The sequence below is a fragment of the Oncorhynchus mykiss genome, chromosome 4 (assembly GCF_057628025.1).
Source record: "Oncorhynchus mykiss isolate SJ-2025 chromosome 4, ASM5762802v1, whole genome shotgun sequence".
NCBI lineage: Eukaryota > Metazoa > Chordata > Actinopteri > Salmoniformes > Salmonidae > Oncorhynchus > Oncorhynchus mykiss.
The window spans coordinates 15171944-15316122 of record NC_143025.1 but is presented as its reverse complement, the minus strand read 5'-3'; the positions used below and the strand labels follow the sequence as shown (position 1 = coordinate 15316122).

Sequence of the window (144179 nt, the reverse complement as noted above, 5' to 3'; positions counted from 1 at the left end):
AAGTCACTGAAACACTTAACAAAGAGTTGCAGTCTGTTTTGGAATGGGTGGCCAGCAATAAACTGGTCCTGACCATCTCTAAAACTAAGAGAATTGTATTTGCTACAAATAATTCCCTAAGTTCTAGACCTCAACTGAATCTGGTAATGAATGGTGTGGCTATTGAACAAGCCGAGGAGACTAAATTACTTGGCATTTCCTTAGATTGTAAACTGTTATGATCAAAACATATAGATTCAATGGTTGTAAATATGAGAAGAAGTCTATCCGTAATAAAGAGATTATCTGATTTTTGACACCACACTCCAAAAAGCTAGTTCTGCATGCTCTAGTTTTGTCTAATCTTGAATATTGTCCAGCTGTTCGGTCCAGTGCTGCTGTCACGCCCTGACCTTAGTTATCTCTGTTTTCTTTATTATTTTGGTTAGGGTGTGACGAGGGTGGGTATGTTTGTTTTTGTATTGTCTAAGGGTTTTGTATGTCTAGAGGTTTGATAGGTCTAGGTATGTGTATGTCTATGGTGGCCTGATTTGGTTCCCAATCAGAGGCAGCTGTTTATCGTTGTCTCTGATTGGGGATCATATTTAGATTGCCATTTTCCCTTTTGTGTTTGTGTCCTTATTTTATGTTTAGTTGCCTGTCTGCACTATACGTATTAGCTTCATGTTTTGTTCGTTTTGTTAGTTTGCTCAGTGTTCATTCTTAAATAAAAGAAGAATGTACGCATACCACGCTGCACCTTGGTCTTCTCCTTACAACGGACGTGACAGAAGAACACACCAGAAAAAGACCAAGCAGCGTGCTCAAGAGGAGTGGACATCCTGAGCCTGGGAGAAAGATGAGTGGAGGACATCTTGGACCTGGGAGGAGGTAATGGCAGGGGACAAGACCCTGCCATGGAAGCAGGTGGAGATAGCGCAGGAGGAACGGCGATGATCCGAGGGGACACGGCTAGCACGGAAGCCCGAGAGGCAGCCCCAAGTAATTTTTTTTTTTGGGGGGGGGCACACGAGGCGATTGGCTGAGTCAGGTTGGAGACCTGAGCCAACTCCTCTTGCTTACCGTGGGGAGTGTGTAACTGGTCAGGCACCATGTTATGCAGAGATGCACACGGTGTCTCCAGTTCGCATTCATAGCCCGGTGCTCTCTATTCCAGCTCCTCACATTTGCCGGGCTAGAATGGGCATCCAGCCAGGACGCATTGAGCCAGCTCTACGTTCCAGATCTCCAATGCGTCTCCACGGCCCAGTGTATCCTGTGCCTCCTCCCCGCACTCACCCTGAGGTGTGTGTCCCCAGCCCAGTACCACCAATGCCGGCATCACGCACCAGGTCTCCAGTGGGCTTGCAGAGTCCAGTAAGTCCTGTGCCTCCTCCCCGCACTCGCCCTGAGGTGCGTGTCTCCAGCCCGGTACCACCAGTACCGGCACCACACACCAGGCCTCCAGCGCGCCTCCAGAGTCCAGTACGTCCTGTGCCTGCTCCCCGCACTCGCCCTGAGGTGCGTGTCACCAGCCCGGTACCACCAGTGCCAGCACCACGCACCAGGCCTCCAGTGCGCCTCCAGAGTCCAGTACGTCCTGTGCCTGCTCCTCGCACTCACACTGAGTTGCGTGTCTCCATCCCGGTACCACCAGTACCAGCACTACGCACCAGGTATCCAGTGCGACTCGGCAGTCCAGAGCTTCCGGCGACAGTACCCAGGCCAGAGCTTCTGGCGACAATACCCAGTCCAGAGCTTCCGGCGACGTTTCACAGTACGGAACCTCCAATGACGGGCCACAGTCTGGAACCTCCAACGACGGGCCACAGTCCGGAACCTCCAACGACGGGCCACAGTCCGGGGACTCCAGCGACGGTCCCCAGTCCGGGGCCTCCAGCGATGGTCCCCAGTCCGGGGTCTCCAGCGACGGTCCCCAGTCCGGGGTCTCCAGCGAAGGTCACCGGTCCGGGGCCTCCGGCAATGATCCGCAGTCCAGAGCCTCTGGCGGTGATCCACAGTCCGGATCTACAAAGGTGGAGGGATCAGTGTAAAGAGGGGGGGCTGCGTCCAGAACCAGAGCCGCCACTGAGGGTAGATGCCCACCCGGACCCTCCCCTATAAGTTCAGGTTTGCAGTCGGGAGTCCGCACCTTTGGGGGGGGGGGGGGGGGGCTGACCTTAGTTATCTCTGTTTTCTTTATTATTTTGGTTAGGTCAGGGTGTGGCAAGGGTGGGTATGTTAGTTTTTGTATTGTTTAGGGGTTTTGTATGTCTAGGGGTTTGATATGTTTAGGTATGTGAATGTCTATGGTGGCCTGAATTGGTTCCCAATCAGAGGCAGCTGTTTATCGTTGTCTCTGATTGGGGATCATATTTAGGTTGCCATTTTCCCTTTTGTGTTTGTGGGTTCTTATTCTATGTTTAGTTGCCTGTCTGCACTATCCGTATTATCTTCACGTTTCGTTCGTTTTGTTGTTTTGTTAGTTTGCTCATTCTTAAATGAAAGAAGAATGTACACATACTACGCTGCACCTTGGTCTCTTCCTTACAACGGACGTTACAGCTACAAGGAAAGACATAGTTAAGCTGCAGCTGGCCCAGAATAGAACAGCACGTCTTGCTCTTCATTGTAATCAGAGAGCTGATATAAATACTATGCATGCCAGTCTCTCTTGGCTAAGAGTTGAGGAGAGACTGACTGCATCACTTCTATTTATAAGAAACATGAATGTGTTGAAAATCCCAAATTGTTTGCATAGTCAACTTACACACAGCTCTGACACACACACCCCACCAGACATGCCACCAGGGGTCTTTTTACAGTCCCCAAATACAGAACAAATTCAAGAAAGCGTACAGTATTATATAGACCCGTTATTGCATGGAACTCCGTTCCATCTCATATTGCTCAAATAAAGCAAACCTGGTTTTTAAAAAAACAGATAAAGCAACACCTCACGGCACAACGCCTCCCCTATTTGACCTAGATATTTTGTGTGTATGTATTGATATGTAGGCTACGTGTGACTTTTACATTTTTTTTATGTAGCTCGGTCCTGAGCTGTTCTTGTATATTAATATTCTATATTATGTCATGTTTCATGTTTTGTGTGGACCCCAGGAAGAGTAGCTTCTGCTTTTGCAACAGCTAATGGGGATTACTAATAAAATACAAAAATATCCTCTCCCCCATGCTGCAAAGGAATACCCTAACCCTAACAGTCTCCCCTCTACCCATCACAGGGAGACACTAACCCTATCAGTATCCCCTCCACCCCTCACAAAGAGCACCTAACAGTATCCCCTCCATCCCTCACCTGGAGACTCGAACCTGAACAGTATCCCCTCCACCCCTTACAGAGAGACTCTAACCCGAACAATATCACCTGCACCCCCGACAAACAGCCTCTAACCTGAACAATATCCCCTCCACCCCTTACAGGGAGACCCTAACAGTATCCCCTCCACCCCTTACAGGGAGACCCTAACAGTATCCCCTCTACCCCTTACAGGGAGACCCTAACAGTATCCCCTCTACCCCTTACAGGGAGACCCTAACAGCATCCCCTCCACCCCTGCCAGGGAGACCCTAACAGCATCCCCTCCACCCCTCACAGGGAGCCCCTAACAGTATCGCCTCCACCCCTCACAGGGAGCCCCTAACCCTAAGAGTATCCCCTCCACCCCTCACAGGGAGCCACTAACAGTATCGCCTCCACCCCTCACAGGGAGCCCCTAACCCTAAGAGTATCCCCTCCACCCCTTACAGGGAGACCCTAACCCTAACAGTATCCCCTCCACCCCTCAAAGGGAGCCCCTAACCCTAAGAGTATCCCCTCCACCCCTCACAGGGAGACCCTAACCCTAACAGTATCCCCTCTACCCCTTACAGGGAGACCCTAACAGCATTCCCTCCACCCCTTACAGGGAGACCCTAACAGTATCCCCTCCACCCCTTACAGGGAGACCCTAAGAGTATCCCCTCTACCCCTTACAGGGAGACCCTAACACTCCCTGCTCTCCACCACCCTTCCAATCAACCCCACACAGGGAGACACACCACTGACCCACACCTCCAACAATAAGCCCAATGTTTCTATAGTAGAGGGGACATTAATGTGGGGTAATGCAGCCATTCATACCGAATGATCACAATGGTGATTATAGTGATGACAGTGATGATGGAAATGGAGATGATGATGAGGAAGATAATGTTAAGGAAGATGATGAGGATGATGAGGAAGATGAGGATGGGAAAGATGTGTAGAATGGCGCCGAAGAGGACGGCTGACGTTTTACGTGCTCCTAACCAACTGTGTTATTTTTTTATTTTTTTGCCTTGTTTGTAACCTATTTTTTTTTTATTATTTTGTTTATAGTGATGCTGCTACCACCTCTTATGACCGAAAATAACTTCTGGACATCAGAACAGCGATTACTCACCACGAACTGGTAGAAGCTTTTTCCTTTAATGAGTCTGACAAGTCTGACGTGAAGGATATACTGCTTTCCCGGGAACAGGCCCAAATCCCCGTAATTTGAGTGAAGAGAAGATGGAGAAAAAGGGGGTGGAGGTCGGTCTGACTTCTGTTAATTTGTAGGCGAGCGAGTAAACCCCCACTGCCAACTGTTCTATTGGCCATTGTGAAATCATTGGAAAATGAAATAGATGACCTACAAGCAAGATTAAACTACCAACTGGACATTAAAAACTGTAATATGTTATGTTTCACCATGTCATGTCTGAACGACGCCATGAATAACATACAGCTGGTGGGTTTTACAATGTATCGGCAGGATAAAACAGCAGCCTCTGGTAAGACAAGGGGTGAGTGTCTATGTATATTTGTAAACAACAGCTGGTGCACGATATTTAAAATAATGTCTGTGAGTATAACATAACTGATATGGCAGGCGAAAACCTGAGAAAAATCCATCCAGGAAGTGGGATTATTTTATGTTTGTAGTTTTCCATTGACTGCCTATACAGTATCCAATGATTTAGGACTCAGATTACACTTCCTATGGCTTCCACTAGATGTCAGCAGTCTTTAGAAATTGTTATTATTGAAATTATTCTGAAAAATGAGGGAGTAAGACCACTCTGAGTGAGTGGATAGTGGAAAGTCCCCAGACCTGTTTGGTGCGCGCGACCTGGAGTGCGCCTTTCTTGTTTTTATTTTAAATTGACGAAGCTATTGTCCGGTTGAAATATTATTGATTATTATGACTGAAAACAACCTGAGGATTGATTATGAACATCGTTTGACATGTTTCTACAAACTTTATGGATACTTTTTGGATGTTTCGTCTGCTTGTTGTGACTGCCTTTGAGCCTGTGGATTACTGAATAAAACGCGGCAACAAAACGGAGGTTTTTGGATATAAAAAGGGACTTTATCGAACAAAACAAACATTTATTGTGTAGCTGGGAGTCTTGTGAGTGCAACCATATGAAGATCATCAAAGGTAAGTGATTAATTTTATCGCTATTTCTGACTTTTGTAACTCCTCTACTTGGCTGGTAACTGTTTGTAATGATTTGTGTGCTGGGCGCTGTCCTCACATATTCGCATGGTATGCTTTTGCCGTAAAGCCTTTTTGAAATCTGACACAGCGGTTGGATTAACAAGAAGTTAATCTTTAAGCCGATGTATAACACTTGTATGTTTTATGAATTTTTATTATGAGTATTTCTGTTTTTGAATTTGGCGCTCTGCAATTGTTGGCCAGGTGGAGTGTCGGCCAGGTGGAGTGTCCCACATACCCTAGAGAGGCTAAGGAAGTCTCAAAGTTTTGCTTGTCTGAGGTAGTGTATCTCATGATAAGCTGTAGACCACACTATCTACTTAGAGAGTTTTCATCTGTATTTTTCAGAACTGTCTACATACCACCACAGACCGATGCTGGCACTAAGACTGCACTCAATGAGCTGTATGCCGCCATAAGCAAACAGGCAAACGCTCATCCAGAGGCAACGCTCCTAGTGGCTGGGGAATTTAATGCAGGGAAACTTAAATCTGTTTTACCAAATTTCCACCAGCATGTTAAATATGCAATCAGAGGGAAAAAACTCTAGACAACCTTTACTCCACACACAGAGATGCGTACAAAGCTCTCCCTCGCCCTCCATTTGGCAAATATGACCATAATTCTATCCTCCTGTTTCCAGCTTACGAGCAAAAACTAAAGCAGGAAGCACCAGTGACTAGATCAATAAAAAAAGTGGTCAGATGAAGCTGATGCTAAGCTACAGCACTGTTTTGCTAGCACAGAGTGGAATATGTTCCGGGATTCTTCCAATGGCATTGAGGAGTACACCACATCAGTCATTGGCTTCATCAATGCATCAATGACATTGGCCCCACAGTGACCGTACGTACATACCCCAACCAGAAGCCATGGATTACAGACAACATTCGCTAGAGCTGCTGCTTTCAAGGAGCGGGACTCTAACCCGGAAGCTTATAAGAAATCCCGCTATGCCTTCGACGAACCATCAAACAGACGCTCGTCGGATATGGCAGGACTTGCAAACTATTACAGACTACAAAGGGAAGCACAGGCGAGAGCTGCCCAGTTACACAAGCCTACCAGATGAGCTAAACTAGTTCTATGTTCGCTTCGAGGCAAGTAACACTGAGACATGCACGAGAGCATCAGCTATTCCGGATGATGAGTGATCACGCTCTCTGCAGCCGATGTGAGTAAGACCTTTAACTTCTCTAGGGTAGGGGGCAGCATTCTGAATTTTGAATGAAAAGCATGCCCAAATTAAACCGCCTGCTACTCGGGCCCAGAATATATTATATGCATATAACTGGTAGATCTGGATAGAAAACACTCTAAAGTTTCCAAAACTGTTAAAATAGTGTTTGTGAGTATAACAGAACTGATTTGGCAGGCGAAATTCATTCAATATGTAGTTTTTTTTGGTTTTGTAGTTTTCTATTCAATGCCATTACAGTATCCATTGACTTAGTTCTCAAATTGCAGTTCCTATGCCTTCCACTAGATGTCAACAGTCTTTAGAGATTGTTTCAGGCTTGTATTCTGATAAATGAGGGAGTAAGACCAGTTTGTATGAGTGGACCCTACCGTGTCACAGAGCCTTTTCATGCGCAATCCCGAGAGTGCCTTTCTTGTTTACCTTTTATATTGACGACGTTATTGTCCAGTTGAAATATTATAAATCATTTAGGCTAAAAAAACAACCTGAGGATTAAATATAAATATCGTTTGACATGTTTCTATGAACTTTATGGATACAATTTGGATTTTTTTGTCTGCCTGTTTTGACTGCATTTGAGCCTGTGGATTACTGAAAAAAATGCGTGAACAAACTGAGGTTTTTGGATATAAAGAGACTTTATCGAACAAAAGGAAGAAAAAAGAAAAGAAAAGAAAGAAAATTAATGTCTTCTGAGTGCCACCATATGAAGATCATCAAAGGTGAGGGATTCATTTTATCTCTATTTCTGACTTGTGTAACTCTTCTACTTGGCTGGTTACTGTTTGTAATGATTTGTCTGCTGGGCTATGTTCTCAAATAATCGTAAGGTATGCTTTCGCTGTAAAGCATTTTAAATATCTGACACCGTGGTTGGATTCACAAGAAGTTCATCTTTAAGCCTATGTAAAATATGATTTGTTTTCAGAATTTTTATAATGAGTATTTCTGTATTTGAATTTGGTGCTCTGCAATCACACTGGATGTTGGCCAGGTGGGACACTTGCGTCCCACATACCCTAGAGAGGTTTTAAACAGGCCAACATTCACAAGGTCGCAGGGCCAGACAGATTACCAGGACGTGTACTCCGAGCATGCACTGACCAACTGGCAAGTGTCTTCACTGACATTTTCAACCTCTCCCTGTCTGATTCTGTAATACCAACATGTTTCAAGCAGATCACCATAGTCCCTGTGCCCAAGAACCCTAAGGTAACCCGCCTAAATGACTACCGACCTGTAGCACTCACGTCTGTAGCCATGAAGTGCTTTGAAAGGCTGATCATGGCTCACATCAACAGCATTATCCCAGAATCCCTAAACCTACTTCAATTTGCGTACCGCCCCAACAGATCCACAGATGATGCAATCTCTATTGTATTCCACACTGCCCTTTCCTACCTGGACAAAAGGAACACCTACTGTATGTGAGAATGCTTTTCATTGACTACAGCTCAGCGTTCAACATCATAGTGCCGCAAAGCTCATGACTAAGCTAAGGACCCTGGGACTAAACACCTCCATCTGCAACTGGATCCTGGACTTCCTTATGGCCTCCCCCAGGTGGTAAGGGTAGGCAACAACACATCCACCACGCTAATCTTCAACACGGGGGCCCCTCAGGGGTGCGTACTCAGTCCCCTACTGTACTCGCTGTTCATTCATGACTTCACAGCCAGGCAGGACTCCAACACCATCATTAAGTTTGCCAATGACACAACAGTGGTAGGCCTGATCACTGACAGCGATGAAACTGCCTATAGGGAGGAGGTCAGAGAACTGACAGTGTGGTGCCAGGACAACAACCTCTCCCTCAACATGATCAAGACAAACAAGATGATTGTGGACTACAGGAAAAGGAGGACTGAGCCCACACCAATTCTCATCGACGGGGCCATAGTGGAGCAGGCTGAGAGCTTCAAGTTCCTTGACATCCACATCACCAACAAACGAACATGGTCCAAGCACACCAAGACAGTCGTAAAGAGGTCACAACCAAACCTATTCCTTCTCAGGAGACTGAAAAGATTTGGCATGGGTCCTCAGATCCACAAAAGGTTCTACAGTTGCACCTTTCATAGACTGTTTTCTTTGCTACCGCATGGCAAGCGGTACCGGAGCTCCAAATCTAGGTCCAGTAGGCTTATAAACAGCTTAATCTAATCAAATGGCTGCCCCCCTCTTTTACGCTGCTACTCTCTATTATCTATACATAGTCACTAATAATTCTACCTACAGTTGATGACGGAAGTTTACATACACCTTAGCCAAATACATTTAAACTCAGTTTTTCACAATTCCTGACATTTAATCCTAGGAAATATTCCCTGTTTTAGGTCAGTTAGGATCACCACTTTATTTTAAGAATGTGAAATGTCAGAATAATAGTAGAGAGTATGATTTATTTCAGCTTTTATTTATTTCATCACATTCCCAGTGGGTCAGAAGTTTACATACACTCAAATAGTATTTGGTAGCATTGCCATGAAATTGGTTAACTTGGGTCAAACGTTTCAGGTAGCCCACAATAAGTTGGGTGAATTTTGGCCTAATCCTCCTGACAGAGCTGGTGTAACAGTCAGGTTTGTAGGCCTCCTTGCTCACATACACTTTTTCAGTTCTGCACACAAATTTTCTATAGGATTGGTGTCAGGGCTTTGTGATGGCCACTCCAATACCTTGACTTTGTTGTCCTTATGCCATTTTGCCACAACGTTGAAAGTATGCTTGGGGTCATTGTCCATTTGGAAGACCCATTTGTGACCAAGCTTTAGCTTCCTGACTGATGTCTTGAGATGTTGCTTCAATATATCCACATTGTTTTCCTTCCTCAATATGCCATCTATTTTGTGAAGTGCACCAGTCCCTCATGCAGCAAAGCACCCTCACAACATGATGCTGTCACCCTCGTGCTTCACGGTTGGGATGGTGTTTCAGGTTATGTCGACACAGTGAATTATAAGTGAAATAATCTGTCTGAAAAACAATTGTTGGAAAAATTACTTGTGTCATGCACAAAGTAGATATAGGACTCGTTTTACTGTGCATATAGACATCAAATGATGTCAATTAGCCTATCAGAAGCTTCGAAAGCAATGACATCATTTTCTGGAATTTTCCAAGCTGTTTAAAAGCACAGTCAACTTAGTGTATGTAAACTTCTGACCCACTGGAATTGTGATACAGTGAATTATAAGTGAAATAATCTGTCAGCAAAAAATTGTTGGAAAAATTACTTGTGTCATGCACAAACCGACTTGCCAAAACTATAGTTTGTTAACAAGAAATGTGTGGAGTGGTTGAAAAACGGTTTTATGTGTGTAAACCGACTGTATCTGTACATGTAAATATTACCTCAATTACCTCGACTAACTGGTGCCCCAGCACATTGACTCTGTACTGATACCCCCTGTACAGTGCCTTACGAAAGTATTCGGCCCTCTTGAACTTTGCGACCTTTTGTCACATTTCAGGCTTCAAAGATAAAGATATAAAACTGTATTTTTTTGTGAAGAATCAACAACAAGTGGGACACAATCATGAAGTGGAATGACATTTATTGGATATTTCAAACTTTTTTAACAAATCAAAAACTGAAAAATTGGGCGTGCAAAATTATTCAGCCCTCTTAAGTTAATACTTTGTAGCGCCACCTTTTGCTGCGATTACAGCTGTAAGTCGCTTGGGGTATGTCTCTATCAGTTTTGCACATCGAGAGACTGATATTTTTTCCCATTCCTCCTTGCAAAACAGCTCGAGCTCAGTGAGGTTGGCTGGAGAGAATTTGTGAACAGCAGTTTTCAGTTCTTTCCACAGATTCTCGATTGGATTCAGGTCTGGACTTTGACTTGGCCATTCTAACACCTGGATATGTTTATTTTTGAACCATTCCATTGTAGATTTTGCTTTATGTTTTGGATCATTGTCTTGTTGGAAGACAAATCTCCGTCCCAGTCTCAGGTCTTTTGCAGACTCCATCAGGTTTTCTTCCAGAATGGTCCTGTATTTGGCTCCATCCATCTTCCCATCAATTTTAATCATCTTCCCTGTCCCTGCTGAAGAAAAGCAGGCCCAAACCATGATGCTGCCACCACCATGTTTGACAGTGGGGATGGTGTGTTCACCTGTGTTGCTTTTACGCCAAACATAACGTTTTGCATTGTTGCCAAAAAGTTCAATTTTGGTTTCATCTGACCAGAGCACCTTCTTCCACATGTTTGGTGTGTCTCCCAGGTGGCTTGTGGCAAACTTTAAACAACACTTTTTAAAGATATCTTTAAGAAATGGCTTTCTTCTTGCCACTCTTCCATAAAGGCCAGATTTGTGCAATATACGACTGATTGTTGTCCTATGGACAGAGTCTCCCACCTCAGCTGTAGATCTCTGCAGTTCATCCAGAGTGATCATGGCCCTCTTGGCTGCATCTCTGATCAGTCTTCTCCTTGTATGAGCTGAAAGTTTAGAGGGACGGCCAGGTCTTGGTAGATTTGCAGTGGTCTGATACTCCTTCCATTTCAATATTATCGCTTGCACAGTGCTCCTTGGGATGTTTAAAGCTTGGGAAATCTTTTTTTATCCAAATCCGGCTTTAAACTTCTTCACAACAGTATCTCGGACCTGCCTGGTGTGTTCCTTGTTCTTCATGATGCTCTCTGCGCTTTTAACGGACCTCTGAGACTATCACAGTGCAGGTGCATTTATACGGAGACTTGATTACACACAGGTGGATTGTATTTATCATCATTAGTCATTTAGGTCAACATTGGATCATTCAGAGATCCTCACTGAACTTCTGGAGAGAGTTTGCTGCACTGAAAGTAAAGGGGCTGAATAATTTTGCACGCCCAATTTTTCAGTTTTTGATTTGTTAAAAAAGTTTGAAATATCCAATAAATGTCGTTCCACTTCATGATTGTGTCCCACTTGTTGTTGATTCTTCACAAAAAAATACAGTTTTATATCTTTATGTTTGAAGCCTGAAATGTGGCAAAAGGTCGCAAAGTTCAAGGAGGCCGAATACTTTCGCAAGGCACTGTATATAGCCTCGCTATTGTTATTTTACTACTGCTCTTTAATTATTTATTTATTTTATTTCTTAGTTATTATTTTTTTAATTAAGGGCTTGTGAATAAGCATTTCACTGTAAGGTGAACCTACACCTGTTGTATTCAGGGCATGTGACAAATAACATTTGATTTCATTTTGATTTTATTTGATGAGGAAGATGAAAATGATTATGAAGAAGATGATTATGTTGATGAGGAAGATGATGATGAGGTGGATGATGAGGAAGATAATGATGTTGATAAGGAAGCTGATGATATGAGAAAGATGATAATAATGAGGAAGATGATGATGCGGATGAGGAAGATGATGATGAGGAAGATAATGATGTTGATGAGGAAGAAGATGATGATGATGATGAGGAGGAGGAAGATGATAATGATGATGATGAAGTTGATGATGATGATGATGAGGAAGAAGAAGATGATGATGATGAAGATGATGACAATGGTGAGAAAGATTTTGATAATAATGAGGAAGATGATGACAATAATGAGGAAGATGTTGATGAGGAAGATTATGAAGATGATGATGTTGATGAGGAAAGTGATGATGACGAAGATGATGACGATGAGGGAGACGATGACAAGGGTAGATGATTACGTTAATGAGGAAGATGATGATGAGAAAGATGATGATACTAATGAGGAAGATGAGGATGAGGAAGATTATATTGATGAGGAAGATGATTATGTCGATGTCCCCCCTTGGGAGGGGAAGTTTAGGACAGTGGGGGGAGGTGGTTAGGAAGGTGGTTAGTGTTCCTACAGTCACAGCTCCTCTGTGTCTTTCATCATGAGGACCCCAGACTGATCCAGTCCGCCTCACTCTCTCTCTCTCTCTCTCTCTCTCTCTCTCTCTCTCTCTCTCTCTCTCTCTCTCTCTCTCTCTCTCTCTACGTGGGCAGGTTCCCTGTGTTCCAAGGTTGGTACCAACAGAGACCCCCCATACCCACCCACCTGGCTGCCCTGGCAGTGTGCCCATGCTAAGTGTGGAGTGGGGCAGGACGGCGCCTCCGGTACTTAGGGTCAACATTTTTATGTTTCACATCACTAAATCCGCCTGGAGAAGGAAAAAGCTCAGCCTGTGGGTTTTCTGAAGCGGCCCACTGGCATGGCCGATTACAGGGTGAAACACAAGAAAATATACATTAACCCTGACCTGCTGGCTCACTATACAACTCCACAGCCACACCTGACAAGCATCAAATGACCACTGCAAACCAGAGAAGGCTCATCATATATCATGGGGATATTTGATCCCTTTCAATTATGTGTGTGTGTGTGGGGGGGGGGGGGGGGGGGGGGGTAATGTAGGTTGAGGCTTTAGTGGAGGGATAGTAAAAGATGACACTGAGTCCAGTCTAGCTCTAGGTATTGGGAATCACTGGGGCTCTGGGAAGTCCCTGTGTGTGATAAAGTCTGTTGAGGCCTTTCGTGACACGGCCCAAATGGGGCTGTCATGGGGAGCCATGGGTCAGCCAAGGGCCCTCACTTCCTCCTCTACTACTTAGGACCAAACAGGGATGTGTTCTTACACACACACACACACACACACACACACACACACACACACACACACACACACACACACACACACACACACACCTCTTCCCCGTCTACTGTTGAATGTTCCCAGTCAGAGAACACTGGGGCCTAATCACATCATTTTTATTCTCTTTTTCTTACATAATTTTGTTTTGAAAAAACAATGGATCATATTTCCCCTATCCGAGTACCACCAGTGCTTTTAAAGTCCAGTGTCTACATGTATGTGTGTGGAGAGTTTCAGGCTACTGCTACTTAAAGACTGTTGTTTGACTGCTGCGGGCTGAGGGAGATTTGGCAGCTTTGGCAGGTGCTGATAGGGACATAGTCCATAATGTTGAGCATGCATGCCAAAGACTGCACTAATGGCAGCCTGAAAACACAGAGAGAGAGAGAGAGAGAGAGAGAGAGAGAGAGAGAGAGAGAGAGAGAGAGAGAGAGAGAGAGAGAGAGAGAGAGAGAGAGAGAGAGAGAGAGAGAGAGAGAGAGAGAGAGAGAGAGAGAGAGAGAGAGAGAGAGAGAGAGAGAGAGAGAGAGAGAGAGAGAGAGAGAGAGAGAGAGAGAGAGAGAGAGAGAGAGAGAGAGAGAGAGAGAGAGAGAGAGAGAGAGAGAGAGAGAGAGAGAGAGAGAGAGTTGATATCTCAAAGTGCTGTACAGAAACCCAGCCTAAAACCAGCCTAAAAACCAGCCTAAAAACTCCCTAGAAAGGCCAAAATCTAGGAAGAAACCTAGAGAGGAACCAGGCTATGTGGGGTGGCCAGTCCTCTTCTGGCTGTGCCGGGTGGAGATTATAACAAAACATGGTCAAGATGTTCAAATATTCATAAATGACCAGCATGGTCGAATAATAATAAGGCAGAATAGTTGAAACTGGAGCAGCAGCACAGTCAGGTGGACTGGGGACAGCAAGGAGTCATCATGTCAGGTATTCCTGGGGCATGGTCCTAGGGCTCAGGTCCTCCGAGAGAGAGAAAGAAAGAGAGAATTAGAGAGAGCATATGTGGTTCAGAGCTCGGGTATTTTCTGTGTACCAGGGAGCTAGTTTCTTATGAGAAATGTTTTTAGTTTTTAGGGGTGCAACTGCATCTAGGGTATTGCGCAAGGTTAAGTTGAGTTCCTCAGTTAGGTGGTTAACTGATTTTTGTCCTCTGGCGTCCTTGGGTAGACAGAGGGAATCTGGAAGGACATCAAGGAATCTTTGTGTTGTCTGTGAATTTATAGCACGACTTTTGATGATCCTTGGTTGGGGTCTGAGCAGATTATTTGTTGCAATTGCAAACGTAATAAAATGGTGGTGCGATAGTCCCGGATTATGAGGAAAAACATTAAGATCCACAACATTTATTCCATGGGACAAAACTAGGTCCAGCGTATGACTGTGACAGTGAGTGGGTCCAGAGACATGTTGGACAAAACCCACTGAGTCGATGATGGCTCCGAAAGCCTTTTGGAGTGGGTCTGTGGACTTTTCCATGTGAATATTAAAGTCACCAAAGATTAGAATATTATCCGCTATGACTGCAAGGTCCGATAGGAATTCAGGGAACTCAGTGAGGAACGCTGTATATGGCCCAGGAGGCCTGTAAACAGTAGCTATAAAAAGTGATTGAGTAGGCTGCATAGATTTCATGACTAGAAGCTCAAAAGACGAAAACGTCATTTTTTTTTTTGTAAATTGAAATTTGCTATCGTAAATGTTAGCAACACCTCCGCCTTTGCGGGATGCACGGGGGATATGGTCACTAGTGTAGCCAGGAGGTGAGGCCTCATTTAACACAGTAAATTCATCAGGCTTAAGCCATGTTTCAGTCAGGCCAATCACATCAAGATTATGATCAGTGATTAGTTAATTGACTATAATTGCCTTTGAAGTAAGGGATCTAACATTAAGTAGCCCTATTTTGAGATGTGAGGTATCATGATCTCTTTCAATAATGACAGGAATGGAGGTGGTCTTTATCCTAGTGAGATTGCTAAGGCGAACACCGCCATGTTTAGTTTTGCCCAACCCAGGTCGAGGCACAGACACGGTCTCAATGGTGATAGCTGAGCTGACTACACTGACTGTGCTAGTGGCAGACTCCACTATGCTGGCAGGCTGGCTAACAGCCTGCTGCCTGGCCTGCACCCTATTTCATTGTGGAGCTAGAGGAGTTAGAGCCCTGTCTATGTTGGTAGATAAAATGAGAGCACCCCTCCAGCTAGGATGGAGTCCGTCACTCCTCAGCAGGTCAGGCTTGGTCCTGTTTGTGGGTGAGTCCCAGAAAGAGGGCCAATTATCTACAAATTCTATCTTTTGGGAGGGGCAGAAAACAGTTTTCAACCAGCGATTGAGTTGTGAGACTCTGCTGTAGAGCTCATCACTCCCCCTAACTGGGAGGGGGCCAGAGACAATTACTCGATGCCGACACATCTTTCTAGCTGATTTACACGCAGAAGCTATGTTGCGCTTGGTGATCTCTGACTGTTTCATCCTAACATCGTTGGTGCCGACGTGGATAACAATATCTCTATACTCTCTACACTCGCCAGTTTTAGCTTTAGCCAGCACCATCTTCAGATTAGCCTTAACGTCGGTAGCCCTGCCCCCCGGTAAACAGTGTATGATCGCTGGATGATTCGTTTTAAGTCTAATACTGCGGGTAATGGAGTCGCCAATGACTAGAGTTTTCAATTTGTCAGAGCTAATGGTGGGAATCTTCGGCGTCTCAGACCCCGTAACGGGAGGAGTAGAGACCAGAGAAGACTCGGCCTCTGACTCCGACCCGCTGCTTAATGGGGAAAACCGGTTGAAAGTTTCTGTCGGCTGAATGAGCGACACCGGTTGAGCGTTCCTACAGCATTTCCTTCCAGAAACCGTGAGAAAGTTGTCCGGCTGCGGGGACTGTGCCAGGGGATTTATACTACTATCTGTACTTACTGGTGGCACAGACGCGGTTTCATCCTTTCCTACACTGAAATGACCCTTGCCTAGCGATTGCGTCTGAAGCTGGGCTTGTAGCACAGCTATCCTCGCCGTAAGGCGAGTACAGCGACTGCAATTAGAAGGCATCATGTTAATGTTACTACTTAGCTTCGGCTGTTGGAGGTCCTGACGAACCGTGTCCAGATAAAGCGTCCGGAGTGAAAAAGTTGAGGAAAAAACAAAAATATAAACGGTAATTAAAAAGTAAAAACCGTAAATTTGTCAGGTAGCAAAACAGGTTGGCAACAAAACGCACAGCAACTCAAAAACAAGTCTGCAAGTCGTGACCGGAAATGACGTCAACTCATGCGAGCGCCTACATAGAATACAAAGTGCATAACAAACTACAACATGTGAGTGCATAACAAACTACAACATGTGAGTGCATAACAAACTACAACATGTGAAGTGCATAACAAACTACAACATGTGACATGCATAATAAACTACAACATGTGACATGCATAACAAACTACAACATGTGATGTTCATAACCAACTACAACATGTGACATGCATAATAAACTACAACATGTGACATGCATAACAACTACAACATGTGACATGCATAATAAACTACAACATGTGACATGCATAACAAACTACAACATGTGACATGCATAACAAACTACAACATGTGAGTGCATAACAAACTACAACATGTGAAGTGCATAACAAACTACAACATGTGAAGTGCATAACAAACTACAACATGTGAAGTGCATAACAAACTACAACATGTGAAGTGCATAACAAACTACAACATGTGAAGTGCATAACAAACTACAACATGTGAAGTGCATAACAAACTACAATATGTGAAGTGCATAACAAACTACAACATGTGAAGTGCATAACAAACTACAACATGTGAGTGCATAACAAACTACAATATGTGAAGTGCATAACAAACTACAACATGTGAGTGCATAACAAACTACAACATGTGAAGTGCATAACAAACTACAACATGTGAAGTGCATAACAAACTACAACATGTGAGTGCATAACAAACTACAATATGTGAAGTGCATAACAAACTACAACATGTGAGTGCATAACAAACTACAATATGTGAAGTGCATAACAAACTACAACATGTGAGTGCATAACAAACTACAACATGTGAGTGCATAACAAACTACAACATGTGAGTGCATAACAAACTACAATATGTGAAGTGCATAACAAACTACAACATGTGAGTGCATAACAAACTACAATATGTGAAGTGCATAACAAACTACAACATGTGAGTGCATAACAAACTACAACATGTGAAGTGCATAACAAACTACAACATGTGAAGTGCATAACCAAATGATCATCTTAATGTGGAAGACACACACACCAACTGCTTGCTTTTTAAACCAGATCATTGAGGTTGTTGCCCTCAAAATCTTCACTGAACTACCAACACATACTGTATACAGCCCTGCTGTCTCCACACATACCTCTACATAGGCCAAGGGAGGAGGTGTTTTCTACCAACGCTAATTGCTACAATCGAGAATAATCAACACCACATACCTCCTTCACCAACTCTCCTTTCTTCATTACCAGCACATTAGCACACTGGCAGTGCTGTTAGGTTGTAGCCAAGTGATGTAACATGTTCACAATTCTGTGTCAATACAGTACCTACAGTGCCTTGCACCTACAGTGCCTTGCACGGCAGGTAGCCTAGTGGTTAGAGTGTTGGACTAGTAACCGAAAGGTTGCAAGATTGAATCCCTGAGCTGACAAGGTAAAAACCTTTCGTTCTGCCTCTGAACAAGGCAGCTAACCCACTGTTCCTAGGCCGTCATTGAAAATAAGAATTTGTTCTTAACTGACTTGCCTAGTTAAACAAAGGTAAAATTATATACTTTTTTTAATTAAAAAGTATTCACCCCCCTTGGCATTTTTTCTATTTTGTTGCTTTACAACCTGTAATTTAAATTGATTTTTGGGGGGATTTCATGTAATGGACATACACAAAATAGTCCAAATTGGTGAAGTGAAATGAACGGAAAAGTTGTGCGTGCATATGTATTCACCCCCTTTGCTTTGAAGCCCCTAAATAAGATCTGGTGCAACCAATTACCTTCAGAAGTCACATAATTAGGTAAATAAAGTCCATCTGTGTGCAATCGAAGTGTCACATGATCTGTCACATGATCTCAGTATATATACACCTGTCTGAAAGGCCCCCAGAGTCTGCAATATCACTAAGCAAGGGGCACCACCAAGCAAGCGGCATCACGAAGACCAAGGAGCTCTCCAAACAGGTCAAGGTCAAAGTTGTGGAGAAGTACAGATCAGGGTTGGGTTATGAAAAAATATTCTAAACTTTGAACATCCCACGGAGCGCCATTAAATCCATTATTAAAAAATTGTATGAATATGGCACCACAAAAAGCCTACCAAGAGAGGGCCGCCCACCAAAACTCACAGACCAGGCAAGGAGGGCATTAATCAGAGAGGCAACAAAGAGACCAAAGGTAACCTTGAAGGAGCTGCAAAGCTCCACAGCGGATATTGGAGTACCTGTGCATAGGACCACTTGAAGCCGTACACTCCACAGAGCTGGGCTTTACGGAAGACTGGCCAGATAAAAAGCCATTGCTTAAAGAAAACAATAAGAAAACATATTTGGTGTTCGCCAAAAGGCATGTGGGACACTCCCCTAACATATGGAAGAAGGTACTCTGGTTAGATGAGACTAAAATTGAGGTTTTTGGCCATCAAGGAAAACGCCATGTCTGGCGCAAACCCAACACCTCTCATCACCCAGAGAACAACATCCCCACAGTGAAGCATGGTGGTGGCAGCATCATGCTGTGGGTATGTTTTTCATCGGCAGGGACTGGGAAACTGGTCAGATTTGAAGGAATGATGGATGGCGCTAAATACAGGGACATTCTTGAGGGAAACCTGTTTCAGAGATTTGAGACTCACTTCCAGCAGGACCATCACCGTAAGCATACTGCTGAAGCAACACTCGAGTGGTTGAAGGGGAAACATTTAAATGTCTTGGAATGGCCTAGTCAAAGCCCAGACCTCAATCCAATTGAGAATTTGTAGTATAACTTAAAGATTGCTGTACACCTGTGGAACCCATCCAACTTGAAGGAGCTGCAGCAGTTTTGCCTTGAAGAATGGGCAAAAATCCCAGTGGCTAGATTTGCCAAGTTTATAGAGACATACCCCAAGAGACTTGCAGCTGTAATTGCTGCAAAAGGTGGCTCTACAAAGTATTGACTTTGGGGGGGTGAATAGTTACACACGGTCAAGTTTTCTGTTTTTTGTCTTATTTTTTGTTTATTTCAAAATAAAAAAGATTTTGCATCTTCAAAGTGATGGGCATGTTGTGTAAATCAAATGATACAACCCCCCCCAAAAAATCTATTTTAATTCCAGGTTGTAGGACAACAAAAGAGGAAAAATGCCAAGGGGGGGGGGGTAAATACTTTCGCAAGCCACAGTACACTACATGATTATCATAGATGTAGAATCTTACATTGATTACCCAGTTGCAATGCAGTAGTGAATTTGGAGGTTTAAAAAGGCTTGTAATTCTAATTTCCATTTCGAAATGTCAAACTTGATTTTACTTGATAATCCACATAATAATTCACATAACTTTATGCTGCAGGATTCATACCCTGCTGTAGCAAACTAGCTCAAATTAAGATCCAACATATGTAACTGACTCTGATGGGATACCGTGGACAGAATGAATGTCTTCAGGAAAAGTAAAGAGGTTATCCCATGAGCCTCTCTTTCACAATATTGACAAAGAACAATAACATTGTGTCAAATGGAACCCATTTACAGTATGTGTTGGTACAGAGAGGCGATTGTCTTGGCACCGAAAACCAACCTATTGGATGACTTCACTATTTTCAAAAATGTAGCAAAGTGGAGTGGACCACAAGGACAGAAAAATAAAGCAAGGAGAGAGACAAAAAGGGGACACCCACTACCACGCATATCGTTAGTAGCCGCCAGGCTTGCCCAAACCAAATATGTATGTCTCTTAGACTATATTTGGCTATAGGGGTTTGGGGTTATGGGTTTGTGTCCTTGTAGTGCTGTTCTCACCTGCCGGCCTCGTCGGCCAGACGAGGCACCAGGTGCCACTGGGCCGTTTTAAGTGTCCTCTTGTCTTGTCACTCCGGCTGGTGCGTCCCTCTGCTCTCTGTGTTTCCCCATCAGAGCCCTGACGAGGATGAGGAGTGACACAGGAGGATCAAACACCAGAGCGTCTTGGGTAAATATTCTTAGCTGAGGTCTGTCTGTCTGTCTGCCTGCCTGCCTGCCTGCCTGCCTGCCTGCCTGCCTGCCTGCCTGCCTGCCTGCCTGTCTGCCTGCCTGTCTGTCTGTCTGTAAGGTCTGTCTGTCTGTCTGTCTGTCTGTTTGTCTGTCTGCTCACCCAGGGCCTGATGAGAACAGGGCCACCACTGTTAGAGACTCTGCCTGACGAGGGCCACCACTGTTGGGGTTGGGAACTCTGCCGGCCAGGTGGGACTTCATTGGTGTAAAGTTGAAGCTGCAAATGAACAACATATTTGTATCATGAATGTGGTATAGAATAGGGTTGTATCACTAGATGGAAAATGGGTATTTGTGTCAATAATAGTATGTGACAATGGTTAGATGTTCCTGTTTTGATCATGGATTCACATTTCTGAAACATGGCCTGTTATCCAACTGACAGATAGATTATTGGGGTATTGTAATAAGCCATTTCATCTTCAAATCTTCATCTTCAAATAGACTTGATCAATAAAACCAAGTGGGAGATGAATAACAGGTAGAGTACATCTTCTGTTCTGTCCCATCAGAGCTGATTATCTGGCTAAAGGGGTTAGCAAGGTAGGACCAGACAGGGAGCTCATCATTATCATCACACACACACACACACACACACACACACACACACACACACACACACACACACACACACACACACACACACACACACACACACACAGTTACATGACCATGTCCCTGAGCTGTGGGGTAATATGACCCTCATTAGGACTGACGATGCAGTCAGTCACACAGAGAACTTTAGGGCTGGTAGGGAATGAGTTCTGAGTGTTTATGAGTTAATGTTCAGAATTTTGTCATATTACCATGTCATTAACTGCAAGCGCACACACACACACACACACACACACACACACACACACACACACACACACACACACACACACACACACACACACAGAGACAGTAGCAGCCTCTGAAGATCACGTCTGGGTGGGCTGCTGCTACAAAAGGTATGCTGTCATAACGCTCCTCTTCAAAGAAGGTGTTTACAGTGGGTGTGGCACATGACACCCCAGGGCCTAGAGAACACACACAGGCGCACACGTGCATTCACACACAAACACACACAGACATACACACACACACACGCACAGACAGACAGACACACACAGACACACACACACACACACACACACACAGTCAAGCTGGTGTTTCGGACGGTGCTCAGAGTCCAATGAGACAGCCGCCCACCACTGAGAGAGGAGGGTTTGGTTTCACCATGGTATCTCATAGAGTTACACTGTCCTTTAAATGGCTAAATGCCCACCCCCTGACTCCACTGACACCACTCCCACCGACACAAGCCAGGATACGGTACCCCAATATCACATTGTCACTGTGGTTCCCTTGTCTCACAGGACATATTCATATCCTTTTTGAGCTTTGGCAAGGTTTGAAAATACACAATTCCCCTCTAGGACAAATCAATGATGTGATCCTCACAAATTGTGTCTATGAGTTTCAAGCCACAGTAGAGACCTGGTGTGTATTCCCCAAAACATAAATATCATCGTCAGCACTAAGATCATTGATTTTGGGTTGAGTCTATTGGTAGGCTATGGACACACATTGATCTTAATGCTAAAGATGATCTTTGTATTTTTGGAAAAGTCCGCCCTGGTTGATATATGATCGAACCCCTCATCATTCGATGGCAGTTGTGAATCAAACAGTACTTTGATGTACCAGTGATGAAGGGTGTGGATGTAGAAGACCTAATAAATCACTGGTACACGCAGCGACACTGGTACATGCAGCGATACTCAATTAGTATTTGGTAGCATTGCCTTGAAATTGTTTAACTTGGGTCAAAGTTTCGGGTAGCCTTCCACAAGCTTCTGACAATAAGTTGGGTGAATTTTGGCCCATTCCTCCTGACAGAGCTGGTGTAAATGAGTCAGGTTTGTAGGACTCCTTGCTCACACACGATTTTTCAGTTCTGCCCACAAATATTCTATGGGATTGAGGTCAGGGCTTTGTGATGGCCATTCCGAAACTTGACTTTGTTATCCTTAAGCCATTTTGCCACAACTTTGCAAGTATGCTAGGGGTCATTGTCCATTTGGAAAACCCATTTTTACATTTTTTATTTTACCTTTATTTAACTAGGCAAGTCAGTTAAGAACTAATTCTAATTTTCAATGACGGCCTAGGAACAGTGGGTTAACTGCCTTGTTCAGGGGCAGAACGACAGAATTGTACCTTGTCAGCTCGGGGTTGACCAAGCTTTAACTTCCCGCGACCAAGCTTTAACTACCTGACTGATGTCTTGAGATGTTGTTTCAATATATCCACATAATTTTCCTTCCCATGATGCCATCTATTTTGTGAAGTATGATCTTTGTCCCCATGTGCTGTTTGTTGTAAACCGTAGTCTGGCTTTTTTATGGTGGTTTTGGAGCAGTGGCTTCTTCCTTGTTGAGTGGCCTTTCAGGTTATGTCGATATAGAACTCGTTTTACTGTGGATATAGATAATTTTGTTCCTGTTTTCTCCAGCATCAGTTGTTCTGGGATTGATATGCACTTTTCACACCAGTATGTACATTCATCTCTAGGAGACAGAATGCATCTCCTTCCTGAGCGATATGACTGCTGCGTGATCCCATGGTGTTTATATTTGCGTACTGTTGTTTGTACAGATGAAAGTGGTACCTTCAGGCGTTTGGAAATTGTTCATCCCAAGGATGAACCAGACTTGTGGAAGTCTACAATTTTTTTTCTGAGGTTTTGGCTGATTTCCTTTGATTTTCCCATGATGTCAAGCAAAGAGGCACTGAGTTTGAAGGTAGGCCTTGAAATACATCCATAGGTACACCGCCAATTGACTCAAATGATGTCAACTAGCCTATCAGAAGATTCTAAAGCCATGACACCCTTTTCTGGAATTTTCCAAGCTGTTTAAAGGCACAGTCAACTTAGTGTATGTAAACTTAGTGTATGTACCCACTGGAATTGTGATACAGTGAATTATAAGTGAAATAATCTGTCTGTAAACAATTGTTGGAAAAATGACTTGTGTCATGCACACAGTAGATGTCCTAACCGACTTGCCAAAACTATAGTTTGTTAACAAGAAATGTGTGGAGTGGTTGAAAACAATTTCCAATGACTCCAACCTAAGTGTATGTAAACATCCGACTTCAACTGTAATTAGACCCAACCAAATAATGAGAAAACAACAAAATAATTACTTCACACATTGGAAAGGATTTACCAAAAAGCAGAGCAAATTGGAATGCTATTTGGCGCCAAACAGAGAGCACACAGTGGCAGAATACCTGACCACTGTGACTGACCCCAAATTAAGGAAAGCTTTGACTATGTACAGTCTCAGAGAGCATAGCCTTGCTATTGAGAGAGGCCTATGTAGGCACACCTGGCTCTCCAGAGAAGACAGGATATGTGCTCACTGCCCACAAAATGAGGTGGAAAGTGAGCTGCACTTCCTAACCTACTGCCAAATGTATGACCATATTAGAGACACATATTTCCCTCAGATTACACAGATCCACAAAGAATTCCAAAACAAATCCAATTTTGATAAACTCCAATATCTACTGGGTGAAATGCCAGTGTGCATCACAGCAGCAAGATTTGTGGTCAATTGCCACAAGAAAAAGGCACCAGTGAAGAACAAACACCATTGTAAATACAACCCATATTTATGTTTATTTATTTGTCTTTTTGTACTTAAACTATTAGCACATTATTATAACACTGTACATAGCCATAATATGACATTGAAATGTGTCTATTCATATGAAGCTTGTGAGTATTATGTTTACTGTTCATTGTTGATTGTTTATTTCACTTTAGTTTATTATCTATTTAACTTGCTTAGGCAATGTGTTTACCATGCTAATAAAGCCCTTTGAATTGAATTGTTAGAGAGAGAGATGAAACCATGTACAGCAGTGGAGGCTGCTGAGGGGAGGATGGCTCATAATAATGTCTGGAACGGCGCGAATGGAATGACATGGAAACCATGTGTTTGATGTATTTGATACTATTACACTCATTCCGCTCCAGCCATTACCACGACCCCGTCCTCCCCGATTAAGGTGCCACCAGTCTCCTTTGATCTACAGATGGGGTCTGCCAAATAAAATACCATCACTCTAAAGCTTACTTCAGGCCTCATCAGGAGATGATCATGCAAATCGTTACAACAAATGGCTAAAGGAGGGTTCTTGATAGGCCTCCTTTGATCAAGTAGGCATCTCCTGATCATTTGGCCACTCATGACGACAGGGTTGGGTAGGTTACTTTCTGATTGTAATCTGTTACATTTTAAAAATTAAAATACATTTAAGAGGGTGGATCAGCTTAATATTGCAGAAAGAATGTTGCTTCCAATGTAATTGTCTGCATCATTTCCAATCCCCCATATTTTTGGGGTAAATATATATATCCATACACGCATACATACATATACACATATATATGTACATACACATACCTATATAGACATACATACTTTTTTAAAGAATATATCTTTATTATTATTCCCCCGCAAACCCTTCCGATCCCCCAATTGGAGTAAACTAATGAACACTTTTACCTTCAATTTATACATCTTATACACATTTTACAGACAGTCTACTTTACAATAGTTCTCTCTTGTTTGTTCTTAGTCCTTCCTCTATTTCTGATGTCCATCCAGTTTGATTTCTATTTGTAACTATGCTATTTCACAAAAGTTCTGAACCTATATCCATTTTACAGATCCCGTATGTTTTACATTGTTTATCTTGTTATTTGTTACAGTTTTTGTAACAGTAATTGGTTACAGTTACTAGTTATCTATCCAAAATTGTAATCAGTATGTCACTTTTGGATTACACCAATTCAATAATATAATCTTACTACTTTCAGTTACTTTTGGATTACTTTTCCCTTAAGAGGCGTAAGATGAAAATGTAATATAATGTCGTTTAGCTGGAGCTTTGATCCGAAGAGAATTGCAGTCATACGTTTTAAGAAGACTTAAAGGATCCATCAAACTCATTTGGTGTGTCATCATAGTGTTCTCTGACTTGTGGTCGGACTCAATCAGGTGGAACAAACTTAAACTTGTACCTTTTTTTGGTCGTTGTCTTTTTGTTCTAAATCTAAACCCCAGCCGTTCGTTATGAATGTTCCGTTGCCATGATGGTTGGCAACTTTCTTATCCCTTGCATGCTAGCTAGCCAACTTCAAATCAAATCCAATTTTATTTGTCAGATGCGCCGAATACAACACGATTCACCTTACAGTGAAATGCTTACTTACAAGACCTTAACCAACAACAACAAAAAAGTCAGAGATAAGAGTTACAAATAATTAAAGAGCAGCAGGTACAGGGTCAATGTCAATGTGCGAGGGCACCGGTGTCGAGGTAATTGAGGTAATATGTGCATGTAGGTAGAGTTATTAAAGTGACTATGCATAGATAATAACAGAGAGTAGCAGCAGCGTTCCAGAGGGTGGGGGGGGGGCAATGATTAGCTGTTCAGTCTTATGTCTTATGGCTTGGGGATAGAAGCTATATAGGAGCCTCTTGGACCTAGACTTGGCGCTCTGGCACTGTTTTCCGTGCGGTAGCAGAGAGAACAGTCCATTACTATGGTGGCTGAAGTCTTTGACCATTTTTAGGGCCTTCCTCTGACACCACCTGGTATCGAGGTCCTGGATGCCAGGAAGCTTGGCCCAAGTGATGTGCTGGGCCGTTCGCACTACCCTCTGTAGTGCCTTGCGGTCGGAGGCCGAGCAGTTGCCATACCAGACAGTGATGCAACCAGCTGTTAAACCTTTTGAGGATCTGAGAACCCATGCCAAATCTTTTCAGTCTCCTGAGGGGGAATAGGTTTTGTCGTGCCCTCTTCACGACTGTCTTGGTGTGCTTGGACCATGTTAGTTTGTTGGTGATGTGGACATCAAGGAACTTGAAGCTCTCAACCTGCTCCACTGCAGCCCCGTCGATGAGAATGGGCTAGTCTTCAGTCCTCCTTTCCCTGTAGTCCACAATCATCTCCTTTGTCTTGATTACGTTGAGGGAGAGGTTGTTGTCCTGGGAGACGTTTAGTCCCAGGGTCATTAGATTAGTGATGAGCTTTGAGGGTGTTCTCGATGCACTTATTGATGAAGCCAGTGACTGATGTGGTGTACTCCTCAATGCCATCGGAAGGATCCCGGAACATATTCCACTCTGTGCTAGCAAAGCAGTCCTGTAGTTTCAGAGTCACAGTTATTTTAAACAGTGCAGCCAGAATAACAGAAAAAAAGCTGCATTTTAGTTTGTTTAAGCTGTTTTCTAGTGATTTTTGGGGGGATAAATTCATAACAATGAGATAATGATGTGCGATTTCACCTGGCATAAAACATTTGCTCTCTTGCCAGGACACTGTTCAGAGAATCTTGCCAACTACACAGCTAACACAATCACTTCAAACTGAAGCTGGAATAACACGCTAGCTGCATTTTGTGTTTTTCTTTTGACAATTCTCTGTTTATATCCATAAAAATTATGCTGATTCATGATTTCGACTGTCTGAGAAAATGTTTTCAGCCTGTCTGTCTGGCCCCGACTCCCTACTATGGGACAGACTGGAGATTGAATTTCAATATGGAAACAATGTTGCAAATGTCGGAGAGACAGACAGCAAAGTTAATACCTGGACCATCTCTTCACATTTCAAGGCCGTATTAAGATATTAACTCAGAGAAAGACCAAGCCCCACTCAGGTGATACCTCCCATCCCAGCATCAATTCGCTCCTGAGTGGCGCAGCGGTCTAAGGCACCGCATCTCAGTGCTGGAGGCATGACTACAGACCCTGGTTTGATTCCAGGCTGTATAACAACCAGCCGTGATTGGGAGTCCCATAGGGCGACGCACAATTGGCCCAGCTTCATCCGGGTTAGGGTTTGGCCGAGGTAGGCCGTCATTGTAAATAAGAATTTGTTCTTAACTGACTTGCCTGGTTAAATGAAAATGATTGTTGTAATGTTCCCTATGTGGACAGGGGTGTTGTCAGTTATAATCTCCGTACCCATTAGTTTGTACTCCACTCTTAGATCTGCTATTGTTAGCTCAAAAGAGAATCCAACTGTGGTCTGCTCACCCAGTGCTTTTTAGTTTGAATTTCCTAAACTTGAACACCTCCTCGGTTTTCAAATCACGTAGAGGGTTTGGGCTGTTGCACAATAGCAACCAAAGCCCATGTAAGTCAATTTATAACAATCCATCATTGGTTACTCTGAGAGTTCCTCATATTGGCATTGGCTGCGGCCTCATGGCCTATGGTGCTAACCTTGGAAAGGTAATTCCAATCTCTACTCCTTCCTTTATTACTAATAGGGATAAACCAAATAGTGCAGTTCTGTGCAATCTCAAATCAAATCAAATGTCATGTCACATGCGCCGAATACAACATGCAACTTACTGTGAAATGCTTACTTACAAGTCCTTAACCAACAATAAAGTTCAAGAAATAGTGTTTCAAAAATATTTGCTAAATAAACATAAGTAAAAAATTAAACAAAAACACGATACACGATAAAATAACAATAGCAAGGCTATATACAGCTGGTCTGGTACCGAGTCAATGTGCAGGGGTACAGGTTAGTCGAGGTAATTTGCACATGTAGGTAGGGGTAAAGTGACTACACATAGATAATAAACAGCGAGTAGCAGCAATGTAAATAGACCAGGTGGCCATTTGATTACTTGTTCAGCAGTCTTATGGCTTGTGGGTAGAAGCTCTTAAGGAGCTGTGCAGTAGCAGAGAGAACAGTCTATGACAGGGCTGACTGGAGTCTTTGACCATTTTTGGGGCCTTCCCCTGACACCTTATAATATCAATATCAACCACCAGACAGGGCCTGCAACCAACTATTGAACGTAGCTTGTTTGAGTTGGATACTCCATGTGACTTTAAAAATCGTAAAGGAATTGGTTTGATGCATCTGAACATTAGGAGCCTACTTCCTAAACTGCATTACATGTAGATCTGGGCTGTGCAACAGAATCCAGACATTCTGGTATTGACTGAAACTTGGATCTCTGGGGACATTTTGGACTCTGATATTAATATTGAGGGTTATGGATTGGCCATTCTTATAAAAACAAAAATCTCTGTCTCTTTAATGAAATCCATTTCCCTTGCCAAAATGTTTTGGCTACTATCTTTAAGTCTTTGTCTGGGGAAAATGTTATCCATAATGTCACACCCTGATCTGTTTCACCTGTCTTTGTGCTTGTCTCCACCCCCCTCCAGGTGTCGCCTATCTTCCCCATTACCCCATGTGTATTTATACCTGTGTTCTCTGTTTGTCTGTTGCCAGTAAGTTTTGCTTGTCAAGCCTACCAGCATTTTTCCCCTTGTACGTGTCTGTTTCTAGTTCCTGTTTTCCCGGTTTTGACCATTCTGCCTGCTTGTCACACCACACTGGATTATTGACCTCTGCCTGCCCTGGCCCTGAGACTGCCTGCCATTCTGTACCTTTTGGACTGATCTGGATTACTGACCTCTGCTTGCCCTTGACCTGTCGGTCTGCCTGCCCCCTGTTCTAGTAATAAACTTTTGTGACTTCGACACTGTCTGCATCTGGGTCTTCCTTAAAACGTGATACATAACTGTTATAGGGGGGAGTTAACTAATTTGTTGTCGTCTTTTACTATATCAGTCTCCCTAATGAGGGGAAAGAATTCCAGAGGCTTTCTGGGTAATCATAGTGTCAGGCACAAAGGCATCCGTCCGGGTCTTACTAGGCTCTTTGCACACCTATCTCCTTTCGCCATGTTGGGGAACAACATTTTCAAAAGACTGAGCGAAAGCGCATCGGTCTGTTGAGCTGACAAGGTTAAACCTGCAAAAACGACAAAAGCCTCATGAAAGGTTGAAGAGTACCCTGAAAAAACAGTTCAAGTGCACATAACAGGAGCTTGTTTGAGGCAGACACTGGTATCAGGTACCGGCAATGAAATGGTGGTTCCAACTAAAGGCTCAGGTTTCCTGTGTTTCATGATCATTAATTCAATAAATTAATCAATCAACTGTTAATCAATCAACTTTATAAAGCCCTTTTTACATCAGCCGATGTCACAAAGTGCTGTACATTAATTGTATTTACATTGTATGTGTCTCCCCTCCGTCTATAGGCCTCAATTAGCAGAGTAGTGACCTGAGCTGAGGAGAGGGCTGTTGATGACGATGCCGATTATCATTATTAGACAGCTGCTGCCCCTGGTAAAAGACAAACCTCAGTGATCTGTTTCCCAGCTGTGTACTGCCCACCGAACGTAGCTAGAGAGACCCTCTCTCTTTCTGCCTTACCAATGAGCTGAGTAATTATCATACAGTAGGTGTTTGCAAGACAGCAAAAACAGATATGGGTCCAGGCTAGCCCAGCCATACTACCTCTCACAACACGGAGAGAGAAATACCAATGTATGACAAATAAGTTGGGCCTTGATTCAGTTAGATGATTCAGTTAGATGGACTTGCTATAGCAATGTTTGCTGTCTTATGACAACTGTGGAACTCTGGAAATACAGTTTCCCTCAGGCATTAGGAAAGTGCTTGGCCATCGTTATAGTTTGACTCTTGTGATGAGAGACAGGAATGCAAATAGAATGGCTACATTCCGACACTGGCCATTACCACATTGAGACTCACATCAACAAGGACAAAAATAGTCCATTGGCAGAAATTATTGACCAATAAAAGGACTAAAAAATACCAACACAATTTATGATCATAATAAGCTACTATTATAGGCATTTAGCAAAATAAATCAGGATTTGTTGCTGTTACCTTCACTATGAAGACAAAAACAGCATATTGTTGTATTTTTATTTAACCTTTATTTAACTAGGCAAGTCAGTTAAGAACATATTCTAATTTACAATGACCGCCAACATCGGCCAAACCCAGATGACGCTGGGTCAATTGTGTGTGTGCGTGTGTGTGTGGGGGGGGGGGGGTTGTCTTACCACACTGAGCCATCCCAGACAATCAATAAGTATTATGATCAATCCAACCGGGGGAAAGCCGGGGAACTACATCCTGTGTCAGACTACCAGACCATAGAGTAGAGGTTAGCTAAGACAAACAGAACGTAGAGCTGCTCCTGGATGGCACATCTATATATTTGGGGGCGGTTTCGCGGACACAGATTAAGCCTGATCCTAGACTAAATTGCACTTTTAAACTGGACTAAATTAAATGGTATTTCTCAGACATGGTTTAAAATAGTCTCAGACCTTCCCTGGTCTAGATTTTAAAAGTGATTTACAGAAAGACAATTAGATGTAGATCTAAGTGAAGGCTTCAATTAAACCTGTCCAGAGGCAGGTTTAACTTCAGATGAATGGATGTTGGCCCCCAGGTTGACCTCGGCATTGACTACCTGGACTACGGTATTTCACTGATGATCAAAAAGCACCACCAAGGCCAGACAGAAGAGCGGTTATAGACAGGAGCAACCCACTGAATGATTTTTATTTAAACAGTTTCCTTACGTACAAAAAAATGCAGCTGACATCATTGGTTTGCTTGAGCCAAGGCTTTCATCAGACTCTCTTAGGGGAAGGCTCATCCCTCCTTCCCTACAAGTACCTATCACCTTGAGACAAGGCTTTCATCTGACTCTCTTAGGGGAAGGCTCATCCCTCCTTCCCTACAAGTACCTATCACCTTGAGACAAGGCTTTCATCTGACTCTCTTAGAGGAAGGCTCATCCCTCCTTCCCTACAAGTACCTATCACCTTGAGACAAGGCTTTCATCTGACTCTCTTAGGGGAAGGCTCATCCCTCCTTCCCTACAAGTACCTATCACCTTGAGACAAGGCTTTCATCTGACTCTCTTAGGGGAAGGCTCATCCCTCCTTCCCTACAAGTACCTATCACCTTGAGACAAGGCTTTCATCTGACTCTCTTAGGGGAAGGCTCATCCCTCCTTCCCTACAAGTACCTATCACCTTGAGACAAGGCTTTCATCTGACTCTCTTAGGGGAAGGCTCATCCCTCCTTCCCTACAAGTACCTGTCACCTTGAGACAAGGCTTTCATCTGACTCTCTTAGGGGAAGGCTCATCCCTCCTTCCCCACAAGTACCTATCACCTTGAGACAAGGCTTTCATCTGACTCTCTTAGGGGAAGGCTCATCCCTCCTTCCCTACAAGTACCTATCACCTTGAGACAAGGCTTTCATCTAACTCTATTAGGGGAAGGATCATCCCTCCTTCCCTACAAGTACCTATCACCTTGAGACAAGGCTTTCATCTGACTCTCTTAGGGGAAGGCTCATCCCTCCTTCCCTACAAGTACCTGTCACCTTGAGCCAAGGCTTTCATCTGACTCTCTTAGGGGAAGGCTCATCCCTCCTTCCATCATGAAACAGGAGATTTGTGTGGTGTAAGTGAACCGACTATATGCAGAATAGTCCACAATGTCTGCAATGATGTACAGTATGTGAACTGAAAGACGCTGCCTAAGCCAACTACAAGGTAGAGATCCATGAATATGGGAACTTCCCTGGAGTCATTAGCTGTATAGATTGATGTCATATTCCTATCAAGTGTCCCTCTACAGTAGACGTTGAGGAGTACAGGAAACATAAAAACTGGTTCTCAACAAATGTACAACGTGTGTGCACTCCCAATTGCAGTTCTCCAACATTGTTGCATGTTGAAAAGGTGCAACTCATCTTTGGATGCTGAGCTTGAAGGAGGACAACATAGTGGAATCATACTTGGTGACAGTGGTTATGCACCGACCAACTTCTTGTTCACCCCCTATCTTCATGCAATAGCACCTGAGCAACAACGGTACAACCAAGCTCATATCCACACTAGAGGTGTAGTGGAGCTCATGTTTAGTGTTTGGAAGGGTTGTTTCCAGTGTCTCAGAAATCCATTGCGCTTTCAACCAAGAAGATGCTGCATTGTCATAATTTCAACCGCAGTGATTCACAATTACCTCAAGCAGCATGGCTGCCCAGATCCTGGCATTGAAGATGAGGATGACCCAGATGTTCCCATGGTTGAGGCAGACTATGACATAAATGGACTACCCTGAAGAGATGTTTTTTATATTCAGCACTTCTCACAACAAAGATAGTGATTGAGGCAAACAAGAGCCGCGGATTGGTAACAAAAAGGGTTTTAATCACAAATGGAAAGATCGGGACATCAATCTGGTGCTGGTTTGAGAAGAACATTGGTACTGCTGCTGCTTCCTGTTTCTCCTCCTCCTTCATAGACAACTCAACATGAAGAATTTCCGCTCCTGAAATTCCATGGCCAGTTTGTCATGCATGCTCAGCCTCTTTGTCTTTATCCTCTGGCTCGGGTCAGTGACACAATCTTCCCTCCTGTCTGCTGCAGATGTAGCGGGCTGACCTTCGTCCTGTCTTCTCCCCTCCAAGCTATGGTGATCATCTGCCTCTAGAAAATGATTACATTGCTGCATTAGAGAACTCTTTAGAGTTCAAGAGTTCATTACATAATTGTTATTAAGGGAGTGCAAGAGATAACTGACAACATTACTTATTCCCTGCAGTCCAGGGATGACACATGTTGAATGAATGTGTCCTACCAAATGAGGATTGGAACAGTCCCCCATCTGAACTGTCCAAATGGTCCTCATCTGGGATATCTTCCAGCGGTTGCTGGCTATCAATGATCCCGGCTAAAAGTCCCCCAGCTCATCTGTCTGTGGTCTTACTGGGGGTCCTCCACACATCTTGAAATGCTCCCTACCAGCAACAGCATTTGTCTTCTTTAAGTAGGTTTTTATGTTTTTCCACAGGACATTAGAAAGACAAGACAATATATAAATGATATTAATAATCATGTATGATATTGTTTGTGTTGCATTTATGTCACACAAATACATTTAGGCCCCACTGTGTTGTGTTACACAAGAAAACTAACATTTAAAAGTGACTCTGATTTGTAAAAGTGGGCCAACAATAAATACAGTATCTTACCTGAAGTTGTTGTATCGTCCTTTTGTTTACTTTTTCATTTGAGTTGAATTCATCAGAAATGGTATCCAGGCATTCTCTTTCTTGTTTCTGTTGAGGAATCATGCTGTTTGTTCTCAATAATTGGCTGGTTTGACACAATTTGCTTCAAGAGGGTTTTTTCAAAGTCACTGAAATTCTTTTAACATTTTCTTTTACCTCCGTCCATTGTTTGGTTTTGAGTGACTTGCTCCATACAATGCTTATGTATTAGTGTCCCATCCCTGGTCTTTGAAGCATCCTTCACAATGAATATCTGGTTTGTCCTTACTTACCTTAGTCTGGGACTCACTAGTCTAGAACTAATCAATCTGAAGTTAATCGTGTTAGAATTTTCATGCCCATAGGGGGCACAGGGGAGGGGGCACATCCCCCAATACATGTTTTGTTTGTTTGTTTCTCTGTACTTCTATTAGCCACCAAGGAATGTTATGGAATTGTCTTTAGCTAGAGCAGATAGGTTCCTAATCTCCCAACTAGCTACCAAGAAGCTATTTTCAGGGCAGTTAGAGTAGATTGTCTAACTATCTTAGCTGGCATGCCTTCTGGCAAGGTTGGCAGACTTTAGAAAAGAAAGCAAAAACTAAATGTACTGAATAAGAGAGAAGTCTATGTAAGAACGACCATGCAGCCATCCTCACATACAGTGGGGAGAACAATTATTTGATACACTGCCGAATTTTCAGGTTTTCCTACTTACAAAGCATGTAGAGGTCTGTAATTTTTATCATAGGTACAGTTCAACTGTGAGAGACTGAATTTAAAACAAAAATTCAGAAAATCACATTGTATGATTTTTAAGTAATGAATTTGCATTTTATTGCATGACATACGTATTTGATCACCTAGCAACCAGTAAGAATTTCGGCTCTCACAGACCTGTTAGTTTTTCTTTAAGAACCCCTCCTGTTCTCCACTCATTACCTGTATTAACTGCACCTGTTTGAACTCGTTACCTGTATAAAAGACACCTGTCCACACACTCAATCAAACAGACTCCAACCTCTCCACAATACAATTGAACAATTGAAATGGAAGGAGTATCAGACCACTGCAAATCTACCAAGACCTGGCCGTCCCGCTAAACTTTCAGCTCATACAAGGAGAAGACTGATCAGAGATGCAGCCAAGAGGCCCATGATCACTCTGGATGAACTGCAGAGATCTACAGCTGAGGTGGGAGACTCTGTCCATAGGACAACAATCAAGTCGTATATTGCACAAATCTGGCCTTTATGGAAGAGTGGCAAGAAGAAAGCCATTTCTTAAAGATATCCATAAAAAGTGTTGTTTAAAGTTTGCCACAAGCCACCTGGGGGAGACACCAAACGCGGAAGAAGGTGCTCTTGTCAGATGAAACCAAAATTGAACTTTTTGGCAACAATGCAAAATGTTATGTTTGGCGTAAAAGCAACACACCATCCCCACTGTCAAACATGGTGGTGGCAGCGTCATGGTTTGGGCCTGCTTTTCTTCAGCAGGGACAGGGAAGATGGTTAAAATTAATGGGAAGATGGATGGAGCCAAATACAGGACCATTCTGGAAGAAAACCTGATGGAGTCTGCAAAAGACCTGAGACTGGGACGGAGATTTGTCTTCCAACAAGACAATGATCCAAAACATAAAGCAAAATCTACAATGGAATGCTCTCCATCCAACCTCACTGAGCTCGAGCTGTTTTGCAAGGAGGAATGGGAAAAAATGTCAGTCTCTCGATGTGCAAAACTGATAGAGACATACCCCAAGCGACTTACAGCTGTAATCACAGCAAAAGGTGGCGCTACAAAGTATTAACTTAAAGGGGCTGAATAATTTTGCACGCCCAATTTTTCAGTTTTTGATTTGTTAAAAAAGTTTGAAATATCCAATAAATGTCGTTCCACTTCATGATTGTGTCCCACTTGTTGTTGATTCTTCACAAAAAAATACAGTTTTATATCTTTATGTTTGAAGCCTGAAATGTGGCAAAAGGTCGCAAAGTTCAAGGGGGCCGAATACTTTCGCAAGGCACTGTATGTCATGCAATAAAATGCAAATTCATTACTTAAAAATCATACAATGTGATTTTCTGGGTTTTAGATTCAGCCTCTCACAGTTGAAGTGTACCTATGATAAAAAATTACAGACCTCTACATGCTTTGTAAGTAGGAAAACCTGCAAAATCGGCAGTGTATCAAATACTTGTTTTCCCCACTGTACTGTGTGTGTGTGTGTGTGTGTGTGTGTGTGTGTGTGTGTGTACCCCCCACACCAGCATTGTCCAAGCTGAGGGGGGTCAGGTTGGGTGCCCTGCCTGTAACCTAATGGTAATCTGGGTGTAATGTAATCTGTGGCCAGGGCTGTCCAGGCACAATGCTGCTGTTGTAGTGGTGGCCAGACAGGGTAACCCCGCCCCTCCCCCAACAGTGTTTACAGCAGGCAGCAGGTGTGAGGACAGACACCTTGACTGTCAGTCTAGCCAAACACTACGTCAGCACTCCTGTCCTGACTGTTTATAGTGTGTGTGTGTGTGTGTGTGTGTGTGTGTGTGTGTGTGTGTGTGTGTGTGTGTGTGGCTACATAACTACAACAATGTGCACAAAAACAATGTACTGTATTACTCTTTATGTAACAGTACTTTGAGCTTAGAGTTTCTAACTTAAAACAATCAATAAGAAACATTTAAATTGTTACAAGCAGAGATGAATGACAGATTACAAATAGAATGATGAATCGGAATACCCAAACAGCTAATAGACAGATAACTACAAATAGTCAATCTGGTCAGGTATGAGATGTGTCACTATGTTTGAGTACCGCCTTGTGTTTGTACACAGAGTTCAGCTGGACAGGAACGATGACACGTGTCCACGTTGTGCCCTTGAGTGTCTGTCCACAGCTGTGTTCCAAGCCACTGTGTGTGAGCAGACCAAACTAAAAGTAACAAAGGGGTAGAGGGACCCGGCCTGGGTTGAGTTCCTAGGACAATCCCCAGGGGGGTCTGTAACAATAGTACATTGCCACAGGCATGATTAAGGCAGCAGTTAAAAAAGTATCTCGTTCTCGTTATAAGTCAGTATATCAGGGCATACTGTAGAGCATAATGTACCCTTTAATCCAAATCATGCCAATCAGATTGATATAATTTACACTGATTGAAAGTGTTTCCTGGAGGCCTTGGATATGTCCAAAATGTTTCCTCCACTGTCCCAGTGTCCCTGTATCCATATCGGGCTCCAACCTGTGATCCTCTGCTCGCTGACACGTGACCGCCCTCCTCGACAACCAACCAACTATTTGAGCAAACAAAAGAAGATCTAATTCCATAGTGCCATTTCTTTCTTCCCTACTGGCCGAGCAGGCCCCTGAGGAGCGGCCAGCCCCACGCGTCACTCATCTGCCCCCGAGAGGCAGCGGTGGCACGGGGCCCTGCTGAAACATGAGAGGGGGGAGAAGAAGAGGGGGAGGAGAAGAGGGGAAGGAGAAGAGGGGGAGGGGAGAGAAGGGGTAGTCAGAGAGGAGAAGAAAGAAAGGGTACATCCTCTGTGTACAACTTCTGTCTACATCCTCTGTGTACAACCTCCATGTACAACCTCTGTGTACATCCTCCTTGTACAACGTAAAACACCAAATAATGCATGCAGAACAGAATTACGCCGATACCCACTAATTATCAAAATCCAGAAAAGAGCAGTAAAATTCTTCTACTGCCTAAAAGGAAACGATTCCCAAATATTCCATAGCAAAGCCATCACCTTCAGAGAGATTAACCTATAGAAGAGTCCCCTATGCAAGCTGGTCCAGGACAGAAACACAATTAGACCCAACCAAATCATGAGAAAACAAAAAGATACACTTTAATTTAACTAGGCAAGTCAGTTAAGAACAAATTCTTATTTATCAATGACGGCCTACCCCGGTGACACTGGACCAATTGTGCGCCACCCTATTGGACTCCCAATCACAGCCAAATGTGATACAGCCTGGATTCAAAGCATGGACTGTAGTGATGCCTCTTGCACTGAGATGCAGTACCTTAGACCGCTGCGCCAATTATGAGCCCTAATTACTTGACACATTGAAAGAATTAACAAAAAAACAGCAAATTATAATGCTATTTGGCCCTAAACAAAGAGTACACAGTGGCAGAATACCGACCACTGTGACTGACATAAAATTAAGGAAAGCTTTGACTATATACAGTCTCAGTGAGAATAGCCTTGCTATTGAGAATGGCCGCAGTAGGTAGACCTGGCTCTCAAGAGAAGACAGGCTATGTGCACACTGACCACAAAATGAGGTGGAAACTGAGCTGCACTTCCTAACCTCCTGCCAAATATATGACCATATTAGAGACAAATATTTCCCTCAGATTACACAGACCCACAAATAATTAGAAAAGAAACCCAATTTTGATAAACTCCCATAACTATTGGGTGAAATACCACAGTGTGCTATCACAGCAGCAGGATTTGTGACCTATTGCCACAAGAAAAGGGCAACCAGTGAAGAACAAACACCATTGTAAATACAACCCATATTTATGTTTATTTATTTTCCCTTTTGTTCTTAAACTATTTGAACATAATATGACATTTGACATGACTTTATTATTTGGAACTTTTGTGGGTGTTATGTTTACTGTAAAAAAATATATTGTTTATTTCACTTTTGCTTATTATCTATTTCACTTGGTTTGGCAATGTAAACATATGTTTCCCATGCTAATAAAGACCCTTACATTGAAATTGAGAACGGGAGAGAAGAGGGAAGGAGAGGAGAGTGAGGGGTGTTAGAGAGGAGTGGCGCGGGGCAGGGGAGGTCCAAGATAGAAAATATGATATGAATGCAGTCACTGACACTACTTGTGGATCAACATAAACTCAGCAAAATAAGAAATGTCCTCTCACTGTCAACTGCGTTTATTTTCAGCAAGCTTAACATGTGTAAATATTTGTATGAACATAACAAGATTCAACAACTGAAAAAGTTCCACAGACATGTGACTAACAGAAATGGAATAATGTGTCTGAACAAAGGGAAGTCAAAATCAAAAGTAACAGTCAGTATCTGGTGTGGCCACCAGCTGCATAAAGTACTGCAGTGCATCTCCTCCTCATGGACTGCACCAGATTTGCCAGTTCTTGCTGTGAGAGGTTACCCCACTCTTCCACCAAGGCACCTGCAAGATCTAGGACATTTCTGAGGGGATTGGCCCTAGCCCTCATCTTCCGATCCAACAGGTCCCAGACGTGCTCAATGGGATTGAGATCCAGGCTCTTCGCTGGCCATGGCAGAACACTGACATTCCTGTCTTGCAGGAAATCACGCACAGAACGAGCAGTATGGCTGGTGGCATTGTCATCCTGGAGGGTCATGTCAAGATGAGCCTGCAGGAAGGGTACCACATGAGGGAGGAGGATGTCTTCCCTGTAATGCACAGCGTTGAGATTGCCTGCAATGACAACAAGCTCAGTCCGATGATGCTGTGACACACCACCCCAGACCATGACGTACCCTCCACACTCTTCAGTGAAGAGCACTTTTTTCCAGTCCTGTATGGTCCAGCAACAGTGGGTTTGTGCCCATAGGCGACATTGTTGCCAGTGATGGCTGGTGAGGACCTGCCTTTACAACAGGCCTACAAGCACTCAGTCCAGCCTCTCTCAGCCTATTGCAGACAGTCTGAGCACTGATGGAGGGATTGTGTTCCTGGTATAACTCGGGCAGTACCTGTCCCGCTGGTGTGATGTTCGGATGTACCGATCCTGTGCAGGTGTTGTTACATGTGGTCTGCCACTGCGAGGATGATCAGCTGTCCGTCCTGTCTCCCTTTAGCGCTGTCTTAGGCGTCTCACAGTACGGACATTGCAATTTATTGCCCTGGACACATTTGCCTTCCTCATAACTCCTTGCATCATGCCTAAGGCACGTTCACGCAGATGAACTGGGACCCTGGGCATCTTTCTTTTGGTGTTATTCAGAGTCAGTAGAAAGGCCTCTTTGGTGTCCTAAGTTTTCATAACTGTGACCTTAATTGCCTACTGTCTGTAAGCTGTTAGTGTCTTAACGATCATTCCACAGGTGTATGTTCATTAATTGTTTATGGTTCATTGAACAAGCATGGAAACAGTGCTTAAACCCTTTACGATGAAGATCTGTGAAGTTATTTGTATTTTTACTAATTATATTTGAAAGACAGGGTCCTGAAAAAGGGACATTTTTCCCCCCTGAGTATCCTGTTTAGTATGGTGATAAAATTACAATTTGGCCGGTGTCCAGGGGTTAGGGACCACTGGCCTATGGGGAAGTCCAATTCTGCACTGTTGGTCTAAAAGACATGTCTGGCTGATTATGGGATGCTTATGCCATTGTTCTAAAATCCAGGAACAATACAGTGTAATGAACACGATGGGAGACAGAGAGCTGGTTTCAAGCGCAGGGCGCAGCAGGTGTTTATTGTATCGGGCCACAGGAGGAGGCAGGTAGCTGGGTCCAGGGGCAAGCAGGTCATACACAGAGGGTCCAAAAAGCCAACAGTACAGGCAGGGAAAAGGCCAGTAATGTCATCCGAAATAGAAGGTAATAAATTGATAACAGGAAATCCGATTGGCTAAAGTACAGGCAGGGAACAGGCCTCGTTAGTGAGGCAGGCAAAAACATTGGGGGTGCAAATTAGGGGGAAACCCAGCGCTCCAGATAGCAGTGTCACAAAACAAACAATACATCACAATGATGGGGTGCAAAAACTGAACTAAATAGTGTGTGATAATGACATACAGGTGTGTGAACAGGTGATCAGAATTCAGGTGATTAGGATCTGGAGCGTGAGCTGCGTACAGGGGATCTATGTGTTTGAGAGTGGGAGTTGGAAGCAGACGTTACATTCAGCAGTTAAAATATACAAGAACTGTGCTTATTCAAGCAAATAGCCCACTTTCAAAAATAAAGTGATTCTATTTTATTTTGACTAAACCGAATTTATTTTCTGACGCACAACATGCTATCCCAGCATAATTCGCATGCATTAGCCACTGTTCATGCCTACTTTTTAATTACACAATTTTCACTAATCGTTGTTGAATTTTACTATTTGTAATTGACGTCGCGCTTCACTCTCATTTAGGACAGTGTCGATCACACGCACCGGATGAACTTGAGAATCTGAACTGGAAACGATTTCTCCATTTCTAAATTATCGTTCACTCTCGCAACCAAAGACTGCAAACAACACTTATAGTGTATGTAGTTGTTTATATTACGCTATTCATTTAGTGTTAAAGGATCAATATTATCACAAGTTTATGGGAAGGAGATAGTGTCGTTCAATCGAGATCAGTTGTGAGCTAGCCAACTTTCGACTTCATCAGTTGTGCAATAACGGTTGTTGTTACAATCTAATCTCCGTCGGGAATTTTTAAACATGGCTGAACTAAGTGTCAAGAGATTAAAGACCAGCCTGCCTATCTGTAAAATTCACAGACCATTTGTCGGGAGCAGGGTGAAACAGAACCTCCCTGCGGTCGTTGAGGAGAGTTTGTGCGGAGTATCTTCAATGCTTATGGAGGTTGCTTACAGACTTGATGCACTGGTAAGGGCGACCTAACCATCCAACAATAGGCTATAAGTGCAAGTTACTTGTTTACAAAATGTTCTATGGGAAAATTGGATGTTTTATAAATAAAAGCTATTTGAAATTGCATGGATTTAAAAAAAAAAAAAAATGTATGGCCTGAATCACTGAAAGGTTTTCAACCCTCTGTCATATATTTAAGCAATAAGGCACGAGGAGGTGTGGTCTACATTATGAACTATGTCAGGTGGTTCGAGCCCTGAATGCTGATTGTCTGACAGCATACCACGGGAATGACAAAACATGTATTTTTACTGCTCTAATTACGTTGGTAACCAGTTTATAATAGCAGTAAGGCACCTCGGGGGTTTGTGATATATGGCCAATATACCACTTCGTGTTGCGTCATGCCTAAAAACTACCACTTAGCGTTGCGTCGTGCGTGAGAACAGCCCTTAACCGTGGTATATTGGCCATATACCACATCTCTTCGGACCTTATTGCTTAATTATAAGCGAAGTGGTTCGAGCCCTGAATGCGTGCCTTTTTGCTTAATTTAGAGCTCATCGTGACTGTCATTCCACAACATTGCATAACTAATGTGTACAAGCAATGAATCTTGCAAGTCTTCATCTTATCGTTTATTTCCATTTCCATACTTAGTCATATTTGCACAGGTCTTTGATGAGTTGATGAAATGTACCAAGTTGCTTAAAGTTAGTCACAATATGAATTAAGCTGTATGCCATCCAATACAGCAATATATGTCAATAACCCACTTGTAAATGGCTCATTCTCACTGTAGTTACTCTATATGATTCACTCTTCCAGGCCAATATGTTTGAGCAGGATGATATTGCCTTGCCAAGGGTGGCAGCGTTCTTCCATGAGCACTCTGAGCAGGAACAGGCGCAGGCTGAGGCCATGCTGGACTACCTGTCAGACAGAGGGGGACAGTACTGTAATAAAGACATACAGGTACACTGTAAGACTTTAATGTAATTTCAACAGTAAAACACTGTAGAATGCACAGTAAAATACCTTAAATGTGTTTTACAGCATTAATGCTGTAGATTGTACTACATTATGGGTCAAATGCTGAAAAATACTGTTATTAACTGTAATTGTAAGCCTCCTGTAGAAATGACTCTAACTTACTGTATTTCTTTACAGTAGTCCCTGAACACTGCTGTAGTTGGCGGTGCCAAACTGTCTGTGGTGTGTGAAAGAGAGAAAGAGAGCTGTATCTCATATTTGAAATCAAGACTGTTCTCAGGGCAGGTCTGCCGGTTTTACTTTTCTTAGCAGTTACTTTTAGCAGTTACTTTTCTTAGCAGGTTACGTGAATTAACACAGCATGTTATGATATTTAGGTGAAGGTTAGGAAAGCTAAAATGCTAACAATGTCCCGACTCAAACCTATCTACAACCAGGCCTGCCCTGAGAACAGACTTGATTTCCACTAATGCGATGCTCTGCGCCAAAGGGTCTGTAAGGGAAGACTCATGAGAAAATTATCTTTCTGTTCTACTCAAGCTATTTTGTATTTTCGTGGAAAAGTCGCCTAAATATTTTTGAGCAGCTGCTAGGTATGTACTAATTCCATATACAGTTGTGGCCAAAAGTTTTGAGAATGACACAACTATTAATTTTCACAAAGTCTGCTGCCTCAGTTTGTCTGATGGCAATTTCCATATATGTTACGAAGAGTGATCAGATGAATTGCAATTGATTACAAAGTCCCCATTTGCCATGCAAATGACCTGAATCCCCCCAAAACATTTCCACTGCATTTCAGCCCTGCCACAAAAGGACCAGCTGACATCATGTCAGTGATTCTCTCGTTAACACAGGTGTGAGTGTTGACGAGGACATGGCTGGAGATCACTCTGTCATGCTGATTGAGTTCGAATAACAGACTGGAAGCTTCAAAAGGAGGGTGGTGCTTGGAATCATTGTTCGTCCTCTGTCAACCATTGTTAACTGCAAGGAAACACGTGCCGTCATCATTGCTTTGCACAAAAGGGCTTCACAGGCAATGATATTGCTGCCAGTAAGATTGCACCTAAATCAACCATTTATTGGATCATCAATAACTTCAAGGAGAGCGGTTCAATTGTTTTGAAGAAGGCTTCAGGGCGCCCAAGAAAGTCCAGCAAGCTCCAGAACTGTCTCCTAAAGTTGATTCAGCTGCGGGATCGGGACACCACCAGTACAGAGCTTGCTTAGGCAGGTGTGAGTGCATCTGCACGCACAGTGAGGCAAAGACTTTTGGAGGATGGCCTGGTGCCAAGATGGGCAGCAAAGAAGCCACTTCTCTCCAGGAAAAACATCAGGGACAGACTGATATTCTGCAAAGGTACAGGGATTGGACTGCTCAGGACTGGGGTAAAGTAATTTTCTCTGATGAATCCCCTTTCCGATTGTTTGGGGCATCCGGAAAAAATCTTGTCCGGAGAAGACAAGGTGAGCGCTACCATCAGTCCTGTGTCATGCCAACAGTAAAGCATCCTGAGACCATTCATGTGTGGGGTTGATTCTCAGCCAAGGGAGTGGGCTCACTCACAATTTTGCCTAAGACCACAGCCATGAATAAAGAATGGTACCAACACATCCTCCAAGAGCTACTGCTCCCAACCATCCAGGAACAGTTTGGTGAGGAACAATGCCTTTTCCAGCATGATGGAGCACCTTGCCATAAGGCAAAAGTGATAACTAAGTGGCTCGGGGAACAAAACATCAATATTTTGGGTCCATGGCCAGGAAACTCCCCAGACCTTAATCCCATTGAGAACTTGTGGTCAATCCTCAAGAGGCGGGTGGACAAACAAAAACCCACAAATTCTGACAAACTCCAAGCATTGATTATGCAAGAATGGGCTGCCATCAGTCAGGATGTGGCCCAGAAGTTAATTGATAGCAGGCCAGGGCGGATTGCAGAGGCCTTGAAAAAGAAGGGTCAACGCAGCAAATATTGACTCTTTGCATCAACTTCATATAATTGTCAATAAAAGCCTTTGACACTTATGAAATGCGTGTACTTATACTTCACTATTCCATAGTAACATCTGACAAAAATATCTAAAGACACTGAGGCAGCAAACTTTGTGGAAATTAATATTTGTGTCATTCTCTAAACTTTTGGCCAAGACTGTACTATATACTTCTATATACAGTGCCTTGCGAAAGTATTCGGCCCCCTTGAACTTTGCGACCTTTTGCCACATTTCAGGCTTGAAACATAAAGATATAAAACTGTATTTTTTTGTGAAGAATCAACAACAAGTGGGACACAATCATGAAGTGGAACAACATTTATTGGATATTTCAAACTTTTTTAACCAATCAAAAACTGAAAAATTGGGCGTGCAAAATTATTCAGCCCCCTTAAGTTATTACTTTGTAGCGCCACCTTTTGCTGCGATTACAGCTGTAAGTCGCTTGGGGTATGTCTCTATCAGTTTTGCACATTGAGAGACTGACATTTTTTCCCATTCCTCCTTGCAAAACAGCTTGAGCTCAGTGAAGTTGGATGGAGAGCATTTGTGAACAGCAGTTTTCAGTTCTTTCCACAGATTCTCGATTGGATTCAGGTCTGGACTTTGACTTGGCCATTCTAACTCCTGGATATGTTTATTTTTTAACCATTCCATTGTAGATGTTGCTTTATGTTTTGGATCATTGTCTTGTTGGAAGACAAATCTCCGTCCCAGTCTCAGGTCTTTTGCAGACTCCATCAGGTTTTCTTCCAGAATGGTCCATCCATCTTCCCATCAATTTTAACCATCTTCCCTGTCCCTGCTGAAGAAAAGCAGGCCCAAACCATGATGCTGCCACCACCATGTTTGACAGTGGGGATGGTGTGTTCAGGGTGATGAGCTGTGTTGCTTTTACGCCAAACATAACGTTTTGCATTGTTGCCAAAACGTTCAATTTTGGTTTCATCTGACCAGAGCACCTTCTTCCACATGTTTGGTGTGTCTCCCAGGTGGCTTGTGGCAAACTTTAAACAACACTTTTTATGATATCTTTAAGAAATGGCTTTCTTCTTGCCACTCTTCCATAAAGGCCAGATTTGTGCAATATACGACTGATTGTTGTCCTATGGACAGAGTCTCCCACCTCAGCTGTAGATCTCTGCAGTTCATCCAGAGTGATCATGGGCCTCTTGGCTGCATCTCTGATCAGTCTTCTCCTTGTATGAGCTGAAAGTTTAGAGGGACGGCCAGGTCTTGATAGATTTGCAGTGGTCTTATACTCCTTCCATTTCAATATTATCGCTTGCACAGTGCTCCTTGGGATGTTTAAAGCTTGGGAAATCTTTTTGTATCCAAATCCGGCTTTAAACTTCTTCACAACAGTATCTCGGACCTGCCTGGTGTGTTCCTTGTTCTTCATGATGCTCTCTGCGCTTTTAACGGACCTCAGAGACTATCACAGTGCAGGTGCATTTATACGGAGACTTGATTACACACAGGTGGATTGTATTTATCATCATTAGTCATTTAGGTCAACATTGGATCATTCAGAGATCCTCACTGAACTTCTGGAGAGAGTTTGCTGCACTGAAAGTAAACGGGCTGAAAAATTTTGCACGCCCAATTTTTCAGTTTTTGATTTGTTAAAAAAGTTTGAAATATCCAATAAATGTCGTTCCACTTCATGATTGTGTCCCACTTGTTGTTGATTCTTCACAAAAAAATACAGTTTTATATCTTTATGTTTGAAGCCTGAAATGTGGCAAAAGGTCGCAAAGTTCAAGGGGGCCGAATACTTTCGCAAGGCACTGTACCTGCAGGTTTTCTTAATTAACTACGCTACTATCTCGCTAAAGTTAGCTTGTTTGGATTGTGTTAGCTAACAGTATAGCCAAGTTGACATTTCGGTCTGTTGCGTTGATCTTTCTTGCTGGTAAAATCATTTGTGATCTTGTAGCTATAGAGCAAATCATTTTAGTATTAACAACGTGCAGAAATCCATATGTTTGTTTCTTTGGATAGGCTACTTAACCCGTGGGTGCATGACATGGTGCTAACGCTATGGTATTATTAGTGGCAAAATGGGCATAGGCTTCACCAGACAAAAATACAGTTCGTCTAGGGAGGGAGCGAGAGTTTAGCTATGTCGAATACACCTTTAGTTTGTCAACAGCCACGGACTGACATTTTACCTCTAGATGTATACTTTTTGGGTGATTCTGCAGTTGGAATGAGAAGAATGGAAGCTCTCAGATGAAAGGGGAATGGTGCTTGCTAACGTTAGCTATAGCTCAGAGATGGTGCACTCTATTGGACACCTTTCTCTAAATATCTCTGGTTAATGTTAGCTCTATTCAGTCTCATTTAGCAGAAGTGAGTGGAATATTCCCCCTATGCTTTTGTTATCCTTATTAGTCCATTTAAATTAATATATTCAGCAACAACAGGCACAGACTGATATTTTACCCTGCAGGATATTAAAGTTATTTTTCATTTTCGTTTTCTTCAGATTGTGTGGTTAGCTTGCTAACATTATTCAGGGCGATGGAAGTGGCATTTTCCGCTTGAGTTGAATTTTCCTTGTGCTTTTGCTAATCTTTCAGAAGTGATCCTATCCAACCATTAATTAAGCAACGGTAAATTAATTATATCTAAAACATCAGGCACAGACTGATATTTTATTTAGCCTTGTAGTGTATAATTATTTTGTTTAGATTGTGTGGTTGGCATGAGTTGCATAGTAACGTATAGCTTCATAGCTCTTGGTGTGTGAATGCCATTTGGTGGCTGGGGGTAGTGTAATTTTCATATTGCAGGATGGCTCGTAGCTGGAAGTAGCTTTATTGGGAATGTGCAGGTGTAAATCCTGCAATTTCTGTTTCCTAAATATTAAAGCATTCATTACTCATGCAAAAAAAACATAGAAATGTTGTGAACTACAGTTTTTGCTTGTGGGATAGAGTGCCCTTGCACTGAAGCATTTGCACTTGTTACACTACCCCGACCTCATCCTGCAATTTGGGCGACACAAACGAATAAGGACACTAAGGTTTGAGAGCAAGCACTCCTACTTCAAGGAGTGTGCCAGAAAACTTGTCTGAGAGCCACTCCAGGATTACTTATGCAGTGGCCAATTGTTTCCACATAGCATTGAAGATGTTGGTGTCATGAATTCATTTGAGGAGCAATTATATAACAACACCATTCAGGGAGCCGGACAGTCAAAAGGGTTCACAAAGCAAAGCACTGCAGAGGTGTTTAAAATTGTATACAAAGCAAAAACATACACTAAAGGCCTTGTTGTAATGGGAGAAAATGATGACGGATACACATTTGGAAAGATCTCACTGATTCTGGTCACAGAATCACAGGTGCATTTAATTGTTGGGGTGTATCAGTCTGTGTCACTGGTCGAGCTCAGGGTTAATTTTATACCAGATTCTCTGATTAATTACAGTCGAAGTCGGAAGTTTACATAAACTTAGGTTGGAGTCATTAAAACTGTTTTTTCAACCACTCCACAAATTTCTTGTTAACAAACTATAGTTTTGGCAAGTCGTTTAGGGCATTTACTTTGTTCATGACAGTAGTAGTGGTGATAGTAATAGTAGTAGTGGTGATAGTAGTTGTAATAGTAGTAGTAGTGATAGTAGTGATAGTATTAGTAGTAGTAGTGGTGATAGTAATGTAGTAGTAGTAGTGGGGATAGTAGCAGTCGTAGTTGTGGTGATAGTAGTAGTAGTAGTAGTAGTAGTAGTAGTTGTAATAGTAGCAGTAGTGATAGTAATAGTAGTAGTGGTGATAGTAGTAGTGGTGAATGTAGTAGTAGTAGTAGTAGTAGTAGTAGTAGTAGTAGTAGTAGTAGTAGTGGTGGTGGTGATAGTAATGTAGTAGTAGTAGTGGGGATAGTAGCAGTCGTAGTTGTGGTGATAGTAGTAGTGGTGATAGTAGTAGTAGTAGTTGTAATAGTAGCAGTAGTGATAGTAATAGTAGTAGTGGTGATAGTAGTAGTGGTGAATGTTATAGTAGTGATAGTAGTAGTAGTAGTAGTAGTGGTGATAGTAGTAGTAGTAGTAGTAGTGGTGATAGTTATAGTAGTATTAGTAGTAGTGGTTATAGTAGTAGTGATGGTGATAGTTATAGTAGTAGTAGTGATAGTAGTAGTAGTATTAGTAGTAGTGGTTATAGTAGTAGTGATGGTGATAGTTATAGTAGTAGTAGTGATAGTAGTAGTAGTGATAGTAGTAGTAGTAGTAGTGATTAGTAGTAGTGATAGTAATAGCAATCTCTCTCTTTCTATTCTTTCTATTTCCATGTTTGTCCTAGTTGACATATCTTAGCTAAGGAGGATCAGAGTTTCAAAGATTGGGGTGATAATCTGCATGCCACCGAGATTTATTTGAGACTTCTTTGCATCTCTCATTCTCTCAGAAATCCTGCCATGCGGGTTGGGTCAGTAAATGATCTGCTTGCTCCATCCCGGAGCCTGTGTTGGCTTGCGGTAGCTTGCTTCTCTGGCTCCAATCTAGCCCTGCTCACTCTTCTCTATCATCCTTCTCTCTCAGCCCCTTTCTCTCTCGATCTCTCTCTCTCTCTCTCATTTCTCTCTCAAAGACAGGCAGGCAAGCAGTTCTTGTTATAGTTTTTTGTAAAAATATCTCCCTGTTCAACTGTTCTCCTTTTTTCATTTTTTTTATTTAGAGTTAATTTTTTTCTTACATAATCCTGTATTTTCAAGAATGACCTATTCTAATATCTTGGTTTGTGTATGGTGAAGTAGTGTAATTCATGTGAAATTCATGTGACCTATTCTAATATCCTGGTTTGTGTATGGTGAAGAAGTGCAATTCATGTGAAATTCATGTTTTGAATTTGAATAAATATATATGTTTGTACACATTGTTTTTCTTACAATATTATGTTTCAGGGAGCTGTCTTCTATAGACAGCCTGCAATGCTGCTTAGTACTGTAAAATAATTGTATATTACTGTAGGTATTTCCCTGTAAATTTACAGCATTATACTGGCACCACAGTTTCCAGTTTAATACTGTAATTTTGCTAAACAGCAGTGATGCTGTAATATAGTTTACAGTATGAATTTCCTTACTGTAAAACATATTACAGCATCCTGCTGTAAATTCACTGCATGATTGCTGTAATATGTAACATACTGTATTACAGCATCCTTGCTGTAAATTTAAAGCAAGAATGCTGTAATAATTTTTACAGTAAGGAAAATGGTACTGTAAACGATATTACAGCATCACTGCTGTAAAGCAAAATTACAGTATTAAACTGGCAACTGTGGTGCTAGTATAATGCTGTCAATTTACAGGGAAAAGTTTTACAGTGTAGAGCTGCCCGCTTATAGAAATATAATGAACCACCACCCATTATGGCATAGTTGACCTGAATGGGGATGCCTGTTCTACTCATTCTAATTCTGTGTGCCCACTGCCGGGGGAGAGGGGATGGGTTCCTCCTAACTTTAGGCAGTGCAGTAGGGCATGGGTCATGTATGCATGCCTTTTTCCTTCTGGCTAAATAAATTGGCACACTAGCTTGGTTTCCATTCAATTGGCCACAGATTTTCATGCGGATATCCTAAAATCTGCATAAAAACAATAAGCGCATTTTCCCACCAGATGTGAGTTTCCATCAAACTGACTTGTGGCAGATAAAAGGCTGTGCGTGATGAAGTAGTGCACATAAATTACTTTTGCGGTTAAGTTCCCATGTACGGAATAAAAAACATAAGTTCGATGGTCATCTCAATTTCAACTTTACCGATGGTTTTCACAACAAACTGTTGTGATTAATAGCAAACTTGCACAATCTGGTTTTGACACATGCTCTCAAGACAGCCAAGCACCGGTCACCAGCATTCAAATAATAGCTTACCCTCAATATTTGGACTATTGGAAATGTGCATGATCACAGTGCATTTACCCACCATGTGAAGTTCATCATAATGTTTTTAATCTGCCTAGAAACATATCATGCTTTTCCACATCGTGGTGGTAGGCCCATATCGTGTGACACCAAGTTTACTTTATTATATCGATATTTGCGCATAAAGGCATTTCCAACGTCATTTCTCGCATAATTAATTTTACAGACACATGAAATTGTACCAACATTTTCTGTTTCCATAAGCCCTGTCGTGACTTTTTCTTATGCGTCAGGTAATTATTTTGCATTAAATGGTTGTGTGGAAATCTGGTTACTGTCTATGCTGGTGCTGGGGATAAGGGGTTGTGAGTGGACAGAATAGGAACGTCTGAGGCCAAGGGGGGTGGGGGGTTAAACCTTAACCCTGGAGCTTTTCCTGGGGCTCAGGCCTATTGCCTGTCAGGGTGTACATTTCCCCTGAGTTCCGGAAAATTGGGGAGATTAATGTGCAGGCGGAAGGACGAGGCATTAATTGTGTTTCCAGATGTACGGGGTGGCGTTGACACTTTAGTGCCGTGTCCTCTTTCTGCCTCCTCCAGTTTTACGAGTCATGTCAAATCGATCCCAAGTGGGACCGCTAAAGGGGTCCATCATCAGCAATTTGGGACACCTTGTTATCCATTGATCTGTGAGGGCAAATGATGTGTCCTGAATAAGTCTATTCATCAGTGTTGATATTATTACGATTTGTATTAAATTCTGCAACCAATTCTTCAACGTTGTTTGAAGTTTGGAAAGAAGTTGTCTGAAAGGCTTTTCGTTGTTTTGTTTATAAAACAGTTTGGATGGATTCATTTTCATAAAGATCATAGTTAAAGTAGGAGAGATATATTCAAGTGTTTTCAGATTTTAAGAAACTACAGTAGTATAATAATGAATTAAAGTAAAAAATATATAGTTATCCTTCAGTAAGGGGGACAATTAAGCGAGCTGTTCTGTTCTAACATCTACATTTTGATTATTAGCACAAGGTTTCCCATAGTTGGTCCTGGGGCCCCCCCTGGGTGCACGTTTTGGTTTTTGCCCTAGAACTACACAGCTGATTCAAATAACCAACTCATCATCAAGCTTTAATTATTTGAATCGGCTGTGTAATGCTTGGGCAAAAAACACAACGTGCACCCAGTGGGGCCCCAGGACCGACTATGGGAATCCCTGATTTAGCAGAGCACAGTCAGTGCATTCTAATGGCCGTCTCTGTGTGTGTGTGCTGTCATTCTCCCCCAGAGGCCAGGCTGTGAGGAGGTGTGTGCAGTGATCCCAGCCCTCTAGCTGATGCTGGGCCAGTGGAAGGAGGAGATGGCTGTGATGGTGGAGCTCAGCCAGCTGTCCAAGGAGCACAGCGACCCGCACTCCGCCAGCGTGGTCAAGAGCCGCTTCCTGGGGCCACTGGTGCCCCGCGTCAAACTGCTGGGAGACCTCCTGACCAACGCCCGTAGAGTGGGCTGCACCATTGACCGCTCGGGGGGCTTTGGGGAGTACCTAATCAACAAGCTGCAGGAGGAGTTGACCAACGTCACCAGTGGATGAATCACTCACTAGCGTGTGTTTCCATTAAAGAAGCCTACTTGGTGAGTTAGACTCACAAAACAAGCCTTTCCTGTCATGTCTGTGTTTTTTTTTGTCTGGGCACCTATATTGTGTTATTGCTAGTCAGTAAGACCAATGTATTGTAGAAGACACTCCAAAGTCCTCTATGGAAATTATTTCTGAACTGAACAAACAAGGGGGGATGGCTTATTTACAACTAGCTTCATTCTAGAATGTAAACTGAACCAAGCTATAGCACTTCTTCCAAATTCCTAAGCTTGAATATCTGCCCTATTTTGTAAATGTTTGGTTCAACATATTGATGGGGGTATTGGGTTATGTTAGAGAGGGTGGAAGGTCTTGAATCCAGTACTTTAAGTTCTAGAAACTACCAAAAATGAAGAATACATGTATTATGTACTTGATCTGGGCATTTAAAAGGGCACAACCTCAGTGTATCATGTATGTATTCCATAAGCAAATTTGAGGTTTGATGTCTTAAAGGATGCTGTTGGATGCATTGAGAGGTAACAATGCGACAATCAAAGTTGATACTGAAATATCTGGTATTTTTTCTGGATGACTCCTGCATTGACAATCTTCTCAGTATACTATGTTAAGTGGCTTATAATGTGAAGTATTTCTGTATTTACTATGTTACAAAGAGATCACTGATTCGTTAGAAATTATGGGTTGATGATTAAGAGATATTGTTTGGGAATTGTCTCATCCATACACTTTGTGTCCACAAAACAAATTGCCTTTAAATATACTGTTGAAATATGAATTATCCCTCTTCATCACATACAGTACAAAGTTAAAACAATGTCTTCCTTTTGAAATAAAGTTTTGAAAAAAACCCTCTAAGCTCTCTTTGTTCTATATGGCTCATATAGTGTTTAATGTAATATAAGTGTTCGTAGTGACTTCAATTTCCTGACTGTCAAAGGATTCTTGATTGTTGCAGGAGTGTTGCATGGGATGTCATCACTGGTTTAATCAACTCACTATCGCCATCTAGCGATCCTAACCCAGACCTAGATATTGTGTGTATGTACTGATATGTACTGTCGACTGTGACGTTTTAAATGTATGTATTTCACTCCTTGACTGATCATGTTATGTACTATGTATTATGTCATGTTTCATGTGGAACCCAGGAAGAGTAGATGAGGCTTTTGCAGATGCCAATGGGGATTCCAATAAATACCAATAACAAGACATGGAGGTTTTCAAGTAGCAGGCTTATCGTGGCCTATTTTTCTCCAGTAGGCCTGTCTATAAAAACATTTTAAAAATCCCTTCAAATCATAACAGCCTTGAGAGCATTTCGTATTTAGAAAATTATATTTATTTAAAACAAACAGGTCTGCCTGATTAATTATAAAGCAGCCTGCACATTGGATAATGAATATATTCGAGGGCTATAAATTATAATAATAGGTTGTGCAAGACGACAATTAGTGATATCATTAGGCCAACTTCCATCTTCGAAACAAATTGTATAGGGACACTAGATAAACGTGTGAATAACATAATTAAAGATTAAGACAGGTTATGGGCTATTTGAATTTAAAAGAGCGTTCGAGACGTATTATTCCTTTGAATACAGTCATACTGATATTTTAAGAAGCTCATATTAATGAACAATGAATTACAATCAAATCACTTTCATAAATGTAATATACAGATTCAATTGTAATATGTTGGTGCATAGCTGTATTATTATTATACTTCTATGTAGTCCTATTACTAGAATATTATGCTTTTACTAAAGTTCCTTCTGGAAAAATAAAGTAATCCTATTCCATGTTATTATAGAGACAGTTACGAGAAATTGTACACTAATTAGCATGAAGTTGTAAACCCCTCCCTGCGCACACATTCCGCGCGACCATTGGCCAATCCAGGGAGCTGTCAGAAATGCAGAGCACGCCCCTAACTCACCAGGGATAAAAGCTTGTTTGAGCCACAGCATCAGCAACAGGTACCCAAGGGGTGCACTAGGATACAGGTTGGGAAAGACAACCAAATTCCTACACTAAAAACGAATACTAATTGTACGTTTTTTGTTTGCTCTAAGGATACCTTTACAGTTCAACTTTTTGCCCAAAGTTTCCGGTAACCTCTAACGTTTGTGACAAATACAGAGCCAGGATTACAATCGTTACAAGGCTGGTCTTGGAATTTGACAGTGAGATGGAGTTGTCGGATATTTCGTTCCCTGTCACCTCTGCTGATGACTTTTATGACGACCCGTGCTTCAACACCAGCGACATGCATTTCTTCGAGGACCTGGACCCCCGGTTGGTCCACGTGGGACTCCTCAAGCCAGACGACCACCATTACAACGAAGACGAGCACATCAGGGCACCGAGCGGGCACCACCAAGCCGGGAGGTGCCTCCTCTGGGCATGTAAAGCTTGCAAGAGGAAAACCACAAACTCTGACCGGAGGAAGGCTGCTACTATGCGGGAGAGGAGGAGGCTGGGAAAGGTCAACGATGCCTTCGAGAACCTGAAGAGATGCACGTCGAACAACCCCAATCAGAGGCTTCCCAAGGTGGAGATCTTGAGAAATGCAATCAGCTACATCGAGTCTCTGCAATCTCTGCTCAGGGGCCAGGACGGCGAGAACTACTACCCGGTGTTGGAACACTATAGCGGGGACTCTGATGCATCCAGTCCACAGTCCAACTGCTCTGATGGAATGGTGAGTTGGTGCATCTTGACATCAGTGTATGTGCATGACCACACTGGAATTCGGTAGTTTTTATTCAATAAAACCTATTTGCAGGTCTATATAAATACATTTAGTAGGCCTATTCAATTTGATTTTCTTATATTATTTTGGAACTACCAATTGGATATCACGAAATTGTGGAGAAAAATGGGTAAATAGTACATCAACAACAAAAAATGTTACATGCTAAGCACAAAAAAAGGTGGGATATAGGTATATAGTTTGAGATATTCATGTCATTCAATATCACTCCAAAAGATGTCAGAACACACAGTGTTATTTTATTGATCGAATTCTTAGATTGCATTTATTAATGTTTTATCCAGATGGACTATAATGCCCCAACGTGCACGTCCGCAAGACGAAGCAACTATGACAGCTCTTATTTCGCCGAGACTCCAAATGGTAAGTTATTATTTTAAAGTGTTATATTATTGTGACTTGTTAGGCCTAGACCTTTATTATACGGTTTTTAAAATACGTTTTTTTCAGCAGCTCTCCTTCAGTAGCCTAATGCACAAGACCCTTGGCAGACATTTTTTGACACACATGTAGATAATGTTACTTGTCTCTGACTGATGTTTCCTTCACCTCTGTTACAGCTGATTCCAGAAGCAACAAGAACGCAGCAGTCTCCAGCCTGGATTGTCTTTCCAACATCGTGGAGAGAATCTCTACAGACACGTCAGCGTGCACTGTGTTATCAGGCCAGGAGGGTTCCGAAGGTAGCCCCTGTTCTCCACAAGAGGGATCTATCCTGAGCGAAACGGGGGCACCCGTGCCGTCACCGACCAACTGCCCACAGCCGTCCCATGACCCCATCTACCAAGTGCTATGAACACAGTGATAGTATGGCTACATTCATGAAAACGAATCGATTCCTGTAAATTGTAGAAAACAACAAACGGACAGAGTTGCAGAATGTTGCTGTGGTAGAAGAATAGGATGGCAAAGCTGTCATTCCTTCTAATAGAAAGGTTTCAATTCCTTGAAGATCAATCATTGGCTTCCCATTGGTCACGTTTTATGAGATATAATTTCCGACTTATTTATGTAGGCCTAAGTGTAATCGTAAATGAAATATTTGACCACTTTCTTAGACTTGTGTGTGTGTGTCATCGTCATCTTTTGTTCTTTCCTTGCCATTTTTATTGTTTATGACAATAGAGGACCATTTTTGTATATGTGTAAATAAGAGGTGATTTGTTTTTTAAAAAATAAACGAAAAAAAGTGTTTTATGTATTTAATGTAGCCTGAGGCGCTTGGTTTGTTTGTTGTGAGAAATGTTTAACTTTATATTTATACAGCTTAAAATGAGTGAAAGGCTTTCGATGTTATTATAAATAAATGACTATGACTATTTATACAAACCATGTTTCATCATTTATTCTATTTTGCCAAGATAACTGGGAATGTGTGTCGTTAATACCTGGCATGTTTAACCCGAGGAACATGGGAAGAAAATATTGAAATTCAAAATTCAAAAACACTGTAGCATCTTGTACTGTATTAATTAAGCATATTATATAATAATAATATGCCTAAAGTAAATAGGGTAATGTTTAGTTTTGATTTAAATGAATCAATGGACAAGAGTTGTTAGTTTAATGTTCACATACATTTAATAACAAAATTAAACGTAACACAGGACACAATAGCATATTATCTGATGTAAATTATTTAGATTATTACTCCATGTCATAGGCCTATCACATCTAACGTCTCAAAGCATGAACTATGATGGGAAGGTTATAGGCTATGGCCTATATTAAATACATCTTATTGTATTCCTAACTGATGGGTTTGATAAGTCCACAAATTACCCACAAACAAGACAGAAACTGTTGCCATAAAATAATATGTCTAACATATTATTTTCTAAGATAGGCCTAATATCCCTTAAAATAACCTATCAAAGCAGGCCCGGAATTCTTACTAGCGTGCGTGCAGCTCTAATTGTTGCATAAATCATGCATTGATGTCGAATGGAGATTTGCACAAAAATCCATGTCATGCTTTAATACAAAACAAATTTTGTTTAGCCGTAACACACCATTTTAAATGATTACGAAGGTTTCCTCTGTTTCAATTCACACAAATAAATTGACAGTATATGCCTAGTCTACAATGTTTTCTCTCCATTCTATGATGGCATTTCCATAAGTCTATCTGTATTCGTGAATTCATTTCCAAAAGAAAACGTTACTTATATTTATGTTAATATGCACGCAAGGAGTACAAGTTATGAAAATAGATTTTAGGCCTATAAACCTATAGCCTTTCTTCTTTTTGATGCTATCCCGAAAAAAACATTTTAACATATGCATGTTATTCCGTGTCTGACTGACATTTAGCAGGCTAGATGTACAAAGCATTGCTATTTATCATTTCAATCAGTTAAAATGTAGCCTATTCAATAAAACCGTTTGGCTATCTATGGTCAAATGCAAAAACAACATTAGGTCCGATTTGACCTATAGCAATGGTCTATATTTGAAACATTATAACCAATTAGAAACATTATAACCAATAACCAATACACTTTAATGGAAAAGTACTATGAGGTGTGTTAACATGATTGTTTTTGCCTTTATTTATTGTCCTGTTCAAAAGTGAATGACAGCAACAACGAAAACAGAAGCGAAAGGAAACATACATCTGTGTTTTTTGGCTGAGAAGTGAGCAAAGTGAGTCGCTGGCCCTTATGGGTCTAACATTTGAGCAGAGACAGCAGTAGCGTCATCTCGAGTTCATATTGTGTACTGCAATGCAAAAGCCCGGAGCAATAATTAAACTAGGCCAATAAGGCTACTGTAAAGATGAGGGCTGTTACAACATTTTCCATGTAAACAGTCTCTACTCGGCGGAAATATAGGCCTATAGTACGGTCGCTTATATGACAATGGATCTATAGGCAACTTACTATGGCGGGCTTGCTGCCAAAATCTCATGGTCTTGTGCTCTTTTGAGAGATTAACACCTAGCTGGCTGTTATCTCGTCACAAAAATAGTTGCGCATGGGCATAACTGTCTGGGCTGTATGTGTCCCGGGGCGCCGTCGACTTGCTGTAGTAGGCAGGGGAACCACTTTGGTTTTAGAAGTGGGGGGACATAACCTTGCGGGGGTCCCCCCATTTATTGGGCATCTAAAGCTAATTTTCTGCATTTTTACACAATCCAATATGCTGTCTTTATTTAGAACAAAAATTAAGCAAAAATGCCCACAGTCATCAAGCTAAGTATGAGATCCTTATTAAATATGTTCAACTGATTAACAAGACTGAGTTAGATCAAAGGTAATTAAAGTAAAAATATTGTGTTGCACCTTTAACCAATAGCCTAACAAATAAACAACTCTTGATAAAATACAAAGACTTCTGATTGTCTTTATTAAGACATCCTCTGTATCAAATGTCAGCCTGACTGACCAGCCAGGCCGAGCCCCCTGCACGTCCGACCCCCACCAGTCTAGTCAATATCTCAACTCTCTCCCAACACAATTTTAAAGGAAAGGTTTGGGAACAAAAAAAAAAAAAACACAAAACCCCCCACATACACCTTAAATATACATTAAAACAGCAAATCACAGCAAATCCTCCATATAATGAATTATAATTAATAGGCCTAATAGTACTGTAGAGCCCTTTTTACTTGCACACAATTTAGCTGGGTTGCCCCATGCTGTCCATAGGAGTCCACTACTCTGCAAAGCCCCAACCCAACACACCAGACTCAGCTTTAGGATCTTAGTGAAACATTCAGTATTGGTTTCGGGTGTGTTAAGCCAAGGCCAGAGTGACAACCCACAGGACGGCAGACCCCATAGGCCAGGACTTAGCAACCCAGCAGCTAGGGATTGCCTAAATAGGTACGGTGGCTTGCGAAAGTATTCACCCCCCTTGGCATTTTTCCTCTTTTGTTGCCTTACAACCTGGAATTAAAATATTATTTTTTTTTGTGGGGGGGGGGGGGGGGGGGGGGGGGGAGTACACAACATGCCTACCCCTTTGAAGATGCAAAACACTTTTATTGTGAAACAAACAAGAAATAAGACAAAAACATTGAAACCTTGAGCGTGCATAACTAGTCACCCCGCCCAAAGTCAATACTTTGTAGAGCCCCCTTTTGCAGCAATTACAGCTGCAAGTCTCTTGCGTACAGTGCCTTGCGAAAGTATTCGGCCCCCTTGAACTTTGCGACCTTTTGGCACATTTCAGGCTTCAAACATAAAGATATACAACTGTATTTTTTTGTGAAGAATCAACAACAAGTGGGACACCATCATGAAGTGGAACGACATTTATTGTATATTTCAAACTTTTTTAACAAATCAAAAACTGAAAAATTGGGCTTGCAAAATTATTCAGCCCCCTTAAGTTAATACTTTGTAGCGCCACCTTTTGCTGCGATTACAGCTGTAAGTCGCTTGGGGTATGTCTCTATCAGTTTTGCACATCGAGAGACTGAAATTTTTTCCCATTCCTCATTGCAAAACAGCTCGAACTAAGTGAGGTTGGATGGAGAGCATTTGTGAACAGCAGTTTTCAGTTCTTTCCACAGATTCTCGATTGGATTCAGGTCTGGACTTTGACTTGGCCATTCTAACACCTGGATATGTTTATTTTTGAACGATTCCATTGTAGATTTTGCTTTATGTTTTGGATCATTGTCTTGTTGGAAGACAAATCTCCGTCCCAGTCTCAGGTCTTTTGCAGACTCCATCAGGTTTTCTTCCAGAATGGTCCTGTATTTGGCTCCATCCATCTTCCCATCAATTTTAACCATCTTCCCTGTCCCTGCTGAAGAAAAGCAGGCCCAAACCATGATGCTGCCACCACCATGTTTGACAGTGGGGATGGTGTGTTCAGGGTGATGAATGATAAGTATTGAAGGTAGTGTGATGTTACAGCTATCTTTAGACATATAGCCGGTACCCACAACTGAGGTATATAATTGTAACACACCCAAACTAGGCCTAGCTGAAATATGTAAATGATCAATGAAAACACCAGGTAGCCTATTGTTGTGGGAAAGATGCGTCCGTAACAGATTGCCAAATGGTACGGATTTATAAGGATAATATTAACGTTGTTACTCTGTTTTTGCCAGACAAAACCATAGAAAATTAAACATGTTTACTGGTCACTAATCTGGATATGTGCTTCTTACTCTGCCAGTGCTGATGACTGGTCATTGGTCAACAGTCAAGACATGCAACTTTTTGGTTCTGAAGCACAGATGAAATCTTTTTGAAACAAGAATTTGGTGCAATGCCATGGGCCAATGTTAGTGACCAGATCAAATAAGGTATACAGTGCCTTGCGAAAGTATTCGGCCCCCTTGAACTTTGCGACCTTTTGCCACATTTCAGGCTTCGAACATAAAGATATAAAACTGTATTTTTTTGTGAAGAATCAACAACAAGTGGGACACAATCATGAAGTGGAACGACATTTATTGGATATTTCAAACTTTTTTAACAAATCAAAAACTGAAAAATTGGGCGTGCAAAATTATTCAGCCCCTTTACTTTCAGTGCAGCAAACTCTCTCCAGAAGTTCAGTGAGGATCTCTGAATGATCCAATGTTGACCTAAATGACTAATGATGATAAATACAATCCACCTGTGTGTAATCAAGTCTCTGTATAAATGCACCTGCACTGTGATAGTCTCAGAGGTCAGTTAAAAGCGCAGAGAGCATCATGAAGAACAAGGAACACACCAGGCAGGTCCGAGATACTGTTGTGAAGAAGTTTAAAGCCGGATTTGGATACAAAAAGATTTCCCAAGCTTTAAACATCCCAAGGAGCACTGTGCAAGCGATAATATTGAAATGGAAGGAGTATCAGACCACTGCAAATCTATCAAGACCTGGCCGTCCCTCTAAACTTTCAGCTCATACAAGGAGAAGACTGATCAGAGATGCAGCCAAGAGGCCCATGATCACTCTGGATGAACTGCAGAGATCTACAGCTGAGGTGGGAGACTCTGTCCATAGGACAACAATCAGTCGTATATTGCACAAATCTGGCCTTTATGGAAGAGTGGCAAGAAGAAAGCCATTTCTTAAAGATATCCATAAAAAAGTGTCGTTTAAAGTTTGCCACAAGCCACCTGGGAGACACACCAAACATGTGGAAGAAGGTGCTCTGGTCAGATGAAACCAAAATTGAACTTTTTGGCAACAATGCAAAACGTTATGTTTGGCGTAAAAGCAATACAGCTGAACACACCATCCCCACTGTCAAACATGGTGGTGGCAGCATCATGGTTTGGGCCTGCTTTTCTTCAGCAGGGACAGGGAAGATGGTTAAAATTGATGGGAAGATGGATGGAGCCAAATACAGGACCATTCTGGAAGAAAACCTGATGGAGTCTGCAAAAGACCTGAGACTGGGACGGAGATTTGTCTTCCAACAAGACAATGATCCAAAACATAAAGCAAAATCTACAATGGAATGGTTCAAAAATAAACATATCCAGGTGTTAGAATGGCCAAGTCTAAGAGGGTGTTGACACACTTAAAGGGTTTGAATGCAAATATTGCATTTCTACAAGAGACTCACTTGAGGACTGGTGAGCATTTTAGGATGTGTAAGGACTGGGTTGGTCAAGTGTTCCACTCAAACTTTCATAGTAAATCAAGAGGTGCTGCTATTCTGGTTGATAAGGCTACTCCCTTTGTAGCTTCTGAGGTTATTGCTGATCCTAAGGGACGATACGTCATGGTAACCGGTGAACTGTTTTCTACCCCTCTTGTTTTGGCTAGTGTTTATGCTCCCAATTGGGATGACACAAGTTTCATTTCTTCCTTTCTGTCTGCTATTCCCAATTTAGATTCTCATTTGTTGATTTTAGGGGGGGATTTCAACTGTAAAATGTCCCCAGTTCTTGACAAGTCCTCACAAACAAATACAGGCCCATCTAAATGTGCCCTACTTATTCAATCCTTTCTTCAGAAATATGCTATGTTTGAGGCCTGGCGTTTCCTACATCCTACAGATAGACAGTATTCCTTTTATTCTCATGTTCATCAAACATACTCCCGGATTGATTACTTCTTTTTGGACAAAAAACTTCTGCCTAACCTTCGGCAGTGTACTTACGAGAGTATTGTTATCTCTGACCATTCACCATTAGTGCTTGAACTAGAGTTTCCCCAGCGACCTCCTAGGTGTTATCAATGGCGTCTCAACCCCATTTTACTCTCAGATAAGGAGTTTGTCAATTTAATTTCTTCTGAAATTACCTTATTCCTAGAAACTAATTCAACACCAGGTATGTCCTGCTCTACCATATGGGAGTCTCTCAAAGCATACCTACGTGGCCAAATTATTTCTTATACAGCCAACCAAAACAGAGTTCGCTCCCAGCGACTTCGGGACCTGAGCGAGTCCATAGCCACATTGGATGAGAAGTATGCTACGGATCCTTCCTCTGATCTGCATAAAGAGCGCCAACTACTCCAATCTGAATTTGATGAGCTTTCTACCAGGCAAGCTGAACAGTTACTCTTGCGAGCTCGATACAAAGTCTATGAACAAGGCGACAAGGCCAGTAAACTCCTTGCACATCAGATCCGTAAATCTGAGGCCTCACGTTTAATCCCACAAATAAGGACCCCGTCTGGTGCCACCACAGTTATACATAAAGAGATCAATGATCAATTTAAACAATTTTACTCTGCGCTATACACCTCTGAATCCCCCCAAGACCCTTCGCTGATTGACTCCTTCTTTAGTGGCTTGAATATGCCTTCAATTGATACAGACTCCCATGACTCTCTAGAAGAAGAATTTACGCTTGAGGAGATTGACACAATGAAAAGTGGTAAATCACCGGGTCCGGACGGTTTTCCAACCGAATTTTACAGGACGTTTTCTGGTCTGCTTTGCCCATTCTTGTCCCGACTATTTGCAGAGTGCCTCAATACTTCAAAGCTGCCGCCTAGTCTTTATCAGGCTTCAATTTCATTACTACTAAAGAAAAACAAAGACCCCCTGGAATGTGGATCCTATCTCCCAATCTCGCTTTTAAACTGTGATTACAAAATCCTAGCTAAGCTTTTAGCCATCCGTATGGAAGGCTTGCTGCACCAAGTAATACACTCTGACCAGACTGGCTTTGTGAGAAATAGGCATTTATTTTTCAATATTAGGCGCCTTATGAATATACTGTACTCCCCAGCGTCGGAGGACCCGGAGGTGGTGGTCTCACTTGATGCCGAAAAAGCGTTTGACCGCGTTGAGTGGGATTACCTAACAGCTGCCCTTTATAGATTTGGCTTTGGCCCCAAATTCATTGCGTGGATAAAGATTCTTTATTTTTCCCCCATGGCTTCGGTACGGACCAATAACTTGTCCTCTGACTATTTTCCCTTGCACCGCTGATCCAGACAGGGTTGCCCACTCTCCCCCTTGTTGTTTGCTTTGGCAATCGAGCCTCTCGCCATTGCACTACGCTCTAATGATGCCATTCAAGGTATAATCAGGGCGGGCTGGGAGCAGAAAGTCTCGCCATATGCTGACGACCTCCTTTTGTTTATCTCCAACCCTGATACCTCATTGCCACGTGCCCTATCTGTTCTTAAGAAGTTTGGATCAATCTCAGGGTACAAGCTAAATCTAGGCAAGAGTGAGCTCTTTCCGGTAAACAAGGCTGCTTTAAAGTGCTCTTTCACAAGTTCTCAGTTTAGGATTGTCCGGGATCAATTCACTTACTTGGGAGTAAAAGTGACAAGGAAATATTCAAATTTGTTTCAGGAAAACTTTGTTGCTCTAGCAGACAGATTGAAACAATCTTTTACTTTTTGGAATTCGCTACCCCTTTCTCTTATCGGAAGGATTAATGTCATTAAAATGAATGTGTTGCCCAAATTTTTATATTTATTTCAATGTTTACCCATTTTTATTCCAAAATCTTTTTTTATTTCACTGGATCAAACATTCATGCATTTTATTTGGAATGGCAAGGTACCACGGATTGGTAGAAAACATTTACAGAAGCCTAGGTCATTGGGGGGTTTAGCTTTACCAAATTTTCAGACATACTACTGGGCTGCAAATTTCAGAGCCGTTCTGTACTGGCTGCAGACTGATCCTACTGGCCCTAGACCACTCTGGGCCCAGATGGAGTCTGATTCGTGTAAACCTGCAGCACTTTCTTCTGTGCTGTGCTCGTCTCTCCCAGTGTCCCTAGGCAAAAGGTGTGCCAACCCAATTGTAAAGCAGTCTCTTAAAATTTGGAATCAGTTCCGTTTAGCCTTTAGCCTCCGAGGCTTTTCTCTATCAGGCCCAATCAATCAGAACATTTTATTTCCTCCATCTTTGAATGATGGGGCTTTTGGCATTTGGCACTCACTAGGCCTTTCCTCGCTAGCCCAATTATTCTTTGATGATACATTTGCCTCTTTTTCTCAGCTGCAGGAAAAGTTCAATCTACCCCAATCCCACTTTTTCCGCTATCTCCAGACTAGAAACTTTGTCAGGGCTAACACACCTGGATTTCCCAATAGCCCTGTGAATACTGCTATAGAGAGCATCTTGGTGCTGAACAAGCTTCCTAGAGGCGCAATTTCAGATGTATATGCAATCATTCATGACCTACAGAACCCTTCTCTGGTGCCTTTAAAGACTCGATGGGAAAAGGATTTGGGGGAGGAACTTGGGGAAGACGCCTGGGAATCTGTGCTGCGCAGGGTACACTCGTCCTCTTTTAGCACTAGACACAGCCTCATTCAATTCAAGGTGGTCCACCGTATCCACTGGTCGGGGGCCAAACTTGGAAGAATATTCTCTGATTTTGATCCTACCTGTGTCAGATGTAAGGTGGAACCAGCCACACTGTTGCATATGTTTTGGGGCTGTCATAAACTGTCAGGTTTCTGGGAATTAATATTTAAATGTTTCTCTGAAATATATGACACTGTTATAGATCCGTCTCCCCTTACAGCCCTTTTTGGAGTACTGCCCATGGGTACCCCCCTATCAAGAATCCAGTCGGACACTGTTGCTTATACAACTCTTTTAGCTAGACGGCTAATACTACAGAACTGGAAGATGGCAGCTCCCCCATCTTATAAATATTGGGTGAGGGATGTGTTGTGCTCTCTGAAACTAGAAAAAATTCAATTAAATTCACGTGGGAACCCCAAACTGTTTGATGAGGCTTGGGCTCCATTCCGGTCTTACTTTAAACAGTCCATCCTCTGATGGCATTCCAATTAATACTAAAATAAGTCTGTGACTTAAGGGTTGGAGGAGCTTCTCTCTGTGTTTTTGCTGGGTGGGTATTAAGGTCCATGTGCTTATTGATTGTGGTCCGCAGATGCCTTGTTCATCTTGCCCAGGCAGAGACTGAAGTGTTAGCTTGTTTTTCCTAGTTATTTTTACATTTTGTTCACGCCTACATGAATAATCTTTTTTTTATTTTTTATTTTAAAGCATTGTAAACTTTTTTTTTGTCCAGTGGATGGTTGGTCTGTGGCCATGACTCTCTGTGAGTGGTTGCATTTCTCCACCCTTATCCCTTGACTGCTTACAGGTACAATGGTGAGGTGTTTGCTCTGTCCCTGTACTATAGATTGCCCTTTAACCTCTGTACCCTTCTGCCTGGTGTGTTTAACTTGTCTAAAGTATGGTATCTTTAAAGCTTTTTAAAAGCTTTTTTTTTATTTTCTTTTTTTATTTGTATTTTTATTTGTATTTTTTTTCTAGTCGAGTATATTATTTATATTGCTTTGTCTTGTCTGCGTGTGTGTATGTTCAAAACTTAATAAACAGAGTTAAAAAAATAAAAAAAAGAATGGCCAAGTCAAAGTCCAGACCTGAATCCAATCGAGAATCTGTGGAAAGAACTGAAAACTGCTGTTCACAAATGCTCTCCATCCAACCTCACTGAGCTCGAGCTGTTTTGCAAGGAGGAATGGAAAAAAAATTCAGTCTCTCGATGTGCAAAACTGATAGAGACATACCCCAAGCGACTTACAGCTGTAATCGCAGCAAAAGGTGGCGCTACAAAGTATTAACTTAAGGGTGCTGAATAATTTTGCACGCCCAATTCTTCAGTTTTTGATTGGTTAAAAAAGTTTTAAATATCCAATAAATGTCATTCCACTTCATGATTGTGTCCCACTTGTTGTTGATTCTTCACAAAAAAATACAGTTTTATATCTTTATGTTCGAAGCCTGAAATGTGGCAAAAGGTCGCAAAGTTCAAGGGGGCCGAATACTTTCGCAAGGCACTGTATGTCTCTATAAGCTTGGCACATCCAGCCACTGGTATTTTGCCCGTTCTTCAAGGTAAAACTGCTCCAGCTCCTTCTAGTTGGATGGGTTCTGCTGGTGTACAGCAACCTTTAAGTCATACCACAAATTCTCAATTGGATTGAGGTCTGGGCTTTGACTAGGCCATTCCAAGACATTTAAACGTTTCCTCTTAAACCACTCAAGTGTTGCTTTAGCAGTATGCTTAAGGTCATTGTCCTGCTGGAAGGTGAACCTCCGTCCCAGTCTCAAATCTCTTGAAGATTGAAACAGGTTTCCCTCAAGAATTTCCCTGTATTTAGCGCCATCCATCATGCCTTTAATTCTGACCGGTTTCTCAGTCCCTGCCGATGATAAAACTACTCACGGCATGATGCTGCCACCACCATGCTTCACTGTGAGGATGGTATTCTCGGGGTGATGAGAGGTGTTGGGTTTGCGCCAGACATAACGTTTTCCTTGATTTCAAAAAGCTCAATTTTAGTCTCATCTGACCAGATGTTATATGTTAGGGGAGTCTCCCACATGCCTTTTGGCAAACACCAAATGTATTTTCTTATTGTTTTCTTTAAACAATGTCTTTTTTTTCTTGCCATTCTTCCGTAAAGCCCAGCTCTGTGGAGTGTACGGCTTAAAGTGGTCCTATGGACAGATACTCCAATCTCCGCTGTGGAGCTTTGCAGCTTTTTCAGCGTTATCTTTGGTCTCTTTGTTGCCTCTCTGATTAATGCCCTCCTTGCCTGGTCTGTGAGTTTTGTGGGGGGCCCTCTCTTGGCAGGTTTGTTGTTGTGCCATATTCTTTCCATTTTTTAATAATGGATTTAATGGTGCTCCGTGGGATGTTCAAAGTTTCGAATACTTTTTCATAATCCAACCCTGATCTGTACTTCTCCACAACTTTGTCCCTGACCTGTTCGGAGAGCTCCTTGGTCTTCATGAAGCCGCTTGCTTGGTGGTGCCCCTTGCTTAGGGATGTTGCAGACTCTGGGGCCTTTCAGAACCGATGTATATATACACTGAGATCATGTGATAGATCATGTGACACTTAGATTGCACACAGGTGGACTTTATTTCCCAAATTATGTGACCTCTGAAGGTAATTGGTTCCACCAGATTTTATTTAGTGGCTTAATAGCCAAGGGGGTGAATACATATGCACACACCACTTTTCCATTTTATTTTTTATTTATTTTTTGAAACAAGTTATTTATTTCATTTCATTTCAACAATTTGGACTATTTTGTGTGTCCATTACTCGAAATCCGAATAAAAATCCATTTAAATTACAGGTTGTAAAGCAACAAAATAGGAAAAATGCTAATGGGGGTGAAAACTTTTGCAAGGCACTGTTTCTCCTCAGACATGGGCATGTTTTCAAAACAGACTCCTTTAGTGCATTGCATATAAGGCATCCAGATCTTATGAAAGTTGCCCAGTAAACCCTTAATCTGGTATTAAATCAAATCTAGTGATACATAACTTCACATTGTGGGAGGATAACCAACCTTCCAATTAATGCCAATGTATTTCTTAGCTACTATAAATGCTTGGTTACAGTTTCTTCAGATAACAGTCTCCAGTATCAACATTTCCAAGCAAACAAAAACAGGGAGAAGGGAGAACCTTTAGACATGCTGAGATAAAAGTACATGCTCTTTACTAGAATTCAACAAGCCTTCGCAAGACCATAACATATGCAAATATGTGCCCTTTTGTGTTTTACTACTCCAGCAGAGGAATGACATTTCTGACTGCATGTATTTCAGTGTCACTATGTTCTATGGATGGCCTTAAACTGCAGTAATTTATGTCTGAAAAGATATGAACATGACTGGGCATTCAAACATATTTTTATCCATTCATCATCATCAATAGCTTCTACCAGATCTTGCTCTCGTTTTTGTTTTACGTGTTTTGTGTCATTGGGAAAAGCCTCTATCATCCCTTGATTGTCACGTTCGTCATAATGAGGAGACCAAGGCGCAGCATGATAAGAATACATTATTTTATTACATGAAGAACACTAAACAAACTAACAAAACAAACGTGAAGCTATAAGACACAATTGCTGATATGCAACTACACATAGACAATAACGCACAAAACCAAAATGGAAAATGGTAACCTAAATAGGATCCCCAATCAGAGACAACTATAAACAGCTGTCTCTGATTGGGAACCAATTCATTCCACCATAGACCTACATTTACCTAGACAATACCAAAACCCCATAGAATTACAAAAAAAACCTAGACAAGACAAAAACACACATACCACCCTCGTCACACCCTGACCTAACCAAAATAATAAAGAAAACAAAGATAACTAAGGTCAGGGCGTGACATTGATACAGTTTTAAACTACAGCGTGCGACATGGTTCAACAAGCCAACAAATAATCAGATTATACTTTTTTGGTTTTTAAAATGGCCGTCATCATGGAGTTAGAACTGGGATCATCTATACTGTGCTTATGAAGACACAAAAAAGGAGAGCAACAGAGAATTTAGCAAACAAGGCATTTGTGGTAAGTGCATTGGCGCTGCCATATTTTTGCACCTCTGCTACTGAAGTGCGAATATTGAAAATGGTTAATTGAAATTGATGAAACGGTCATCAGAAATTTTAAATAAAATAGTAAATGGTCAGCAGTAAATTATTTACCTTTATTTAACTAGGCAAGTCAGTTAAGAACAAATTCTTATTTACAATGATAGCAGTTAACTGCCTGTTCAGGGGCAGAACGACAGATTTGTACCTTGTCAGCTCAGGGGTTTGAACTTGCAACCTTCCACTTACTAGTCCAATGCTCTAACCACTAGGCTACCCTACCACCCCAAAAATGAACACCAGCCAAAGTTACTCATGGGCAATTCCACAATAACAAAATTATGCTGACACTCAGATTTTTCATTTTAAGTTAAACTTACAAAAACATATTTACTTGAAGAACAGTACAAATACCAAGTTTGGAACCAGATGCCGGCACAAACACCACAAACCATCATTCTGTTACCAAACTACATCTACACTGTTCTTCAAGTAAATCTGTTTTACAATTTTCATTTCTTTATGGTTTATAAAAAATAAAAATAAATTATAATTCTGCTACCTTGGAATTGCCCTCATTACATGTGCATGGTCACAGAACCACTTCTTTCTGGTTAGTTGTTCGCATGATGAGTAACCTTGCCTGATACCTGAAAAGTTGCAATGGCTATAGGCTTTTAGCGGACTAATCTGCTCTTCTGATGTGCAGAACACCCTTATTCTAACCCTACCAGTCATATTTGAGCCATGGCTCAGATGGGTCTTTGTGAGGAGGAGATCAAAGGATGGTGAATTGTAACTGAGTTACCACACATGCATGATGAGTAGGCCTAACCTTGCCTGAGACCTGCAGAGTTGCATTGGCTCCTCGAGGATTCAGCTTAGCAGGTCTATGCTGCGTGTTGGTTACACTAGTCTAAAATCAATGAAAAGAGAGCCGACATGGCTAGGATGTACTACTACATGGGGGTGCAGAGTTGCGCTCCTGCTTCACACCTCCAAGAAGACATTTGAATACAATTCAAATGGAAATTGAAAAGCGAAAATGCTTAATTGGGTAGTTGGGAAATTAAAACAGACACTTGAAATTCCACTTTGCATTTGCGATTCTTTGTTTACCATTTGGCTTTTTCTGTTTACCATTTACCATTTTTATTTAGAATTAATTTTTTTACAATTTCCAACCATTTTCTATTTTCATTTAAACTTTTCAATGTAATTGTGGCCTATTTAATGCGCACTGATACGATAATAAAAATACATTTAACATTTTCACAGTCCTATTTAGAGTTTAAGCATTGCTTTTTCAAACTGGCACTCTCCACCCTCCATAGTTACATACCAGAACATTGTTTGCTCCTTTCAATCTAGGTTACAATATAATTCAATCTAATTGTGATGTCAATTCAAGTGTTTGCATTTTCCCTCAGAACGGTGGGGTGGGATGTTGAAGAAACCTTCATTATAATTATGTATTTCTTCTAACGTAGGGCTAACACGTTCCATAAATTAATCTAGGTCTACTCTTGCAAACACAACGATATTCTGCCTTTTATTAGAGTGGAATTTGTTTTTAATATGGACAAATTACTTTAAAGTTACATGGCAAGAAATATTGTTTTTTTATTGAGGGTTTGGTTAATAACACATCTACAGACAAAGTTGAAGAGTCACACTTTATTTACAAAAATACTGAGAACCAAACAGTCCAGGGCGAGAAAGCAAGAGGGATAATTCCTACAACTGCAGCTAATGGCTCCGTGCTGTAGACTGAGGCACGTCTTGGATGAATAAGCAAACAGTAAAACTTAGTGGTCTGAGCCATGACTTCAGCGTAAGTGTGTGTTGTTATTGCTGCATTAGGCCTGTGTCCGGTAGTACAGTGGCAGTCTGGGCTCCAAGCAGCAGAACGGGATCGTTTACTTTCTGCGGACGGTTTTACCCTTCTTAGAGCTGTAATACATCAGAAAGAGAGAGAAACAGAGTAAGACACCCAATGAAGAGACTATCGATGCCCATTTTTTATCTACAAATAAAGACTTATGTTGACTTTAGTTTACTAAATTCACTTGAATCTAAATGACTTTACATCAAAGTAAGTCATGCTGTTCCATTGTTAATATGACATTGGTCTAACTGACCATCATCAACCACATCACGTACAATTACATCAGACCACTCAAAACAAATCATGGAGTTTTCCTGTGTATCCATTATGACACACCATGCAGCTGCTGTGTGAGAACATTGATCTTTTGTGTAGGGTTTCTTATCTACTTGTTTTATTATTTTTCTAGTATCATTTTTTTTTTTTTACCAAAGAGGGGGGAAATATTTTGAATTAATAAAAGTAGACTATGAGAGATTGGGAATAGTTAGGTTAACTGTCTGTGAGCTGTGTATGTGTCAGTATTGACTCCTCAACTTCCAAGGATAGAGAGTTTAGGAGATGAGGACATGTTGGAGACAATTGGCTATAGTTAGCGCGTTTCTGTCTTCTTTCAGTGGGAATGAACTCTAGACAGAATAACTTACCTGTGGAAACACACCATTTCTAAAGACTTGATTAGTGAACTGGCTTTTAGGACATACGTTTTCTGTAACTCAATGATTGAGCATCAGTCGGATGTCCTATTCTATAGACAGCAACTTTATATCGCTCTGCAACTCTTTTAAAATGACATGGTGGGGTCAGTATACCAGGTGTATTATCCTGTCTATAGCAGAGAATGTTCTCTTCAACCTGAATGAGTGAGATATAATCAATACTCAATAATATTTCATTTTGTGTCTTCCATGGTGTCTTTTGTTGTGTCCTCGATTCATCATTGAACCTTTTGCTCTGTTTCCATCACCTCCTGTGTGAATGTGCAACTTTTCCACACAAGTTTCAGACCATGCACCACAGTGGGCCAGGAGAGCCCCCTGAGCTGTGACAACTGTCCAGCTCTACTTACAATTTACTCAGCTCCTCCACTCTCTTACGCAGGGTTGTGACCTGGAGGAGACATCAAAGCAGAGCTGTTTTCATATCTGAGAGGCCGTAACTAAGGCCACCAGGCGGATGGACAGACTCAGAGGCCCAATGTCATCCCTGATTTTACTTAGGTAAGACTTGGAATTTTCCAGTGTATCTTACAATTATAATATATAACAGGGTGTCTTACATTAGCAATGTCTGTAAAAACCTACACTCTTAGAAAAAAGGCTTGCAATGGAGCACATTAGCATATATAGATAGCATATTTGTTTCTAAGAGTGTCAGGAAAAACGGGTCATATTTTGACTGAGCTAGACCTTTTATGAGGTCATGGCTGATACCAGTACCACCCATTCTGCCACAGTGTAATATGTCATGTCCAGACATATCTGCTCTAAGAACAGAGCCCGTCATATTACCAACTCAGCTCTTTAGTAGACTTAACATAAACAGCCCATAATTCTTTCAGATGTGCATTGTCCTGTATGTGGTATCACTGGGATAATGTACAGTATATTTCTATTTTCTTTAACCAGGACATCGGATACATACCTCATACTTCTGCCTCTTCAGCCTCTCCATGTTATCAAACTTCTCAGACTCCAGCGTCTTCATCCATTCATGCAGCTCCTTTGCCTTCTCTCTAGAGCAGAGCATGCAGAATGACTTGATGAGTTAATGTACAAATTCTCTGAGGAGAGTCCATATTCATACCTGTGGTTGAATACTTCATTCTGATTGGCTGAAGGGTGCTCTTGGAGTGTGCATTCATTTCAGATAACGGGACAGTTGCAAAAATTTTGTACAGCTTGGTTATACCCGCTGTAGGCCCATTTAGCCTTGCAAAAACAACACACTACATGCAAAGTATTGTACATAAAGTAAAGCCCAAGTCTGTTTGTACTTGTACTGGGAATTTCCCAGTCTCTTACTTCAGTTTCTCTTCATTCAGATGGTCGATGTTCAGGACCTTGCGTCTGCCTGCCAGGATCTTCTTCTTCTTCTCTCTCTCAGTTTCCTTCTTCCCACCTCTCTTTGAGTCAGCCTGTTACAAATGAATGGCAGCGGTTACAAGATCGATCTGACTTGTACACAAAAAATGTTTTGTGAAATATATGTTATATACTAGTAAATTATCTTTTATAAATTCATCATGTATGGTCCTGTGAAGATCGGTTGGTCACTGGTCACCTTCTGCAGATGGCTGCTGTAGTTGGAGCCCATGCTGGACAGGGCAGACTTCTTCTTCGCATCCTCATCAGCCTTCTTCTTGGCATCTGCCTCCTCCCTCTTCAGCCTCTCCTCCTGTTTTAGAGATCACAGCACAACGTCAGTATATGTGTTGTAAGGACATGTCCTGTATTGACAGAACGCTGATAGTTGAGGACAACCCAGAGGGGTAAGTAGTGGTACTGGTGGAGGACACAAACCTCACGTCTGGCTGCACGCTCCTTCTCCTTCTCGCTACGGATCCTGTTCTGCTCGGCCCTCTCAGCCCTACGCTTCTCCTGCAGACACACACACACACACGGTTGGTTGTTATACCTTTGGCCACCAGTGGGCCCTGTCGTTTTGGCATGGTTTTATTGACTAGTAACTAAATATAAGCAAACAGGGATGGACTACCTGAACTTGTCCAAAAATAAAAACTTGTTTTAATTTACGACCTTATTTATATTTTCAAATACGACCTATGTGTATGCAGAGTCATGTAATTTACTAATTCTCACTCACAATTCTTTCTTTGAGGGCGATGAGCTCCTCCTCCTCCTTCTTTCTATGCTCAAAGTGCGCATCGATCAGGGCCTGCAGCTCAACAAGATCCTTGTTCTGACGTTTCTTCTGAATGTCCTGTAAGGTTGGAAAATAGATCCACTTGTTAAGCACATGAAGAGTTCAAATTTGCAATATGTAACTTTCTGGGGCGACATGACCAAATTCACATAGAAATATGTGTTGTAGTTCTGTCATTCTCATTGAAAGCAAGTCTAAGAAGCAATGGATCTGTTCTGTGTGTGCTATTTCTATGCTTCCTGTTCTTAAGTTTCGTTTTTTACTTTGGGTTTTGTACACCAACTTTAAACAGCTGAAAATACAGTATTTTTGGTATGGAAAATATATTTCACAGCAGTTTAGATGGTACAAGTACACTATACTTGGTTGTTTTTTCACATTAACTGAAATTAGGTGAACTATTAGAATTTTAGTAGTGGAGCGATTTCTGCATAGTGCATCTTTAATTCCAAAACGCTATATATCCATTTTCAGAAATGTTGATAAATCAGCTTTTATTGTTTAAAGACATTTTGAAAGAGATTGGTGTTTTTTCACTATCTAATCTTGGCATGGGGTTGTTCAATTACAGATATGTATTTGTTTAAAATCTATCACTTGATGAATTCATTTTTGTCAAATGCTATATATGCGCCTCACTGTCAGAGAAATTAGTACTACTGCTAGGTTTTACTCAATCAAATGTAACAAATAACTACATTTTGTATAAAATGTACAAATGATACTATTGCCACATCAATATATTTTTTGAAAGATAATAATTCAATACAGAACTGTACGTAAAACATTTACATTTTACATTTTAGTCATTTAGCAGATTCTCTTATCCAGAGTGACTAAAGATAGCTATGTGAGACAACCACATATCACAGTCAATCAAATATGTAGGATACCAACATTCCAATCCAGCTAAACAATGCATATAGCGATTTGCATAAAACCCCATTTTCATCCACATCTAAATCTGGGAACAGTAATATTTTGCATACACATGAAGGTATCCATAAACAAACATTTTTATGAGAAAAAAAATACAAATGTGAAAAATTGGTGGATATAGCGTTTTGGAAATAAAATGTCGTCATCTCTGACGTTGGCCCTGGTATTTATCCAGCCAGCTGTCTCCAGATAGTCATGATGTATGAAGGACTATAGTTACTTACATCAAAGTCAACTTTCTCGCCATCAGGAATCTTTGGTGCCCTGAGAAGTGTCAATATAAAATAACAGTGAATCTATGGAAAATTTAAAGCATAAAAATAAATAACGTTTATTTTTACGCATGTAATCAAAGTGTAATAATGTGATTTATTAAAAAGGTTATATAATGTAATAATGTTAGGGGTAATGCAACATTGTAAGAGAGCAGGGAACTGAAAGGGAATTTCAAACTATAAATATATTTTTATGTTTACTGCCGCTAGTTTGTTTTCTGTTGCTCATGTTGTGTTTTATGTTATGTTGTTTCTTGTTTGTATTCAAATGAATGCACATATTTATAATTTGATATGATGTTGACCTAAAACAAGGACAATGAAATAATAATAAGAATAATAATAAGATATATCTGAATAAATACATTTCTGGTGTGCTAGGCCTATGTAAAATAAGACAGCTGAACGTTTTGACTATCACAGTTAAGAATATAGTATTTTTTAAGGAGAGATTGAAATGGTATTGGGAATAGGAATGCAGTCTTTCTATGCAGTAATATGTTTCTGGATATAAATGTGTACAATGAAATGAGAGGTTACATGAAAATATAACTTACTTGAACTGTGGCCTGTGGGCTGTATATTAAGAAATGAAGAGGACAAGTACATGTTATTGGGTTAGAAATGCACACATCAGCAAATACAGCAGATGAGTAATTCTCAGGCAAAAAAAAAGATTCAGGCATTACTTGGATGTTTTTACATTAAATGGAAAATAATGGGTCTGCAGGTAGATATTCCTGATTGTAGCCTGGCTTTTCATTTGAGGTAGTCAATGTTCGTTAGTGATTTGAAAATCAAAAGAAAAATAACCACAAACTGACAGAAATCTAAATCTCACATATTTACTTAACATAAAAAACTTTGCACACACAGTTGGAGAACATAAACTTGTTTTATATGTGCAGGATTTAATTCTATAGTGTGGTCTTGTTTTAGAATAAGGAAAGTCAACTTGTATATTTAATGACAATAATAAACTGAAAATATAACTCCTTAAAGACAGGCAAAGTGTTTAACTTTAAAATAAAAATGGTTAAACAGTATAGTGTTGACGGCTTGTCCCCCACACAATTTCCACAAGCAAGACAACACATATGTCATTGTTAGAAGATGGACTTTGAAGTTATCGACTTGTTATTTCTCTTGTTATGTGTTTGGTACACACAATGCTAATATCGAGTGGTTATAGCAAGGAGGGTTGAACAGTGGGGTCACTGCAGGGTTAAGCAAATGTTAGCATTTCATATCCCCCCCCCCCCCCCCCCCAAAATATACCATTTATAATGGATTTTTTCCCCTATCAGTTCTTAATTTTAATTTTGTTTAGAGTCGGCTAATTTCGCAGTGCTCCTTGATCTGACAGACAGGCATGACAACAGACATTCCCCCAATATAGTGAGACCTCAAACCTGGGATATGGACAATATAAAGCCAGTCCTGTATACCGACCAGAGTGACACAGATAATTCATCTTTAATCAACGGACCTTCCTCTTCATTGACCTCTGCATGCAGAAAGCAATGAAAATAAAAGTTAAATAAACAGCAATAAGGGCTGACTAATCAGACTATAGGCTGCATACTGTAATATAGTCTACCTACGCTCAAGCATTTATGTCGTCTCTCTTTCATATTTGAAATATAAATTATACTTTGTCGGGCTAAGCACTGTGAATTACTTTAGCTTAACACTTCAACAGTGTGTGGAACAAGAGTTGTGGATTTGTAAATGTATCTCACACAATAGCACCTCAAAGTATCATTCAGTTAACAAGTAACTGTCACAACAAACACATGTGCATGTATAATAGAGATGATTCCTTTTCAGGGTCATAGTAGAAGCACAGGGGTAAGTTTTCTCCTCTTATAGAAATGGGCATAAACACTGATAATGACTTACATCAGGTATCAAAAGTTAGCCCAAGTGACATTTTGCACATCCAACCAATTGCCATATATTTAATTAATCAGCAATGGTGTGACTGCCTCTTTGAATGTATAACATGTATTATTACTTTAAAAAAATGTATGTTTGTAACATTAAGGATCATATTATAGGGTTAGAAGTTTGCACTAGAAACACAGCCCTAGCTGTCTGTCTGTCTGTCTGTCTGTCTGTCTGTCTGTCTGTCTGTCTGTAACAGGTGGAGCGCACTGCTGCATCTAAAAGGATGATAGAATACCACATGCCAACATACCTTCCTCTGCCTCTGGCTCTGGGGCCACTTCTACCTCTTCCTCTATCACTTCTTCTTCAACTACCTCTTCAACTACTTCTTCAACTACCCTTTCAACTACCTCTTCAACTACGTCCTCTGCTACGGCTACACAACATGCCTTGAGTAACCAGGGAGAGGAAGGGGGGTGGATAGGTTAATGAATGGAAGCATGAGAAAGAGGTTGTGTTCTTTAGAGAAAGAGGAAAGTAGTTAATGGTCGTGACCACCAGGTGGCGCTGCATGAGGCATAGACAAAAGCAAGCAGGAGAAAGCGTTAAGTTGTCAATGACTAGATCTGCAGAGGCAATACTAGACATATTATCTTATCCCTCTTCTTAGGGTGGCAGGTAAGCATAGCATTGGGCCAGTAACCAAAAGGTCGCTGGTTCGAATACCCGAGCCAACAAGGTGAAAAATCTCCCGATGTGCCCTTGAGCAAGGCACTTAACACTAATTTTCTCCAGTGGCGCCGTACTACTATGACTGACCCTGTAAAACAACACATTTCACTGCACCCATCCGGTGTATGTGACAATAAAAACACAATCTTATGAACATGGACCTGATGAAGTGAGGCTTTTGAATGAGGAGGTAGCATTAGTCTGATGAAGTGAGGTAGCATTAGTCTGATGAAGTGAGGTAGCATTAGTCTGATGAAGTGAGGTAGCATTAGTCTGATGAAGTGAGGTAGCATTAGTCTGATGAAGTGAGGTAGCATTAGTCTGATTAAGTGAGGTGTTTGAATGAGGAGGTAGCATTAGTCTGATGAAGTGAGGTAGCATTAGTCTGATGAAGTGAGGTAGCATTAGTCTGATGAAGTGAGGTAGCATTAGTCTGATGAAGTGAGGTAGCATTAGTCTGATGAAGTGAGGTAGCATTAGTCTGATGAAGTGAGGTAGCATTAGTCTGATGAAGTGAGGTAGCATTAGTCTGATGAAGTGAGGTAGCATTAGTCTGATGAAGTGAGGCGTTTGAATGAGGAGGTAGCATTAGTCTGATGAAGTGAGGTAGCATTAGTCTGATGAAGTGAGGTAGCATTAGTCTGATGAAGTGAGGTAGCATTAGTCTGATGAAGTGAGGTGTTTGAATGAGGAGGTAGCATTAGTCTGATGAAGTGAGACGTTTGAATGAGGAGGTAGCATTATTCTGACAAAGTGAGGTAGCATTAGTCTGATGAAGTGAGATTTGAATGAGGAGGTAGCATTATTCTGACGAAGTGAGGTAGCATTATTCTGACGAAGTGAGGTAGCATTAGCGTTATCCAACATGCTACGAGCTACATGAAGATCCAATGAGTTGAACGCACATTCTCAAACACACTGAAGATCAAGAGCGAAACAATGACAAATTAGTATAGATGACATGACCGTCTTCGTAGTCTGAGCGTCATTGTTTTTTTACCTTCTCCCTCGCCTCCATGGAGAGTTTTGTTTTTTTTCGGAGAAAGAAAGCAGTAAAACAATAGTGTTACCAAAAGAGCCCGGCTGTACCCAATATATCAGTTTATAATATTTAGTATATATAATATACTGTAAATATGGGTACAGTAGGGATCCGTTGTATGCGTACACAATACAGTCCTCCATAGCTAATCAAATGGTATCAAGTTCACAGACTTTTGAGCAGACAAAACATTTCATGGCCTGGTAGTATAATAGGCTTGATTCATCTACCTCCATAATGAGGAGACACATTATGTATTTGTATTCAGACAGAATATGGACAGACTAGGAGGACAGTATTACTGGGAAAGGTCTACAGAGCTGCAGGGACCTGTTGCTAACAGACTAATAATATATGTATGTGGTCTGACATTTAGAAAATAATTTAAAGGTATGCTTTAATTCAATCTAATTTTTGATGTATAGGATTAATTTACCGCACGGCCTGTTATCAACATTGGCTTCTGAAACCATCCTGAAACTGGAAGTTCAGCTTTACAGATTGAAAAGATCCCTAAGTCACGGCTTTCTCCACATTCACAGTATCATAAACAAAGTCAATATATGCTGTTGTGCTGTAGAGGGCAGTATTGAACACAACTTGAACTCCAAGGAGGGAAGCCAAGTTTGTCCATTGCATTGAACTATTCTGCATAGAGGACTGAAATCAGTTAGGCATTGTTTCAAAAACATACAGAACGATTCAGCATACGATTGAACAATTACTGATATAAAATGACTATGATAATGACAAGAGACAATAATGATATCTAGCAATAATAAAGTAATAATGTTACTTACCTTCGCTGTGAAAGGATAGAAAAAGATATTGCACGTTTATTCAGGCAGTCAAAACAACATGATGCATGGGAAATCTGGATGAGGTAATCGTGAGGATGAAAACTAATGTTACCAATACTTACACTTCCTCTGTGTCAGACATGTTGACAGTGGACTTTGCACCTGAGGTACAAGGGAAGAAAGAGAGACACTTTCACTAAGACGCCAAGGAGGCCACGCTCAAGTCACTAGCAGTATTTACAGCATGGGGTTATGGTCCCAGGCTCTAAAATGTATTATCCCCTTACCAGAACCCAACCCTAATATAATAACATTTCACCAACACTTTTTAAGAAATTGTGTTACAGGAAAAATGTGCAGGATTTATAAAGGCATGCTTTTGAATCACAACCTTTTGAGAAGTGTTTAACAATTAGTGTTAGGAAATGGGATAAGACTGAAATTCAACACACTCACAATTCTGCTTCTCAGACAATAAATGAGACCCCCATATAGATATTTATGCCTCCTTCCTCCCCTCCCTCTCCCCTGGCCCTCAAGTTAACTTAATCTCTTGGTCAAATTCCATGCCTCAACATAGGTGCTAGGAAACGCCTATCTTTAGAAACATGATGCCCTAGCTCTTTATCAACACTTTAAAGGCATTCTGTCACTTTCTAGGCCAATTTTAGTAGGCCATTGGCTACCTCCCACTGGGCACACCATTTCAATTCAATTACATTGAACCAACGTGGAATCGACGTTGAATTGACGTCTGTATACAGTGGGCTTTTGCTTCTGATTTAGTTTTTGTTTTGCAACTTATTGTTATCTTGTCAGACAATGTATCATAATCTGATGGAAAATCCCCAAAGTATGCATTTTGAATTGATCAGCATACATTACCAGGATGTTTACATTGCATTAGCCTTTGCATTTGTAAACCGTCCTCCTATAACTGTTAAGGCCGCCCTGGAGGCCTCCTCGCACATCATGACTATTCCCACAGACAGCTGCAAATGTCTCTGAGAAACATGTCCAGGATCCGATTCCCAAAGCACAGATCAGGTTCTTTGTCTAGGAATAGTATCAGTAATTCTAATTTAATTTCCTTATGCAGGCTACTCCCTCACATAGGCATTTCAGACACTTTTCTCTGATTCCATGGTGACATATTAACTTGTTATAGATGAAAAACAAAAAGCGGAATAATGAAAGTACATCAAACTGTTTGATAATGTAAAAGAAGGAAAGTCAAAGATTGTTTCTTGAAATCCCAATACTATTCTGATACCTAAACATTTCTGGCTTGATTTCACAAGTCAGGCTATAGTTCAACGGGCACTGTAACGGTAGTAGTGTCTATGTGTTCATCCTAAGTATGGAAGGCTTAATGTACCACACCATGTTATCCTAGTTCACGGGGATCCTGGATAACATAAACTATCAAATGTCACACCTTTCTCTCTATGAGATTATCTCCAACACTGCTGCGACATACACTCAAGCAAACATATCTATTCACCAGATCACAAAAGACCAGTATAGTGCTAGCAATACTGTTCCCATCCCTAACATTGAGGTAGCTTTGAGCATATCTTTAGATTCCCTCCTCTTAGCCTTACCTGTTACTTAAACGGTTGGATCAGCTCCACAACATAGCTACAAGTCTTAGAGGGCCATTTGTAAATCCCAGGTTTACGATAGCCAGTTGGAGCCAGGCCTCACCCCAAACCCTTTGTAGCACCCAAGACCCTTTCACCGCTTAAGTCACTTTTACCTCTTAATCCATCAACAGCTACCAGCACATAGCAGATACTACAACAAGAACAACAACAACAACATACCTTCACACCTATTCTAGCATTTCATGACACAAAACATTGACACTTGTCTCAAGTCATTCTACATGTCCAGTGGCTTTCAAGAATGCTGTTCTAAGAAAATCCCACCTATTCAATGTAGCCGACCGTAACTCCAAATGTCAAAGCAAAAAGAGACACCCACCCTCTACTGATCAAGTCAAGACAGAAGCTTTTATAGAAACCTGTATGTTCCCTTCACCTGTCCCTATCCCCCTGGGTGGGTCCTCCTCACCCTTGACCTCAACACGGAGGAGCTGACTGTTTTAAAGCCTGAGTGTTTTAACACAGTGGCAGTGGTTTTGCACGTGTCGATTTAGCTGTTCTTGAAAGGAGACAGCTAGGGGGGCCCTGAGATCTTAAAATTGCACTTGATCTTAATCTTTTTATCTCTCTCTCACTCTCTCCTTCTCTTGTTCTACTCACTCACTCACTCACTTACTCACTCACTCACTCACTCTCTCTCCTTTCCAACCCCTCTCTCTCTCTCTCTCTGTCTCTCTCTCTCTCTTACCTCAGAAAAGCGTACAGAAGAAATGAGCTCCCTGGTGGCCGAGACTGGCTGTAAGGTTCTGCAGAATTACCACCCTGATTATGTCCTTCTGTTATAGTGACACTTGATCCACGGGGGGTCCCTATTGGCCAAGGAGCCGCAAGAGGCGAGGCCGCGGGATGTCTCTGCGTCTTAGACCCGGCACTCAATAAGGAGATGGATGGATTGTGGGGTAGGGAGGGAGGCCTTAAGTTGGGAGAGGGACAGCTAAAATACCCCTGTTGCTATATTTGCTGTCATGTTAGGCAAGCAAAAATAACTTAAAAGTTAAACAAGACAGGAACGTCAGTGAGGCAATCAGATGGTGGACTTGTTCCTTTTCCACAGGACAGGGAGCTTAGATAGATACATAAACATAATGTATGTCAATGGCCCGATCAAAGGAGGACAGGATCTGTGGACAGTCTGTGTAACTGTTACTGTACTCAACTCTTGACATTATTTTCTGAATCAACTATCAATGTCTTCAGCAGTTTTAAAGTAGTCTTTTGACTGACCTGTCGGTCTAATTCCACTTCATAAACAGGCTATAATGGTAAGATATGTGTGGCGGTGTCCATTTCTTGTATTGGTGTGAATTAGATTCACACCAGTGCAAGAACTACCTGTCATGCTGAGAATGTGTCTAATTTGCTAGCTTCACCAGCACCTTATAGAATTGCAAAAATATGAATTTTCCTCATCTCCTGTGTCATGGGTGCTTGATTGGACTGGTTTAGTACTTGCCTCGTTAAATAAATAAATAAGTCAAATTAAAAAGTAGGTGGACCTTTTTCTACTCTACCCAGCAGCTTTAATTGGCAAACAATTTGATCAGAATTGGTAGAGCTAAACGTCCTGTGCTTGTTGAGAAGGCTCGGACTCTCCTGCTGGGGGCGCCACTCTGAAATAGTATTTTTCAGAGGAGCATCTGGTCGCGGTAGTGAGGGGTGGTGATATCTAAAGTGCTGTGGCCACCCCCTGCCTGGCTGACGGTCGCAGCTAGCGCACTGTCACGACGGAGCACATTCTGAGCAAAAGGCTCAGGTTATATTTTTGGACTGCCATGGAGACTGGCCCTTCCATATGTAGGAAGGGTGTATAGTTGTGCTCAACATGAGCCTCCCGCTCTGATAATCCGGGCCGGGACAAGCAGGCAGCAGCCGGCCGATCCCAAGCAGCAGACACACAGGTAAACACACTGCAATTACGATTTTATACTTTTCGAGACAGCTCGTAGTAACGTGTTTATCGTATTGACAAGGGGGGAGGGGGAGGGGGGGGGGGGGGGGGGGGGTTCTCTTGATACGGACGTTCGAGCTTTTACAGCCAGCCCCCAGAAGGTTGTACTCTATAATGTAGCCATTGTGGCTAAAGCTATCTGACCAAAGGGATTTTCAATGTAATGTCAAAGCGTCATCAAATTGGGAAGTGGGGCTTAGAGACGGGCATGCACAATGTTGCATGTGTTTTTAATATATTTAGGGTGTTGCGTTCCAGGTATCAAAACTGGATCGAGATATCATAATGCTTAAAACGATAATGGTTTAAGATCGAGATATCATAATGCTTAAAACGATAATGGTTTAAGTTCTGATACTCCTGCAAGTATATGTTAACCTGTGAACTTATGAAAACACAGGGTGTTAGCATGTTAACTGTTGAAATACAAGCTTGTACAAAGTGTTTTAAGTTGAATGTTTTTTTGTTTTTCTCATGGTAAGGGGACTCCCCTGTCGGGAGTGTGTTGGTCAACGGTAAGAAGAATAACCTGGTAAGCTCAATTATGTTATATTTTTAGATCTTTACTGATTATGTGATTAACTCATAAACTAACTGCATGTGCATGTTTTTTAGGGGTTGGGAGATGGTGGACACCAAAAAGCCATTGTGATGCATGGTTTTCTTGCTAGGCTATTATTACCCTTTCCTCTTTTGAACTTGCATCTTGGAGGTGCTCCAAATGCCTAACCTACAAGAGCCTTAAAAGGATGACCTCCTCTCATGTTGCAGGTCCAGTTTGTCTTGCTGTTGCAGAGTGGGCCCTTTAAAACATGATCAGTGGTGGACTGCATTTGAGTTTGACTAGTAGAGGCCAAAAACATACAAACCTACATGGAAAAACCATTTAAGTGAAATACAGAATGCTGTGAGAGAACTATAATATTCTGATTTGTAGGCCTATCACATTCCTTTAAAATCTAAATACAACTATCAAGGTTTACACTTCTAAAGGTTTACAGCCATCAAGGTTTAAATAGATATGAGTCAAAATCTTCCAATTATAGAATGTGTTTACTGTGCATAAAAAAAAAACTCACATCACAATGACCACTAGTGACATCACTGGGGTCAAATGCTCAATGTTCACTTTCACTCGTAGTTAATGCTTGAACCTGTAGGTTACAGGCCAAGTGTGTCTGCCAGTCAGACCTCACAGTGTCAAAGCAAAAGTATCTAACTGCACTGTAGTTTAAAAGTTTGAAAAGGTGGATTTGTATAGGTCACTTAATTACTGCTCATGTTCAGTATACCCACAGGCACAAGTGTCAGATTGTTATGTGCAGTACAGGGATTGGACCCATATATGCTCTCAGGTTCTAGATGATATGCATAAGCTGCACCTTAGGTACCTTCTCATCAGTGATTTACTGTCACCGTGATGCACCCTGCCTGTACAGGACAGAACCAAGCCTTATAGAAGGGAGCAGGTGATTGGCTGCCCTCCTCTCTGCTCTCAACCTAAAATTAGGCCAAGGAACCTTCCAGTATCAGCTGTGAGGCCTTAATTGCAGGGAGTGTTACATTTGACTGCCCTCCTTCGCTTTCCACTTCACTTCGTCTCCAAGTTTTCCCCTTTGTCCACTGCAGATAGCGTTTGTCCGGCTGTTTAAAATTGACAGATAAAATCGCTAATAAAAAACAAACGTCATTGTATACAATACTTTATTTCATGTAAGATAAAAAAAAATGAAGGTTTAATAACAAGAAAAGCAATGATTCGTCTTTTAAGATTAAAATGTTACATTGGTAACATAAATAGGGTGGTGGAAAACTCCAGTGTGCAGCACTGAAAACAGAATGATGGTTAAATAGCAGGATAAAATGTTACTGTGTGTGAGATAAAGGGTTATTAATACAACAGACACAATCAATGTTCTGTAACCAGGTGATTCAGTTACTGCAAAATCATTTGGCATTTCAATGCAGTATTTTATGAATGCACAAAAAAAGATCACTTAAAAGCTTAGAGAATATGCAGCACCCAGTGTAGCCTAGCGTTTAAAAGACATTTGACAATTTCCTGTGTTTTATACTGTATATATTTCCACACTATGAGGTTGGCGTAATACTGTGAAAATTATGATAATGCCCTTTTAGTGTAAGAGCGGTTTGAAAAGGCAGTCTGAAATTTCAGCCTGTTGGTGGTGGGATGGAGTTTTGGTCTGCCTAGGTGGTACATTAGTTAATAGACCAATCAGAAAGAGTTCCAAACCTGTCTGCCATTAAGAGCTCATTTTCAGTTTCCCCCTCCCACTCGGACCCCTCCCAGACAATCCTAGCTAAATTCTTGCTTGAGATATTGCTCTTTGCTAAGAAGCTATGTATTTATTTTTGACCATTTTAATTGACAACAATCACAGTAAGGTACTTAATTGTTACCCAGAAATTATTTGATATTGATATAAAAACAGCCGCATTGTGCCTTTAACACTATATTCAGAAGATGTTTGGATAATCTCAGGGCTCAGACAACAGCCACAAGAAAAATAAAATATAAACATGATATTACAATTAACGGGCTCAGTGATCAAACTTCCCAAACCAGAACATTTTACAAGCGTTACCATTTCAAATTCAAAGCTTAGGTTTTGGTTTCAGGTCACTTTCTGCATAATTTCCAACATACATGTGCGGTACATGTAAACGCATTCACCTAATGTTTGTCAATGGCATAAAATGAAGAGAAAAAAGATCAAGTAAAAGTAAGTAAAAAAAACATTCATATATACATAAACATATGTGAAAGATACTTTTGACAAGTAAGTCAATACAAGTCTGAAGATTAAATTGAACTGGGGAGTTCAAAGTGAGTACACAGAACAAAACAAAGCAACAACTAACCATTTAAGAAGTTCTCAAAAGTTACCTACTGAATGTGGTAGGAAAGGTATAAACTGTGAATTATATTGTTTTCATAACAAGTGCTACTGGAGGATATCCTCACAGAGTTTGCTGACAAGGTGGGCAAAGTTGTTGAAGTCCATACCATCTTGAGTAGAAAGTCTTTGCCACCAACATTTGTATTTCAATATTCACCATGGTATAGGTCTGAAAAAGAAAAAAAAAGTAGTCAGATGTGTTTGTTTACCAATTATGTGTTGATGATTTTCTTGATGGTCATTGTATAGTTCAGCCACTGATCTATACCATGGGCCGAGGTGGTGGCGGAGAGCAGCTGTAAGGAGAAGTTGAATTGATTGAACACTGCCCCTCTTCCTTTAAAACAATTGGCTACTGTATCATTGATAACCAAATAAATATGCCTCACACTGTCCTGTATTTTTTTCAGGGGTTTAAACTGCTCATGGCTGCCAGTTATAGCAATGTCAATGAACCAGGCCTGCTTTTCCAGCAGTACCCTCCAGCTCTACTGCCCAAGCCTGGCAAGGAAAATGCTAGACTCCAGAAACTACTCAAGAAAACGGAGAAAAAAATCAAGAAAAAAGCCGCTCCTGAGATCGCAAAGACACCTGTCCCTTTCCGCTCAAGCCTCTCTCCTGTGAATGAAGCAAGTCCTGACTTGGAGCACAGTGACCACTCAACCCCTCCCAAAACTCCAGAGGCATCCTTCTACACACAGCACCCCAGATTTTCTGTCAGGCCAGTCTATCGTCATGTGGCATCCCCTTATCCACAGCAACGAGGAGCCACTTTTGGTGGAACAGCAAGGTTCGCCCCACAGCTGTATGCTGCTCCAGCCCCCACCTTCCCCCAATATGTGGCCCCACTCTACACATTTACTCCAACACCCCCGTCAGCCGCTCCAGGGCCAGCCTTGCATGAATTGGCACCCAAAATGCCTGAGCAAACGTCCTCTGTGCTTGACGTGACAACGACAGCTGCTGCTCAAATTGCTCCTCCAGTCACTGCTTCAGTACCTCATCCACTCAGTGCTCCAGTTGCTCTTGTCACAGTCACTCCTGCTGCCACACAACCTACTCTGCGAATAGCCCCAGTAGTAATACACCGCAAAAGTCCAAGTCCACGTTTTAAAGCTACCGAAGCTGCACTAAAAGCACCCAAATCGATGTTTGATGTCCCTCAAATTAGGGTCTATACAGCATCTATGTCCCCCCTCCATGATTATACTGGATCAAAGACATCTACTGCAGACGCATTATCTCTGAGTATAACACCCACATCAGAAATCACAAGAGCTTTTACACCAACTGCTGAAATCAAAAGGAGTGCAACACCTACATCCGGGGTAAAAAGAGGTTTAACACCGACACCTGGACTCCAAAGGAGTGCAACGCCTACATCTGAAGTGAAAAGAGCTAAAACACCAACTCATGATTTTTTAACACCAAGAACTCCTTTAGGTCGCCCTAAGACACCCTCATTTCATGTGTCCCGTGCCAAAACACCTGTTTTTGAAATATCAAGAACCAACCCACTTTTATTCGCTGTATCACCCATTACTACAGAGGCACAGATATCTAACACACCAACACCTGGTACTAATGCTGCCTGTCAGTCTTTGTCTGACCCTTCAAAATCATCTTCAACTATTCTAGGTGCAAGAACTCTGAATGGGGAAGAGACGTCAAAAGAGACTCCCACAGCTAAATCACCTCCTCAGAACACTTCAAAACCAGAGGCTCCTCGACACGAAAATCCTGTAGTTGAGTCTGCCAGACCAAAGACCCCGACAGATCTATTAGGCTATCAAAGACCCAAGACTCCAACAGGTGTTGCACCCACATTTGGGTACCAAAGGCCCAAGACTCCAACAGATATCACACCGAAATCTGCTGCACCCTCCTATGGGTACCAAAGACCCAAGACTCCAACAATTGTCACACTAAAGCCTACAGCGCCCACAGATGGGTACCAAAGACCCAAGACACCAACAAAAGAAACATCAAAACCTACAGCACCCTCAGATGGGTATCCAAGGCCCAAGACTCCCACCAATGAAGGGCATAAACCTATGACTCCAACAATTGAGTATCAAAAACCACAACCACCAGCAGGGTATCAAAGACCAAAGACTCCCACAGCTGGGGTATCATCTATAGGATTTCAAAGGCCCAAGACACCAACATATGTGGATCCTAAACCAAGCCATACCTATTATGGGTTGACTCCTGCTGCATATGTTGCCCATGGTGGAATCCAAAGTTTTTCACCTTTATTTGGAATATCCAGGTCTAAGACGCCGACTCAAGAGGAATCTAAAACCCAAGAGCTAGAAGCATCTAAAACACCTACCCAAGAGTTACCTGTAAAATCATATCCTTTGCCCGAGGTGTCAAACCAGGAAGCACCCTTCAAAGAACTGGAAAAAACTATTCCAAGTGAGGCCATAGTATCCATGACAGTAGTTAAGCTTCCGCTTCCAACCATTGTTGTTACACAAGCTGAAGAGGTCTCAGAAACAAGAGTGTCCACAGCTGTGACCAGCAAAATATCAACTCCCATTGCTGAAATGCCAAAGGTTAAAACTGTGGCAAACACAAGACCATGGGCTAAATCTCCAACACCAGAGGTTAAAACCCCAGTGAAGACACCAACTTATGGAGTTTACCCAAAACCCAAGACACCCACCCCAGAAACCCAACGCAAGACAATACCTCCTTTCTCAAAAACAGAATCTCCTGTGGCTAAAGCCAGTGTGGTGCAACAGAAAGAGTTGAAGGAATCAACAGAGCCTAAAATGCCAACCAAAGCAACCTCTGAGGCTAAACCAGTAGGGACAAAGCCAACCAATTCTTCTCCACTTGCAAAGACTGCATCTCCTGAGAATCTTTTGTTGCCGGCTAAACCAAAGAATAACCAGGAAGCCAAACCTGAAAAGGTGGTATCAGCTCCAACCACACCATTGACAGAGAAGAAGGAAGAGAGGAAAGACTCTTTCCCAGCAGCTGAACCTCTTCTTAAAGTGATCCAAAAGCCAAAGGGCATGATGAAGTCTAAACTCAGTGGTTGGTCACGGCTCAAGAAGCACATGGTAGTGGAAGAAGAACCACCTATGTTCACAGAATCAGATCCTAAGAAAGAAACCGCCAAGGTGACTGAGCAGGAAGGAGGTGAAGTGAAAAAGGATGAAAAGGTGTTATTTAAAGACATGGTGGCAGCCGTAACAGCTGACGATCCTCCCAAGGCAGCGAAGAAGTGGGATTCTCTTCTCTTCGATATGTTCTCCACTAAAGAGAAGATTATGCAGGTGATTGAAGCCAGCAAAAGTGAGGAGGAGAGGAAAGAGCAGCCAAAGGATGCAGGGAAAGAAATCCCATCCTTCGCCCATCGTCTGCCTGTTCTCCTTTTCAGCCCAAAGTTTGATGCCAAAAGGCTAAGAGAGGCTGCGTCAAGGCCACTAACTAAAATTTCGACAGTGTTTGAGATGGGTCTCATAGGGCGTAAAAATAAAGATGAGGAACCAAAAGACTTTAACAGAACAGCTAGAGGGTTCACTTGTCCTTAAACCATGTATTTTTGGACTGGTAAAGATTAAACTGAGAAGAACATTTTGAAAAATTCTATTGTTAAATGTTTTATGTGCACTGGTGTAGAAATGGTAGTCATAATGTACAGTTCCCATCTCTCGGCTTGACACAGGATACAATATTTAAGACAGTCTCATAGAGAATGTGGTCTTAACTTTATACTTGATAAATGCACCATGTTGCATTTTGAGCACTGATTGTTTTGTCGTCTGACTATGTTACACATTTGTGTGAATGTCTCTTTCTCTGATAATATGAAAATATTACCTTGACAATCAGAGGATAAGGGAAAATGTATTGTTGTTTTAAAATAATTTAGACATCTCGTGAGATTAAAATGTACAAGGATTAAGTTAATCTCTGAGTTAATTTTTTTGTCCACTGTTGAACCCTGATAGGACAATGAGATTATTTTTCAGAAGGGGTCCTGAGACTGTAGTGTAATGTACTTAGGTACACCATTTACTAAAAACGATAACTCTCAGTTATAGTACGTGTCTTGAAATCGCAGATGAGTGTAGAGCCTATAGACTGTATTGATGCAGGTTTTGGGCATCTGAAGAAACTTGACTCCAGGGCATTTAGAGAAATGTTTCCAAAGATGGATGAAAAAAAGAGGAGAGGATGAAAGTAGTAGTGAAGTAGGACTGTATATTTCCCAAAATGGTGCTATTTAATGGTGCTTTCAAATAGACTAGATATTCAGGTGATACTTTTTTTTTTAGAATGTTTGAGTAGCCTGCAGATGCTTATACCAGCTTGGTATCCTTCCCTTTTTTGGACTACAGGTCAGTGAGAGTGTTATTTGAGAAATAGGGTTGCTAACTCCTGTGGGGGACAAGTCAGCTCTATGAAGGATGTGTTTGACTGTTGGTGTGGGTGGATAAGAGGTCAGGGAAAGGGGTTGTGGGATATGGAAGGCAGTGACGACAGACGCTAAGACAAATGTATACAGGAAGTCCCTAAGGCCAAATCCTAACTGGAGATCCACGAATCTCCCATTGACATCAATGCAGGATTAACGTGAAAGTAAAATAGACTGAAATATCATGTTTCACACACAGTTTTCAAATACACAGCTTTCAAACGAGGGCTCCGGAAGGGTCAAGAACTGAGAGTGACATTTGACCTTGAGTTTCTGTAGGTTCGTCAGCTTGTTGTAGGTGCTTTGCGTTTTTCTTTCATGCATGTCTATATTAAAAAGATTAAGAACATTGTCTGTTATTGACAGAGTGATGATCAACTGCTTTGGAATCTGAGATTTTGCTGCGTAAGTTTACAGTAAATGTTATTTTCTATATATTTTTGATAAAACAGAAAATAAAAAAGTTTGAATAGAACATTTTTTATGTTGGTTAATGTTTGACATAGAAAGTTCATCTTGAGCTATACAATTAAATAGAGAGAATTAATTCTGTAGTGAAGATAACGGGCAGATCAAGGGCTATTGCCCTTTGGTGTTTGATAGAAGTCATGCTATTTAATTGTAGCTGGTATTTTGTAGATTTAAATGTTTTATTTTTATCCGCAGGACCAGCAGAATAAAAAGGTGTTTTTTTGCCTCAGAAAAGACTAGTTATTATTGGACTATTATGGTATTTACACTAATGTTTTAAAATGTATAATTGTTTTCTAAACCCAGTCATCTCACCTGCTTTTCCATTCGTGTATTCATCCATATTTTCATCATCATCATCATCAACAGGAATCTTCTCATATTTGCCATGAGCAGTCATCACAAATTTGTACTTTTTACCAGATGCATTGCCCTGAAAAGCATAGACTGATTTAGAACAGTGAGAATTTGCTCACAGTATATATTATACACTAAGTTTGAAACAGAATATTCAAATACTGTACGTTTGTATTGATGTGTGTGTGTGTGTGAGCGTGTGTGTGTGTGAGCACGCTCACCTTTGCCACTGCTCCTGAAATCCCAGGGGATGTTTCTCCAATGATCTCCCACATGTTCTTTTTCTGCATCACGTCACCAGCTTTTACATCCTGGGGAATGAACAGCACCAAACAGCAACTCTTCAAATGCTTTCTGGAGTTTTATATAAAATGGTTTTTGGAGCCATGCAAGATAAGGAACCTTCGTGGCTTTGGTTCTGAACCACAGGAGGTTGGTGGTACCTTAATTGGGGAGAACGGGCTCATGGTAATGGCTGGAGTATACGTCAAACACATGGTTAATTGCCACTCCCTTCGCCCCCCCGTTCCAGCCATTGTTATGAGCCGTCAGCAGCCCCCACTGTTCTGAACCTCCACAATAGAACTCTACACCCCACTAGATGGCAGCCTTGGATAAGGCTGACTGCACGCACACGTCACTGATTCTCTGCATGCCTGGTGCACAGCTGTACTACAAACACTTGCATGTAGAACAGTTACTTTAAGGGAAGACGTGAAGACAGTTGAAATAACACGAATGAGGAATGAAAGTAAAGGAAGTAGATACACAGATGCTGTATTTTGATGAAGATGATTCAGTCTCTCTGAAGGGGATGAGACACCCCGTGTGACTTCTTACTACATTGTTGAACCAGAAGCCACTTCTGTGAAGGCGATGCCAGTGCTAGAGAGTAGTGACGGAGAAGAGGTTGGCGGTAATGTATGAAACTGGTGAAATGCAGAGCCACATACAGTAAATGTATACCCATATACACTATATACTGTACACAACTGTTCTGAGCGAGACTTACAGCTGGTCTTGAGGGGGAGCTCCTGCTGGTGCCATCTGGGTTCCCCTTCACCCACTGGGTGATCATGTCCGCCACGCCCACCTTCAGACTCTCAGCATCCTGCTGACACACACACACACACACATATTTCCACTCAGGCGCTCAACAAGACAGTTCCATTCCTTAGGCATTCCTTGTTACAGATAAATGTAGCTGTCCAGCACACACACAAGATTTGGGTACAGAGACTAGGCAGCTCTATTTTCATCCATAAGCGTGACTCCCAGGTTATACACCATTAGGCTACAGATGTAGGATCTTCATTTGATCATCCTGTTGCAGGGGAACTTTCCTGCAATGGAAATGTTTAACTTGCAGTGTATTTGGGGTTAAAAAAGGCTTTTGAAGTTTGTAATTTCGAAAAACGTATCAGCCCCTACAATAATGCCCATTAATTATAATCCACATAATAATTCACATTTCCTCTCGCTGTAGGATTATTTTCCTGCTGTAGCAAACTGGCTCAAATTAAGATCCTACATCTGTAGTGCAAGACTGCTACCCTGTGGCTGCATCCTCCAGACTGCCATGAAACTTCTCTTCTGTAATTTACTCTCCATTTTCCTCTCACTCAACTTCTTTCAAACTAGCCTGTCTGGTCCATCAGCCTTTAGGTTTGTTTTCTTTAGGGCTACTCCTGCGGTGAAAGCCGTTAGCATGGTGCTAGAAAGGGGAAGACATACTGTATCTCTGGGGGCAGGTTAGCAGCTACTGCTACAGATGTAGGATCTTAATTTGATCGCCCTGTTGCAGGATAACTTTCCAGCAATGCAGGAAATGTAAAACTTGTAGTATATTTGAGGTTTAAAAATGCTTCTGAAGTTTGTAATTTCTACTTTGAAATTTCAGACTTGATTTTCCCTTATGAAAAAATGTATCAGCCCCTACAATAATGTCCATTAATTTGAATCCACATAATAACTCACATTTCCTGTTGCTGCAAAAAAAAAACCTGCTGTAACAACCTGGCTCAAATTAGGATCCAACATCTGTACATGCTATGGAATACCCGGGATGGGGGGAAACCACACATTTGTGGTAGAGTTAAAATAAACAACAGCCATAAGGGCCTCAGATCTATACCGCCGTGGCTCACATGCTGTTTGTTATTCCTCTCGCCCCAGGGTCAAGCTGCCATGCCTTTCTGGTTATTTCAAAAAACCCTGGCCTGCACACGAGGAATGGGATAGAGTAATTAAAAACATCGGGGAGAGAGGGGGCTGTGACAAAGGTGTGAGATCACAACCATACAATAGCATGGAGAGGAGCATTGGGACAGATATAATTAGACATCTGCGCAATGTGTAAATGTCTTTTGAAAGAGAGCTAGGTAGATTTCTGTGTCTCCAGTCTACAGTATAACTCCAGGCAGCTACTGAATGTAAAGAGCATTCATGTTTTGTATCCATAAGGTTCTATTTATGTTGTTGGGTGATTAATGTCCAGTCGTTGGTGAGCGTGCAAATGACTTAGACTTCTTTGACTTTATTCATTAATGTGTATGTAACGTTATGGGGGTGTTTCCTTGCCTTGGGTGGTGTGCCTTTGGCCAGGCTCTGGTTCCAGGCCTCTCCAGCCTCAAACAAGTTCTTCTTGGAGGACACTGGCTCAGGTGACATGGGGATGTCCGTCAGGCCCTGTTTGGTTGCCTTGACCTCCTGGGAGTACTACACAACAGAACGATACAATATACTTTATTGACCATTTGCATGGAATTTGCATATAACAGAATTCCAGATCAAAAAGCATATTTATTAAGCTTGTTCACTTAAAAAGTCTAAAAGAAATGTGAGATAATGTCTAGATGCTTTTTATAGCGGAGATCAAGTTTATAAATTGCTTGACTGGGCTGATGAGACAGTGGACACAATGAGTAACAAAGTTTAGAAACAAAGTAAACATGGCATGCTAGTGATCTGATGATGCAATAGGGACTTCATGGGAGAGCAGTAGGAGGGCCTCACACACACACAACTACTCCCATGTACTTATAGTATGACTCAGGCACCACTCAGGAGATGAGAAAGCAAGCTCAGTCTAGCCTCAACTGCCCATCAATCCTCTCCCAAATTATAGAGTAGACAGGTGGTTTGACGGACTGGGCCTGACTAAGGCCACGTGACTGACTTTGATGTGTGAACACTGATACAGACAGGTTTCCATACAATTGTTGACCGATTTTCACGCAAATATTCTAAAATCCCACCAGAGGGGTGTATCTATCAAACTGACACTGCAGATGAAAGGCTGTGTGTGATGACATAGTGCACATACAAATATTGTTTTGCAGTTTAATTCCCCTGTACCGAATAAAACATACAAGGTAAATGGGTTTCCATCGCATTTAACTCTACTGATGGTTTTGTCGGTAGAAAATATTGAATTATGTAGCCCACTCTGGTCTACAGTGCAGGTATAGTCTACAGTCAATCATTGATCATCGTGTCCCCAGAATAAGACCCTCGATATTTATTGTAGAGGAGCATCAATCTCATCACTGTGCACTTTCATGACTGTGAAGCTCATCTGACTCTACAGTAGCCCCAAAAAACTGCATGCTTTCCCAAGGAGTCAGAGTGGGACGACCACAAAACACATCATCGCGTGACTCCAAGTTTACTTCGATATGATGGTTATTATATCAATATTTGCGCATAAAGGCGTTTCCACAGCCATTTCTCGCATAATTAATTTTACAGACACAAAAAGATCCCACCTTATCTAGCATATTTCGTTTTGTTGACATTTGGAAAGTTTGCAGACAAATTTGCTGTGTCCGTCAGGCCTGTCGTGATATGTTTTATCCGACGTACTTTACTCGCATAAAAAGGTTGGATGGAAACCTGGTTACTTTATTGATATGAGTCTTATAAGGTTGATATGAGTCTGAGGCTGAGGTATAATATAATTATGTATGTGTGAGACTGACACAGTGTGTCACCTATAGAGAGGCAGAGAAGGTGGCAGAGAAGTCTGGCTGAATAGTCACCAGATGAAAGCCTTCATCACAGCCCCCCCACCAATGGGGCCTCTGAATGTCGGGACAGAGGGAGGGGCAGAAACAAGGTGGGAGCTAACCTCAATGGCGGTGGTGTATTGCTCCAGCCTGTCATCGATCTTGGCGAGGAGAACAGGGGGCTGTGTCTTCTTGAAGCTGTTGCTGTATCCAAAATAGAGACGCTCAGTCAGAGGAGAGTGAAATACAACACAGGAGGACAAATGGTTGGGGGAAGAAAAACAATAACGTTTTACTATCTCATCTGACTGGCAACAGGCCTGCAAGTGAGCACGGATCATCCTTTCACTCCCCTATTAAAATATTCTACTGGGGACAGATGTCAGTTCAATGTCTAGTTTTAATTTACATCTGTTTAAGTTGTCAACTTCTATGAATTCAATGTGAAATCAACAAAAAAATGTCCACCATGTTTTTGAATTTAGGTTAAAAGTTGGGTGAAAAACAGACAAAATTTTCTCACGTCAATGACTTTTTCAAATTCAATCAGTTTTCCACGTTGATCACATATAATCTTTGGGCTGAAATGATGTGGAAACAAAGTTGATTCAATTCGTTTTTGCCCAGTGTGGAGATACACCCCCTTGGTAAAATGAGCCATTTGAATCTGCACTGCAATTAGATACAGAGCTAAAGTCAGACATATACGCTAATAACAAAAACAAATAGGTGGGTCCATCTGAAAATGATGAGCTTATTCCCTGCATTTCAAAATGGCCCCCAAATCTATTTATATTAGTAAGAGAACACCCGTGAAAGGCATGAGCCATTAGCCTGATAGGGCTGGCTAGTTTGAAAATTAAATAGCTTCTTTAGGCATGGCACGATTGCTTTAACATGATAAACGGCCCACAAATCTTTTGCTCTGCAAAGACGTTCAAATTGGCTTGGCTAAATGATGTCATGCTTTCTAACTGCATGAGAGAAGGCTGTTATAAGTAAAGGGGCGAAGGAAGCCGTCTGTCTGTCACCCATAACTTCTTCTCCAGAATGCTTTGATTTGGTCTAATAGTGTTTTTACACACATCAACACGGGTGTGTAACACCCACATCAAAGGACTGTCACTAGTGATGTCACTAAACTCTCCGTCCTAGACTAAAACATGATGTCACACTCAATTCTTCAGATCTCAAACCTGCACCTGGATGATAAAGTCGTTATTACGCCCTGTTTTCATTCACACTCTCCATATTCATTTAATCCGGACCTGGCCTCTACTACTTCAACTGCTCAGAGCTTTTTACCACTGATAACTGACTACTGTGGTCAGACTGCATGGAGCCACACAGCAGTCCCACAGTCCAGAGCTATAGCTCACCAGCCATCAGAGAGAACCCAGCCAGCCCAGGCTCCAGCCCCCACATCTGGTCAGAGTTAACCAAGCCATAAATCACCCAGGTTGACAAAGGTGATGCACTGAGAGAGGTTTAGAGGTCACCACTGGCCCTCTTTTTCTATGTTTACTTTTACACACCAGCCATTTAGACGGCATAACTGCTGTTCTGCCATAGATAGCACCTCTCCATCCAGGCTTCCTCAGGGGGGCCCAGTGCGACTTTGGTAAACTTCAAGTTGCAACCAAGATTTAGAAAGAAACTGTGAGAGTACAATTTAAACAACATAGGGTGTGGAATTTGTTTGTTTGCTTTGAGAGATTCATTGTGAAAATGTCTCACCTTTTCTTTAGGGATCGGTTCAAGGATTCCGTTCGCTCTGTGATCTGAAAAATATGAAGAGGATGTTGAAGGGGATTGTTTTGGAATTAGAATAGAACAGTGAAGTGTTCCATGACTTCTAGAATTGTCAGACTGGGGATTCTCATGATCAGTGTGATGTTAATCACAGCCCTGGATTTAGCCTGACACAGTAAAGATCTCTTCCAAGTCAAACAGAGCAATGTTCTACTGGTCTTTATCAACTGTCTCCATCTGCCTGTATCTGTCCATTTATATTACCAGACAGAGATTCAAGCTAACTCTGCCTTAATCCAAGGTTTACTGCAGGCATAGTTATAATGAAATCAGGGTGTGGGAAGGCTTCCAAAACCCATTCCTTACCTTGAATCTGTGTATTTACTGCATTACAGACTGAATCATAGTAAAGAAAATGTGTTTGGGATTGCAAGTCTTAGGTTAATAATTCATCAAAACACTAATATTTGTATGAGAGGGGTTCTAGTTTGAGGCAGGGTCATAATGTCCTGTCCTCTACCCTTGCTTGCCAAAGAGGTCATACTTCAAAGGATCCAGCACCAAGCTCTGGTTCCTCCCACACAGAAGGATCCCTTATGTTACTGTTCAGCCCCGAACCTGAATCAAATAGCACAACATGTCGACCCCAACTCACAGAGCATGCATTTTCTCCTGTCAAACTCTATTCATTCTCTCTCTAAAATTACACACACAATCAGAGGGAATCTCATGACAGCACTAAGGACCAAGGCCCAAGGACACCACCACAGCAACCCCGTCGGGTTAGAAAGTGAAAATAAGAGATAGTGGATGGAAACGTATTATAAAAGAGATAGTGGGTGGAAACGTAATATTAAAGAGATAGTGCATGGAAACGTAATATTAAAGAGATAGTGGATGGAAACGTAATATTAAAGAGATAGTGGATGGAAACATAATATTATCAGTAGCTTAACTTGTTGCCTGTCAAGGAGACAATAAGGAGACTGAATGCTACATGCAGCGAGTGCATTTACGACAGATGAGAGCTACATGATATATGCATCTGGTTGTAAAAATGTAATTAGCTATCTCAATGATCTGACTGATACATTAAAGTCAGAGTTGAGCCAGGCTCATAAAGCAAGCTCATAGGGTTGGGGTGTTAGAAATGACATCCAGCTCTAAAAGGTTATCTAGGGTCCTTACTGGAATCTCCTGGCAGAACACAAAGCCAGTAACTGTGATTAGGCTACATATCCTAATGGGATCGGAGTGGATTATAAATCCTGTGGAATGTATCTGACAGGCAACAAGTCTAATGAAATGATACAAGAAGCAGGAGTACAGTACTATACTCAATCCTTCACAACATGCCATGCAGTGTAAATGCTAAAATCCAAACAAATGAACCCATGGAAACACATTTTGAACTATTATTAGTTTTAAAATTAATTTAGCCTTTATTTAACTAGGCAAGTCAGTTAACGAACAAATTCTTATTTACAATGACAGCCTACCAGGGAACAGTGGGTTAACTGCCTTGCTCAGGGGCAGAAGGACAGATTTTTACCTTGTCAGCTCGGGGATTCAATCTAACCACTAGGCTCCCTGCCGCCAGTCTATCTGTATCTGTATTAGAGGATGACCGGTTATTGGAGAACCAAAAAAGCCGATACTGATTAATCGGCCAATTTAAAAAAAAAATATATATATTGTAATAATGACAATTACAACAATACTGAATGAACACTTATTTTAACTTAATATAATACATCAATAAAAATCTATTTAGCCTTAAATAATGAAACATGTTCAATTTGGTTTAAATAATGCAAAAACAAAGTGTTGGAGAAGTAAAAGTGCAATATGTGCCATGTAAAAAAGCTAACGTTTGAGTTCCTTGCTCAGAACATGAGAACATATGAAAGTTGGTGGTTCCTTTTAACATGAGACTTCAATATTCCAAGTTAATAGGTTTTAGGTTGTAGTTAATATAGTATTTATTGTACTATTTCTCTCTATACCATTTTAATTAACCTTTGACTATTGGATGTTCTTATAGGCACTTTAGTATTGCCAGTGTAACAGTATAGCTTCCGTCCCTCTCCTCGCTCCTCCCTGGGCTCGAACCAGGAACACATTGACAACAGCCATCCTCGAAGCATCGTTACCCATCGCTCCACAAAAGCTGCGGCCCTTGCAGAGCAAGGGGAATAACTACTCCAAGTCTCAGAGCGAATGATGTTTGAAACGCTATTAGTGCGTATCCCACTAACTAGCTAGCCATTTCACATCGGTTACACCAGCAATTAGGCTGATAGGCTTGAAGTCATAAACAACGCTGTGCTAGCGAAGAGCTGCTGGCAAAACGCACAAAAGTGCTGTTTGAATGAATACTTGCGAGCCTTCTGCTGCCTACCATCGCTCAGTCAAACTGCTCTATCAAATATCAAATCATAGACTTAATTACAAACATAATAATAATAATTAATGAGCCAAGCGGCCCAAACTGTTGAATATACCCTGACTCTGCATGCAATGAACGCAAGAGAAGTGACACAATTTAACCTGGTTAATATTGCCTGCTAACCTGGATTTATTTTAGCTAAATATGCAGGTTTAACAACATATACAATATATACAGTCGTGCAACGATTGTGCTTTTTTCGCAAATGCGCTTTTGTTAAATCATCCCCCAGCGTTGCATCGATTATATGCAACACCGGACACGCAAGATAAACTAGTAATATCAACCATGTGTAGTTATAACTAGTGATTATGATTGATTGATTGTTTTTTCTAAGATAAGTTTAATGCTAGCTAGCAACTTACCTTGGCTTACTGCATTCGCGTAACAGGCAGGCTCCTCGTGGAGTGCAATGAGAGACAGGTGGTTAGAGCATTGGACTAGTTAACCGTAAGGTTGCAAGATTGAATCCCAGAGTTGACAAGGTAAAAATCTGTTGTTTTACCCCTGAACAAGGCAGTTAACCCACCGTTCCTAGGCCGTCATTGAAAATAAGAATGTGTTCTTAAATAAAGGTGTAAAATATATATATATATATATACATTTTTTAATTCGGCAAAATCGGCATCCAAAAATACCGATTTCCGATTGTTATGAAAATTTGAAATCGGCCCTAATTAATCGGCCATTCTGATTAATCGGTCGACCTCTAATCTGTATACAGAATATCTGTATATTAACTAAGTGAATGACTTACTACCCTACTTTTTATAGAGCGAGATGGAAGGAGTTAAGGACATTAACACAGAACAGTGTAAACACAGGCTGTCACAGTGACCGTTTGGCCTTGGGCTGAAAAACTGTGACATAGTATGTATGTAGAGACATGCTGTCAGAGCAAATTAACATCACACAGACAGGGATCTGGTGGTATTGACACAAAACAGTGAATACTGATCGACTTCAAAGCTGCACATGTCTCACACACACACAAACACACACAGTGATCGCAAACCCATATGTAAATGTGTGTGACCTGATCACACTACAAGCATTGTGGTGGAGACTGTGGCAAATTCTGACATTTAAAACACACACATGCAACTTACAGGCTTAAACTGAACACAATGGCTGTAAAGATGGTATAAAGTCACATTTTAGTATTTTTGAGCAATTTATTTTTTGGGGAAAATGCTGAAAACAAAGGTATCATTATCATATCATAAGAACCGTACTTGTCATATATGACCATGGGCAATGACGACAAACCGTGGCTACATAGACAGAGGAGACAGACAAGTTAGCTACCTTGTAGATGGAGCCTTTGGGACTGAGCGAGCTAAACATCTCATCTCCGTCTACGCTGGAGGTACTGAGGCTCTTCATCCGCTCTGCTGCCTCCATCCTCCTCCTCTCTATGTCCTCCTTCATCCTCCTCTTCTCCCCCTGTACATGAAGACATAATGGTTCGGTATTGCCCAAGAAGAGAAGACAATTGTCTACACTTAGTTAAAAGGGTTCCAAAAGGGTTTCTTCGGCTGTCCACATAGGAGAAAATAGTTTGGTTCCAGGTAGAACCCTTTATCGTTTCAGGTACCCCTCTTGTGTTCAGTGTAGAACCTTCTGTGGAAAGGTTTCCCAATAGAACCTGAAAGGGTTTTACCTGGAACTAAAAAGGTTCTACAAGGAACAAATCAGGGTTATTCAAAAGGTTGTCCTACAGGGACAGCCTGAAAACCCTTTTAGGTTCTAGATAGCACCTTTTTTTCTAAGAGTGTACCACGTGTGAAAATAGCTACATTATAATGTATAATAGACTCCTGTTTGAGAGCTTATAAGGCAAAGGGGTGGCTCATTTAGTGAGTGCTACATTCAGCTGCTGTATATCTTATAGTAGGCTTTACAATTTATTTGTATTTTTAATCCCAGCCCCCATCCCCGCAGGAGGCCTTTTGCCTTTGGTAGGCCATTGCAAATAATAATTTGTTCTTAACCTACTTGCCTAGTTTAAATAAAGGTTCAATAAAAAATAACACATAAAATAATAATAGCTGCTTAGCTGATTTAAAGCTCCTTTTGCATGTGCGATGTATGTGTTTAACATAGTGATGGGTCATTTGTGAATGAACAACTCTTTTTAAACAGATCTTTTGGTGGACTTCAGAAATTAAATCGGTGAAAGAGCCAGACAACGATTAACTGTAGATAACTTGTAAAAAATATTCCCTGAAGGACATTTTCACTACAGGAACAATAGATAGTGGGAGAGCACCTCATTCAGGTCCATGCACATTTTTGCAGTGCTTTAAAAAATGATTGTTGTTTTATTGGCAGGCGATCTAATAATTTGGTCAGGTAAAAATGAATTTGAACTCACATTTCACGATCGGACATAATGGTAGACAGATTTTACGGTTTACATTCACAATTTCCTACTTTTTCATGCTTCTAAGTACATTTTTAAGCACTACTGAACAAAGAGCCATTTGGGAGCTACTGTAAATGAAGGGCTCTTTTAGGTGAACTGAGCCAAATGATCCGGCTCAATGAAAAGACTCGGAATGCCCATCACAATTTAATCTATTTCTGTGTGTGTGTATCTTAAGGCCGTGGGCATCATAATATGTCTACAAAGTATTTGACCATCACCTCCTCCTTGGCTAGACGCTGTTGCTCCTCCTCTCTGCTCCTGCGCTCCTCCTCCTTCCTGACCTGGCGTCTCTCCTCCCTCCTCCTCTTCAGCTCCTCTAGCTCCTGCTCGGCCTCAGCCTGCTTGTGTTTGAGCTGCTCAAGCTCCTGGTTTTCCTTCTCCGCATGGCTCCGTCGGATCTTCTCCAGCTTGGCCTCTGTCTCCAAGATGGCCTCCTCCTCAGCCTCTGCAGCTGCCATTTGTACCACAGCCCTGGGAGAGATGGAGGGAGATGGAGGATAACTGCATGGAGGAACAAAGGTGGATATACAGTGGGGCAAAAAGTATTGTCAGCCACCAATTGTGCAAGTTCTCCCACTTAAAAAGATGAGAGAGGCCTATAATTTTCATCATAGGTACACTTCAACAATTTATTTGCAAATTATGGTGGAAAATAAGTATTTGGTCACCTACAAACAAGCAAGATTTCTGGCTCTCACAGACATGTAACTTCTTCTTTTTAAGAGGCTCCTCTGTCCTCCACTCGTTACCTGTATTAATGGCACCTGTTTGAACTTGTTATCAGTATAAAAGACAGCTGTCCACAACCTGAAACAGTCACACTCCAAACTCCACTATGGCCAAGACCAAAGAGCTGTCAAAAGACACCAGAAACAAAATTGTAGACCTGCACCAGGCTGGGAAGACTGAATCTGCAATAGGTAAGCAGCTTGGTTTGAAGAAATCAACTGTGGGAGCAATTATTAGGAAATGGAAGACATACAAGACCACTGATAATCTCCCTCAATTGTATTTTTTTTACCTTTATTTAACTAGGCAAGTCAGTTAAGAACAAATTCTTATTTTCAATGACGGCCTGTTCAGGGGCAGAACGACAGATTTGTAACTTGTCAGCTCAGGAGTTTGAACTTGCAACCTTCCGGTTACTAGTCCAACACTCTAACCACTAGGCTACCCTGCCGCCCCTCGATCTGGGGCTCCACGCAAGATCTCACACCGTGGGGTCAAAATTATCACAAGAACGGTGAGCAAAAATCCCAGAACCACACGAGGGGACCTAGTGAATGACCTGCAGAGAGCTGGGACAAAAGTAACAAAGCCTACCATCAGCAAGGGCATTGAAGATGAAATGTGGCTGGGTCTTTCAGCATGACAATGATCCCAAACACACCGCCCGGGCAACGAAGGAGTGGCTTCGTAAGAAGCATTTCAAGGTCCTGGAGTGGCCTAGCCAGTCTCCAGATCTCAACCCCATAGAAAATCTTTGGAGGGAGTTGAAAGTCCGTGTTGCCCAGAAACAGCCCCAAAACATCACTGCTCTAGAGGAGATCAGCATGGAGGAATGGGCCAAAATACCAGCAACAGTGAGTTAAAACCTTGTGAACACTTACAGAAAACGTTTGACCTCTGTCATTGCCAACAAAGGGTATATAACAAAGTATTGAGATAAACTTTTGTTATTGACCAAATACTTATTTTCCACCATAATTTGCAAATAAATTCATTAAAAATCCTACAATGTGATTTTCTGTATTTTTTCCCCTCATTTTGTCTGTCATAGTTGAAGTGTACCTATGATGAAAATTACAGGCCTCTCATCTTTTTAAGTGGGAGAACTTGCACAATTGGTGGCTGACTAAATACTTTTTTGCCCCACTGTATAGAAGAGGAGTATTTGAAGAGATGTCTCCGTCTCCTAATAGTTTTCACCATCCTGATGGTTTAGAATGTGAAACATCTAGGAGTTACAATGTGAATTGCGATGTGATTTGCTTGCCATGTAACTGAATTTGGAAGCAAGTCTGGTGAGACATATCCATATACCACAATACTCCATTATTTACCTGGGAGCCCTTAATTTGGTTTTGACCATGTATGATGTCACTTTCTCCCCAGCTGTGTCTCCGTTGACGTTGCCATGCTTTGCCTCTGTATGGAGGACGACTTTGGATGTGTACGAGACCTTCACCTCTTTGCGCTTCTCTTTCACCTGGAGTTGCAAAGAACATTTAACATCTCCAAAGTTGACTACTTCAACAAAATACATTTTTGAATAATCATATTCATAATTGAAATTTTTATTTCAATACATATATATTTTTTAAATCAGTAAAGCTAAAGAGTACCTTCTCCCCAGCATCAGATCTTTGGTCCTCCTCTCTCTTCTTCAGCACTCTCATCTGCTCCTGCCTCTGTTTCTCTGCCTCCTCTTCTCTTTCCCTCTCTTCTCTAACCACCTCCTCCTCTCGCTCCCTCCCTTTCCTCTCACTTTCCCTTCTTCCCCATTTCTTCTCCTCTTCATCCTCCACTTCTGCCTTGTGTCTCTGCTGGAGAGAGGTGGATGTGGTGGGGGTGGCTGAGCCAGAGAGGGTATGTGGTGTGGGGGGCTTTGCGGCACCATTCAGGGGCCTCTGGTCCTGCTCCTCTGTGGCCTGACTGAGCTCCTCCATGCGCTGGGCCTGCTGCCTGCGTCTCTCCAGCCGCTGGGTCCAGTCACTGAAGCCCTCGTCCTCCTCCATAGAGGGAGAGCTGCTGCTGGGCTTCAGATCCCTCTCATACCTGGGACACAAAGAGGAGCATGGAGAGATAGAACATGTTAGGTCACCATTCAGATGAGCATCATGAGCTAATCTTGGTTGAGTTTCCAAAACCTTTGTAGCACTAAGTTTGTCTTAAGTCCTTTGTTAGGCAATGGACGAAATGGGATCTTAGTACTACCAATGTTTTGGAAACTCACTGCTAGTCTGAGAGGGAAGTAGACTTTGCTAGCTTCAGTTAATAACATGAAAGAACTATAGGGGTATGTGAATGCGAGGATTGCTTAACCAAGGAGTTCCCAAACTTTTTCACTCGGGGACCCCCTTCCAGCATTGGGAAACATCCCGCGCCACCCCTCTGCGCATGCGCACACACCACGTCTATGTCTATGGGCACAGGCACTGTTCATGACAAAAACTGTTCAAACCCCTCTTGTTGGTGGAGATAATATGTTGCAGGTTTAAAGTTTATTTTCTGCAATTCTACACATTCTGTCATGGGGTGCAAAGAACATTTTGCAATTTTAAGCAAATTTTCTTGCAATTCTATATATTTTTATATATTTCTATATGTGTATTCATGTGATATTTGAGTGAGAAAAAAATTACAACAATATGGGCTATAAACTTTAATTAAAAAAACGTTAGCTGACATAGGCTAGTAGATCTGGACATTTCTGACAAGTTATAAATAGCTCTCTACGGTACTGTTAAAGTCAAACGTTTAAACTCAGTTTTTCACAATTCCTGACATTTAATCCTTGTAAAAATGCCCTGTCTTAGCTCAGTTAGGATCACCACTTGCTTTTAAGAATGTGAAATATCAGAATAATAGTAGAGAGAATGATTTATTTCAGCTTTTATTTCTTTCATCACATTCCCAGTGGGTCAGAAGTTTACATACACTCAATTAGTATTTGGTAGCATTGCCTTGAAATTGAAAGCTTCCTTGAAATTGAAAGCTTCCCACAATAAGTTGGGTGAATTTTGGCCCATTCCTCCTGACAGAGCTGGTGTTACTGAGTCAGGTTTGTAGCCCTCCTTGCTCGCACGTGCTTTTTCAGTTCTGCCCACAAATGTTCTATGGGATTGAGGTCAGGGCTTTGTGATGGCCTCTCCAATACTTTGACTGTTCCCTCCTCATGATGCCATCTATTTTGTGAAGTGCACCAGTCCCTCCTGCAGCAAAGCACCCCCACAACATGATGCTGCCACCCCCGTGCTTCACGGTTGGGATGGTGTTCTTCAGCTTGCAAGCCTCCCCATTTTTCCTCAAAACATAACGATGGTCATTATGGCCAAACAGTTCTATTTTTGTTTCATCAGACTAGAGGACATTTCTCCAAAAAGTACCATCTTTGTCCCCATGTGTAGTTGCAAACAGTAGTCTGGCGTTTTTGGAGCAGTGGCTTCTTCCTTGCCGAGCGGCCTTTCAGGTTATGTCAATATAGGACTTGTTTAACTGTGGATATAGATACTTTTCTACCTGTTTCCTCCAGCATCTTCACAAGGTCCTTTGCTGTTGTTCTGGGATTGATTTGCACTTTTCGCACCAAAGTACGTTCATCTCTAGGAGACAGAACGCGTCTCCTTCCGTAGCGGTATGACGGCTGCCTGGTCCCATGGTGTTTATACTCGCGTACTATTGTTTGTACAGATGAACGTGGTACCTTCAGGCATTTGGAAATTGCTCCCCAGGATGAACCAGAATTGTGGAGGTCTACAATCTTTTAAAGCTGTCAGATGGTAGAGAGTAGAGGTCGACCGATTATGATTTTTCAACACCGATACCGATTATTGGAGGACCATAAAAGCGGATACCGATTAATCGGCCAATTTTTTTATTTGTAATAATGACAATTACAACAATACTGAATGAACACTTACTTTAACTTAATATAATACATCAATAAAATCAATTTAGCCTCAAGTAAATAATGAAACATGTTCAATTTGATTTAAATAATGCAAAAACAAAGTGTTGGAGAAGAAAGTAACAGTGCAATATGTCCATGTAAAATATGTGCCATGTAAGAAAGCTAACGTTTCAGTTCCTTGCTCAGAACATGAGAACATATGAAAGCTGGTGGTTCCTTTTAACATGAGTCTTCAATATTCCCAGGTAAGAAGATTTAGGTTGTAGTTATTATAGGAATTATAGGACTATTTCCCTCTATACCATTTGTATTTCATTAACCTTTAACTATTGAATGTTCTTATAGGCACTTTAGTATTGCCAGTGTAACAGTAGCTTCCATCCCTCTCCTCGCTCCTCCCTGGGCTCGAACCAGCAACACAACGACAATTAGCGCACGCTAACTAGCTAGCCATTTCACTTCGGTTACACGAGCCTCATCTCGGGAGTTGATAGGCTTGAAGTCATAAACAGCGCAATGCTTGACACACAACGAAGAGCTGCTGGCAAAATGCACGAATGTGCTGTTTGAATGAATGTTTACGCGCCTGCTTCTGCCTACCACCGCTCAGTCAGATACTTGTATGCTCAGTCAGATTATATGCAACGCAGGACACGCTAGATAATATCTAGTAATATCATCAACCATGTGTAGTTAATTAGTGATTATGATAGTTTTTTATAAGATATGTTTAATGCTAGCTAGCAACTTACCTTGGCTTACTGCATTCGCATAACAGGCAGCCTCCTTGTGGAGTGCAACGAGAAAGAGGCAGGTCATTACTGCGTTGGACTAGTTAAGGTTGCAAGATTGGATCCCCCGAGCTGACAAAGTGAAAATCTGTCGTTCTGCCCCTGAACAAGGCAGTTAACCCACTGTTCCTAGGTTCTATAGTATGGGCCAATGTTGTTTCTATAGTATGGTTCAACATAGGTTCTATAATATGGGTCAACATGGGTTCTATAGTACAGGTCAACATGGGTTCTATAGTATGGGTCAATGTTGGTTCTGGGTTCTATGGTATGGGTCAATGTTGGTTCTATAGTATGGGTCAACATGGGTTCTATAGTATGGGTCAATATGGGTTTTATAGCTTCGGTCAATGTTTGTTCTATAGTATGTGTCAAACATTAGTTTTATTAGTTGTATTATTATGTACATGGTATACACTGTCCAACTAAATGCTAACATGGGTTTTATTACATGTGTAAAACATGGGTTCTATAGTAAAGTCTACAGTATTTATCAACTACAGTGTCGGTGAGAGCGGACGTGGCCCACACACAGCTAACAAAGCCATCTCCCAGCAGCCCAGCGAGTGGAGCTGCTGCTGAGCCTGTCTATGAACATCATCAGGCACAGATCGAAACACACACAACACAGGGAAACAGCTGGAACAGCTTGTAGACTGGCTCTGGTGTTGTTGTTTCTCCTCTACAGCCACTGTTGCAAGCTAACGTGTGTATGTGTGTGTGCGCGTGTGTGTGGTGAGATGGTAGGCGGTTGACACCTGATTTCACCAAATAAACACTTGGGTTGGGAGAGGAGTGGTGAGGAACTGTGGGCTGAAGTAAGAACAACATTAACTGAGATTAGAGCTGGCAGGAACACTGAATCAGCCCTGGGTTCTTTTAGCATTAAAGATACACAGTGATACCAGGGAAGAGAGAGACAGACAGACAAGGGGCTTACGAGGACAACAGGTCCTATAGAGACCCAGATAACCAGAGACAACACAGCTGGACAAATTAACTGGCACCTGGGAGTCGAGAGCAGCTAGCTTCCGTCAACCGACATTAAGTGATTTCTGTAACGAGTGCTTAAGAGCCGGTGACTAACTGCAGGGAATGAGGTGGAGCCTAATGTGGGGACCATGGTAGACAGTATTGTGAGGAACATGGTAGACAGTAATGTGGGGACCATGGTAGACAGTAATGTGGGGACCATGGTAAACAGTAATGTGGGGACCATTGTAGACAGTATTGTGAGGACCATGGTAGACAGTATTCTGGGGACCATGGTAGACAGTAATCTGGGGACCATGCTAGGCAGTCATGTGGGGACCATGATAGACAGTAATCTGGGGACCATGGTAGATAGTATTGTGAGGAATATGGTAGACAGTCATCTGGGGACCATGGTAGACAGTCTTGAGGAACATGGTAGACAGTAATCTGGGGACCATGGTAGATAGTATTGTGAGGAATATGGTAGACAGTCATCTGGGGACCATGGTAGACAGTCTTGAGGAACATGGTAGACAGTAATCTGGGGACCATGGTAGGAATCCTATTTGGTAAAATAGGTGGATAACTGTGAGTTTTACAGTCATCTCCTCTCTCCTATTCTATAACTCAACATCTGAGGCATGTTGAGAAATGCTGTGAGACCAAGTATGATATTGAACCTTTTCCCTACAATGTGCACTCATAGCACTGTGGTCAAAGTAGTGCACTTTATAGGGGATAGGGTGCCATTTTCGGACAGAGCACCAAACTCAACTCAAATGTTATTGTGAAGGTGAAGACCTTAATGTGAAAGGTTTACTGACAAGCCCTTAACCAACAATGCAGGTTTTTTTTGTAAGTAAGATAATGAATACAAAACCAATTTAAATGAAACAAAATACACTATAATATATCAAATACAAAGTAACTTACGTAATTTACGTAGAGTATCTCAACAACACGGGATGTTAGGTGAGAAGGACATCTCTAATAAGAATCCTATTGTAAACTATCTAAGGTGATGACAAATAGGGTGTTAACTTCGGATGTAATGATTATAGATTTTTGTTATTGTATAAGAATATGCTTTCCCATGCATTAAATTAAATTGAAACAGTAAATGACTCCACCAAGGCAAAATACACAAGGTTCAAGATGTGTATTATTACATTTTCAAAGCACCACATCAAAAGAAATACAAAATATTAAACCCCAAGAGTCGTGCACAACCCATGTCCAAATTATTTGAAGCGTGCTTAACACATTGGCGCGCGTTGGAGCTCAAAAAAATGAAGACACACATAAAGTCCAGAAGCTCCCCACCGTTGTGGTTAATCACTACTCGTGGATATTCCCTCAGTGAAGTATGGCAGTTCCCTGCAGGTTTCCTCACAAGATCCACAGCAAGCACAGCTATCAATGCAGACAGTCCTCCTTAGCGGTAACCGATATCCCATGGGAACATGAACTGGTTAATCTTTCCCAAGCAATTCTCATTCACATTCATTTCACACGATGCTAGGCTACCCTCAAGGCTGTCCAATACCTCCACGATGAGACGGTAGCTTCTGTCTTTACTAAGTCTTTCTTAATAAAATTATAGCAACTCTCTTATAAAATCCCTTCAAAACTCAGTATGTATGGGTTTGGTTCTATTTTTATCATCTTCTTGTATAATTCTTCTTCACCAACGGTCATAATGTAACGTTCATCCTTTTCTCAACGTCTCTCTCCCTCTCTTTTTCCCCAGGCCTCTCGTTAACCAGGTCAACTCCCCCATTGGCCACACCTTAACAAGCGACTTTATTAGTCAAAACGTAAAGTTAAAAGTAAACCAACCTATTCACTTATACATTAAATAAATATGTATTCAGAAGAAATGTATTAACAACATTATAGTATGGGAGCAATTCAATCACCTTTTAAATCTAATACCAATTAATTAGAACAAATAAACTCAATACTTGTTTCTAACAAGGGTAATACATGTACATGTAGGTAAGGGTAAGGTGACTATGCATAGATAATAAACAGCGAGTAGCAGCAGCGTAAAAAGGAGATCAATGCAAATAGTAGCCATTTGATAAACTGTTCAGCAGTCTTATGGCTTGGAGGTAAAACCTGTTAAGGAGCCTTTTGGACTCAGATTTGGTACTCCAGTACCGCTTGCCGTGCAGTAACAAAGGGAACAGTCTATGACTTGGATGGAGTCTTTTTAGGGCCTACCTCTGACACCGCCTGCTATAGAGGTCCTGGATGGCAGGAGGCTTGGCGCCAGTGATGTACTGGGCCGTACGCACTACCCTCTGTAGCACCTTGTGGTCGGATGCCGAGCAGTTGCCATACCAAGCAGTGATGCAACAGGTTAGGATGCTCTTGATGGTGCAGCTGTTGAACATTTGGAGGATTTGAGGACCCAGATGTTTTCAGTCTCCTGAGGGGGAATAGGCGTTGTCATGCCCTTTTCACAACTTTTTGGGGGTGTTTGGACCATCACAGTTTGTTGACGATGTGGACACAAAGGAACTTGAAGCTCTCGACCCGCTCCACTACAGCCCCGTCGATGTGAATGGGGGTGTGCTCAGCTCTCCTTTTCCTGTTGTCCACGATCAGCTCCTTTGTCTTGCTCACATTGAGGTAGAGGTTGTTGTCCTGGCACCACACTGCCAGGTCTCTGACCTCCTCCCTGTAGGCTGACTCATCATTGTCGGTGATCAGGCCTACCACCGTTGTGTCGTCAGGAAACTTAACGATGGTGTTGGAGTCATGTGTAGCCACACAGTCATGGGTGAACAGGGAGTACAGGAGGGGATTAAGCAGGCACCCCTGAGGGGCCCTTGTGTTGAGGATCAGCATGGCAGATGTGGTGTTGCCAACCCGTCAGGAAGTCCAGGATCCATTTGCAGAGGGAGGTGTATAGTCCTTCGCTTAGTGATGGATTTTGAGGGCACGATGGTGTTGAATGCTGAGCTGTAGTCAACTAACAGCATTGTCATGTAGGTGTTCCTTTTGTCCAGGTGGGAAATCTGTTGATCCTGCAAAGTCTAGTGGGTCTAGGGTTTCTGGGATGATGGTGTTGATGTGAGCCATGACCAGCCTTTCAAAGCATTTCATGTCTACAGACATGAGTGCTACGGGGTGGTAGTCATTTAGACAGGTTACTTTGGCGTTCTTGGGCACAGGGACTATGGCAGTCTGCTTGAAACATGTAGGTACTGTATTACAGACTCAGTCACATTACTGAGTGGTAAAGCCCTATGCTGAGTAAACACAGGCCACTAACAGCTCTCCTCTCCTGTGTTGATAGTTTCTAACTGGAATGTTAGTAGCGGACAAGTTGACAAAAGGGTGACATATATGTAAGTATACAGTATGTATGTGACAAGTAACAATGCAAACACTCCCTCCAAATCGATGTCTACTCCACTGGGAAAACAAGCCATTTCAAACAACCTAATTCTGGGATTGTGTTCAGTATTTTACAAAGAACTTGGAGATTTTTGGGGCATTTCAAACCAGTCTAGTTTATGTGTGCAGTGATTAACACACATTTTATCACCTGGCATCAAGTCAACATTCACAGAAATAATTTTCTTACCCTACCATAGGACACTTTGGTTTTCTACCCTTACAAGGCAAGGATTACTATGCCATTACCACATTTTGAAGTAATTTGCTGGTGGAAAAAGCTGAAAAATCCTCTTGTCCTACCCACATTTTTTAATGACCACATTATTGAAAGTGCAGCAGTGACCACTGTCCTCCCGTTCCCAGAAGTTGGTCAATATTGACATGGCTGTGGTCCATACAGAACAGAAGACATGTCGAGTGCCCATTCATCACCACACATCCTTTCTGTCCTCACCACAACACCTGCCTCTAGACTAACACAGTGTCGTGCTTTCATACAACATGCTTTCATACAACACGATCACAGGACATTTACTTGTTTACCACAGACCATTTCATTGTTTATGGCTGCATCCCTTGTTCTCAATTTCCACCTGAAGACATACCCTAATCTAACTGCCTGTAGCTCAGCCCCAGAGGCAAGGATATGCATATTCTTGGTATAATTTGAATGGAAACATTCTGAAGTTTGTGGAAATGTTAATTGAATGTAGGAGAATATAACACAGTAGATCTGATGGAAGAAAAGAGAAAGAAAGAGCATACGTTTTCTGTTTTTTATTGTTGTAGCATCATCTTTCACATGTACTAGAATAGCCACACAGTCAGATAGGATGCTGGAGATCATTTTGATGGATAACACAAGAGGGCAATTGTAGGTGTGCAAAGTTTCAGACTGATAACTTCAGGAATGGGTGTGCTACATGACATTTAGCATGAAGTCGCTGATCCTCAACACTGGGGCCCCACAAGGGTGCGTTCTGAGCCCTCTCCTGTACTCCCTGTTCACCCACGACTGCGTGGCCACGCACGCCTCCAACTCAATCATCAAGTTTGCGGACGACACAACAGTGGTAGGCTTGATTACCAACAACGATGAGACGGCCTACAGGGAGGAGGTGAGGGCCCTCGGAGTGTGGTGTCAGGAAAATAACCTCACACTCAACGTCAACAAAACTAAGGAGATGATTGTGGACTTCAGGAAACAGCAGAGGGAACACCCCCCTATCCACATCGATGGAACAGTAGTGGAGAGGGTAGCAAGTTTTAAGTTCCTCGGCATACACATCACAGACAAACTGAATTGGTCCACTCACACAGACAGCATCGTGAAGAAGGCGCAGCAGCGCCTCTTCAACCTCAGGAGGCTGAAGAAATTTGGCTTGTCACCAAAAGCACTCACAAACTTCTACAGATGCACAATCGAGAGCATCCTGGCGGGCTGTATCACCGCCTGGTATGGCAACTGCACCGCCCTCAACCGTAAGGCTCTCCAGAGGGTAGTGAGGTCTGCACAACGCATCACCGGGGGCAAACTACCTGCCCTCCAGGACACCTACACCACCCGATGTCACAGGAAGGCCATAAAGATCATCAAGGACATCAACCACCCGAGCCACTGCCTGTTCACCCCGCTATCATCCAGAAGGCGAGGTCAGTACAGGTGCATCAAAGCTGGGACCGAGAGACTGAAAAACAGCTTCTATCTCAAGGCCATCAGACTGTTAAACAGCCACCACTAACACTGAGTGGCTGCTGCCAACACACTGACACTGACTCAACTCCAGCCACTTTAATAATGGGAATTGATGGGAAATTATGTAAATATATCACTAGCCACTTTAAACAATGCTACCTTATATAAATGTTACTTACCCTACATTATTCATCTCATATGCATACGTATATACTGTACTCTATATCATCGACGGTATCCTTATGTAATACATGTATCACTAGCCACTTTATACTATACTATGCCACTTTGTTTACATACTCATCTCATTTGTACATACTGTACCCGATACCATCTACTGTATCTTGCCTATGCTGCTCTGTACCATCACTCATTCATATATCCTTATGTACATATTCTTTATCCCCTTACACTGTGTACAAGACAGTAGTTTTGGAATTGTTAGTTAGATTACTTGTTATTACTGCATTGTCGGAACTAGAAGCACAAGCATTTCGCTACACTCGCATTAACATCTGCTAACCATGTGTATGTGACAAATAAAATTTGATTTGATTGATTTGAAGTCACCCTGGTGTCCCACACAAGTTGCCCAAATGTACCGAAGTGGCCGAATTGGTGAAATGACCTATAACTATAAACAACAGTGCAAATAACTATATACAACATATCAAAAAGCAATTCTAACACATAAAAAAATATATAAACATTAAAAAAATATATATATTTAAAAAATATATATACATTTTTTTGGGGTAGACCGTTTGGAAATCCTCTACACAATATTTTGCTGCCTGTGCCATGTCCCATAGCAGTCTCTTTCTGATGTAAAGCAGAGGCAAACTGAACAAGTGGTGCAGGTGATGGGGGACTTCATGCGACACAGACCACAACGATGCCTCCATGCTGTGCCCTTTTGGCCCTGAGGCACAGTCATGCCTTCAGTAATGAACTGTGGCATATGAACACCACTGGAGGCAGGAGTAGAGGGGGCATTGCAAACTGCAAAAAAAAAATACATTTTTTTTTTGAAAAAAAAAACCCACAAAAAAACGGCATTAGCACTTACCCGTCCAGAAGTACGTCCTGTCCTTGCAGAAACAGCTCCTCAATGTTTCAATCATAACACTCAAAGATTTCTCAAACAAAAAATTTGTCTCACTTTCACGATCAATCTCTTCGATAATCTGGTGCAAATCTGTATACTTAGACTTGGACTTCGCTTTTCCTGATTTATTCGCCATGATGTCTTCAATGAAATCGTTGAAAAAACACTTTCCAAAATACTACTTTCCAAAACGCTGCTGTGTGTAATAAGCGTGACCTGTGGTCAATGGCGAGAATTAAGTTTGTTACGCGTGCGTTTCAAACAAGGGATGGTGGTCCAACCCATAACCATCACATACTGCCGTTTACCTCAGCTCATTTTTATTTACCTTTATTTATTTATTCATTGGCTATCTACCCAGCTAGATTTCAAGAAGATCAGTGGTCATTGGGCAGAAATACAGTCAATCAACGAAGCTTCGCTGATATTATTGGTGCGCAATGAAGTCATTGCTCGTTGGCTTCAAATCAGTTCACTTCGGTCAATACTCCCCGCAAAAAAAACAATCAAGTTTGGCTGTGTTGCAAACATCCAGATGATTGCACTGAAACCAACTATGACTAGATAAACGATTGTTTAGTGTGTGTAATTACATCGAATGCTCCGTAAAAAGTTGATAGAGATGGAATTCACGTCACAAACGGTTTACAAAATGTTTTGTTTTAGGCTAGAAAAATGGATCTTATCAAAGAAAACTGCACTTCATTTGATCACTGGGACCCTCAGGAAGAGAAATGAGAGCAAGATATCAGAATGTAAGTCATAATTTTACCTTCACCTGGTTGATCGCTCTTCTCAAACAAAAACATGGTATTTGTTCTCTGTAATAGCTATTTTAAATTGGAAAACGTAGTTTGATTACCAAGATTCTAATATTTTGAAGAATGTAAGACACTTGCATTTTCAAGAATGTTTAATGTTACGATGTTGTATTTTTAGTTGTCACTCTGAAACTTCTCCTGATGTTGATCCCTGTACGGGGATCGCAGCCATAAGAGGTTTTTAAACTTCACAGGTTAGTCCGAACATCTGCACCTGGCTGAACAAAACCATGAACCGTCTATCAATTACCAGGTAGAGTAAAGAATTATATCTTTAACGAAGAACAGATTAGCAGGGCACCTCTCTCTCTCTCTCTCTCTTTGTCTCTCTTTGTCTCTCTCTCTCTCTCTCTCTCTCTCTTTCTCTCTCTTTGTCTCTCTCTCCCTTTGTCTCTTTCTCTCTTTCTCTATCTCTCTCTCTCTTTCTCTCTCTCTCTTTCTCTCTCTCTCTCTCTCTCTCTCTCTCTCTCTCTCTCTATTTTCTTAACCCTCCGTTCATTAAAACAGTCCTGAAATGAAAGTCTGTTTCATCTTTGCAGGAGCTGGCTGAACGTAATGCTCCCTCCAGGCATTCCAATTATAATTAAGTAGGTTAGCTACTAAAGTAAATTGATGTTTCCAGATGGTAGTTTATATATATATTAACATATATTTAATGGACAATTAGGAATAATGAGCAGTAATTGTGGTGGTTGGATTCTTCAGGTGTTTAGTCATGCAGATGTTGTTATGAAGTGGTTAGTTCTGACACCAAAAGCTCTCTGGTAACAAACCACAGGCACCTGTTGGAAAGGAATATTTGTGTAATGGCTCTGAAATGTCATGTTACTGTAATGACTTTGAAAACAAAGAGGAAGGAACCTGGTCTGAATCTCGGCTGGCAATTACATTGTTGAGAGAGCAGTACACAGTCAACGACACAGAGATCAAATAACAGCAAACCCCAAACCAGTGTTCACAGTTGTTTTGACGTTTGGTCTTCTGAACTATTATTCAACTGTATCATTTATAATTTATCCCCCTTAGGGATAAAGAGGAAACAGGGAGTCCTTGAAACAGTTTGGAAATGTTACTATGCCTGTTTTATGATCAATCCAAAATTACAGACTACACTGAGTGTAGTGACTTTACCTCATGTCAAGTCACTCATTACAGTTTAAAAACGTGGAGGCATTGTCATGATCTAGGGCTGTTTTTGTTCTTTCTTCTCCCCTTTGGAGAAAGTGTGGCAGTTAAAGGCCATGATAGTAGTAGTTTCCCAAGACGCTCTGTCGTAAACATTCTTCCGAGCTGCTGTAATGAGAAATGCAGCTGTGTGTTCTTTGCATGGAGAGAGTGAATCAACCAGTAAGGTAGAGAGAGAGAGAATAGAGTGAGAGAATGAGCGTGTGAGGGAGAGAAAGAGAGAGGGAGAGAGCGAGAGAGATGACCAAATGAGAGAGCAGGAGAGAGAGAGAGAGAGAGAGAGAGAGAGAGCTAGAGAAAAGGAGGCATGTGGAGATTAGTGGAAATATTAGTTTTTTTGTAACCACATCCTCAGGATAGTGGAGCAAACCCATAAACACCTGAATGTATAGCAAACAAGGGGAAGTAACTAACCCAGTAGAACTCCCATGGTATTATTGCATTTTAGTAATTTAGCAGATACTCTTATCCAGAGCAACTTACATAAGCATTTAGGGTTAAGAGCCTTGCTCAAGGGGTACATTGACAGATTCTTCACCTAGTCAGCTCAGGAATTGAACCACTGACCATTCAATTACTGGCCCAACACTCTTAACCACTACACTACCTGGCTCCACAGCCAGGAAATCTGACAAACAGCCCTTCATATAAATCATTATATCAGCTGCTTCAGCACAAGACAAAACATAATAGAGAAACTGTAGTTTGGATGTGGGAGATGTGACATGAATGAGTGGGTCACAAGGTTGGGCTCCGTTCAAATTGAAGGCCGACAATTTATTAAGAAGTGATTTGAATTTAACATTCAGAAATGTAAATCATTTTGAAATAAATAGTTTCTACTTTTCAGTTTATTGAGAAGACATTGAATATAAATGCAATTTTTTTGATAATTGAATTGCAATTTTAGTTTGTTTCCTGAATTGACTGTCTTCACTTCGAATTCAGCCCAACCCTGGTGGGTCAGTGAGTAATGTTTGGTTGTGGGACAGGGATGATAGGAGATGAGTCATGCCTGATCTACAAGGTTCAATAACACCATTATCATGCTTGATGAGTCATAGTAGAGTACTTGGGTACTTACAGGCCATCCTCCGCTAAGGCCCCATTGTCCAGTGAGGGGCCTCCAGGGCCCAAGGTACTGCTGCTGCCCATACTGCGGAAGGACTCCCGGGCCCTCCGCCGACGCTCTCGCTCCACCTCCTCTGCATCCTCCACGCTCCTCTGGGTGGTTATTCTGTGGGGCGAGAGACAGGGTGAAGATATTTGTTTAAAGCTACAGTCTGTGATTTGTAAAATAACAAAATGGGTCACCTCCACTTGAGAGATGAGGCTAAGGAAGAAATATAGTAAGAATTGTAATGACCATTGAACAGCTTTCAAAATCCCAGACTATAGCTTTAGAACCTTACTGAGAAATGCTTTTCACCACCATGTGTCTTTGAGTTTTTTGTGCCCGACATGGTTGGATCTCATGAGTCATCGTCCTGGGCTCTCCCAAGAAGATGTTTCTAAACAATGGCCTGTTAATTCCTGGAGAAGGGAGAATGAGAACATCTGCCTCAGACCTCCTAGCATTCAGCTCGTCACGGATGAGCGATGACATCCCAACAGAACATCGGAAATTCTACTGCATCCCCCTGTGTTTATCTCACTAGTAAACATACACACACATGTGGGTCTACTCATGTTTGCATTTTACTGCAACAACACATTTATCACAACAGTGTAAACCACTTTCTCCACGTCAGACCAAACCAAACTCCCCTTGGGATTCAAAAAGGGTTCAAAGTGCATCCTCACTAATGTAGACATTTAAATGTTTCTTGGAAGTGCATGACATCTAGTTTTCTGTATTTATGAAGAGCAGATTCCACAGCACTTATGGACTTGTCGGCTGTACTGTTTCTCTGTTTTGTAACGAAGGGGTCATGGTACTAGCCTCGGAGTAAATGTAGGAAGTTCAAGACATCTATTTTTCAATGTAATGAGCAGATGGTTTACAGCACTTACAGACTTGTCTGCTGTACGTCTCTGCTGTGTAGCTAGCGAGGGCCATGGTATGAGCCTATAAGGGTGAATGCAGGAGAACTGCCTGGTCAATAGGTTCCATCTGTGTGTCAGGGTGTCAAATGACTACACTCACATCAATTCGGCTTCTGGGTCAATTAAGGCAGTCTCAGGTCACTAATAGGGCCCTAATGTGTCACAGGCCCCGGTGCGTTTGTGTTACCACCACCTGAGGCCATCTGCTTCAGTGACTCTCCCTTTCACAACACCCTATATAAAGGTCCATGTAGGTGGGATGTTCCGTAAAATCACACCCCACACCCCCACCGCTAATCACAGGGTGTTTTGTGAAAGGGAAAGGGGGGAGGGGGGGGGGAAAGGGTCAGAGCACAGCTGGATCTAGGTTGCCCAGATACGTTCCACTATTTTCAATGTTGGTTTCCTTCACAATCAGAACTGGTGGCCAGGGGAAAATGAGCTGATAACCAAGTGCCCAACACCACTGAGTGATGGATGAACCAGGAAGTATTGTCATGGTTTCACAAAGGCGACTTCACGGACGGGTTGAAAAACTAATGTATAACTCATTTGATATGTCGATTGAGACACAAAGGATCATTTTTGACTTTTTCTCCTCAAAAATGTTGACACAACACAACCATTGTGGAGACAAGAACGCAGGCACACCATCACATTTGGTATGGTATTAGAGGATGTGGCAGTCGGACTTAACTTCCTACCCTATCATTCTTTTTCCTTTCATTTGCATTATGGGATTATCTCATTCTTGGCACCAGTCAAACGTCTGACTCAGATGATGATGTCATTAATCTGTTGGTGACTGGATCGATGGCCTTTCTTTCTTTGTCATCCTCTTTCACTCACTGTCTAAATCTGTTCTTGTTTAAACCTAATCTAAGAGACCCATTTTCTCACCCCGTTTGTCTTCTGGATCTGCAACCGTGGGAGGTGGGGGGGAATAGCAGTGAGGAAAGACACGCCAAAGAATCTGGTTTACATTGGGGCTTATGTTGCCTTTCCTGACAATTGTAACGACATCTAATCTCGACTTCCTCTAAATAATGTTCAAAAGCCGCAGGGCCAAAGAGACAGATCCCGACAGTTAGACTGTTAAGTGGATTTATTTGGGGCTGTTTTTCCCCTTTGTAAATTCACACTAGAGCAAGCCTGAGCATGCCACTGTTGTCTCCACACAAAACTGAAAACAAACAGACAACTGCCTCTCCAGACCAGATGGGTCGGTGTTGTGTGTCACAGGGGAGTGTGATTAGCAGAGTTCTTGGAGTGGGAACTGCCAGATGCTTCACCTTTCTGAAAGACTTATTTACTTATCAAATCACATTTTATTTGTCACATGCACCGAATACTGTGAAATGCTTACTTACAAGCTCTTTCCCAACAATGCAGAGTTAAATAAGAAAGTGAAAAACACATGAGGAAATATACCACACAAGAATTAAGCTATATACAAGGAGTACCAATACCCTATCAATGTTCAGGGGTACGAGGTATTTGAGGTAGAGTGCCTTCAAGAAGTATTCATACCCCCCCCCCCCCCCCCCCCCCCCCCCCCCAACGATCTACACAAAATACTATGTAATGTCAAAGTGGAAGAAAAATTCTAACATTTGTATAAAATTAATGGAAAATAAACATTCATATATATTCATTAGATAAGTAAGCAATAGATTACAGTCACATTTGGCAGTGTTTACTTGCTGTGAGTTTTTCTGGGAAAGTTTCTGAGAGCTTTGCACACCTGAATTGTACAATATTTGCAAAAATTCTTCAAGCTCTGTCAAATTGGTTGTTGATCATTGCTAGACAGCCATTTTCAAGTCTTGCCATATATTTTCAAGCTGATTTAAGTCAAAACTGTAACTAGGTCAGCCAGGAACATTCAATGTCATCTTGGTAAGCAACTCCACTCCAGTGTATATTTGGCCTTGTGTTTTAGGTTATTGTCCTGCTGAAAGATTCATTTGTCTCCCGGTGTCTGGTGGAAAGCAGACTGAACCAGGTTTTCCTCTAGGATTTTACCTGTGCTTTATTTTTATCCGCCCAAATAAACTTATGACAAGCATAACCATAGCATGATGCAGCCACCCCCATGTTTGAAAATATGAAGAGGGGTACTAAGTTGTGTGTTGTTTTGGATTTGCCACAAACAATGCTTTGTATCAGGACATAAAGTTAATTTCTTTGCCACATTTTTTTCAGGTTTACTTTAGGGCTTTACAGTTTTGGAATATATATCCTGTACAAGCTTCCTTCTTTTCAATTAGGTTAGTATTGTGGAGTAACTACAATATTGTTGATCCATCCTCAGTTTTCTCCTATCACAGCCATTAAACTCTGCAACTGTTTTAAAGTCCCCATGATGAAATCCCTGAGTACCTTCGTCTCCGGCAACTGAGTTAGGAAGGGCGCCTGTATCTTTGTAGTTACTTGGTGTATTGATACACCATCCAAAGTGTAATTAATCACTTTGCCATGCTCAAAGGGATATTCAATATCTTTTTTTTTTATTTTTTTACCCATCTTCCAATAGGTGCCCTTCTTTGCGAAGCATTGGAAAACCTCCCTGGTCTTTGTGATTGAATCTGAGTTTGAAATGCACTGCTCGACTGAGGGACCTTACAGATAATTGTATTCATTTATTTAGGCTTGCCATTACAAAAGGGTTGTATACTTATTGACTCAAGACATTTCAGCTTTCATTTTTAATTCATTTGTAAATATTTCTAAAAACATAATTCCACTTTGACATTACGGAGGTATTGTGTGTAGGCCAGTGACACAAAGTCTCAATTGAATCCATTTGAAATTCAGGCTGTAACACAACAAAATGTGGACAAAGTCAAAGGGTGTGAATACTTTCTGAAGGCTCTGTACTGGGCCATCCCCACCACCCTCTGTAGTCAAGGGCGGTGCAGTTGCCATACCAGGCGGTGATGCAGCCAGTCAAGATGCTCTCTATGGTGCAGCTGTAGAACTTCTTGAGGATCTGAGGGACCATACCAAATCTTACTTACTGAGGGATTTTATTCCTCCTAGAGCATAGGCCACCAACAAACTTAACAGAAAAAGGCCACTCCTGGGTTTCAGACTGGAGGTTCAGATATTGGGAGAAGTTTGACGGTCCATGTTGACCATGTTTCATGATGTTTCATGATAATGTACTGTATTTGGTTAGCAAAGTGCGGGTTGCAGGCAGCCTGAGTGAATTTTGCTCTGGAAGTTAATGACATGATCTACCCCAGCAATATCAAATGCACTGAGGGTTGGAATGATTATGGAACAAAATGTGAACCCCTCTGGTAGTTCATTCCCCATCTCTGACTCCCTTGTTAGGTTTGACACCTGGCTGTTAAAGATGATTGACTGGCCACCCGGAGATCACAAAGATCAATGGAGTACAGGAAGAGAGGTGACCCCTAACATCTCACTGTGACACACCGGGTTTCCTGCCACACTGTGAAAATTTGAGCCAAAATTATGACCGAGCCATATATTCCTTCTGTTGTGTAGCATTTACATGTACACACACACACACACACACACACACACACACACACACACCCTTTGCTTGACCGTTGTACGTAATACTTGACTAGAGATGCATTAGTTAAGAAAGTAAGTATTTCACAGGAAACCACAGTCATTATTATCTTAAAGTTAGAAAGGTTCAGAACACTTGTTTAGCTCTTCGCTACTCGCTGAACGATTATATAATAACATGGTTTCCTTCCTCTATTAAAAGCCAAACAGACAGACACTGAAGAGAGGGTGCTGTGAAAAATGTCCAGGATGATGTCATGGTTGTCATGAAACAAGTTAGAACAGTTGCTATGTGGACGCCATTACATCAGCCAGCCACAATACTATGTTGTTGACGATACTGAGGAGATTACTTTTCCAAGAATCGGGTGAACAAGTCACTAACTGAGAGGAGCTTTTGCCAATTCACACTGCCATGACCTAACTTGAACTACAGATTAAAACCAAGTCAGCTGTAGCCTTATGTGTCTCTACTCAAACGAATGAAAGTCTACTATGAATGCCACATCATCATGACACTTTCCAGTCATTCCAAAATGGCTGGTCATTTTCAGTGAAATGCAACATGTTTATGGCAGACGTTTACACACGGTCACCTGGGGAGGATGAACTATGACCATGGAGGTGACTGCCAGGCAATCTGACTGCATTGCCATCAGAGGGGGCTGGTGAGAGGAGATATAGGAGGACGGGCTCATTGTATTGGCTGGAATTGAATAAATGGAACGGTATCAAACACATAAAACAGGGAAACCAAGTTTGACTGTTCCATTTATTCCATTCCAGCCATTACAATGAGCCTGTCCTCCTATAGCTCATCCCACTAGCCTCCTCTGGCTGCCATGGACCCAGGCCTGCCTGGGCTCCCCCTGTAAGCCAGTAGAGGAGACAGTAATCACTAATCGCCATGTTATGGCTCTCGACTGGTCCCCCGTGCAGAGCCCAAATGGAGCACAGCTCATTTACTACAGTCTGGGAACACCAGGGTCCTTTTGGTTTGTTTACCTGCAAGCTTTAGTCAAAGCTCATTACACACAGGTAACTGACAAAATAAAGCAAAACACCAACATAAAGCGTCTTAATGCGTTGGTCTCAACTGCATGGAATACCCTGATACAGCTGTTCAATGAGCAGGTCTGGTGAATACATTTGCACTTCATCTTATCTCACTGTGTGGGATTTGATGGTTTTAAGTCCATGGTGAGACCGATAGAGATAAAATCCATCCACCATTGAGTCTATCTTATCCTATAGGATCTTAACTGACCAAGGCAGGAGAGATAACCGTCAGAAAGCCAGTCTGTCTATCACCTCTTTCCCTTCCTGCTCTAAAGAGAGTGATCTCTGGAGAGGGAAACACCTGGGTGTTTGCTTTCTCCTGTTGCCCTCCAAAACCCGACAACCTTTGGTAAGGCACACCATGGCAAGGGCAACGGAGAACCTTGGTCAAACATAGTTTACTATATAGGGAACAGGGTGCCATTTGGGACATAGTCAGAGTTCATTGCCTTTTCACTCAACTGGCAAAGCCCACCACATTCCTCTGTCTCTTATCTCTCCCCCCTATCGTAAAACAGAGAGAACACCTAGTCCACCGAGGTCACAGGCTGAGGTGGGTGGATCTGTAGTATTAATGTGCCTGTATTGATCAGAATCAGAATTGCCTTTATTCGTCAAGGACATTTTAATATACCCAGAATTTATCTTTGCGAAATGGTGCTGCCTGCAATAGACAAAATATACATTTACACATAGTCTACATATAGACAATATAGACGCAGGCTAGCATAGGGGTGAACAGGCCAAGGTGGGGTGGGTCTGTAGTATGAGTGTGTGTGCATTAATGCAGGCTAGCAGAAGGGTGCACAAAACAGACAGGCTTGCTCTGCTTGACGCTTCCCTGGATGCCTTGTGAATGATCTCATCACAAACCTCTGAGTGATGGAGGATCAGAGACGAGGAAGACGGAAAAGAGAAAAGCTCTGTCTCTTTCTCTCTCTCTTTCTCGCTCTCACTCTCTCACCCTCTCTTTCTCTTACTCTCTTTCTCTCTCCATGTTTCTCTCTGTCTCTCTCTGTCTCTATGTATGTCTCTCTCTGACTTCATTCAAAACAGATCCACCTCACATTCTTTCCTTGACCCATTCTGATGAATGGCACAACATCAGATAAAATGTGTTTAGTGGCCACTGCTTTTTCTGAGATTGTTTCCATTTGTGTTCTGTTTGCTTTTATTGGTATCGACACAGCGCTCTTGGAGGTTTTAATGTGGTTTTACTGTGAATACCTCCTCTTTGGGACAGTTTCACTACTTAGTGTAAGGGTGCTTTTCACAAACAATAAGACTCAAATTTGAGTCTGTTTGGCTTCTAACATCAGTATTTCTGACTCACTTAATAGTAAATCTGAGGCAACATAACATTTAATCAAGAGGATGAAGGATCATGAACAAACTGTAAACCATATTTTTGTTTCAGTAAACAAATAATAAACACTTCCAAGGGTTTGGCATTGTCATATACTTTCTAATGATGGGATGGGACTCACTTGATAAAAAAATATTGGGCAACAGAACATGTAGACAAGCGTGTGAGAGGTTTGGCATTATCTGACACTAAGGTTGGGATGGAGAAGTGTCTGTCTGAAGCTGATGTCATCCATCTCTCTCCACTTTCCCAGTGGGAACATCTGCACTGAGGATTAGCCCAAGTGTCTCGTGGGAACACAGTGTTGATGCACCCCCCCAGGCCTGGCTGTATAGAATTTATGTTCCCTAAAGACATTGGATAAAGTGCCTTCTACCCACCTCCTAACTTTCCACACCCTCTGAGCAGCCTAAGTGCCTAAGCCTCAACTCTCAGCTGTTTCATAAACCACACCTGCTCTGCTCCACCGGAAATCCTCAAGCCTGTCTTTCTTCTCCCATTGACAAAACTGGAACACTCTGAATAGACAATCAAAACAAAAGTTTGAATTCTCAGTGAAGACTGAATGCTGCATTCATTTACTCTCTTTCACTTATTATTTTGTTAATCATGACAGTTGAAGTGTCTTCCTTTTCCCAAACAGTGTTCTGTGTTTGATCAATCAGGGAAGGCTCTGGATCGACTGATCCGCTGTTTGGAAATTAGACTGAATTGGGTCTCGATAGATGGAGTCTATGTTATTTCATGTCTCTCGTATTTTAATTGTGTAATTGCCCCCCCTTCATGTTATAGTGATATTTCTATTTCTATTGTTTATTACCGTTTTCATTATTTTATTTCACTAGTCCTGCGAGTTGAAGCTGGAAGCATAAGATTTTCACTGTGCCTTGCAATCACACCTCCAACCCTGACCATGAGACTATTAAACACTCTGAATCTGAATGTTGAGTGATTTCTGGACCTGCACTAAATGGAGGCTATCGGTTTACAGACCACCTACACTTTACTTTCACTACTGGCTCTCTCCCTCAGAGTAACACTGGGGGAAAGGAAATGTAAAATAAAGAGAAATACCTAACATGCCGCCACCCGTAAGCGGCCCCTTTTCACAAGGGAGTGGCCCATGTCACCCCTGTCACCTTTGACACAGTTCACAGCCCCAATTTGCCTCAGTTTCAGTCAGAAGCGAAAGCCTGGGGCACCAATCTCATAATCTCTCTTTCTTTCTTTCTTCCTTTCTCTCTTTCTCTCTCTCTCTCTTATTCCCTATCTCTGTCCCCCCCCCTCTCTCTCTCTCTCTCTCTCTCTCTCTCTCTCTCTCTCTCTCTCTCTCTCTCTCTCTCTCTCTCTCTCTTTCTTATTCCCTATCTCTGTCCCTCTCTCTCTCTCTCTCTTTCTCTCTCCATGTCCCCCAGAGTCTTCGAGAGGAAAAACAAACAACCAAGGAGATCTGATGTAAAGGTCTGTTTGTGGTGTCAGAGGCACTGCTTCAGTCCTAGCAGACAAAACTCCACTCCGTGGTGAAGGAAGTTTCTGATGAACTTCACCAACTTCACTGGAGACGAGACTCGTTTTTGTGAAATCTAGCTCTGACTACATCGATTCGCCCAAGGTCAATACTTCACAAATGTTTTCATTAGGAAAAGCCCACCTTGTACCTATGTTTGTCCTCTGAAGTTGCTTGCCTTTCTTTGTTTGCTGAAATCCATATTTTTTCTATAAACGTTAATCAAATACAACCACAGACTGCCCATGTGGCCATTGAATCTCAACAAGGAAACAGTCAGTAGTGGTATTTGATTAACTTAAGTCCCTGTCCAGGTTGTGTTGTCAACAGTGATAAGACCCAGGGCAGTGGACATTGAATTACCCCTACTGTAATCATAGCAACAGGAGAAAGCCCAGGGTCTGTATACATGAAGCGACTCAGAGTAGGAGTGCAGATTTAGGATCAGGTCCCCCCTCTTAGTCATTATGATATAGAAGGCAAAAGTGTGCTGATCCTAGATCAGCACTCCTACTCCGAGAACATTTGTGGAAGCTGCTGTGGGATCTACCTCTGACCAACATCTACAGTACACTGATCCATCTCTCTGGTGCTCGATCTGACAAACATGTTCACTAAAATGAGGCTGGCTAGCCAGAACTGGGGATATATGGCTACATGGTTTAGCATGGTTTAACATACAGTGGTTCCTCAATTAAAAGTTGCGTCATACCACGGTATAGTGTACGATATGCCGTGCTATGGTACGCAATGGACTCTAGCAGGCTACAAACATAGTGCTGTGACTCAATTTACTAGAGTTGAGCACCTTTTTTCTCGAGCATACCTGAAAAACAGCATACTTAACTATCTTTCTCTATTCAAACTATCTCTACTCCAAAAATGGGTTTCATGTTTTTACTCACTTCAAGAGGTTCTGCAAACCTTGCTTGCTGGAGTTTCTTCTCAGGATAGCATGTGACATGTCTCCTTTCTCCTCTTCTGACCCTCTTATTCGGAATCAAAATATCACAAGTGTAGCTCCTCTTCCTCCGATAGAATGACAGAACCTCTCTGTCTTTTCCAGTCCTGAGCCCAACGGCCAGTGATGAGGTTTCTATAGGACAGATCTCTGTACTCCTCTTTTGTCCCTCAGACGAGAAGGCACATACACTTTCTGACCTAGCCACACAGACACACACCCCCAGGGCTCCCTCGTCTCTTAGATGCTGGCCCCCACGTAGCCTGTTGAAAATGTGAGGAAAGCTCAGAGCAGCACTCTCTTTCCTCTCACAGAGACAGACTTTAGTTACTGCCCCCTTCACCCTCCTCCTCTTTCCCTCTCTCCTCCTCCTCTTCCTCTCTGCTACATGTGGTTCTTATTGAGTGCTGAGACCGTAGCCCAATATCTTTTTTCCTCCCTTACCCGTTCTGCAGGGTCATGTGGCTTTCCCTGGGGGAGATGTAAGATGATACCCCCACCCAACGTCCTCCAATCCAGACCCCTAATACCCCCCTGTCCCTCTGTCTGTCCCCCGGGCCCATCCACTCCCTACATCTCAATCTTCACTCAGATTGGAAAAGATGAAGAAAACAATTGAGATATTTGTGTTTGGGAACAAACAACACTTAATGGTCCTACACATATATTGAATGCTTGTCCTGTTCATACTACCTCAAATTACTAATAATCAGTAAAAAAAAAATATTGAGTAGGTTCAGTTTTATTTACCAATCATAAAGTAGTAAAAACATTTTGAATGAACACATTTCGTTTATCAAATATGATTTATTTAGAGGCATGTGGCATTTGGAGAAGTGTTGTGTGTCACTTTGGTGGTCCTACTGTTTATGTTCCTTTCCAGGCTGTCTGGAAACTGACACTCTCAGTGGGACTTGGTGTCAGTAAGGCCAGGTAGAAGATACATGACAAAGTTCAGTTTTCTTGGAAAACTATCAGGGAATATTCTGAACATGCAACAACAGGTCATTGGGGAGTCTCCTGTGTATTCAGTGTGTGTGACAAATGACAAGCATAGCGTCAGCAGACAAGTGGTAGCATAGCGTCAGCAGACAAGTGGTAGCATAGCGTCAGTCTTACACTATTCAAACTTTATAACATGATTTATAGTTCCTATATGGACTTTCCGTTTTATGAGAACGTGCACTTTTTTCAGGCCCCAACGGAAGAACAATCACAACCCACTCAACACACACAGACAAACACACTTTCCTTTTCTGTTCAGCCTCTCATGTATCCCCCCCCCCCCCCTGCCAAAGTACACTGTCACCAGGGCGACGGCATAGTCACTGCCGTTACCATGGCGAAGCTGCCCACCACTCACGCCTCCTGTGCTGCTGAGACTCTTTCTGTGACACGTCGGACAAAGGGAGTACTCAGCCTGTCAGAGCCCGACGTAGATTGGCCCTCCCACCGTCCCACCCCCCTCATCAGGAGAAGCTGCTCACAGCAGCAGGGGAACAGCGGTGGACATGTAGAACAACCCAAACCAAATAAAATACTTTATGGCACCCTCACTGACCTGAACACTGGTTGTATCTAAACCTGGGTTTAAATACTATTTGAAATAATATCTCTGCTTGATTAAGTTTCCCTGACTTAATCAACCAAAAAAATAGTCCCAAAATGTGAAACACAGCCCATCTGACATTGTGGGCACGCTATAGCAAATGTTCAAACTATTTGAAAGATTTCTGATAATGTTTGAACACAACTCTGGGCGTATCCCACTGGTCTTATCCCGCTGGTCGTATCCCTCTGGTCGTATCCCGCTGGTCGCATCCCGCTGGTCGTATCCCACTGGTCGTATCCCGCTGGTCACATTCCGCTGGTCGTATCCCACTGGTTTTATCCCGCTGGTAGTATCCCGCTGGTCGTATCCCTCTGGTCGTATCCCGCTGGTCGCATCCCGCTGGTCGTATCCCACTGGTCGTATCCCGCTGGTCACATTCCGCTGGTCGCATCCCGCTGGTCGTATCCCACTGGTCGTATCCCGCTGGTCACATTCCGCTGGTCGTATCCCACTGGTCTTATCCCGCTGGTAGTATCCCACTGGTCGGATCCCACTGGTCTTATCCCACTGGTCTTAATCCCACTGGTCTTTTTCCACTGGCTGCATCCCACTGGTCTTATCCCACTGGCCGTATCCCACTGGTCGTATCCCACTGGTCTTATCCCATTGGTCGTATCTCACTGGTCTTATCCCACTGGTCGTATCCCGCTGGTCGCATTCCGCTGGTCGTCCGAAGTGAGTAATGACTGAGAAAAGATGACATTACATTCTACTGTAGTGTTCCTTTATAATGGAATAATATTATCCATTGTTCTTTTCAAAAGGTTATATTTAACACATTCTCAAGTCTCAGCAAGTTGTGTACCGTATTTGACCCACCGTACAGTGGATCACTTATCAGAGAGAAGGCCAAATGCCAGCCAACTCCACAGTATGATACCACCGGTGTGGTTGATCTACAGCTGCAGGGCCAGGGATTGACACAGACACAGACACACACACACACATACACACACACACACACGCAGGATCTGATCCACACACAGAACAGAACCCTGTCATTGTGCATTCCTCCCTTGACATTTAATCCAGGCCATGGCAGCCATCCCATCTGAGGCCATTACGAAGACACGAAGGAGGAGGTGGATCATCATCAGACACTGCTTTGTGACTGTGTGTCTGTGTCTGCATGTCTACGTGTTTACGTGTCTTTGTGTCTTAGTGTCTACGTGTCTTTGTGTCTACGTGTCTACGTGTCTACGTGTCTACGTGTCTTTGTGTCTACGTGTCTTCGTGTCTACGTGTCTACGTGTCTTTGTGTCTACGTGTCTTTGTGTCTTTGTGTCTACGTGTCTTTGTGTCTACGTGTCTTTGTGTCTACGTGTCTTTGTGTCTACGTGTCTTTGTGTCTACGTGTCTACGTGTCTTTGTGTCTACGTGTCTACGTGTCTTTGTGTCTACGTGTCTACGTGTCTTTGTGTCTACGTGTCTACGTGTCTTTGTGTTTACGTGTCTACGTGTCTACGTGTCTTTGTGTCTACGTGTCTTTGTGTCTACGTGTCTTTGTGTCTACGTGTCTACGTGTCTTTGTGTCTACGTGTCTACGTGTCTTTGTGTCTACGTGTCTTTGTGTCTACGTGTCTTTGTGTCTACGTGTCTTTGTGTCTACGTGTCTTTGTGTCTTTGTGTCTACGTGTCTTTGTGTCTACGTGTCTTTGTGTCTACGTGTCTTTGTGTCTATGTGTCTTTGTGTCTACGTGTCTACGTGTTTACGTGTCTTTATGTCTACGTGTCTTTGTGTTTACGTGTCTTTGTGTCTACGTGTCTTTGTTTCTACGTGTCGACGTGTCTTTGTGTCTACGTGTCTTTGTGTCTACGTGTCTTTGTGTCTACGTGTCTTTGTGTCTACGTGTCATTGTGTCTACGTGTCTACGTGTCTTTGTGTCTACGTGTCTTTGTGTCTTTGTGTCTACGTGTCTTTGTGTCTACGTGTCTTTGTGTCTTTGTGTCTACGTGTCTTTGTGTCTACGTGTCTTTGTGTCTACGTGTCTACGTGTCTTTGTGTCTACGTGTCTACGTGTCTTTGTGTCTACGTGTCTTTGTGTCTACGTGTCTTTGTGTCTACGTGTCTTTGTGTCTACGTGTCTTTGTGTCTTTGTGTCTACGTGTCTTTGTGTCTACGTGTCTTTGTGTCTACGTGTCTTTGTGTCTACGTGTCTTTGTGTCTACGTGTCTACGTGTTTACGTGTCTTTATGTCTACGTGTCTTTGTGTTTACGTGTCTTTGTGTCTACGTGTCTTTGTTTCTACGTGTCGACGTGTCTTTGTGTCTACGTGTCTTTGTGTCTACGTGTCTTTGTGTCTAAGTGTCTTTGTGTCTACGTGTCATTGTGTCTACGTGTCTACGTGTCTTTGTGTCTACGTGTCTTTGTGTCTTTGTGTCTACGTGTCTTTGTGTCTACGTGTCTTTGTGTCTTTGTGTCCATGTGTCTTTGTGTCTACGTGTCTTTGTGTCTACGTGTCTTTGTGTCTTTGTGTCTACGTGTCTTTGTGTCTACGTGTCTTTGTGTCTACGTGTCTTTGTGTCTACGTGTCTACGTGTCTTTGTGTCTTTGTGTCTACGTGTCTTTGTGTCTTTGTCTACTTGTCTTTGTGTCTACGTGTTTACGTGTCTTTGTGTCTACGTGTCTTTGTGTCTTTGTGTCTACGTGTTTACGTGTCCTTGTGTCTTTGTGTCTACGTGTCTTTGTGTCTACGTGTCTACGTGTTTACGTGTCTTTGTGTCTACGTGTCTTTGTGTCTACGTGTCTTTGTGTCTACGTGTCTTTGTGTCTACGTGTCTACGTGTCTTTGTGTCTACGTGTCTTTGTGTCTACGTGTCTTTGTGTCTACGTGTCTACGTGTTTACGTGTCTTTATGTCTACGTGTCTTTGTGTCTTTGTGTCTACGTGTCTTTGTGTCTAAGTGTTTACGTGTCTTTGTGTCTACGTGTCTACGTGTCTTTGTGTCTACGTGTCTTTGTGTCTACCTGTCATTGTGTCTATGTGTATTTGTGTCTACGTGTCTACGTGTCTTTGTGTCTACGTGTTTACGTGTCTTTGTGTCTACGTGTCTACGTGTCTTTGTGTCTACGTGTCATTGTGTCTACGTGTCTACGTGTCTTTGTGTCTACGTGTCTTTGTGTCTTTGTGTCTACGTGTCTTTGTGTCTACGTGTCTTTGTGTCTTTGTGTCTACGTGTCTTTGTGTCTACGTGTCTTTGTGTCTACGTGTCTTTGTGTCTTTGTGTCTTTGTGTCTACGTGTCTTTGTGTCTACGTGTCTTTGTGTCTACGTGTCTACGTGTCTTTGTGTCTTTGTGTCTACGTGTCTTTGTGTCTTTGTGTCTACTTGTCTTTGTGTCTACGTGCTTACGTGTCTTTGTGTCTACGTGTCTTTGTGTCTTTGTGTCTACGTGTTTACGTGTCCTTGTGTCTTTGTGTCTACGTGTCTTTGTGTCTACGTGTCTACGTGTTTACGTGTCTTTGTGTCTACGTGTCTTTGTGTCTACGTGTCTTTGTGTCTACGTGTCTCCGTGTCTTTGTGTCTACGTGTCTTTGTGTCTAAGTGTTTACGTGTCTTTGTGTCTACGTGTCTACGTGTCTTTGTGTCTACGTGTCTTTGTGTCTACCTGTCATTGTGTCTATGTGTATTTGTGTCTACGTGTCTACGTGTCTTTGTGTCTACGTGTTTACGTGTCTTTGTGTCTACGTGTCTTTGTGTCTACGTGTCTTTGTGTCGACGTGTCTTTGTGTCTACGTGTTTATGTGTCTTTGTGTCTACGTGTCTTTGTGTCTACGTGTCTTTGTGTCTTTTTGTCCACGTGTCTACGTGTCTACGTGTCTTTGTGTCTACCTGTCTTTGTGTCTACTTGTCTTTGTGTCTACGTGTCTACGTGTCTTTGTGTCTACGTGTCTACGTGTCTTTGTGTCTACGTGTCTTTGTGTCTACGTGTCTTTGTGTCTACGTGTCTACGTGTCTACGTGTGTATGGTCAATCAGTGTATGAACTGATTGACCCTACTGTGCAGAGGGAAACAAACAGATCTATAATATGGAGAACATTTTATTGCTAATGACAGATAACAAATATAATTCCTGGACAGCATGATATGTTGCTCACCTGCATACACTAAACAGGACATTTACGATAACTTCTATTCAATCCTGAGACATACAGTACAAACTTAGCTGAAATCTCTATTTACTGTGCAATAGGAGGGGGAGACAAAATAGTTGGCCAGAGCCAAAACACATCAATGGACAATGATCCATGTCTTACTGCAGTCTGAGGTTGTCTGCAGCTGCTGTGTGCCACAGTGACCTGCCAGCAGTGGTGTAAAGTACTTTAGTAAAAATACTTTAAAGTACTACTTAAGTTGTTTTTATTGGTATCTGTACTTTACTATTATATTTCTGACTACTTTTACTTTATTACATTCCTAAAGAAAATATTATACTTTTTACTCCATACATTTTCCCTGACAACCAAAAGTACTCATTACATTTTGAATGCTTAACAGGACAGGAAAATGGTCAAATTCACAAACTTATCAAGAGAACATGTGGTCATCCCTACTGCCTCTGGCCTGGTGGACTCACTAAACACAAACACATATATTGTATATAATGTCTTTATTTAGTGTTGAAATGTGCCCCTGTCTATCCATACATCTTAAAACCAAGAAAATGGTACCATCTGCTTTGCTTAATATGAGGAATTTTTTATTATTTATACTTTTGACACTTAAATATATTTTAGCAATTACATTTACTTTTGATAAATAATTATATTTAAAACCAAATACTGTTATACTTTTACTCAAGTAGTATTTTACTGGCTGACTTCCAATTTTACTTGAGTAACTTTCTATTAAGGTATGTATACTTTTAATCAAGTATGACAATTGGGAACTTTTTCCACCACTGCCTGCCAGCAGCCTCAGACACACTAGAAGAGGTCTGTAATTATGCTGTGGCATAAACTGTGCTGTAACTGGGGCTGAAGGTATACAGAGGAATTTATCAGACTTTACATTACAGTATTGTTATAACTGGGTAATTACTCTGAGGGGTGTGGAAGCTAGGGTTGGTGTTAGGGTTAGGATTATGGCTAGGATTAGCGTTGAGCCGGGGTGTGGACATGAAGCTAGAGTTGGTGTTAGGGCTAGCTTTGAGCCGGGGTGGGATGTGAAGTTAGAGCTAGGGACGAATATCTGTCTACATATCATTGTCACAATAGCAATGTATTACAGGTACAGTACAGTACTGTATATACTGTACAGGTGTGCTGTCTTAATTTGATCACTCTGATGTTGCAGATCCTTTTCCTGCACATCAGGAAATGCAAATTGTAGTATATTCTAGATTTAAAAAGGCTTATCAAGTATCTAATTTCCACTTTGAAATGTCAAACTGGATTTATCCGAACGAAAAATTTATCAACCTCTACAAAAATGTCCATTAATTATAATCCACATAATATTTCACATTTCCTGTTGCTGCAGGATTATTTTCCTGCTGTGAGAAACTGGACAAATTATGATAGCACATCTGTATGTTGAGGAGTGTTTAAACTGGGGTAAAGCTTATGATTCAACCCTCTCCCCTTGTAATACCAAGGAGTGGTTGTGCTGATAAGTGACCAGGAGAACTAAATCCTCTCATCTCCAGGAGCTGAGTGCTGACCTGTGACCTGGAATGTGTGTCCTCTCCTCCTTCTGATACCCAGGCTCTCCTCCCTCCAGCTATGAGCTGTTTTGATGCAGTTTTGATACAAAACTATAAAAGTTATAGTATTCCAGATTCAGATGTGTTTCCTCGCTTGAAGTTGCAGACGTTTTACCTGAGGTAGATGGTGAACACTTCAGGACAGGTTTAGAGAGATAAATGCATGGTTTGTCATTTCTTGTTCAAATAATCAAAAGAAGATGAATACGGTCAGATGAGGTTAAAAAAGAGGTAAGATGAAACTTGAAGATTACAAAAAGAATGAACATGTGCTTGTTGGTTTGGCTCGGAGCACCTCTGTGTATATTCTAAACACCCCGTGTGAAGTTACTGGACTGCATAGATTTGGTTACAATGGATTTTCCTGTATTCTTGATTCCATCCCTGGGGGCAATTATGTGTGATACCTGCCTCAATTGTTCTGGTGAACAATGACACACTGCCATGGCAGCTAGGATCAAATATGTGACAAACTTAACTATCACAGCAAATGTATTCACACAAAGATACATGTATCCTAGGTAACGGGGGCATTTATGCCGGGATTTAATATTATGCCGTCCTCGCCTGTCTACAATGCAACATTTAAAGGTAATTTCCTATTGAACCGACATCTGCAGCTGTTTACCTTGAATGCAATCTCTTTAAAATCCCTTTAAAAGCCACATTGTCATCAACCCAGGATCAGATTGAAGCCCGGTCTAAATCACTCTCTCTACTCTGGTAGGGCTCAGACCGTAATTTATCACAGGTCTGTCATACTGAAAACAGTGCCTTCAGAAAATAGTTACAGCCATGAACTTTTTCCATATTTTGTTGTGTTGCAGCCTGAATTTCAAATGGATAATTATTTTTTTAATTGTCACTGACCCACACACAGTACCCCATAATGTCAACGTGGAATATTGTTTTTAGACATTTTTACAATTTAATTCAAAGGAAAAGCTGAAATGTCTTGAGTCAGTAAGTATTCAACCCCTTTTTTATGGCAAGCCTACATAAATTCAGAAGCAAAAATTAAAGTAAAATAATAAGTTGCCTGAACTCACTCTGTGTGCAATAATGGCGTTTAAAATGATTTTTGAATGACTACCTAATCTCTCTACCCCACACATACAATTATCTGCAAGGTCCCCGAGTCGAGCAGGGAATTTCAAACACAGATTCAACCACAAAGACCAGGGAGGTTTTCCAATGCCTCGCAAAGAGCCCTTACCATAACCCTTTCAAATATCAACTTCAATGGGGTTACGTCAGAGTCAGTCCCAAGGATGCTGGATTCCAAGGACCTAATAGAAACTAAGGCTGTGCACATGTCATGAAGGAGTTTAACTTTTCTATATCAATCATTAAATATTTTTCTGTAGTGAAAGATCCATGGAAGAAAAGTATAACCCTGTGTGTGTGACGGGATAAGGCCTACACACACGCACACGCACACGCACGCACACACACACACACACACACACAAACACACACACACACACACACACACACACACACACACACACACACACACACACACACACACACACACACACACACACACACACACACACACACACACACACACAGCCCTTGGTAACAACCCTTCTGAAGACCTGGATTCTCCCCAGACACTCACAAAACTAAGTGAGGAATACTTTTCATAGAAATGGGGAAATGCCATAAGCCTTTGAGTTTCTTTCCATTAAAATCTGCACACATCCATCTTACATTTGGACACAGTGTAGATTTGGATGCAAATATCCATGTGACATGTTTCGAGAATAATACAAAAATATATCTTTCTTTGAGGAAACTGTATATTAACGGAAAGAATGGAATGAAGCCCAGATCTGTTCAAACCGCAGATGCACTTATCTAATAAGCTTGTGAATGAAGTGCTTGTTTGCCTGTAGAGATGTATTCGCTTTATCACAGCAGCCATGCGGGCAGCCCAGACCTCACACAGTGGAGATTACTACGTGACACGGTAGAGTGCTGTCCTGGCAGGTAAAACCTCCCATCTGACGGGTTTAATGCAACTTCCATTCATAAGGGTTAAACCCCAGTCATGTATCTCAGTGGGGGATGAGGTGTAGCTGGTGAGTGAATTCTACCATCACTGGGTGGTGTCTGGTGTTCACCCACTGCCCGCAATTAGGTGTAAGAAAGTATTAGTGTTAATGAAGCCTTTCACATCATGGTCATCCTCCACGTATGAAACACGTGATTGAAAGTGTATTTTTGTGCTTATTTGCCGACGTCAGTCAAAGGGCCTCCCTCCAAGTCCATTGAGCATGTGAATATTATGACTAAAGATTGTCTGTTCCCTCATGGATCAGCGTACCATGACGACACCAATAATGCTCATAAATGTTCACAGGACCAAACAACCATTTCTGCATTGACAAAGTCTTTAGTCTCATCAAGTACATCAGTGCAATCTCACGGTGGTTATGTGTGGAATAAAAAAATGTATTACTTGAAAATGAAGTAAAATCAATCAGTTCATCAATTGCATTGTTTTATAGAGTACATTTCTTTACACATTTGACAGATTTTGCTGATTTTATTTTTATTTTATTTGGTACTAATATAAATAATAACAAATAACAGAACATCATACAATGTTGACAAATGTAATATATAGGAAGATAAAAACAGCATTAGCAAAAACTATTTTACGAACAATTAAATTACATTTCATGCAGACATGAATGTATTCATGTTGAATGGACTCAAAGGAGGCAAGTTTGGTCAAAACAACAAGCATTTGACATATTTTGCCTTGAATAATGTGAATAAAGTGGCTAAACAGTAACACCAAAACAAGATAACATACGACTCCAGGATGTATTCATGCAAGTTCCCTGACATTTCTGGGGGGAATGGCCCTAGCACTCACCCTCCGATCCAACAGGTCCCAGATGTGCTCAATGGGATTGAGATGCGGGCTCTTGGCTGGCCATGGCCACTGATATTCCTGTCTTGCAGGAAATCATGCACAGAACGACCAGTATGGCTGGTGGCATTGTCATGCTGAAGAATCATGTCAGGATGAGCCTGCAGGAAGGGATGAGAGAGCAGGATGTATGACAACAAGCTCAGTCCGGTGATGCTGTGACACACCTCCCCAGACCATGACAGAACCGCCACCTCCAAATCGATCCCGCTCCAGAGTACAGGCCTCGGTGTAACGCTCATTCCTTTGTTGATAAACGCAAATCCGACCATCACCCCTGGTGAGACAAAACCGCGACTCGTCAGTGAAAAGCACTTTTTGCCAGTCCTGTCTGGTCCAGCGACGGTGGGTTTGTGCCCATAGGCAACGTTGTTGCCTGTGATGTCTGGTGAGGACCTGCCTTACAACAGGCCTACAAGCCCTCAGTCCATCCTCTCTCGGCCTATTGCGGACAGTCTGAGCACTGATGGAGGGATTGTGCGTTCCTGGTGTAACTCGGGCAGTTGGTGTTGTCATCCTGTACCTGTCCTGCAGGTGTGATGTTCGGATGTTCTGATCCTGTGCAGGTGTTGTTACACGTGTTGTGCCACTGCGAGGACGATCAGCTGCCCATCATGTCTCTCTGTAGCGCTGTCTTAGGCGTCTAACAGTACGGACATTGCAATTTATTGCCCTGGCCACATCTGCAGTCCTCATGCCTTCTTGCAGCATGCCTAAGGCACGTTCACGCAGATGAGCAGGGACCCTGGGCATCTTTCTTTTGGTGTTTTTCAGAGTCAGTAGAAATGCCTCTTTAGTGTCCTGCTCATAACTGTGACCTTATTGCCTACCGTCTGTAAACTGTTAGTGTCTTAACGACCATTCCACAGGTGCATGTTCATTATTTGTTTATGGTTCATTGAACAAGCATGGGAAACAGTGTTTAAACCCTTTACAATGAAGATCTGTGAAGTTAATTTGATTTTGATGAATTATCTTTGAAAGACAGGGTCCTGAAAAAGGGACGTTCATTTTTTTGCTGAGTTTATCAGTACTGTCTACCGCCACATAAAGCTAAATAACAATATCGAATGTAAAATGACCAACGTATGCCCCCCTTGGCATATGTATGATGAATTGCATTACCTGTGTTTTGAATATTCTCTTCATCAGCATATTGGAGTACAAAACAACATACTAACATCACATTCTTTATTGAGCTGTTCTGCACTTTGCAGACTTTCTAAGAGGGATTACTGTTCTTGTTTGAAACTTTGAAGGGCTTCCTGATGTTGCCCTGTCAATGGAAATAAATAAACATGCTGCTTTCGTGAATCATGTTATTATACAGGAATAAAGCAGTTAGGATGCAGCTACCATGCTTAAAGTTCACTAAGGCCTATCCGGACGGGATTTACCGGGGTGTGTGAATCTGCCATGGCAGTAATTTTCACATGGCAGGAGAGTAACAATTGCAGCCAGAATAACCTACTGTTTTTGTCCTTTTATAATACTAATCCTGTGCGTTTTGACATCCCTGTGTTTTCCCTGACATTACAGAGTTTGACAGTATTGCTCACAGTTTAAATAAGAAAACATAGAACTGGTTTGATCAATTGATGCTTAAAACAAAGTGCTACCCACACAGTATATGTCAAGGGGTGCGTAACTGGTGGCATGGAAGTCAAACGCAGTAGAGCAGAACTTGCATTTTAATGCACATAACTCACAGCTTACAAAAAATAACAAAAAAAACACATGGCTTACAAAAAATAACAAAAAACCACATGGCTTACAAAAAATAACAAAAAAACACACGGCTTACAAAAAATAACAAAAAAACACACGGGCACAAAACCTGTCTCGCACCAGTCACAAAAGGCACACGTACTTACAATGAACAATTCCCAACAAGGACATGGGGGAAACAGAGGGAACATATACAACATGTAATTAGGGAATTGAAACCAGGTGAGTGTGACAATCAGACAAAACAAATGGAACATGAAAAATGGATTGGCGATGGCTAGAAGACCGGTGATCGCTGAACACCACCCGAACAAGGAGAGGAATCGACTTCGCCAGAAGTCATGACAGTATATTTCACATGAAAGACCCTCATACATTTTTACAGATGTACCATTGAGAGCATCCTGTCAGGCTGTATCACAACCTGGTATGGCAACAGCACCATTTGCAACCACAGAGCTCTCCAGAGAGTGCTCGCATCAACGCATCACCGGGGGCAAACTGCCTGCCGTCCAGGACATCTACAGAACCCGGTGTTACAGGAAGGCCAAAAAAAAAGATAATTAAGGACCTCAACCGTCCGAGCCACTGCCTGTTCACCCCGGTACCATCCAGAAGGTGAGGTCAGTACAGATGCATCAAAGCTGGGACCGAGAGACTGAAAAACAGCTTCTATCTCAAGGCCATCAGACTGTTAAAAACCACTAGCTGACCTCCGCCCAGTACCCTGCCCTGAACTTTGGTCACTGTCACCAGCCGGCTACCAACCGTTAGACATGGAACACTGATCACTTAAATAATGTAACACTGGTCACTTTAATAATGTTTACATACTGTTCTACCCATTTCAGATGCATATACTGTATTCTAGTCAAGGCTCTTCGGGATCAGTGTCCCTTCCACAGGACGATTGAGCTAACATAGGCTAATGCGATTAGCATTAGGTTGTAAGTAACAATAACATTTCTCAGGACATAGACATATCTGATATAGGCAGAAAGCTTAAATTATTGTTAATATAACTACATTGTCCAATTTACAGTAGCTATTACAGTGAAATAATACCATGCTATTGTTTGAGGAGAGTGCACAATTTTGTCCAGAAATACAGTGGTTCATTGGACCAGTCTAAAACTTTGCACATACATTGCTGCCATCTAGTGGCCAAGATCTAAATTGCACCTGGGCTGGAATAATACATTATGGCCTTTCTCTTGCATTTAAAAAATGATGGTACAAAAAAATACAAAAGAACGGTTGTTTTTTTCTTTGTATTATCTTTTACCAGATCTATTATGTTATATTCTCCTACATTCCTGTCTTATTTCCAAACGTCAAAGTGTTTCCTTTCAAATGGTACCAAGAATATGCATATCCTTGCTTCAGGGCTTGAGCTACAGGCAGTTAGATTTGGGTATGTCATTTTAGGCGAAAATTGGAAAACAAGGGAAGATCCTTAAACTATTGCTGTATATATACTGTACTATTCTTTCCAATGTATTCTTCAGATATACTACATATTATATCCATATACTGTCCACAATTTTTGGGCTACAATACCTCTTTTGCCAATTGGCCTGGACCCTTTACTGCCGACACGGAGCCCCGCCGATCCATCACTACTGGTCTGCCGACGTAACCGTCCGAGGTGGCCTCAACAGGCTCTTCCGTTGCAACGTCCCCGGATGCCCATCTGCTAGCCCCGGCCCGCTAGCTGTCTGAATCGTCATGTGTCCAGCTCGCCAGGCATAGCAGCGACTACGGAATTGGCTCCCTGACTCATCTAGTGCTACTCATTGGACTCTATGATCACTCGGCTACACATGCCTCTCCCTAATGTCAATATGTCTATTGCTGTTTTGGTTAATGATTATTGTCTTATTTCCCTGTAGAGCCCCTAGCCCTGCCCAATATGCCTTAGATAGCCCTTTTGTTACACTCCCCACACATGCAGTGACCTCACCTGGCTTTACTGGTGCCTCTAGAGACAAAACCTCTCTCATCATCACTCAATGCCTAGGTTTACCTTCACTGTACTCACATCCTACCATACCCTTGTCTGTACATTATGCCTTGAATCTATTCTTCCACGCCCAGAAATCTGCACCTTTTACACTCTGTTCTGAAATACACTAGACAACCTGTTCTTATAGCCTTTAGCCGTACCCTTATCCTACTCCTCCTCTTTTCCTCTGGTGATGTAGAGGTTAACCCAGGCCCTTTTTTTACTTCTGTAACCGTAAAAGCCTTGGTTTCATGCATGTTAACATTAGAAGCCTCTTCCCTACGCCTGATGTCCTAGCCATGTCTGAATCATTGCTTAGGAAGGCCACCAAAAATCCTGAAATTTCCATTCCTAACTATAACACTTTCCGCCAAGATAGAACTGCCAAAGGGGGCGGAGATGCAATCTACTGCAGAGATAGCCTGCAGAGTTCTGTATTACTATCAAAGTCTGTACCCAAACAATTAGAGCTCCTACTTCTAAAAATTCACCTTTCCAGAAACAAGTTGTTGCTTGCTCACTGTTGCCGCTTGCTACAGACCTCCCTCTGCCCCCAGCCGTGCCCTCGATACCATACGTGAATTGATTTACCCCCATCTATCTTCAGAGTTCGTACTGTTAGGTGACCTAAACTGGGATATCAAGCCTTTGCTAGGTCACTGGTCACCAGCTCACTGGTCACCATAGCAGCACCCACCAGTAGCACGCTATCCAGCAGGTACATGTACATATATATACACAGTTGAATTCGGAAGTTTACATACACCTTAGCCAAATACATTTAAACTCAGTTTTTCACAATTCCTGACCTTTAATCCTAGTAAAATATATATACACAGTTGAATTCGGAAGTTTACATACACCTTAGCCAAATACATTTAAACTCAGTTTTTCACAATTCCTGACCTTTAATCCTAGTAAAATATCCCTGTTTTAGGTCAGTGAAGATCACCACTTGATTTTAAGAATGTGAAATGTCAGGATAATAGTAGAGATAATGATTTATTTCAGCTTTAATTTCTTTCATCACATTCCCAGTAGGTCAAAAGTTTAGATACACTCAATTAGTATTTGGTAGCATTGCCTTGAAATTGTTTAACTTGGGTCACATGTTTCAGGTAGCCTTCCACAAGCTTCCCACAATAAGTTGGGTGAAATTTGTCCCATTCCTCCTGACAGAGCTGGTGTAACTGAGTCAAGTTTGTAGGCCTTCTTGCTCGCACATGCTTTTTCAGTTCTGCCCACAAATTTTCTGTAGGATTGAGGTAAGGGCTTTGTGATGGCCACTCCAATACTTTGATTTTGTTGTCTTTGAGCCATTTTGCCACAACTTTGAAAGTATGCTTGGGGGTCATTGTCCATTTGGAAGAGATGTTGCTTCAGTATATCCACATAATTGTCCTACCTCATGATGCCATCTATTTTGTGAAGTTCACCAGTCCCTCCTGCAGCAAAACACCCCCACAATATGATGCTGCCACACCTGTGCTTCACGGTTGGGATGGTGTTCTTCAGCTTGCAAGCATCCCCCTTTTTCCTCCAAACATAACGATGGTCATTATGGCCAAAAAGTTATATTTTTGTTTCATCAGACCAGAGGACATTTCTCCAAAAAGTACAATCTTTGTCCCCATGTGTAGTTGTGAACAGTAGTCTGGCTTTTTTATGTTGGTTTTGGAGAAGTGTCTTCTTCCTTGCCGAGCGGCCTTTCAGGTTAGGACTCGTTTTACTGTGGATATAGATACGTATCTAACTGTTTCCTCCAGCATTTTCACAAGGTCCTTTGCTGTTGTTCTGGGATTGATTTGCGCTTTTCACACCAAAGTATGTTCATCTCTAGGAGACAGAACGTGTCTCCTTCCTGAGCGGTATGACGGCTGCCCGGTCCCACGGTGTTTATACTTGCATACTGCCATGACGCTGGCCTGGGGGTAGGTTTATGACAGTCATAAATACCTTGCCCCCCTTTTTTCCTCTCTCTACCCTACTGATGTGACTATTGAAAATCACTTGGTTAACATAGAGATTCTGGGAACATCAGAAGGTGGGGGGAAATTAACCATATTTTGATAATCCAACCAGTTGAACATATGTGTTGGTACTTAATGAATATGATGTCAGTTCGGTTGTCATCTGAGACATTCTCATCAATGATAGGATGACATAAACTGTACAGTGGAAAGTCTACACATTTAAATGTTTGAATATGAAATTATTTGTGAGGGGATGAAATGTGATTTTAGCTTCTAAAATGTGAGAATTGGGTTTTCATGAGTGAATTTGGCCCGACTCAGTGGCCCGCCCTGAGTCGGGCCAAATGAGTGAAGAGACATTGGTTATAAACTATGAAACACGCCCTCCTCTCCCTTCCTATGTAATGCCTTGACGACAATATAACTTCCTGTTCCGGGGACATTAAGGCGACGGCCTTGACGTTAGAAGGGCAGGTGACACCTACAGAGCAAAGCCAATCTCAGCTACCTAACAAAATTAGCATTGAATTCCCACGTGAAGAGGACGATCGACACGTTGAATCCAGAATATAGCATGAGCATATAAGCATGACAACGGGGTATGAACTTTGAACACTGATTTACTCCAGCCGCCAAGCTTGGACTGGGAAAAGAAAGACAACGTATACCGTCTACCACACAACGACGTTACTAAAACGGGTACAGTTTACCACCAGAGACGCTCTTCAAAGGATGGAAGAACTCTTGGGCAACTCGGCCTTCCATCTACCACCAACCTATTGAAGTGCAGCTCAGAGTAAATATTCATTGCATTTTCCTTTTCCAAATGGGCTGTAATTTAGAATGCACAAGATCCTGTATTTACGATAGAGACATCGCTTCTTCCTTTGTCCATCAGTCTTCCCGCTCTTTCACTCAAACCCAACCCCCTTTTCTATGACCATATCATATCATATCTGTTCCGTTTTCCTTTATGACATAATTTGTAATCAATGTATATGGTTCATTCTGTGTGTATGTAATTCTGTGTGATTAGTTAGGTATTTAGTAAATAAATAATTAAACCCAATTTTGTATTGCTGATTCAACTTGTTAGCCAGGGTTCGTGAAGATAACTTGTTATGGCTGCGATCCCCGTACAGGGACCAACATCAGGGGAAATTTCAGAGTGACAACTAAAAATACAACTTCGTAACGTTAACCAAGAATTTACGGCTTTCAGATGAGACTGAATTAAGGTGACAATTAATATTGACTGCTATTGATGTAAAATATTACTAGGTCTTTAAGAGTTTATTCGGAAGTTAACTGCTCTATAAATAGTATTTCGTGGTGCCCTGACTTTCTAGTTAATTACATTTACATGATTAGCTCAATCAGGTAATATTGATTACAGAGAAAGGATTTTATAGAATATCATGTCATATCACTTAATCTGGCATAGCCAAAGACACAACAGTACTATTGTTTGTACAAATGAATGTGGTAACTTCAGGCATTTGGAAATTGCTCCCAAGGATGAGCCGGACTTGTGGTGGTCTACAATTGTTTTTCTGAGGTCTTGGCTGATTTCTTTTGATTTTCCCATGATGTCAAGCAAAGAGGCACTGAGTTGGAAGGTAGGCCTTGAAATACATCCACAGATACATCTCCAATTGACTCAAGTGATGTCAATTAGCCTATCAGAAGCTTCTAAAGCCATGACATCACTTTCAGGAATTTTTCAAGCTGTTTAAAGGCACAGTCAACTTAGTGTATGTAAACTTCTGACCCACTGTTGTTGTGATACAGTAAATTATGAGTGAAATAATCTGTCTGTAAACAATTGTTGGAAAAATGACTGGTGTGATGCACAAAATAGATGTCCTAAACGACTTGCCAAAAATATAGTTTGTTAACAAGAAATGTGTGGAGTGGTTGAAATATGAGTTTTAATGACTCCAACCTAAGTGTATGTAAACTTCCAACTTCAACTTTATATTTATTAATTCGGAAAGTACTTAGACCTCTTGACTTTTCCACATTT

At 41.8% G+C, this 144179-nt stretch overlaps 5 protein-coding genes across 7 annotated transcripts; 3 read left to right on the top strand and 2 right to left on the bottom strand.

Annotated features, from left to right (window-relative positions):
- Nucleotides 1-40609: 40609 nt before the first annotated feature.
- On the top strand, nt 40610-52029 carry LOC110521367 (ferritin heavy chain, oocyte isoform-like). Of its 3 annotated transcripts, none has more exons than XM_090231218.1 (3): nt 40610-41187; nt 42001-42147; nt 51329-52029. In XM_090231218.1, the coding sequence occupies exons 1-3, from the start codon at nt 41020-41022 to the stop codon at nt 51371-51373; spliced, it is 360 nt and encodes a 119-aa protein (XP_090087344.1). In that variant the 5' UTR covers nt 40610-41019; the 3' UTR covers nt 51374-52029. The 3 variants fall into 2 exon arrangements, with proteins under 3 accessions (XP_090087344.1, XP_090087345.1, XP_090087346.1); XM_090231220.1 differs by lacking the exon at nt 42001-42147 and having other exon boundaries at nt 40717-41187.
- A 1606-nt stretch (nt 52030-53635) lies between these two features.
- myod2 (myoblast determination protein 2) lies at nt 53636-55744 on the top strand. Its single transcript, NM_001124728.1, is given in 5 exon segments — nt 53636-54343; nt 54700-54778; nt 54976-55133; nt 55136-55150; nt 55152-55744. Coding segments are annotated over 5 exon segments (825 nt in total). The 5' UTR covers nt 53636-53830; the 3' UTR covers nt 55212-55744.
- Nucleotides 55745-69850: 14106 nt separating this feature from the next.
- Nucleotides 69851-76639, bottom strand: LOC110521364 (troponin T, fast skeletal muscle isoforms). The gene is made up of 11 exons (XM_090233407.1): nt 76622-76639; nt 76377-76515; nt 74734-74752; nt 74126-74165; nt 72903-73019; nt 72599-72676; nt 72360-72473; nt 72101-72213; nt 71721-71811; nt 71146-71186; nt 69851-70141 (listed from the first exon to the last, which is right to left on the bottom strand). The coding sequence occupies exons 1-11, from the start codon at nt 76637-76639 to the stop codon at nt 70108-70110; spliced, it is 804 nt and encodes a 267-aa protein (XP_090089533.1). The 3' UTR covers nt 69851-70107.
- A 4524-nt stretch (nt 76640-81163) lies between these two features.
- On the top strand, nt 81164-89098 carry LOC110521362 (uncharacterized). Its single transcript, XM_021598868.3, has 3 exons — nt 81164-82205; nt 82738-82787; nt 85587-89098. The coding sequence occupies exon 3, from the start codon at nt 85602-85604 to the stop codon at nt 88722-88724; it is 3123 nt and encodes a 1040-aa protein (XP_021454543.3). The 5' UTR covers nt 81164-82205; nt 82738-82787; nt 85587-85601; the 3' UTR covers nt 88725-89098.
- On the bottom strand, nt 83946-126608 carry LOC110521363 (uncharacterized). The gene is made up of 13 exons (XM_021598869.3): nt 126128-126608; nt 116783-116935; nt 103424-103856; nt 103142-103287; nt 101297-101549; nt 99956-100093; nt 96184-96227; nt 94569-94650; nt 93020-93157; nt 91452-91550; nt 90661-90750; nt 90398-90515; nt 83946-85345 (listed from the first exon to the last, which is right to left on the bottom strand). Exons 1-13 carry the CDS (start codon nt 126184-126186, stop codon nt 85323-85325), a joined length of 1776 nt encoding a protein of 591 aa, XP_021454544.2. The 5' UTR covers nt 126187-126608; the 3' UTR covers nt 83946-85322.
- Between the last annotated feature and the right edge of the window lie 17571 nt (nt 126609-144179).

Bases quoted from the DNA above. Each gene is read 5' to 3' on its own strand.
- LOC110521362 (XM_021598868.3), top strand. From the start codon at position 85,602: ATGGCTGCCAGTTATAGCAATGTCAATGAACCAGGCCTGCTTTTCCAG.
- LOC110521364 (XM_090233407.1), bottom strand. The intron at 72,677-72,902 runs GTGAGTGAGAAT...GTGTGTCTGCAG, and splicing joins TCGCCCTCAAAGAAAGAATT to GAGAAGCGTAGGGCTGAGAG. The intron at 72,474-72,598 runs GTTTGTGTCCTC...TCTCTAAAACAG, and splicing joins AGCGTGCAGCCAGACGTGAG to GAGGAGAGGCTGAAGAGGGA.
- LOC110521363 (XM_021598869.3), bottom strand. From the start codon at position 126,186: ATGTCACATGCTATCCTGAGAAGAAACTCCAGCAAGCAAGGTTTGCAG. The intron at 94,651-96,183 runs GTGAGACATTTT...TTTTGGATACAG, and splicing joins AACCGATCCCTAAAGAAAAG to CAACAGCTTCAAGAAGACAC. The intron at 93,158-94,568 runs GTTAGCTCCCAC...TCTGTTGTGTAG, and splicing joins AATACACCACCGCCATTGAG to TACTCCCAGGAGGTCAAGGC.
- LOC110521367 (XM_090231218.1), top strand. From the start codon at position 41,020: ATGGCTGAACTAAGTGTCAAGAGATTAAAGACCAGCCTGCCTATCTGT. The intron at 41,188-42,000 runs GTAAGGGCGACC...TCACTCTTCCAG, and splicing joins CTTACAGACTTGATGCACTG to GCCAATATGTTTGAGCAGGA. The intron at 42,148-51,328 runs GTACACTGTAAG...ATTCTCCCCCAG, and splicing joins ACTGTAATAAAGACATACAG to AGGCCAGGCTGTGAGGAGGT.